At 46.7% G+C, this 144,179-nt stretch overlaps 1 long non-coding RNA gene and 3 pseudogenes across 1 annotated transcript; 1 reads left to right on the forward strand and 3 right to left on the reverse strand.

Annotated features, from left to right (window-relative positions):
* The first annotated feature begins 15,968 nt into the window (after window positions 1–15,968).
* LOC132499404 (uncharacterized) lies at window positions 15,969–57,019 on the forward strand. The gene is made up of 3 exons (XR_009533843.1): window positions 15,969–16,162; window positions 17,311–17,407; window positions 56,946–57,019. It is a non-coding gene; the product is annotated as an uncharacterized LOC132499404 (long non-coding RNA).
* Window positions 48,911–50,405, reverse strand: LOC132498360 (DPEP2 neighbor protein-like; annotated as a pseudogene).
* Window positions 53,186–54,935, reverse strand: LOC132499365 (probable ATP-dependent RNA helicase DDX28; annotated as a pseudogene).
* Window positions 57,020–62,051: 5,032 nt separating the features above from the next.
* LOC132499019 (dipeptidase 2-like) lies at window positions 62,052–64,786 on the reverse strand (annotated as a pseudogene).
* Between the last annotated feature and the right edge of the window lie 79,393 nt (window positions 64,787–144,179).

A 144,179-nucleotide genomic window follows, 5' to 3' on the forward strand; every position in this document is an offset into this window, starting at 1 on the left:
AATGCCTTTGATCTGGCTTGGGTTGCATTCTCATCCTTGACCCAACACCAGAAGATGGAAAATGGGACTGGCTAGATGTGGGTTGTAAACCCTTCTTCGAGCTGGGTGGAACATGGGGTCATCCTTCTGCAACTGTTTGGACTGGAAGCAGGTGAGATGTAATTCCCAAAGGAAAACTGAGGCACTTGGGCCTGAGAACAGATGCTGGCTGGGAGAAAGCAACAGATTCTAAGTCAATGACAGCTCACTGCACAGCACAGAATCTGACACAAAAGGAAGAAAGGGGTTCACTTAGGGTCAGGGGCTGCAGCTATGTATCCAGTGCTCTTACTGTCCCTCCCAAGACTGCAAGAAGTTCTTTCACTTGCTGAAAAGTCAGGATCACTGGTGGTGGTAAACTCAAGTCTCTCTCCTTGGGCATCAGGCCCTCACACTTCAGAGGCTGGCCCAGAACAGCCCATGTGCCCTCAGAAGACCCACAGACCTCATTCCTGCCCCTGAGATGTGGGAGCCCGTGAGTTATGCCACCTCCCTGGCCATATTAACTACCCATCCCTGAAAAACAATACTGCTCCTTTTCCAGTTTCTTCTCTCTCCTTTTCTAAGGGAAGAAACCAAATGCTAGGGTGGTAAGGAAACTCTTGTGCAATGAAGTAACGGGAGGCTCAAGAATTATTCCATGCCATGGAACCCATAATTGTCAGGCTTCCAGAGGCCACATGGATGCATATGGCTCTCCAAGACAATGGCAGTGTCAGTGTAAACCTCCCACTGGGAGGTCCAGGTGCTCCCATATCTTTGATTCTTAATGAATATGCATGTCAACAGTTTCTAACGACTGAAAGGACAAAGGATTGCAGGGCCATGGTCTACTGTATGGGTGTTGTGTCAGGGACACACTCCAATGTTTAGAGGATTATTACTTCTCTTGGCAGCCTATGAGGCTGTGAGCGGGAGGCCTTTTTCTCAGCCACATGCATGTTAGTAGTTGAAACTTCTCAAAGAAATGTCTACACTGCCCAGGTAGCTCTTGAATTGCCCAGCATCATGGTCAGCTCCATAACTGTACATGAAGGCCTGACAATGCCCAGGCTGGACTGAGCTAGAGGACCACAGATGCCTGCCTGGATAGTCAGAGGTCAAAGGCTGTCCTGCCTGAGACTTGATCATCTATTCATGCCCATTCAGATGGAACAAAGGATGCCTCCAGGGCCAGGAGGGCCCCACCAGCCCTTAAGAAGGCGGCATCTGGGGGCTGGCAGGTCACTGCCCCCAGTCCTGTATAAATCCACACGTGTCCGCTGAGTGCCCTCCTGTCTTGGCTGTGCTGGAACCTGGGGCTGCCCAGGCAGAGTAGGGCCAGCATCACCCTTCCCAGGTAGGAGGGCAGAAGGAAACCATACATGACTTCTGACACCCTCCCCAATCCTTGACAGAGGTTGAGTTGGATAAGAAACAGTCCGAGACAAGAACAGACATTTCATTCTTCTCTCAGAGCCCAGGACTGGGGGAAGGGAGGCCAGAAAAACAGTTATTGACCTCAGCTCCCTGACTCCTGTTTGACCCTGGGCAAGTCCTATCCATTCTGGAGGCTTCAGAGAGAAAGAGAGGGGAGGGCAATGAGGGCCAATTGTGCTTAAACCTAACTCTAACCTTTACCCTAATAACCCTAACCTCTAACCGTAACCCCCTAACAACCCTAGACCCAGACCCCTAGACCCTTGCCCCAACCCCTAAACTCTAACCCCCGACCCTTTAGCCACAGCCCTCTACCAGGACGCTCCAACAATGACCCCTAACCCTAAACCGTGACCCCTGAACCCTCACACTGACTCAAACCTAGGCCTAAAGCCTGGCCTAGTGGGTACCGAGGGATGACTGTATGAACTCTCAAATAAACCAAGGAATTAAATCTTCCTGACCATGAATTTAGCAATGGTTTCTTAGATTTGACAGTAAAGCATAAGAAATGAAAGAAAAAAATAGATAAATTGGATTTCCTCAAAATTACAAACCTTTGTGCATCAAAAGAGGCTATCCAGAAAGGAAGAAGACAGCCCACAGAATGGAAGACAATATTTGCACATTCTATATCTGATAAGACTCTTTACCTAGAATATACCCAGGACTTTTCCAACTCATCAACAAAAAGACAATAACATTTTTGAAACAGACAAATGGCTGCATGGACTGCTCTCCAGGCAAGACGTACAAATGGTCAACAAGGACATGGAAAGATGTCAAACGTCAGTAGTCATGATGAAAATGCAAATGAAAGCCACAGTGTGATGCCCCTTCACACACACTAGAATAAAAATAAACTTTAAAATCAATTTTAAAATATATAAATAAAAATAACAAATGTTGGCAGCAATGCAGAGAAATTGGAACCCTTAAAAGTTACTTGTGGAGATGCACAATGGTGAAGTCTATGCGTACAAACCTTTACCATTTACTTAAAAATATAAAATATAATTACCATGTGGTTCAACAACTCCACTCCTAGATATATACCAAAAAAATGGAAAACAGGCATTCAAACAAAAACTTGTACCCCAATTATTCATAGCAGCACTGTTCACAATAGCCCAGGGTAGAAAAGATTTAAATGTCCATCAGCAGGTAAACGGATAAGCAAAATAAGGTAGATTCATAAGCTACATTATTCTGTCATATAAAGGAATAAAGTAAAATTATACAGCCTCTGTGGAAAACTGTATGGTGGCTCCTAAAAAACATGGATGTGATCCCTTGATTCCACTCCAGGGTGTACACCCAGAATATTAGAAAGCAAGGGCTGGAACAGATATTTGTACCCCATATTCATAGCAACATTATTCACAATAGCGAAAAGGTGGAAGCAACACAACACATCCTTCAACAGATGAATGGAAAAGTACAGTGTAGTATATACACAATGGAATATGATTCAACCTTTAAAACTAAGGTAATTCTCACACATGCTACAATGTGGATGAACCTTGAAGTCATTATGCTAAGTGCAACCAGCCAGACACAAAAAGGACAAATGTTCTATGATTCCACTAGTATGAGGTATCCAGATAAGTCAAACTCAAAGACAAAGTAGAATAAGGTTGCCAGGGGTTGAGATGAGTTCGTGTTTAATGGTTACAGTTTCACATGGGGAAGATAAAGCTCTGGAGATGGATGGTGAGGATATTTTTACAGCAATGTGAATGTAGTTAATGCCACAGAACTGTGTACTTACAAATGGTTTAAATGGGGCTTTCCCCATGGCACAGTGGTTAAGAATCTGCCTGCCAACGCAGGGGACACGAGTTCAAGCGCTGGTCCTGGAAGACCCCACATGCCACAGAACAATTAAGCCCGTGAGCCACAGCTACTGAGCCCTCGTGCCACAACTACTGAAACCTGTGCGCCTAGAGCCCGTGCTCCGTAACAAGAGAAGCCACCGCAATGAGAAGCCTGCACACAGCAACGAAGAGTAGCCCCGCTCGCCGCAACTAGAGAAAGCCTGCGTGCAGCAACAAAGACCCGACACAGCCAAAAAATAGAAAATAAAATAAAATAATTTTTTAAAAAGTTTTTAAAAAATGATTTAAATGGTAAATGTTATGTGTTTTTAATCACAATGGAAAAAATGAATGAAATAATGATCAATGTTACAATGTGGATAAACACTGAAAACATCCTAAGTGAAAGAAGCCATACAGAAAAACCACCCAGATCATGCTCATCTTGTACACTTTAAACCCAGCAAGGTTTTTTAAGTGAGGAAAAGCCCCAGTGATTTTTCCAAGAAAAGAAAACTGGATTTGAATAGAAAAATACATTTCCACAAAGCTGGGGCAGCTGGTGAAAGTTGAAGCAGGTCTGTAGATAGGATTATAATGTGGAAACCATAATTATTCCTCATTTTGGGGTTATGTGCTCGTTCCCTGGGAGAGTGGCCCTCCTACTCTCACAGGGTAAAACAAACTGGAGTATTTTGTGAATGTGGAAAACTTTATACTGCTATTTAAAGTTTTTTATACACTTGAAATTTACTAGAAAATAAAGTACTTATCAAAACAGCCATGTCATACCATGCCAGAAATACAGACAGAGCTATAGGGACTTGCCTGGGGGCGCAGTGGTTAAGAATCCAACTGCCAATGCAGAGGACATGGGTTCGAGCCCTGGTCCAGAAAGATAACACATGCTGCGGAGCAACTAAGCCCGTGCACCACAACTACTGAGCCTGTGCTCTAGAGCCCGTGAGCCACAACTACTGAAGCCCGAAGCCTAGAGCCCATGCTCTGCAAGAAGAGAAGCCACTGAAATGAGAAGCCCATGCACTTCAACGAAGAGTAGCCCCAACTTGCTGCAACTACAGAAAGCCCACGTGCAATAACAAAGACCCAACACAGGCCAAAAAAATTAATTAATTAAAAAAATAGAGCTACAGAGCATACAGCACTTCCACTCCTGGGTGTGTATCTCGGGAGAACCATAAATCCATAGGACACAGGCACTTCAACTATTAGTGCAGCCCTTTTGCAGGAGCCTCGACTTAGAAACAATATAAATGTCCTTGGAAGGAAAAAATGGATAAAGAAGATATGGTACTTATGTACAATGGAATATTACTCAGCCATGAGATCAATGAAATAAGGCCAGTTGCAGCAACTCAGGTGAACTTAGGTACAATCATTCTAAGTGACATAAGTCAGACACAAAAAGACACTTAGCATAAGATATCACTTATAGGTGGAATCTAAAAATGGCTACACATGAACTAAATTACAAAAGACAGTCACACATTTAGAAAACAAACTTAAGGCTGCTAAAGGGGAAAGGTGGGGTGGGGTGAGGCATAAACCAGAGGGTTGAAATTAGCACAGATAGGGTTCCAAAGACCAAATAGGTAATTGACAAGACCTACTCTATAGCTCAAAAAACTAGACTGGGCACACTCTAGTCACCATAAAAGAATATATACGACTGGTAAGAATCTGAAAAAGAATTTATGGATGTCTCTCTGTAAGTGAATCAAGTGGATGTGCAGCAGCAAGAAAGACAGCATTGAAAATCAGCTATACCCCGTTATAAAAATAAATTACAAAAAAAAAAAACCAAGGAGAAACTGTTACAAAATTCGTTCAGGAGCTGTGATGAAACCTGCATTGACCCCATCTAGATCCACAGTTAAACGGGACAAGAGCAGAGGGCTCCATCTCTGTCTTTATGTTTACAGTCTAATGCGAGCTCAAGTCATTTTACCTCTGTTCATACACTGCTGATTATTTTCAACAAATCACAAAGATATTGGTGTTTTATATTTACTATTTGGTGCTTGAGCTGGAGTAGCAGGCAGCACCTTGAGGATATTAATCCTGGCTGAGCTATGCTAACCTGGAGCGCTACTTGGAGATGCCCAAATCTTTAATGTAGTCATAACAGTCCCTGCACTTGTAATAGTTTTCTTTATAGTTGTACCCATTATACTGCAGGGTTCAGAAACTGACTTGGGCCACTAATACTGGGATACCTGAGGTAGCATTTCCCCAAATAAATCATGTAAACTTTTGACTACTTCCCCCATCATTCTTACTCCTACTCATATTACCAATAGTAGAAGCTGGTTCTGGTAAAAGTGGAACTGTATATTCAGCTCTAGCCTGCAATCTGGCCCACGCAGGAGCCTCTGTCGACCTAACCATTTCCTCCTTACCTTTAGCAGGTGTCTCTTCAATTCTTTGTGCTATTTCTTGTATTACTATAGTCTTTAATCCAAAACCAGCAGTCAAATCCCAATACCAAACACCATTACTTGTTTACTCTTCCCTAACTATAGCCATATTACTATAATTACCACTCTCAGTCCAAGCAGCCAGAATTGCCACACTGTTAAGAGATAGAAATCTCAACACTACATTCTTTGACCCTGCAGGAGGAAACCGAATCCTATAGCAACACCTAGTTTGATTCTTTGGTCACCCTGAAGTGTGTATTCATGACCTACCAGGGTTTGTTATAATTTCACATATCATTACATACGATTTAGGACAAAAACTGCCTTTCAGCTATTTGGGAATATTATGAGTCATGTCCACTGGCCTTTTAGGATTTCTCTTGTGGGCCCATCTTATATTTACCATAAGGATAGCTGTCGACTCAGTAGCATACTTTGCATCAGCTACCATAATTACTTCTATCCCTACAGGAGTAAAAGTATCTAGCCGATTAGAAACTCTTTATTTAATTTTTTAATTTTTTTATTTTTGGCTGCGTTGGGTCTTCGTTGCTGCGCACCGGCTTTCTCTCATTGCAGTGAGCGGGAGCTACTCTTCGTCGCCATGCGCAGGCTTCTCATGGCAGTGGCTTCTCTTGTTGCAGAGCACAGGCTCTAGGCATGTGGCCTTCAGTAGCTCACGGGCTCTAGAGGGCAGGCTCAGTAGTTGTGGCACACGGGCTTTTTGCTCCGCGGCATGTGGAATCTTCCTGGACTGGGGTTCAAACCCGTTTCACCTATATTGGCAGGCCAATTCTTTACCACTGCATCACCAGGGAAGTCCCTGATTAGCAACTCTTCACGGAGGTAATATTATATGAGATCCCACTCTATTATGAGTTTTAGGCTTTATTTTCCTTTTTACAGTAGGTGGTTTGACAGGAATCATCTTAGCCAACTCATCCCCAGACATTGTCCTCCAGGATACATACTATGTAGTAGCACACTTCCATGACGTAGTGTCCATGGGAGCAGTCTTCACTATTACAGGAGGCTTCCTACACTGATTCCCACTATTCTCAGGTTACACAGTTAACTCAGCAGTAGCAAAACTCACTTCACAGGTATATTTGTAGTAGTAAATATGACTTCCTGCAGCACTTTCTTGGCCTCTCAGGGAGGTTACTACATTCCTCTGAGGCACACACAACATGAAATATTTTGTCTTTAGGCTCATTCCTCTCAGTAGCAGCAGTAATGCTAATAATCTTCACACTGTGAAAACCATTTGTGTCCAAACGAGAAGTCTCAGCAGTGGAAACTGCTGCTCCTAACCTAGAATGGTTGCACGGATGCCCTCCACCATATCCTATATTTGAAGTCCTACCTATGTAAATGTAAAATAAGGTAGGACTCAAGTCCTTTTCAAGCAGTTTGAAGCCAACAGCATAACAATTATGTCTTTCTCAATAAATGAGATAAAAGTAAAAAGTGATGTAAAATTTTCAAAGTGAAATTATAGGCTAAAATAGTGTATATCACAAAGGCATATCAATTTCATCTAAGCTCTCAAGATACATCACCGATTATGGAAGAACTTTTACATTTTCATCACACACATTAATAGTGATTTTTAAAAGAAGTTCTCTAGTACTCTATATTATTTCACTAATACTGACAATTAAACTAACTCATATATGTACAATAGATGCACAGGTAGAGAAAATTTGAACATTTTACCAGCCATTATTATAATCTTAGCTGCTCTATCATCATTGTGAATCCTTTACATGATACATGAAATCAATAACTCTTCCCAAAGCATAAAAACTATGGGTCAGTAATGATACTGATGCTACAAATACACAGATTAAGAAGATTTAAATGTTGACTGCTCTGTAATCCCCACATCAGAGCTAAAACCAGGAGAATAGTGATTAATAGAAGTCAACAACCTAGCACTATAGAGATAGTCATTGAAGATTAGTTTCATCTGAAATCGTTGTACACTCCTGAGCTGTCCCTTCTCAGGCCTAAAAAGAGCTGCTCTCCTAGGACGCCTAAATTAAAGAATCCTAATACAGACAGGACCAGGCCTATGTTGTGGACAAGAGAGCTCGTTTCCCTGAGGTCAAAGACAGGACAGAGGGATATGGCTGAGATATGGAGTGAATCTGGAGCCCATGGGGATGCACCCTCCAAGCTCCAGGATAGGAATGGGGCCTCTGGGGTCCCAGGCCACCCACCACGCCCTCCCGAGCAGTATCTTGGCAACATTCCCTGTCAGTGATAAGGGAGCCCTAGCACTTGTCACGCCCCAATGCTGTGTCCTATGTGGGTCCCATGCTCTTGGGACCACACCCACACTCTGCAGGTCCACGCTGCAGGGTCCTTCCTGCCTCAGGAGTACAGACCCCACAGCAAGCAGTTTCCTCCCCAACCAGCAGGATGAGGGGAGGAGAGCAGGGGCACCAGGGGAATCTCACTCAGACAACACCCCAGGGGTGCCAGCGGGAACAGTGATGATGCAGATGAGGCACAGACCAAGAGATGGATCCAGAGGACCCAAAAGGCAGCTGGTCAGGTCCTGGCTCATCTGTACCTCAGACACCTTTGTCCCTCATACAGCCCCTTCCTCATACACCCTCTCCTTAAATGCAGATTCTTCAGATGCAAACAGGCAGAGCTTCAGGCTGAAAGTCAGCTCTTCCAAAGTGACCCCTCAGCAAACACTGCAGGATTCCACTCCAGTGGGTGCCCTGGAGTCCACAACTCAGGGACTGAAGTGGATATCGGTGCCAGGGGCAGTGGGAGAGAATGGGGAGTGAGACGTTCGTGGTTGTGGAATTTTGGTTTTGCAAGATGAAAAGTCCTAGGAATGGTGGTGATGGCTCCATGAGAAAGTGAATAGATCTGATGCCTCAGAAACGTGCACTTAAAATGGTGATGATGGTAAAGGGTATGTGACGTGTGTTTTATTTCACTTAAAATAAATTCTTAAAATAATGTCTTGTTCACTGTGATTCCATTTCGACTCCCCTTCATCACAGATGTCGGAGGCCCAGACACAGTCCACTACCTTAGGGGCCATCACGGTACCCTCACATGGCACATGGGAGACCATTCTTAGGGGGGGCTAGTCTGTGCTCACCTGACCTCTGTCCAGGGGGACCCAGGCAGTGGTGACACCCATAGATTAGACATATGATATGATATGTTATTAATATGATACCACCAAGCATTGTCACTCACCAGAACACAGAGCAGCAACCCACTCAAACATGCCTGACCTCACATGAATGTGAGAAGACTAAGAGAAGAAAAGGTACCACAGGTTAATCAGGTCAACACCCTTAATGCAGAGGTTGGAAATCTCAAAGGGGAAAAGACACACTGCAGGCAAAGAGCACATATGGGCTCTCCCCGTACTAGTGATCCTGACCCATGCAGATGTGGTGAGAGCCACACAGTCCCCACACCCTTTACCTGGGGTCACACGTCCACACTCACCACGGTGACCCCACCTCCCTAGACCCTGCGCCTAAAGTCACACGTTCTCTCTCAGCAGGTGACCCCTCCTACCCAGACCTCTCCACCTGAGTCACATGTCCACAGTCCCAGGGTGAACCGCCCTCCCCAGACTCCCCCAACTGGGGTCACACGTGCACAGTCTCCAGGGTGACCTCACCTCCCCAGACCCTGCACCTGGGGTGACATGTCCCCTTGGTCAGGACACCATGGCTCTGCTGGTGGATCCCCTCATGTGGAAACAAGCTGTGTTCCTGGGGCCTCCTGGGATGGGAGAATGTGGCAGGTGGGTCTCCTCTCCCCACACTTGTACCAGAGAAGTCCTCCTCTTTTCAGTTTGATTCTGTTGATTTTACCTGTTTTTAAAGCTTTCATGCTAAAGTTGAACACACTACTTGGTTCTGGCAGGCTCAGTCCTTTCTTGTCTCACATGCTTGTTGAGATAACTCACAGGACAGCAGGGCTGAAAGCAGAGGGGCAGCTCTGGACGCTTCTGAGTAGGGACGGTAGACTGGAAGGAGAGCTCAGCAGCAGCCTCAGCTGTTACCCATCGGGCTTTTGCCCGATCTGCGTGCCCTGCAATCAATTCACCAGCTAAACCTGCCTCCCTACGCACCATGCACGTGCTGGTGAATTGGAATTATTGCCAGGTAGCCCTCCTGTGGATTCTCCATGAGCCCCAGGGAAGGTGAACCTTACAGGGATTAAGACTAAGGCCCCGACCATAGCACTGACCCTTGGGAGGACCAGGTAACCACACTCAGAAGAGAGGCTGTTACTTAGAGAAGCTCACCTCAGTTCCAGACCCCAGACATTTAAGCACTCACCTTCAGATGCAGGCACGGAGCTTCCCAGTCCTGAGGCCAGGCCGGGTTTCTACCCAGGTTCCCATAGTCCTAGCGTACACAGAACATGGTCAGGCCTAAATCTTCTTCTTATAGACAACACATGGTCAGCTCTGAACATAATCAGTAGAAAGGACATGCAGAGGTCTAAATCTACTGTGTAGACAGAACTTGACCATGTTTAAACTAGCTTAGGGCTGATCTCATAGGAGGTACAGATCACACACATGGGTCTCTCATCTTTGGACACCCACATCAGGAAACTGAACAAAATCTTTGTCATTAAACATTTCAACAGGCAAAACAGAAATGTTACCAGTTTCTCTGGCCAGCTGATGGTCAGGATCCATGGGTGAGCCATGAACTTCTGAGAGTGCAGCCCCGTCGGCTGCCAGGACAGACAAGAAGTGGTCTGATTCCAGCCTCCCAGGCTTCCAGAAGGAGGCGGCCGCACTGGAACCCAGGCAGGACAGTCCTGCATGGTCCAGGCCGGGAGATCCGGTCTGTCCATCCCACTGGCCAATTCCGGGCGGGGCGCTCAGGGCCGCTGAGAGCCCTGCACTCAGGTCCTGCTTCCCTGCAGCGTGTGCATGTGCATGTGCGTGTGCGTGTGTGTGTGCGTGTGCGTGTGGGTGTGTGTAGAGGGGGCGGTGGCTGACGGCTCCCATGGCTCCCGTCCCGGGCACCGCGCTGTCTTCGAGGGGAGTCACGGGGAGAGGTAGGGGCACAGAAGCTGTTGGAGAGGAGAACCCACCGCGGAGCTCCTTGCACACTGGCTCGCCCCACCTGGTGACCCGCCTGCCCATCGTGGGCTGCATGTCACCCCCCAGACCCCACCCCCGAGGGCAGGGCGCCTGCTCTTTCAAAAGGACAAGGTCTCACATGAAGGAGACCCAGTGGGGACTGTCACGCCCCCACTCTTGATGCTGACTTTGGGAGAATGAACCCCCTTGACTGGGCGATGGGACACTGTGAGGAAAGAGGTGGCGGCCCCATCCAAGTCGGGGCCTGGCTGAGAGATGGGAACACAGGAGCCAAGTGCAGGGCCTGGAGGCCAGGCCAACAGGAGGGGCACCCCCAGCCTTGGCCGGGTTGTCCAACTGTGACATTGTAGCTTTAGGGGACCTGGGGCAGGTGACTGAATGTAATGGGTGTCTAAACTGGACCCTGAATGGGGCTTAAGGAAGGTGTGAAGGATGTTACTGAGACTGTGACAGTCATTGGAAGACAGACTCTGTGTCAGGACATCCTGCTCCATCCATTTAAATCCCTGAGATCTGTGACCTTTATGTGGCTACGCAGGATTGTTAGAGCAGCTGCGTGTGGATATATCTGCAAGTGGTTCCAGCAAACACACAGTTGTGCACACAGGCGGGCACAGCACACACACACAAACATATGTAGGTGCACAGCACAAATATATTCACACACTAGCATATGAACACACATGCACACATATGCCCATGCACACACTAACGTGAGCAAGTGCACACTAACGAACGTGTGCAAGTGCACATACCTATGCACATGCACAGCATAGGTATGCAAACAGGCACATGCACACGCATGTACATAGCACACACACAGGGAATAAAGTGAATCCATAAAGTGAGTCCGCAAAGCATTAAGTCCTGAACACAAGTGAAGCTGACATGTATTTTTCCCTTTTCTTAGCTTTGATGTTTTTCACAATAAAAAGTTTAAGGAAAAAGTTAATGGCAAATGACTTTTGATTCATAGGACTTTCTGACGTTATTCCACAAATATTATGACAGGAGAAATGAATGTAGATAGTACATGTGTCCACTAATGGATGAATGGAGAAGAAAAACACGGTCCATCAATACAAGGGAATGTTATTCAGCCTAAAAGGGAAGGCAGTTCTGACACAGGCTGCAGCAGGGATGAACCTTGAGGGCATTAATGCTCAGTGATGTAAGCTAGACACAGACAAACAAACAGTGCTTGATCCATTCATACAAGGCCCCTAGAGCAGTCGGAAACATAGAGACAGAAAGTAGGATGGTGAGTGCCAGGGGCTGAGGGAGGGACAATGGCGACTGAGTGTTTAATGCGGACTGTTTCAATTTTGCAGGATGAAAAAATTCTGGAGGACGATGGCGGTCAGGTTTGCACAACGGTGCGAATTACTTCTGGACCCTGAAATGTGCACTTAAAAACGGTTAAGATAGTAAAGTTTATGTTTTGTGTATTGGACCACAATTTTTTAAACTTTTAAAAGAAAACAACAGGAAGTAGTCCGTGAATAACACAAGATGCACAACTTCACTAACAACCGAGGGATTAAAACCGTAAGAAAACTACTGTGCACACACCTACCAGAATGGCAGACATGAAGACACAGTATCAAATATCAGCAGGATGTGGAGCAATGGAAAGCCTGGTGCGCAGCGGGGGGTGCAACCACTTCTGAAACAATTGGGCCTCAGAGAGCGAAGTCCATGCACACAGACCCACAGTGTTCCTCCCAGCTGAACACAACCCCCCCAGCCCTGCACCAGGACACACGGACATGGACTCTGCAGCCACAGGAGCCAAACCTGAAAGAACCTGAAGACCATCACAAGCAGATGCAGAAATGAACCATGCACGCTCCTATGAAGGAATATTCCACAGCAATGGAGTACATTTTGTTTAAAGGCAGTAAAACTATAAAAAATTATTTTTTTGAAAAAACTATATTCACAAGATGAAAGAATCTATAATTCTGGCACCTAAGGATTGTCGAATGCTCCTAAAAATAGATTGTTGTGGAAACGTTTATTATAAGGAAATTGATATATTCTCTAGGAAGGACGGGGTGAATGGGCCTGCTACATTTTCTACATTGAAGACATATACAGGTTTTGATTCTACTTCTGTTAAATCAAGAGGGGCTTCACTGAATTTCTGCTACTGCGGAGATAATCAAATTCTGGGTAAGGGTCAGGAGAAAACTAGTCATAGGCGTTCTCGTGTAATAATTACTGTTGAAAGTGTAAATGATCCATTTATCAGTAAGACTGAGAGTAGAATAACTGCTACATTACTTCATAGGAGGTTGTGTGTGCTACTGTCCCTAGGGCTCCAGTGAGTGAGTATTTTGAATGTGAAGCTCATCCAGATCTGAGAATGGAATAAGTGGCTAGGTGTGATATGGCTAATATAAATAATATGCCAACATTTATATTAATTAGTGGGTAAGATACGGGAAGAGGAATTCATGTTGTGAGAGCCAGGGTTAAGGTTAGCATTGGGGGGCTTCCCTGGTGGCGCAGTGGTTGAGAGTCCGCCTGCCGATGCGGGGGACACGGGTTCGTGCCCTGGTCCGGGAAGATCCCACATGCCGCTGAGCGGCTGGGCCCGTGAGCCATGGCCGCTGGGCCTGCGCGTCCGGAACCTGTGCTCCGCAACGGGAGAGGCCACAGCAGTGAGAGGCCCGCGTGCCGCCAAAAAAAAAAAAAAAAAAAAAAAGGTTAGCATTGGGGCAATAATATATAAATTGATGATGTTGATGGACATAGTGGTTCTTTAAGAAGTAATTTGTATGCCTCAGCAATGGTTTGTAATCAGCCATGGGGGCTGAGGATTGTTGGCCCTTTCTGGATTTTTATATAGCCTAGGATTTTCCATTTAATTAATATGAGGAATGCTATGGTGAATTAAATTGGGTCATTTGTGAAATAATGTTGATTATAAACATATTCTTAGGAAGAGGACTTGAACCAGTGCAGATAAAGGTTTCAGTTTTACATAATTACCGGGCTCTGCCACCTTAACAAACCCGGTTCTACAGCAGGGTATGTATAAATTAATTGAATGTAGATTATATCATCATTTAGTTTCCAGACATTTTGTAAAGTAAGCCGTAATGCTCTTGTCCTTTCCTACTGGAAGAAATCTGCAATAGACAGAAAGCAACCAGGATGACTCCAGTCTGAACTCAGATCACGTGAGACTTTAATCATTGAACAATTAAAAGCAGTTATACCATTGAAATGTCGTGATCCAGCATCAAGGTCATAAACCTTATTGCCGCTATGAACTCCAGAATACAATTACACTGTTATCCCTAGTAAAACTTGTTCTGTTGATCAGTGTTTTAGAACAGGTGATAAAGTATTTTGACTAGTTGGTCTAAATTTTGATCAGTCAGAGGTGGTTGCTTCTCCAAAAAATAAATGACACACTGGCCCAAGGCACACCAGCTTCAGTAGTTGTGGCACACAGGCTCAGTAGTTGTAGCCCACTGGCTTAGTTGCTCTGTGGCAAGTGGGATCTTCCCAGATCAGGGATTGAACCCGTGTCCCCTGCATTGGCAGGCGAACTCTTAACCACTTCATCACCAGAGAAGTCCCAGAATCGCAGTCTCCCTTTTAGTATACCTTAAGCCCAAAGAATCCATGGAGAATTGTTACAGAAAATAAGACAATAAAATATTGTAAGGACTGTAACAGAAGCATATAGTACACAGTTCATATAAACACAGCCCAAGCAGTTACAAAGTATATTAAAAGGGAGGCTGCAATTTTATTTTATTATTTTTATTATTTTTTAACATCTTTATTGGAGTATAATTCCTTTACAATGATGTGTTATTTTCTGCTTTATAACAAAGTGAGTCAGTTATACATAAGCATATGTTCCCATATTTCTTCCCTCTTGCATCTCCCTCCCTCCCACCCTCCCTATCCCACTCCTCTAGGTGGTCACAAAGCACCGAGCTGGTCTCCCTGTGCTATGTGGCTGAGGGAGGCTGCAATGTTAAAAGAATAAGATAAATTATACCCACAAACTCCCAATCTTTCCTGAAACGTTGCAATCTGGAACCCTATTGTAGGAAGCAGAAGATTCCAGGAGACATTCTACAAATGAAGGACTCTAAGCCCTGTGGTTGGATAAGGAATTCTGGAAGGAAGGTATCCTCACCCGAGGAGAGCAGGTTCCTATACTTGTCTAACATCACATACCTGGATAGTTCCCACTGATCTTGGTCCAGGCATTGCCTGTCCTCTTGAGAGAAAACTATGGCCATATCCTGGAAAGTCAGCAGTCCCTGAAATTAAAAGTACACATACCGTGTGGCCACGGGAAGAGTTCATAATGTGACCCAAGAAGAAAAGAACAAGTTAAGAGAACTGGTTTTAATTTAGAAGAGTGTCTTCAATTACCCACTAATATATATATATATATATATATATATATATATATATATATATATATATTTACAAAGTAAGTTTCTCTATCTTATTTCTAACTACAAGAAAAGAGTGTGGCATGTGATCCACAAAACCAGTATAGAGACTATACTTATCTGGAAAAGAAATGATAAAATGATGGTTTCAACACAGGCATATGCATTTTTGAGTGTTTTATTTATATCAAATTGGATAAAATGTGTGTATTTCTCAGACAGAAAAGACGTGTCGAGGTAGAAATGTACCTTTCAACTATTCATGGGTACACAAGGACACTGGGGAGATTGTAAAAGTTCAGATTGTGATTCAGTAGGTCCGGTGGGCCTGAGTTCTATTTTTTTAACAAGCTCACTTTTAACTAGTGATGCCACAGTCTCTGATTCATTAACGACAATTGTGAATAGCAGAGACATAATTAGAAAGGTAAAAATTCATATTTAATTTTGAACTTAAAGTGTTTTATGGATTTTACACCTTTAATAGGATAGAAAGCACAGCAGCAACAATCATTTGTGAATATTTACCATAGACCGTGTATCTTTCTAACTTTGTAGTGTAGGACTCCAGGAAAAATGCCTGGGCTGCGGTCACAGTGGGCGGGGCCCTCAGGCCGGGCCGCCCCTCCAGGACCCCCGACGGGGCCCTGCGCTCCTGGCGGCTCCCTCCCCCGGCGCCTCCGTCCCTCCCAGAAGGCCTCGGGGCAGAGCGGTCCCACCCGCTGCGCCCAGAACGGAGCCCGCGTTTCCGCAGAGCTGGAGCTCCCGGCTCGGGGTCTCTTCCCTCCGCCTTCACGGAACTGCCCCGGAGCCCGCGGCGAGGGCGGCCTCACTGACGCTGCCGGCTCTGGAGGGGCCCCGGAGGCCGAAGCCGCGACAGTCGTGCGGACGGCGGGCCGGGTAAGTGGGCGCCGACCCTCCGCCTGGTCAGGTGCCCGGGCGGCAGGGCAAGACCAGCTTCTGAGGGGCAGGGGTTCGCTGCCACCCGCCGCTGCTGTGTAGAAAAATTGGCCCCCAGCGTTTGGTTCCGGGGAACTTCGGTCCCTCCTCTCGCCCTTGCCCTCAGCCTGGCTCGCGGGGCCTGGGGGGCGTGGGGAAGGGGTCGGCCTGAGCATCCTGAGGGGAAACGGGGCAAGGGAGGCGCAGGGTCCGGCTGCAGCGTCAGCGCCCCTCCTCCCGACTGCGGGGAGAGCGGCCAGAAACTCCTCCCGAGGCTCGCAGGCCCCTTATTCAGCGGAGTCCCTCTGCCCTCCTTCCTCCCTGAGCTAAAGGACCGGGGGAAGGGACAGGGCAGGGCACTGGCGCAGGTAATGGGGACCATCAGCAGGTGATTGTTAACTAAGGAAAACCGGCTCTCCCAACGTGAGGAATGCAGCGCTTTTCTTTCTATGCGAAGGTGCCAGAGTCTCTGCTCACTGAATTCCTTCCTTTCATATGCACCTCAGCGCTCTGGGGCCTGCATTCTGTATTTGCATATCCTGAGATCCTCAGGGCTCGCGGCTCACACTGGAGGGCTGCAAGGGCTGATGACTGTGATATCCTTTGTTTACTGAGATGGCAAGAAATATTCCATTTCTCACCGGCTTGAGGGGCACAGAGTGAAAAGGGTAGGAGAATCTCACTCGGCATGTACTTTGGTTTACACATAGATAATATTTACACTTAACTGTGCTACTAGAGGTTCTCAAGTGTGATCAATTGTACTACTGCCCTCTATGGATTAACTTCATGAATATCAGAAGATACATGCCTATAGAATTGACTTAACCCATTTAAATAGGATAATGGTTTTTAAAGGAAACATAATAGAAATATAACAACAAACCCCTTATCACTAAAGGCTGGGTCTGAAGCAACCTAAATAAATGTTCCATTGTTAAAATATTGAAAGATGTATTCAATAGAAATACCAACAAAAATGACAAATGATGAGGGCAGCAGAATGTTGAAATGTTCTATGTTTATCCTTAAAGTGGCAGAACATCATGTATTAGTAGGCGCTGGGGGCAGAAGATGCCTGATTTTATACCTTTGTCATATTTGTACAGTTGTTTCAACAAGTAACTTAAAGACCAAATGGAAAAAAAGGAGGTTTGTGCCTGAGATCATGTTGATGTGAAACCAGGGATGGCCACCTTGTCCCAGGTGAGTTAAGTTTACCTGGCAGGTAGACCACAGAGCTTCTGAGAAGCAAGGGTTGGAATTTTTCTGCTGGGTGCCCCTTAGGTTCTGTGACTTGACTGATTGTGCGTCATGTTTGGGGAAAGACCTGATCACAGGAAAAGGGTGGGGAAGAGTGATTTGGGGAGCAGCTAACAACATGCATCAACGGCTCATGGCTTGAATGAATTTTAAAGAAACAGGAAAACAAATGCTTCTTATGGAATCAGAGAATGTGCAGCCGGACAATCCCAGAAAATGAGGAACACCCATCCCATTTTCCAGATGAGCAAACAGAGGCCCAGCAAGGTGAAATCCCTCACCCAAGTTGCACCCGTCTCTCCTCCCCACTACATGGTTCATGAAAGCACGACTTTTCCTGTCGTGATCACTGCTGAACCCCAAAAAGGACCAGGCATCTAGCCGCTGCTCCAAAAATTTTGGTTGACTGTAGGAACAATGCTATTTCTTTCTTTCTCACTCTTATTCAGGATTGTGCCAAGAACTCCCCAGGCTGCAATGTAATTCGATAAATGTAAATATTAATTGAGTTTTGTTGTGATGAGGACTTAGGCTTTGGAGGCAACAGACTTGGTTCAGATCTTGGTTCTGCCACTCAATAGCTGTTTGGCTTTGGGAAAATTACTAAACCTCTCTGAGCTTATTTCCTCCTTTGTAAAGTGGGGATAAATGTATCTGAGCCAGCAGAGCACCTGCATGAGAGATGTGCACTAAATATTGGTCTTTCTCACTCTCCCACGCCATCTCTGTGCTTCCCAGAGAAGTTGTACAGAAGGATATAAGTACTTTTTAAAAATAATTAATTAATTAATTAATTTTTGGCTGTGTTGGGTCTTCGTTGCTGTGCGCGGGCTTTCTCCAGTTGCGGCGAGCGGGGGCTACTCTTTGTTGTGGTGCGCGGGCTTCTCATTGCAGTGGCTTCTCTTGCTGCGCTTGTTGTGGAACACCGGCTCTAGGCCCACGGGCTTCAGTAGTTGTGGCCTGCAGGTTCACTAGTTGTGGCGCATGGGCATAGCTGCTCCGCAGCATGTGAGATCTTCCCTGACCAGGGCTCGAACCCATGTCCCCTGCGTTGACAGGCATATTCTTAACCACTGCGCCACCAGGGAAGTCCGATATAGTACTTTATAAAGAGGGGTTTTAATTGATTTCAGATAGTGTACATGTTTCTTGTAGAAAAGATTTTTCCACTATAGAAACATTAACATGCAATACAACTACAAATGCAGTATTCTATGGGTTAGATATTATCAGTAAATTTTATAAGTAATTGTCAAAAGCCAAAGCACTAGGTACTGGGGAGTAAGAAGTCTCAAGTCTGGGGTGCCCCCCCCACCCCAATTTCAAGAGCAGGGTGTGTTTTTCAAATCCATATTTCATCTGGTCTTTGTTTCTCATCCATCCTCTGTGTCTGCCTTTCACAAAAGGCTCAGATCCTCCACTTTCACACCCTCCTGGCTGGCTGTGCCCCAGCTCCCGTCCTGGAACCTCTGCACGCATGGGTGTGCCTGCTCTCCCTGGGCCTCACCAGCTTTGCCAGGGAGCTGCTGTATCGTGCACTGGTAGCTGTACACCAGAGTGCCTAGACCCTTCTGGTACATGAAGTACACCCTCATCACCATGAGTGCACGCCCATCCCCTTACCTTATATCCTACCTCTAAGCCAGGCTTGGGGGTGACTAGTGTGCATTCAGCTATGTGAGGTGCTGGGATCAAAGTGAAGTTCCCAACATTTGAAGTTGCAGGCTTGAGGGGCACACAGTGATTTAAAGTCGGGTCACCTGACTTAAAGGGGGGGCTGATTGCTTTAAAGCCAGGGCAGCTGACTTAAACCCTGCGTCCCTCCGCTGCAGGACGAGACCAACTTGGTGCTTCTCGGGTTCGCTCCAAGCCAGCACTGCTGTGCAGGAAGAGCTTCCAGTAGCGCCTTAGTGCGGGGGGACTTGGTCCGTTGTCTTGCCGCTGCCCTCAGAGCGGGACCACCCGCTCTTCTGGAGGAGAACCAGGGAGGGGGAAGTGCAGAGTCCCCGGCTGGAGTTGCGGCACCCCTTGTCTGATGGCAGGGAAGGGGGGACGGGGCTGTGTGGTGTCCTGGGGCTGGACTCACCAGGTCGACTCAGCCTCTCAGCCTCCTGATGTCCCCACACACACCCCACAAGAGTCTCCGATAATATGTAATTGCGCCTTAGGTTCCCGGTCTTCAAACTCATACCCAGGCTCCCAGGTCCCTTGATTCAGCCAATTCCTTTGTGCTCTTTCTTCTATTAGATACAGTCCCAGAGGGAGGGGCTGGGGGATGGGACTGGAGGGACCCCGGCAGCACTGGCCTAGGCTGACTAAAGAGATCCAGGGCCTGCGCTATGACACATGTGCGAGGACCCTTAAGGCGCAATCGAGGGGGCCAGTTAGAGGCAGTCCTTGTTGCCTCAAGTGAGTATGGATCACCGTCGGGTGGGGAGCATGCTGACCCCTGAGAAGTACTGTTAGAAGGATGTGTTCCTCCCTCGGCTTCAAGGACGTGGGTGGGCTTCAGGGCTCCATTTCCCCTCCAGACCTCCAGGGCTGACTGCACCCCAGCGGCCTTGCAGACCTGGCTTCCTGTCCCAGAACTTGCCAGGCTCCAGGAAGAATCCAGACTGCAGAGATGGTGCTTGAGCGCTCCAGCTTAAGAAGTGCTGTCCCTGGGGACCCGACAGTGGAGGGAGGAAGGGTGAAGGGAGTAGGGGGGTGGGGTTGGGAGGGGTGGCTGCCCTGGGAGACGTTGAGAGAGAAATATCGCCCCCCACACCCCCTGCCCCCTGCAACTGACTGACCCACTGATGCCATAGGATCTCAGGCCCTTTTAGTCAGAGATGCCTGTTTCTTTACTCCTGCGTTCAAAACTATGCAAAACCAACTCTTCATCCTCTTGCTGCCTGGCCAGGACTTGTAAAGCACTGTTCTTTTGGAGCACTCGTTCCCTAAACTGCAGTTTGGAGCTGTCCCAGCTATTTAAAGGTGTTCTCCTTAAACTGAGACTAAATCCTACTCTTTTGGAAAAACGCCCTGCACTTCCGAGGAGATCATGTTTTCTGCCCATTCCTTCCTTCTACTTCCCTCTTAAGAAGCCCTGTGCTCAAAGGGCTTGGTGACTTATTTTTTGCTTGATGTCAAAAAGAAACCTTCCCCATGCACCGCAAAAATCTTTCCTGGAGCATAGGTGTTTCAAAACCATCACCGTGTTTTGCAGTCAGTATACACTGGGTAGACTGCCTAGCAGTCCCTCCAAGAGCCAGAGGTGAGCGTAATCAACTTATCTGATTGGATGCCCTTCAAGTTTAGGAAGGTCCCATTCTTATGCCCCAGCAGATAAGACAGGGCCCTGGATGGCTGTGGCTGTGATTAGATAATTTCTGATGATTTTATTTCCCTTACTGAGCTGCTGCTTCTAGGTTAAATTCATTTTATTACCTGTCCTTTTTTTTTTTTTTGCGGTACGCGGGCCGCTCACTGTTGTGGTTTCTCTCGTCGTGGAGCACAGGCTCCGGACGCACAGGCTCAGCGGCCATGGCTCATAGGCCTAGCCGCTCCACGGCATGTAGGATCCTCCCGTACTGGGGCATGAACCTGTGTCCCCCGCATTGCAGGCGGACTCTCAACCACTGCGCCACCAGAGAAACCCTACCTGTCCATTTTTAAAGAAAGACTGAAAAAGTCACTGTAATAGGTCAGGAGTCTGAGCTCAGGGTTAGTCAAAGGTACTCACAGGGAGGAAGGTGGATAAACATAGGTGCGTAAAATAGGAGGGTTGGCAAGTACAGCCAGGACAACCGGGTTCACCGTGCGCACTAATAAAGGCCAGAATCTCCTCATTTATCTCTGGTGGGAAGTTCTGATGGTTTCTCTGGATCAAACTCAAATCATATTCAAACTAGGGGGCTTCCCAGAAGGCACTGAAGCACCGGCAGAGCCCACCTGCGCTCCCACCTTGGCACTCCAGGATCAGAGTTGGGTTTGGAGATGGGGTTGCTGTAACCCCAAGGAGGTGAGCAGAGAGGAGGAGTTGATTACCGGTCTCCTCTGACTCTCTGGCCCAAATTGCCTGGCTTCACGGGGGGGCAGAGTTGGGGCACTTCCAGACTGGTGGGGTTGCCCAGTGGCCCGACAGTCTGACAGGCTGGCTGCGGTGTGACCGCCCTTTGTTTCTTCAGAATCTGTTCATCAGGAGGTGCATGGTTGCGGAAGCCCATTCACCGCCCCCCCCCCCCCGAGGGTGATGGCACCTTCCCTGGCTGTACCCTATGATCACCAGGTACTTGAAATGAATGCAAGGTTTTTGACTTCAAGGAAGAGCTCACATAACCCCTTCTGCCTCATAATGTGTGGGATTTACTATAATGGAAGGACATTATAAAGAACAGGTAGAAAACTCACCTGTTGGTCTCCATGTAGGAGTTTATTTTGCATGAATCTCTCCTACATGAGTAGATAGCAGAGGTTTATTTTTGTTCCCGTGTGTGTAGCTGTGGCAGAGGACATAGGTATGGTGGTTTGAAGCCCTCAAAGAAATATTCTCAGAATTCTCAAGACTTCTCTTGATTGGAACCGAAAGAGACCTGGAAAAGGAGGAAAAGCAAAGGAGGAGGGAGAACGAATGGCTGTTTCTCAGTAAATTCACCTTCCTGGTTGATTTTTCTGTATTCTCATTTCTTTTAACTTCTATGTATGTCTAATGGAATGATGTAGAAAGGCTGTTTTTTATGCTTTAAAAGATTTTACATCACAAAGAAACTAGAAGTGGCTAACAGAACTTATTCACATCAATGTTACATAGAGACTTTGATATTAAATTTGTATACTAAAATGGGTTAATCCAAATTTTCTCTTTCTTTTTGAGTGAATATTTGTAACATATTTTTGTAGATAATAATTTATCCTAGATATACAAAACTGTGAGAATGGGTACCATTTTTCACCACTTAAATGATTTCTTTTAAATGAATAGATCGTACACTTTAAAGGCCAATGTTGTCTTACATGTTGTTTTTTAATTCCTTGATTTCCAAAACTTGTGTTTATTTAATTGATTTCTATCTAATAATCTGTCTCTCCTTTATTGTTTCTTACTTTATATTTTATTGATCTATAGTTAATTTACATTATTATATTAGTTTCAGAGGTACAACAGAGTGATTCATAAATGTTTAGGTTCTTCTCCATTTATACTTATTATAAAAGAGTGGCTCTATTCCCCATGCTATACAGAATGTCACTGTAGATTATTGATTTTATACATAGTGGATTCTTCCTCAGAATCTCCTACCACTATTTTGCTGCTCCACCCTGTCTCTCCCTGCTGGTAACCACTAGTCTGTTCTTTAATCTGTGAGTCTGTTTCATTGTTGTTGTTGTTGTATTCAATGTTTTAGATGCCACGTGTAAGTGATAACCTACCAGGCTTGTTTTCTCTGTGGCTTATTTTACTAAGCATAATACCCTCCAAGTCCATCCATGTTCTAGCAAATGGCAAAATTTCATTTTTTGCTGAAGTCATCATAAGTATCATTTTTTTATCCCCTAACCTATTGATGAACACTTAGTTTGACTCTATATCTTGGCTATGGCAAATAGCACTGTTATGAACATTGGTGTGCAGTTATTTTTTTTTAAATAGTGTTTTTGTTTTCTTCTGATGTACCCAAGAGGGAAATTGCTGGATATTATGGTAGTTCTATTTTTAATTTTTTGTGGAACCTCCATTCTTCTTTCCACAGTAGCTGCACTACTTCACATTCACATCAAGAGTTTACAAGAGTTTCCCTTTCTCCACATCCTCACTAACCTTTGTTATTTGTGACCTTTTTGATGACAGCCATTCTGACAAGACTGAGGTGATATATCTCATAGTTTTGATTTGCATTTTATTGCCGATTAGCTATGTTTAGCATCTTTGTGCATTCTGGCTGTCTATCTGTATTTTTTCCTTGGAAAAATGTCTATTTAGGTCTTCTCATTTTTTAAAAAAATATTTTGGGTGCAGTTCTGATATTGAGTTGTATGTGCTGTTTCTGTAGTTTAGATATGAACCCTTGCTTGGTCACCTTTTTGGTGTTAACCTCTTATCATGTGCAAATATTGTCTCTCCTTCAGCAGGTTGTCTTCTCATTTTGTCTTTGGTTTCCTTTGCTGTGCAAAATCTTTTAAGTTTAGTGAAGTCCCATTTGTTTATTTTTGCTTTTGTTTCATTTGCCTTAGTAGACTGAACGCAAAACTGTTGCTATCATTTATGTTGAAGAATGTTCTGTATTTTCCTCTCGGGGTTTTATGGTCCTACATTTAGGTTTTTATTCAGTTTTGCGCTAATTTTATATACGGTGTGCTAAAATACTCTAATTTTATTCTTTTCCATGTAGCTGACCAGTTTTCCTAGTACCACTTATTGAAGAGACAGTTCTTTCTCCATATTGCCTGCTTTGTCATAAATCAATTAAATATACGTGTGTGGGCTTATTTCTGGGATCGCTATTCTATTCCAGTGATCTTTGTGTCTGTTTTTGCTCCGGTCCGATGCTCTTTGATTACTGTCGCTTTGCAGTATAATCTGAAGTAAAGGTGCCTGATGCCTCCAGCTCTGTTCTTTCTCAAGATTGTTTGGCTATTTGGGGTCTTTGTGTTTCTATACAAATTTTAAAATTACTTTTTCAAGTTCTATGAAAATGCTTTGGTATTCTGATAGGGATTGCATTAAATCTGTAGATTGTCTTTGGTAGTATGGTTATTTTAACAGTATTAATTCTTCCAGTCCATGCACCTGCTATATTTTCTCATCTTTTTCTGTTGCCTTCAACTTGTTTCACCAATGGCTGATACATTTCTGAGTACATGTCTTTTACCTGCTTAGGTGTGTTTGTTCCTAGGTATCTTATTCTTTTTGGTGTGATTGCATATGGTATTGTTTTCTTAATTTTTTTCTTTCTGACAGCTTTGAGTTTTGTTTTTTTCTTCTTTTTCTAATTCCTTCAGGTGTAATGTTAGGTTGTTTATTTGATATTTTTCTTGTTTCCTAAGAATAAGCTTGTATCACTATAACTTCCCCCTGTGAACTGCGTTGGCTGTGTCCCATAGATTTTGGATCACTGTGTGTTCATTTTCATTTCTCTTGGGTATTTTTAGAATCCCTCTTTAATTTCTTCACTGTTCCTTTCTTCCCCTTTTATTCGTCTGTGATGTGAGGACTATCTTTAATATGATGTTTGGATTTCTTTCAGTTGTGTGTGTGTGTGTGTGTGTGTGTGTGTGATTATTTCAGTTGCTGAGCTCTTAGTTTCACGTGGACACTAACAACCCTGCATTGTTACTCTGCTCCCCCACAGTTACTGAATTTGACCTTATATTTTACATCTACTTGTTTTGTGTGTCCCTTAACTTCTTATTGTGAATATAGATGATTTTATTACTGTTTTCTTTCGTCCTTCCTATTAGCTGTGTACATGGTTGATTTACTGCCTTTGTTGAATATTTGCCTTATCCAATGAGGTTTTTCCTTTAGTAAGTTTCCTTTTCTAATTTTTATGTTTCAGTCGTGGCCTTTTCTTTTTCACTGAGAAAATCCCCTTTAAGATTTCTCATAAAGCTGGTTTGGCGATGCTGAGCTCTTTTAGTTTTGCTTCTCTGTAAAACTTTAGATCTCACCATCAAATCTGAAGGAGAGCCTTGCTGGGTAGAGTATTTTTGGTTATAGGCTTTTCCCTTTCATGACTTTAAATATACCATGCCACTCCCTTCTGGCATGCAGAGGTTATCCTGAAAAGCCAGCTGATAACTTAATGCAAGTTCCCATGTTTGTAACTTGTTGCTTTTCCTTTGCTCCTTTTAATAGTGTCTTTTTATCTTTATTTTTTTTTGCCATTTTAATTACAATGGGTCTTGGTGTGGTCTTCTTTGGGTTGATCCCGTTTTGGCCTTGCTGTGTTTACTGGACTTGGATGTCTGTTTTCTTTCCCAAGTTATGGAAGTTTTCAGCTCTTATGTCTTCAGGTATGTTCTACACTGCTTTCTCTTTCCTTTTTGCTTCTGGGACCAGTGTAATGCAAATATTAGTACACTTGATGTTGTTTCACAAGTCTGTTCAACTTTCCTCATTTCATTTTAATCTATTGTTTTACAGTTCATCTTCAGTGATTGCCAGTACTCTCTCCTTCAGTTTTCTGATTCATTCCTCTGTATCATTTAGTCTACAGTAGTTTCCTTTTAGTGTATTTTTCATTTCCGTTATTGTAGTCCTCATCTCTGTTTTGTTGTTCTTTAATTGTCTAACTCTTTTTTCAAACATTCTAACTTCTTGCTCTGGTCGTCCATTCTTCTCCTGAGTTCTCTGATCATCTTCACAGTCATTACCTTGAACTCTCTGTTGAGGAGACTGGCTGTCTCCACTTCACTTAGATGTCCTCCTGAGTTCTTACCTTGTTCCTTCATTTGGGTCGTGTTTCTGTGTCACCTCATTTTTCTTAACTTGCTGTTTTTATTGTTATGTGTGTAGTAGGTTCGTTACATTTCCTGAACCTTGGAGAAGTGGCCTTTTGTAGGAGAGGTCCTATGTGTCCCAGCAGCCCACTGTCCCCTGGTCACCAGAGCTATATGTTCTAAGTGTACCCCCTATGTGAGCTGCTTGGTGGGCTGACTACTGTTGGTGGTCAGGTAATCTTGGCTGCCCCCAGAGTGCTTGTTTGCCAGACTCTGCCTGGTATGGAAGCTGTCTGTGCTTCTTGGTGAGGCTAAATCAAAAGGCAGCTGGCTGCACAACTCTGGGGGACACCAAATCTAGTGCTGGTTCACTTATGGGTAGAATTGCAGTCCAGGTGATATCAGGGCTAGTGCCCAGTCACTGGTCTTGGGGCGATGCTGGCTACTGGGAGGAAGACACAGGTCCTGAGTTCTGGCTGCAGGGCCCAGGAGTCTCAGAGTTGGTGTTGGATCACTGTTCCTGACACAGCTATCTGCAGGGTCTGGGGTACCCCTAATCTTGTGTTGTCATTCTGATGGGCAGGGTCAAGACCCAAGTGAGTCCATGGCTGCTTCTGGCCTGCAAATGAGTGTTCTGGTCACACAGGCTGCTGGGCTGTGGTATTCCTGGAGCTGGTGTGTGCCTATTGGTGTATGAGGCTGATCCCACTGCTAGAGCAGGTTTTCTGTTGGGTAGGTCCAAGCTCCATCGAGTCCCTGTGCAGTGATCAGCTGCTGACGGTGAGGCTGATTCCAAGGCCAGAACAGGCTCACTTCTCAGAGGGGCCAGGGACTCTGGGGTTGGTGCCTCTCCACTTAGGTGTGGAGGCTGGTCCTGGGGCTTTTGGTTGCTGGGCCCATGTCCAGCGGCAGCTGTGCATTGAGAGGGTCTGAAAGCAGCCTGTTTGCTGGTGGATGGGGCTATGCCCCTGCTCAGTCAGTTGCTTGGCCTGCAGCATCCTAGTACTTGCGTCTATAGTCTGGTGGAAATGGGTAGGGCTAGTCCCTGAGGCTAAAAAATAGAGGGAGGACTCTGAAATTATGCTTGCTGGTACCAGTGGCCACGAGGTAGAAGGAGCTCCCCCAAGTGGCTGCTGCCAGTGTCTGTGTCCCTGAGGCTGTGCTGTAGTTGCCTCTGGACTCTCTGGGAGACTCTCCAAGACCAGGAGGTAGGTGTGACCCAGGATCCGTTCAGATGACGGCTTCTGTTCTGATTCTCGGGTCATGTGGGATTTTGTGAGCATTTTTTTTTTTTTTTTTTGCAGTACGCGGGCCTCTCACTGCTGTGGCCTCTCCCATTGTGGAGCACAGGCTCTGGATGTGCAGGCTCAGCGGCCATGGCTCACGGGCCCAACCGCCCCGCAGCATGTGGGATCCTCCCGGAACGGGGCACAAACCCGTGTCCCCTGCATCAGCAGGTGGACTCTCAACCACTGAGCCACCAGGGAAGCCCTTTGAGCACCTTTTAAGTGTGGAATCTCTATTTCCCACAATCCTCTGGCTCTCTGGAAAATAAGCACCACTGGTCTTCAAAGCCCAACTTTCTGGGAACTCTTCTTTCCAGCACAGGGTCCCTGGGCTTGGGAGCCTGATGATGGGTTCATACCCCTTGCTACCTGGGAGCACCTCAGAAATTGTAATTATTCTCCCATTTGTGGGCCACCCACCTGGGGGTTTGCGTCTTGGCTCTGTTGAGATTTTGCCCTTCCTCCCTGTCTTGCCGAGGTGCCCTCCTTATATCTTTAGCTCTAAGACATCTTTTATGGTAGGTCCCGGCCTTTTTCATGAATTGCTGTTCTGTAAACAGTTGTGACTTTGGTGTGCCCATGAGAGGCATCAGGCTCTGGGTCTTTGAATGCTACCATCTTGGACAATCTCTCTGCTTCATTCTTAAATTATATTATTCAATTTTTCTTAGTATCTTATTTGATTAGTGTTAGTGTGAAATTTATTATCACTCATGTTTACTTCACCTGTTTTTAAAAATTGTATAGTGCATTCATTCATTTTGAAATGAAGGTAGTGACCTGTTAACTTCCATACCTCAAAAATCAAGGATAGGACAAAAGCCTTTTCTACCTTTGTTACCCTCAAACTCTGCACCCCACCCCAGCCTGGGGATTAACCTCTTGCACCCATGCTCACCTTCTGTTTTTAGACTGTTAACCATCACTGCATCTGTATGTGTGTTGACAAAGTGAACTGTAGTGTTTCCAGATTTTGTGTTTTGTTTTTTGGATTAGGGTAGAGTCCTACTATGAATGTACATTTACTGGTCTGCTGAAGTTCATATTAAACCTGTCAAGCACATTACAAGAATTGGAATTGCTTGTATATACACTTTGATAAATTTTAGAGAGAATGGTAGAACAGAAGTAAATTGTATTTCAAATCCCACAGTATTCTCACACCATGAAAACCCTTCCCTTTTTAATATATTTGTGTGTAGCTTATCTTTATGCCCATATTATATTTCCCAGAGATGCGTAAGTGTTATGTTTCTTGCTAGGACATTTACCGTATTGTTCAATGTCAAGCGTTTAGTGGTTTTAGCCTGATCATATTTCCATGAACTCACAAATACAATATCGTCTCTCACACTGTATTTTACTCCCTGCTGTTTTATATTGCCCTCCTTATTCTCAGTCCTGGTCTTTCTTTATGCTCTTCAGCAACCTGGATAGTTTATACTATTTTCTCCCTTATTCAAGACCAATAGAATAGAATAGAATAACCAGAAATAAACCCTGATATATGGCCAAATGATTTTTGACAAGTTGCCAAGACTTTTCAAAGTAGAAAGGACAGTATTTTTAACAAATGGTGCTGAGAAGTCTTATTGTCAACATGCAAAAGAAGGAAGATGGACCCTTCCCTAACATCATATGCAAAAATTAATGAAAACGTATCAAGAAACTAAATATAAGGCCTAATAAAATTAAAAGTCTTAGCAGAGGACACAGGACAAGAGCTTCATGACATTGGATTTGGCAGTTTTCCTCAATATGAAATGAAGGAACAACAAAGGTACAGCTAACAAAAAAATAAACAATTTGCAGTACATAATTTTAAAAAATGTGTATCAAAGAAATGTAAGCAGAATAAAATGGCAACCCACAAGATGGGAGAAAATATTTGAAAGCCATCTATCTGACAAGAGATTCCTATTCAGAATATACAGAGAATTCCTACAACTCAACAAGAAGCAAACACCCTGATTCAAAAATGTATAAAAGAGTTGAATAGATGGTTCTTCAAAAAGATGTACAAATGACTAAGTGCTTGAATAGATGCTCCATATCACTAAATGCATGTTTATATATTTGTGTGCATGCATACACACACAAGCACACACACACATACACAAGCAGAAAACAAGTATTGGTGAGGATGTGAGGGAGTTGGAATCATTGTGCTCTGTCAGTGCGAGTGTAGAATGATATAGCTGCTTTGCAAAAGAGTATGGCAATTTTTCAGATATTGAAAAATAGACTTACTACATGATCCAGGAATTGTACTATGAGGTATACCCAAAGGAATTGAAATCAGGGTCTTAAAGTAATATTTGTACTCCAGTGTTTAGAGCAGTAATAATCACAGTAGCTAAAATATGAAAGCAACCTAAGTGTTTATCCACTAGTTCCTGGATAAGCAAAGTGTGGTATACCCATATAATACAATATTATTCAGTGTTAAGAAGGAAAAGATCTAGGAATATGCTACAACATGGATGAATCCTGAGGAAATTTAGCTACCAAATATGCCATTTTTGTGACTTTTAGTGAGTCATAACATTGCAACTACTTATTTCAATTATATGGGGTATTTAGTGTAGTCAAAACCATAGAAATTGGGAGGGTAATGATGCTTTTCAGGTGGTTATGGAACAAAAAGGAAAGTTATGTTTAAAGGATATAGAGTTACAGTTTTAAAACGTAGAAAAGAATTAGAAAGATAAATGGCGATGTTGATCGCCCAATGATATGAATGTATTTAATATCACTGAACGGTGCACTTTATAATAATGAACATGTTATACTTTATGTTATTTGATGTTACTAACATACAAAATTGGGAAAGAATGTAATATCAGGAAAGGGAGTGGCCCTGGGATTCAGCAGAGAGTAATCAGAAGGGTGAGACACTGCATATGTTGAAGAAGAAGAGCTGAGAGTCTTCATTGGACAGAAGAGACTTTATAAAAAAGAAACAAAATTCCTCTGAGGGTGTATTAAATAGATATCTGTGGGTGTACTGCTATCTCCCCTGGGTTATCTTTAAGAGTCTTTAATAAAGTCCATAAGGCTTGCTGAGGCTTTTTAAAAAACTGGATTCCCTAGGAGATAATTAGAAGGTGGTACTTAAGTCTATGTCTAAGTTGACAGATTTTGCAGGGAAGACGAACCTCAGAACAGTGGAGGTCCTGAGAGTGTAAGTACATGGAAATTGGAAAAAATAATAATAAAGGGAATTAGGAAAACTTTTGACTTCGAAGGTCATGTATTACTGAGTCAGACCTGAGGTTTCTAAGGAGTTATATACACAGTTGCTATTTGGATTGCTTGTTGATGAAGATCAGTGGAAAAACTAGAGTCGTTTCCAAGTGTAGGTAAGATATAATGAGAGGATGGAGGTGGGAAGTAGGGAGGCCCAGAGAAAAGTGGGAAGGTCATACTGGGCCAAGATGGTGGTAATATCCAGCAGAATGGATGGTAGGGCAGACTGTGGTTTCATCTTTTTTATTTCGGCTCCCCACCTCATCCTTAATAATTCTTCAGGAATATTTCATTTCTCTGTGATGCAGGTACAGAATTCGAGTGAGGAGACTACACCCTCAGTGTCCAGCTGTCTGAATCCTCAGTGTGTTTCAAATGATGGAGAACTATTGCTTCTTTATGAGAAGAGTTAGTACCTCATAGCTAAGCTTTAGCTGGAGCTTATGCAAGATTGATTCCACTTTATATATACTGTTGGCATGGAGGTTCCTCCTCCTCTTTTCTTGACCGTTATGAAATGAACCTATATTTCTCAATGTTTGTGTATATCAGATAAATACATTAAGTAAAGGAACCTTATATATTGCTCCCTGCATAGTTTGCCCTTTCTTGTTTCTCTTTTACCTTTACTAAATTAGCACAGGGAGAGACCGTGCAATGTTCTAATCAGGAGAGATTAGAACATCATATTTCTAGAGAGGTTGGTTGGACAGAGCAGGGGTCCCAGTGAGAATCAAAGCTTCTGTTTCTACTTGGAAGTGTACCTGTGTAGAGTAGAGGGCTCCAGGAAATATCCCAGAATATTGCAATGTCCCTGAGGGAGATCATTAAGAGAGGCAGGATCTGGTCCCAGATCAGTGTCCTATGACATGTTTGTTAGTCATCTGGTGTGAGATTCTCAGAGCCAATCCCATATGGTAAGGCTGAGTGCAGAGTATGAAGAACCTGTGAAAGGCTTTGATTGAATGTTAAAGATGAAGCTCTGATTTTGGGGAGAATTTTCTTACCTGACTGAATGTCACCCTTCTGTGGGGATGAGATTCTGTGCTTTTCTTCTCTTGATGACCACTGACTGAAAGTCATTAGAGGATCATGTCTAGACAGCATTCTTTATTTAATTTCTTAAAGAAGAAAACATAGAAAACATTTTTATCCACTTTCAAATTGAGGATCAAGGGGAATGACATCAGTGAAAATGTCAGAGTAGGGAGCTCTAGCTTGTGTCCATCACCAGAAACACTGACATACGTGGTAAAACCTGTCAGAATGATCCTATCAACACATGTAAGTTTTCTTTTCTTTTTGCCGTGTAGATTTATCTTCCACTGAAACTTAACTTACTACAGAACGTGGAGAATTAACAGGGAAGTAGAAACTGTATTTCCTGATGAGAGAATCACTAAGTCACATTAGCTGTTCTGAGCTATGTCTTACTCACCGTGACTGTAATTAAAAGAAACAAACAAACAAAACACTTTTTTTGGTAAGTCAGTTCTGACATTTCCTCGTTAAAGACAAGGTAACAGATACAGATTTAGATCTACCAGAATTGAGCAAGATGTTGATTGTACCTGTGCTGAATATATGAGCATGACCTGCTACAAATCTTCATTATACTTATTGCCACAACTGACAAATTCCCTTTGGCCACTGCCGATATGTTGCATGTAAGGAATGCATAGGACACTAACCCCAGCTGGTCACAGGTAAACTCTGCCACGTGGATTGCTGCATGTTTTCCTGCTGGAAGACCACACGTTCTCGAGTATCATGACTGCAGAGTATGTGGGCTCTTCTTTTTTCTGGATAAAGGTTAGATAATCACCTAATTTTATGAGAAATATATAAATTGTATTTGCATATTCTTCAGGTTTTTATTTATCCTTTCTCTTTCAAGTCCTAAGTGCAAATATTAAAGTGATTTCCAAGAGGGTGGTAAATAAGACAGCTATGTTTATGCTCCAAAATTATCAATAAAGCATAAAACAATTGTAAACGCATTAATGTGTGATTAATATGTAGATACTTATGTAAATACAATTGTAATGCTTTGTGGAGAGCTTCAGAAGCTAGGTATTTAAAAAAAACAATAAGGAGTTCTTGAAACTCTCAGGGAATTATATAGAAGTCTTTGTGTCTATAAATATCAATGTGGAATAATGCATTTTCTCAGAAATAAACTAGGCATAAAATTGTAGGAAAAAACTTCATGAAATGCAAGAGTATGTGAGATGGACATACAAGAAAAAGAATATTCTCAGAGAATAATGAACATTGTGTATTTCAGCAGAAGTGTAATACAGATTCAGAGAGTAAAACTTTGGAGAGCCTACTTATGAGTTCCTCATATTGCATCTTTGGAGAGACGGTAGTCATTTGAAATATGCTGTTATAAGATGATGTTAACATACTTAAATACTTTCATTTAGAAATGACCATTTAGAACCAGAATAAATGAAAGAGAGCACAAAATTATGTTTTTGTTGATTTTTGAAGATCTCAGGTGAGTGCTGATAATATCAATATATATGATGTCGGGCTTCCCTGGTGGTGCAGTGTTTGAGAGTCCGCCTGCCGATGTAGGGGACATGGGTTCGTGCCCCGGTCCGGGAAGATCCCACATGCCGTGAAGCGGCTAGGCCCGTGAGCCATGGCCGCTGAGCCTGCACGTCCGGAGCCTATGCTCCACAATGGGAGAGCCCACAACAGTGATAGGCCTGCGTACCACAAAAAAAAACAAAAACAAAAACAAAACAAAACAAAAATAACATGATGTCTTTCACTGCAAAATAAAGGAGCTGTTACGGTGGAGGATTCCTGGACTGAATGTCAATATTATGACAATAGTACGAGTGTGTTTCGTGTTGGGGAATTACAATCATTGTTGCTTTTGTTGTGGTCATCCATTTACAATGTTTGGTGTCAGTTGATTTTTCTCTTGTAAAAATAAAATGCAGTCTGTGTGTGTGGAAAAAAGAAAACATACATGATGTCTTGATAAAGTTGTATGTAATTTGAGATCTGGAAAAAAGCATTTCTTTCTGTAATGCTAGGATGCTAATTGGACATTTTTGCAAGAAAGATTTCAGGATGCAAATCTCGTGTTTCTAAGGTGGGAAGCCAGTTCATGGCGGAACATTCCATTAAAGTTGTGTGAGTGCAGAAATATTTCTTTGGAAGGAAGAGGTCACGAATCCCTTTTTAACAGTTAGTGGTTTATAGTATACCGATTGAGCAAAATGGGTATTTCTTAACTTTAGAAAAGAATAATATAGTTTTTCTGCATTTATATTATGCAGCTGATGTAGAATATCAAAAATTCTTTATTTTGAAAAACAGTGTAATCAATTGGACATAATTCATATATATTGAACCTGTGGTACACACACACAATAAAACTTACATTCAGAAAATCTTTTTCACTTAAGAAATATTTTCTAGTGTAGTTGATTTACAACGTTGTGGTATTTTAAAATACATGTTTATTAGAGTATAATTGCTTTATAACACTGTATTAGTTTCTGCTTTACAACAAAGTGAATCACCTATATGTATACATATATCCCCATATCCCCCCGTCTTGAGGCTCCCTCCCAGACTCCCTATCCCACCCCTGTGGGGGACATAAAGCACCGAGCTGATCTCCCTGTGCTATGCGGCAGCTTACCACTCGCTCTTTTACATTTGGTTGTGTATATATGTCAGTGCTACTCTCTCACTACGTCCCTGTGTCCCCTTCAGCCCTGTGTCCTGAAGTCCGTTCTCTACATCTGTGTCTGTATTCCTGTCCTGTCACTAGGTTCGTCAGCACCATTTTTCTGAATTCCATATATATGTGTTCACGTACGGTATTTGTTTTTCTCTTTCTGACGTACTTCACTCTGTATGACAGACTCTAGGTCCAACCACCTCACTACAGATAACTCAATTTTGTTCCTTTTTATGGCTGAGTTAATACTCCATTGTATATATAGGCCACATCTTCTTTCTGTATTCATCTGTCGATGGACACTTAGGTTGCTTCTATGTCCTGGCTATTGTAAATAGTGCTACAGTGAACATTGTGGTACATGTATCATTTTGAATTATGGTTTTCTCCGGGTATATGCCCAGTAGTGGCATTGCTGGGTCATATGGTAGTTCTATTTTTAGCTTTTAAGGAACCTCCATATTGTTCTCCATAGTGGCTGTATCAGTTTACTTTCCCACCAACAGTGCAGGAGGGTTCCCTTTTCTCCACACCCTCTGCAGACTTTATATATTATTGTATTAATTTCTGCTGTGCAGCAAAGTGATTCAGTCATATATATATATTCGTTTCCATTATGGTTTATCACAGGATACTGAATATAGATTCCTCTGCTGTACAGTAGGTCTCTGTGGCTTGTCCATCCTATGTAGAATAGTTTGCTTCTGCTATTCCAAAACTCCGAATATTTCCATCACTCTCTCCTTGGCAACCACAACTCTGTTTTCTATATCTGTGTGTTTGTTTCTGTTTTGCTGACATGTTCATTTGTGTCCTGTTTTCGATTCCACATGTAAGTGATATTATACGGTATTTGTCTTTCTCTTTCTGACTTACCTCACTTTGTATCATTATCTCTATGTCCATCCATGTTGCTGCAAATGATATTACTTCATTCTTTTTTATGTCTGAGTAATATCTATTGTATACGTATACCACACTTTCTTTATACATTCATTTTTCAATGAACATTTAGGTTGTTTCCATGTCTTGGCTATTATAAATAGTGCTGCTATGAACATAGGGTTTTATGTATTTTTTTGAATTATAGTTTTGTCAGATATATGTCCACAGGTGGGATTGCTAGACCATATGGCAACTCTCTTTATAGTTTTTTTTGAGGAACCTCCATACTGTTTTCCATAGTGACTGCACCAACTTACATGGCCACCAACAGTGTAGAAGGGTTCCCTTTTCTCTATACCCCATCCAGCATTTGTCAATTGTAGATTTTTTTTAATGATGGCCATTCTGATCAGTGTGAAGTGATACCTCATTGTAATTTGGATTTGCATTTCTCTAATAATTAGTGATGATGAGCATCTTTTCATGTGCCTATTGGCTATCTGTATGTCTTCTTTAGAGAAATGTTTATTTAGTTCTTCTACCCATTTTTCCATTATTTGTTATATTGTTATTGAGTTGTATGAGCTGTTTGTATAGTTTTTAAATTAAACCATTGTCAGTCTCATCATTTACTAATATTTTCTCCCAGCCCATAGGTTGTATTTTCATTTTGATTATGGTTTCCTTTGCTGTGCAAAAGCTTATAAGTTTGATGAGTTCCTGTTTCTTTTTTGCTTTTACTGTAAGTCCCCTGCATATGAACAAGTTCTGTTCCAAGAGTGCGTTTGTAAGTCCAATTTGTTTGTAAGTCCAACAAAGTTAGCCGAGGTACCCAGGTTACACAGTCGGCTATAAGGTATTGTACCGTAATAAGTTTATAATACTTTTCACAGAAACAATACATAAGAAGCAAACACAAAAGCAAAACATTTTTAGTCTTACAGTACAGTAACTTGAAAAGTACAGTAATACAGTACAACAGCTGGGATACTAAGGCTGGCATCAAGGGAACAGGCGAGAAGAGTTACTGATTGGAGGAGGGAGCGGAGGTGGGAGATGGTAGAGGTGAAGTAGTATCAGCAGTAGGAGACAGAGGGCAAGTTCCAATTTCACTCATACTTGACATTGATGACACAGGTTCTGGTTCCTTGCTGGATTTAATTCTATCTACCCTCTTGAAAAAATGATCCATTGATGTCTGGGTTGTAGCTCGTTTCTTCTCATCATAGATGATGACATGGTAGCACTGGTTTGCATTCTGAACGGCTGCTGCCACCTTTGGGTACCATTGTAGGTTCGAGCCCTGTGCCTCAAAAACTAACAGTGCCTCCTCAAATTTAGAAGATGCCCTTGGCATTTTCTGTGTCGTGAATCTCTTCAGTTCTTCAGTTACTTCTTCCTCCTGTCCCTCTTCATCCTTCTCTGCGCCTCCAATTCCATCAGTAAGCTCCTCTTGTTGCACAGCAAGGAGTTCAGTGAAATCGTCCTATTGCAGATCTAGCTCCAGCTTCTCGCTGAGGGTCACTACGTTGCTGAAGACCTCTTCAGACTTCTGATCTACCTTCTCAAATCCACAAACATCATGAACAAACTGTGGGCAAAGGTTCTTCCAAACCCCATTCATGGTGACCACCATACACTCACACCATGCAAAGTCAATGTTTTTTATGGCCTTGTAGATGTTATAGTTGTTCCAAAATTGTCCCTAGGTTCTTCCTGATTTGTCACTTACCTTTACTGCCTGACAAAAAGTGTGACATAAATAATATTTCTTGAAAGTCGCTATAACTCCCTGGTCCATAGGATGGATGAGCAATGCAGTATTCGGTGACAGATACACTACTTTGACGTTGGGAAAAGTCATCCATGAATGGGGGGTGGCCCAGAGCATTGTCGAGCAGCAAAAGAATGTTTTTTTGGGACGTCCTTCTCTGAGCAATATTTCTCTACATCTGGGATAAAGTGGTGGCAAAACCAGTCCTGGAATGTGGCCTGTGTAATCCAGGATTTGGGGTTACGCTTCCACACAATAGGAAGAGAGTCATTGGCTATGTTTTTAAGGGTTCTTGGGTTCTCTGAATGATGAACTAAGAGAGGCTTCAGCTTCATATCACTGGAAGATTTGCCACCAAACAACAGTTAGCCTATCTGTTGCTGCTTTACAGCCCGCCATCAACTTTTCCTCCTTACTGATGTAACTTGGGTCTGGCATCCTCATCCAGTACAGTTGTGTCTCATCCACATTAAACACCTGGTTGGGTAAATGCACACCATTATCAATAATTTCTCAAAGTGTTTCAGGAAGTTCCTGGACAGCTACCCTATCTGCACCTGCTGCCTGTCCACTTACTTTTACCTTGTTGAGGTTGGCTCTACCCTTGAACCGATGAAAACAGCCATGGCTGGCATTAAAAAATATGCCCTCTGATTCTTTCCCGTCTTTCTTCTTCAAGTCTTCATAAAGGCTTTTAGCTTTGTATTGAGTCACCATTAAGCTGAGCAGGATTTAGCGCTGATGTTGGTCCTGCACCTGCACACTGAGAAGTTTCTCCATCTCCTCCATCACTTTTCCGTGCTTCTTTGATATTTTGTCATGAACATTGAGTATTATATTGGCTGTGGGTTTGTCATAAATAGCTTTTATTATGTTGAGATATGTTTCCTTTATACCCATTTTGGTAAGCGTTATTATCATGAATGGATGTTGAAGTATCTCAAATGCTTTTTCGGCATCTATTGAGATGATCATTTGTTTTGTGTTTTCCTTTGTTGATGGAGTGTATCATGTTGATTGATTGGCATATGTTGGAAGAACTTTGTGACACGGGGGTGAATCAAATTGGATCATGGTGTATGATCCTCTTATGTGTAGTTTTCTAATATTCAGTTGAGAATTTTTGCATCCATATTTATCAGAGATATTAGCCTTCAGTTTTCTTTTTTGATAGTGTCTTTCTCTGTGGTTTTTTTTTTTTTTAGTCTTTATTGAATTTGTTACATTATTGCTTCTGTTTTATGTTTTGGTTTCTTATTTGTGAGGTGTAAATTTTTGGGAGGTGTAAATTATTTATTTATTTATAGCATCTTTATTGGACTATAATTGCTTTACAATGGTGTGTTAGTTTCTGCTGTATAACAAAGTGAATCAGCTATACATATACATATATCCCGACTTCTCCTCCCTCTTGCATCTCCCTCCCACCCTCCCTATCCCACCCCTCTAAGTGGTCACAAAGCACTGAGCTGATCTCCCCGTGCTATGCAGCTGTTTCTACTAGCAATATATTTTACATTTGGTAGTATATATAAGTCCATGCCACTCTCTCACTTCATCGCAGCTTACGCTTCCCCCTCCCCATGTCCTCAAGTCCATTCTCTACGTCTGAGTCTATATTCCTGTCCTGCCCGTAGTTTCTTCCCAACCATTTTTTTCCTCTTTTTTTAGATTCCATATATATGTGTTAGCATAGAGTATTTGTTTTTGTCTTTCTGACTTACTTCACTCTGTATGACAGCCTCTAGGTCCATCTGCCTCACTATAAATAACTCTATATCAATTAAATCCATCTTGTTTAATGTATCATTTAAAGCTTGTGTTTCCTTATTTATTTTCATTTTGGATGATCTGTTCATTGTTGAAAGAGGGGTGTTAAGTCCCCTACTACGATTGTGTTACCTTCGATTTCCCCTTTTATGGCTGTTAGCCTTTTCCTTATGTATGGAGGTGCTCCTATATTGGGTGCATAAATATGTACAATTGTTATGTCTTCTTCTTAGGTTGATCCCTTGATGATTATGTAGTGTCCTTCTTTGTCTCCTGTAATAGTCTTTATTTTAAAGTCTCTTTTTTCTGATATGAAAATTGCTACTCTAGCTTTCTTCTGATTTCCATTTGCATGGAATATTTTATTCCATCCCCTCACTTTCAGTCTGTATGTGTCCCTAGGTCTGAAGTGGGTCTCTTGTAGACCGCATATATACTGGTCATGTTTTCAGATCCATTCAGCCAGTCTGTGTCTTTTGGTTGGAGCATTTATTCCATTTACATTTAAGGTAATTATTGATATGTATGTTCTTATTACCATTTTCTTGATTGTTTTGGGTTTGTCATTGTATGTCTTTTCCTTCTCTTGTGTTTCCTGCCTAGAGAAGTTCCTTTAGCATTTGTTGTAAAGCTGGTTTGGTTGTGCTGCATTCTCTTAGCTTTTGCTCGTCTGTAAAGGTTTTAATTTCTCTGTCGGATCTGAATGAGATCCTTGATGGGTAGAGTAATCTTGGTTGTAGCTTTTCCCCTTTCATCACTTTAAATATGTCTTGCCTGTCCCTTCTGGCTTGCAGAGTTTCTGCTGAAAGGTCAGGGGATTCCCTTGTATGTTATTTGTTGTTTTTCCCTTGCTGCTTTTAATATTTTTTCTTTGTAGTTAATTTTTGATAGTTTGATTAATATATGTTTGGGCATGTTTCTTCTTGGGTTTATCTTGTATGGGACTCTCTGTGCTTCCTGGACTTGATTAACGATTTCCTTTCACATATTAGCGAAGTTTTCAACTATTATCTCTTCAAATATTTTCTCTGTCTCTTTCTTTTTCTCTTCTACTTCTGTGACCCCTATATTCGAATGTTGGTGTGTTTAATGTTGTCCCAGAAGTGTCTCAGATTGTCCTCAATTCTTTTCATTCTTTTTTCTTTATTCGGCTTTGTGGTAGTTATTTCCACTATTTTATCTTCCAGGTCATTTATCCATTCTTTTGCGTCAGTTATTCTGCTATTGTTGCCTTCTAGACAATTTTTAATTCTATTTACTGTGTTCATCATTGTTTGTTTGCTCTTTAGTTCTTCTAGGTCCTTGTTAAACGTGTCTTGTATATTCTCCATTCCAGTTCCAAGATTTGGGATAATATTTAGTATCATTACTCTGAATTCTTTTTCAGGTAGACTGCCTATTTCCTCTACATTTTTTTGGTCTCGTGGGTTTTTACCTTTTTCCTTCATCTGCGGTGTGTTTCTCTGTCTTCTCATTTGGCTTTGGGGATAGTGTTTGGGGTCTCCTATTTGCAGGCTGCAGATTTGTAGTTCCCGTTGTTTTTGGTGTCTGCCCCCAGTGGCTAAGGTTGGTTCAGTGGGTTGTGTAGGCTTTCTGGTGGAGAGGATTGGTGGCTGTGTTCTGGTGGGTGTGTCTGGATCTTGTCTTTCTGGTGGGCCGGTCTGCATCCAGTGGTGTGTTTTGGTGTGTGTGTGACCTTATTATGATTTTAGGCAGCCTCTCTGATAATGGGTGGGCCTGCATTCCTGTCTTGCTAGTTGTTTGGCATTGGATGTCCAGCACTGGTTCTTACTAGTCTTTGAGTGGATCTGGGTCTTAGCGTTGAGGTGGATATCTCTGGGAGGCTTTCACCATTTTGATATTACAAGGAGCCGGAGGTCTCTGGTAGACCAATGTCCTGAGCTCGGCTCTCCCAACTCAGAGACTCAGGCCTGACATCCGGCCGGAGCACCAAGACCCTCTCAGCCACACAGCTGGGGGTGAGAGCAAGAGCTAACTTTGGTACGTCTCAAAGAACACCAATGAGATTCACTCACCATTTTCTCTCTGTCAGCGAAGAAAACAAAATTCAGTGTTCAGTGAGTCAGCCACTTTGGTAGCCTGCCTCCAAGATGGCCCTAATCATCCCCTAATTATCTCCCAGTCGTCATGCACCTGTGTGCCTCCTCACACTTGAAAAGGGCTGATGTTTTAACTAATAAGACATTGCAGAAATGACAAAGTGCAGCTTCCAAAGGTATAAAAGATATTGGAGCTTCTGCTTTGGTTTCTGCTAGATCACTCATTCTAGGGTAAGCCAGCTGCCGTATCATGAGGACACTCAAGCAGCCCTAAGGAGAGATTCATGTGGCAAGGAGCTGAGGCCTCTTACCTACAGCCACATGAGTCTGTCATCTCACAATTCACAATACTTAATTTTATTTATTTTTGGTTGCGTTGGGTCTTGGATGCTGCACAGGGTTTCTCTACTTGTTTCGAGCGGGGGCTACTCATCGTTGTGGTACACGGGTTTCTCCTTGTGGTGGTCTCTCTTCTTGTGGAGTATGGGCTCTAGGTGCATGGACTTCAGTAGTTGTGTCACACAGGCTCAGTAGTTGTTGCTTGCAGTCTCTAGAGCGCAGGCTAAGTAGTTGTGGCACACGGGCTTAGTTGCTCTGCAGCATGCGGGATCTTCCCAGACCAGGGATTGAACCCCTGTCCCCTGCATTGGCAGGCAAATTCTTACCCACTGTGCCACCAGGGAAGTCCAGTGTGCTCTATTTTAAACCTAGTCTGTTTTCATTATTTTCTATCTTAACTATTCTATATTAAATAAAAAAATAATAATATTCCTTTCTACCCCTCCTCTTTGAGGATTATATATGAAGAAGTATGTCTTATTTATTCATCTGAAATTTTCACCTTTTAAGAAGTAATCACAATGTCAAGTATTTAATACCTTTCACTTTCACCTTGAAAAGCATGGATATTAAAGTGCTAATATAATTACCTTCCCTAGTCTATCATTTTTACTTTTTGTTACGTATAAAAAACAACTAAAAACATGCATGGTTTGTAAGGAAATGACAAATTTCAGAAAATTCAGAATCTGAATACACTCGATACATAGCTTCTAGATACAGACACAGAAGATTGCCAGATACTCAGAGACCCCTTGTCCAATTCTAGTGACTACCCTTAAGGTTTAATAATGTTCTGGTATCTAACAAAAAGATCACTTTACCTGTATTTTATATACATATAAATAAATTTTATATAAATATAAATTTTATATAAATATAATATATATATTATATTTATATAATATATATAATATATAATTTTATATAAATATAAATGTAATGGCACAGTAAAATCACTTTTGGATTGGGCTTTTTTATTTCATGTTGTTTTTGAATATGCCTATATGGTTGCCTGTTGTTGTCATGCATTGCCACTGTTGCATAGGATTCCACAGTGTAAATATTTAACTATTAATTAATTTTTTCCAAAGTGTATTACAATATGAGTGATTTTCAGTTTGGGTCTATTGAGAATAGCACTGGTATATAAATACTAGAACTTGAGCTTTGGTGGTATGTGTATAAATTATTGTTCAATATACATGTAGTAGTAAAATTTTTGAGTCATAGCTTTCATCTGTTTATCTTTTTAGATATTTCTAAATATTTTCAAAACATTTGTATGATTTTTCATAATCAGCAGCAGTGAATGAGATTCAAGGATTATACACATTCTTGTCAAACTTGATAATACCTGTCATTTTCATTTGAACTTTCTGGTTGGTGAGTGATAATTCCAGGTATCACTTTATTGCGTTTAATTGACTACTAAGAAGCCAAGCATCTTTTGATATGTTTACTTAACATTCTGTACTCTCTTTCTTGAAATATCTTTTGGTATATTCTTCCCATCTTTGCTGTTACATTATCTTCTTATTGAAGACTTTTTTTTTAACATCGGAAGACTTCTTATTTAGGAGTTTTAAATATATGCTTGATAAGAGTTCTTCTCTTTCTGTCTCTCTTTCATTAGATGAGTGTCAGTGTTTAATGTTAATAACATCTAATTTGTTATTTTCCTCTATTTATTTAGTCTTATTTCTATTTATTTATGTAGTCTTCTTATCTGTAGCAGAACACATATATTTTAAACCACATATATGTTTTCGTTTCTTCAATAAATCTAATTATTAAGCTTTAAATTTAAGTTAACTTTCTAAACTAAATAGGTTGTATCATAGTGAGTATTAATTTGTCTATGACAGCTGAACAATTACATTTATTCAGAAAATGTTGTATTCAGCTTTCTTTTCATTTGCTCCTATTTCTCACTGATTCACAGAGGTAAACATCACTTCATCCATGGATCTGACTTTGTTTGATTTCTCATGGTCATTGTCATTAATTCTTCTTGCCTCGTGAAATCTTTAGGCATCGCATTATTCCACAAAAGCAAAAAGCTTCCTTGGGCCTTTTTCCTCAGAAGATTGATTATTCCCACATTTTAAATGGGAGATTGCAATAAGTTAGGAGAAAATGCCACAGGGGTCTCTCATTTTTTTTTTCACATCTCGTATCAGCCTCTGCTTGCACTCTGTGTTCAAAGATTTTTGTACAACACATTGATAGAAGTGCCAGTTGTTTCTCTCCTTGGGGCAAAAGACAGATTAATTACCTGACAAATAAAATAAAGACAGTGTCTTTCTCTGTCCAAATGTTGGAAAGGATTGCTTGCATCCTAATTTAAAAGTTTCAGGTGAGTGAAGCTTAAGATTCCAAAGCTTTAATCCATACTTGCACCATGCACAGCATCCAACAGGACTGCTTTACATAACTCCATGAGACTTTTGTGTGCAAGTGAAATAGATAAAAATATAAAACTATTGATGTCTTTTTGGGTCATGAAAAAGATTTTTTGTCTCATTTAAAATAATTTTTTTCTAAAATCCAAAAACGTGTCAGGCTAAAATATTGGAATTTCAAACATGGTAAAACCCCTTTTGAACGATGTGCAGTGAGACTTCTTTGTAGTGCGGATTTGCATTGCCCACTTGTTTGGTCGGCCAAAAAGGGCCTACATGATTTTTCCTGAATATATTCAGGAAAAAAAAAAAGTACGCCCTTTTTGGCCAACTGCATCATTGTCGAAGTTCTGCTGTTTTCACCTGCTTTAAAGGCGACTCCAATCTACCTCTTGAAAACGGTTTTCTGCAATTCTGCCTTGTTTTCAAATCCTCTTCGTTGCCTTACCTCAATAAGGTACGAAAGTTACCATTTATAATCCTGCAGGTTTGTGAATTTTAGTGCCCCTGAGATCCATTTTCCAACTCGCCTTTTTGTGAGCTGGCCGCCAAACTGCAGGATTGCTTCAGACCCTATTCTGATTCCAGAGGGCAGGCTGAGCCTTTGGTTAATTCTTCTTCCTGATTGGAAATTAGAGTGACATGTGTCTGTCCAAACACCTAGAGCTGATCTCTCATTGGTTCCCCCTGTTCCCGTTCAACCTCTGGACAAATTGCAAACTGTACGAAACAGGAGGTGTGCTGATTCTCCAAGTGGGGAGATTGTTGGTAAAGCAGCTGGAATGGTGAACCCGAGCACCACGAGATGAAAAATGAGGTGCATTTTAGAAACCTTTCCCGATCATAGGGTGTACCATCCTCTGGGTTTCCCATGCATGTTTTAGCTGTAGGAAGATTCCCATGAACCTGGAGATTTCTGACCCATGGAACGGGTAGCACGCAGTATTACTTTAAAGGGTCTGCATTTGCTCACCCAACCTCACCAATCCGGTCACCCCCAAGAGTGTCCAGCCTTATGTCTCTTCCAGCTGTGGGTCTAGATGTGGTCAATACAGGTTGCATCACAGCCACTGAACGAATTTTGTAAGAATTTCTCTCTCTTTCACTATCTTTGCTTTTTTTGGTAATTTATATTTATAATGGGGTTTAGCTGATTTTCAATGCTGTGTTTGTGCCCCTTTACACCCACTATATTCACTTACCACGAAATATCAATAAATACTCTTTAAGATTCTTACTACGCAGATATATCCTTCTGTGGTGAATAGGATGTGTTGAGTCCAGTTCACTGAGCAATGAGTAGGTCTACTCTATTACATATTTGGTTGATGGAACGGTATCTATGCTAATTTCAAACTATTGTTTTATGCATCACCCCACCTCACCTTTCCCCTTAAGCAGCCATAAGTGTGTTTTCTAAATGTGTGACTCTGTTCTGTTTTGTAATTTAGTTCATGTAGCGATTTTTACATTCCGTCTATAACTGATATCTTATAAGTTTCTTTATCTGTGTGACATATTTCTCTTAGAATCATCATACCTAAATACACTCATTATGCTGCTACTAGCCTTAGGACATTGATTTCATGGCTGAGTGATATTCCATTGTACATAAGTACCACAACTTGTTTATCCATTTTTCTCTTTCGTGAGATACTTAAGGTGTACCCGAGTCGAGGATTTTGTGAACAGAGCAGCCCTAAAATTTGGGGTGCCTGTGTCCTGTCGATTTCTGGTTTTCCCAAGATATACGCCCATGAGTGGAAGTGCCTTGTGGTCTGTAGCTCTGTTTTTTCGATGTTTTAGGAAACACCATACACTTCTCCAGAATGGCCGTTGGCAATTTACATCCCACCCATCAGCGTAAAAAAGCTCCCTTTTCTCCTTGATCTGTCCTGCATTTCTCGTTTTTACACTTTTTCAGCATGGCCCTTTTGACCAATGCCTAGTGAGACTTCTTTGCAGTGTTGATTTGCATTGCCCGCTTGTTTGGTTGGCCAAAAAGGGCAAATGCATTTTTTCCTGAATATATTCATGTGCTCACCAGGGCGTGTAGCAGGTGTGGGTGAGTGTCACGTAGTGCACACCCAGCGCATAGAAGGTATGCAGGATGGAGAGGCAACTGTCCAGTGAGTGGCCGCCCTCCACACCAGTGAGGCAAGCCAACATCCGGGTATTGTTGAGAGCTGGGGGCAGGTAGGCTAGATGATCATTTTCAGAGGCAGGGGTAGCTTACTGAAGTCCCTAACACCCACCACCACCGGTCTGTTTACCTCTTTTTTTGGCCATGCCGCGCAGCATGAGGGCTCTTGGTTCCCCCAACGGGGATCAAACCCGAGCCCCCTGCAGTGGAAGCATGTTGTCTTAACCTCTAGACTACCAGGGAAGTCCCTCGTCTAACTTTAACTGAGGTCACAAGCTCCAGCTCCGAATAGGAGGCACACATGAGGCGGATGAGGTCAATTTGTTCCATGGTGAGGCGCACAGCATCCCGTTTCTGGGTCTGGCATGGGACGTAGGCTGACCAGAACTGAGGGAAGGCCAGGGCTTAGTTTGTGCTTTGGAACTCCTTGGGCTTCTCATAGCCTCCTCAGCTGGCACAGCACTCACTGTGCCCAGAAGTCACATGTAATGCATTGCTTTTTCTGTGGTACTTGGAAGCCCATCAGGTGGGCTCACTGTGACCCCTGTAGCCCCCAGCATCCATGGCATGGCACTTTCTAGGTCACTATGGTAACTTCGTTCCAATGTGACTAACCTGTGGTCTCTGAGGCCCCCAAACTGCCCCACATTCCCCAGCAGCCATGGTGGCACCTTGTGTGTCCCTTTGGTACCTGGCCAGCCACGAGACCGTCTTTCAGCCTGTCCAAGCTGGTCTAGCCATGGCTGAAATTGCGCAGATTAACATGCTGTAACCCATTGTGGTAAAACTGCCTCAGGACCAGGGGCATGTTGTTGTGGCTGGAGGGAGGTCAAGGCAAATGGGTGGGCTCCTTAGGTCTTGTGATCAGGCAGGACACATTGTCTGGCCTGGGCCAGCCTGGGGGTCCCCCACCTCACACTGTCACACAGACTATACTAGGAGCAGCTGAGGCCTGGGCTGAGGGGTTCTCGCCAGGGAGGGGATGACAGAGAAGGGGAAGGGCATCCATAGATGATGGAGAGGACATCCAGGGGTGGTGTGAGGGAGCCTCCCCACTAGCGCTGCATGCTCCAGACCTCCTCCCCTGCCCAGGGCCTGGCTAGGCCCCCACTGGCCCCCAGCAGCCCGCACACACTGCAGCCACCCTTCCACAAGCGGGAAGTCCTGCATCAGGGCCCGCGTGCACTCCCGCGGACTTGGGGTGCTGGAGGTGCCCAGCGTGGTCTGCACGCGGGTTACCGATCACAGCAGCAGACCCAGCAGGAGCAGCAGGCACAGCAGAGGCCATGGCTGCGTGCACGGGGACCTTCGAGGCCCCTGGGGCGCAAGCTGCGCAGGGCAAGGCAGGCGGGCCGAGGCGGGTCTGAGAGGGGCGGGCGATGGAGTTCTGCCCATCGAAACAGGCCACCCAGCGGCGCGGCCTCGCGAGGGGGACGGGGTGAGGGAGGGAATACAGAGTCACAGGACCCTGCGAGTCGTGTGCAGAGAGCTGCGATCCGGATCCGGGAAGCCCGGCAGCCACAGGGCGGCACTGCTCTCCCGCCCCCTGCTCAGAGGCAGCTCCCGTGGGCTAAGCTGGCCTCTGCTGAGAGACCACTCGCCTCCCATCGCGGGTTCCCTCCGCCCCCGCCCCTCTTCCCACTCCCACTGCTCCGAGGGGGCGCCCTAGGTTGCTCACCCCACCTCTAACCTTCCTGTCCAAGCTGGAGTGCTTCTCTCAGAGGACCACCTGCAGCCCGAGGACTCCCAGGAGCACACCTCGTCCCCATCTGCATGCAGCCGGCCCCGCCCACCCCGAGGGCTGCGTGCGAGGGTCTCTGTGGCCACAAGTGCTCTGGGCTCCCAGTTTCCTGGTACTGGGCCATGTGGGCTTTTGTGGGGGAATAGATAGTTTCTGGAAATGGGGTGGGGTAACCTTGTGAGCTGTGGATTCAGGAAGGGGCCTTCTGCCCCCGACCTTCTCTCTCCTCCTACTTGACTCCCCAACCTGCATGACCATTCTCTGGGGACTTGAACCAGCGCCTGGGAACTATCAGGAACCTCTCCCACTTCTGTCAGCCAGCCTCAGGAGAGCGCCCTCAGGAGTTGCTACACCTCCCAAGGGCCTGAATAGAGGGACTTTTGGGAGGTGAACAGAACAACCTTCTGGGGAGAGTCAACGACCCTTTTACTCAACAGAGCAGGAACACAGTCAGCAGGCTGAGTGGAAGGAAATGAAGTCGTTTCCATGGCAGCAGAATCCCCACCGCAGCAACCTTCGTCCCAGAGCTGCTGGCTGACCTTCTGGCCAGGATCCCTCCTACCTCAGCTTGGAAGGCCCGGCCTCGTGGAAAGTATAGGTTCTGAAGAAAGACCTGGCACCTGGGTTCTGCTGCTACACTTGCCTTGTCTCGTGGCCCCTGTGGCTCTAACTTTCCCAGAAACCTGAAGGACTAAGTGCCTGTGCTTGCTCAGAGGCCGCACGCCATTCCCCATTTCCAGCCTCAGGCCCTCCCGCTAGCTGCCTCCTCTAGGGACCCCCTCCCCCCCCCACACACACTGGGGATTCGCCTTCTCACAGAAGCTCAACCACTGAGATGATTTAGGGACTGTGCCCAAACTCCTGTATCCCCAGCCTCTCAAGTTTTTGCTCTGATCCCTGGCACCCCCTGGAGCTGTTCCACCTTTGGAACCTTTCCCAGGTGGCAGGAGTGCCTAGCACAGGGCTAGTGACCTAAGTCTGAGCACTGGCGACCCTACAAATCTGTTACAGAAAAACATTTCATTGAGCAGTAAGGGACCCCACTGTGGACAGAAAGGGCTGGCAATAAAGGAGCATGTGAACCTCGGGGCGGGGTGCGTGCTGCTTGACTCTCCATCCTGTTCTTGCTTCAGGGAGCAGGGCTTCCTGGGCCTCTCTGTCCTGCCTCCTGAGACCCCAGGCAGGAGGCTCTTTGGGAAGCCACAGATTGCTGCTTTCAGTTTCAAAAAGCCCAGCTCCCCGCTGGTTTGTGGTGGTGGCCGCTGACAATGGCTCAGGGCAGGAGCCCATGTGGTAGACTGCTAAGGCTTCTCTGCACCCTGTCTCTGCTCCTGCATCCTCCTCGGCTCGCAGAGTGCAGACTTTACTTTCGTCAGCTCACAAAGGGCCCCCTGAGGATTGAGCAGAGGAATGCCAGGTTTTCTTCCAGGCCAGCTTCCGCCCTGGGATGTTCAGGGCAGACTCATTTCAAACCTCAGTTTCTGAGGCTCCTGGCTTATGGCTATTTAGTGTGCAGGGAGGCTCCTGGCTGAGGAAGGCTCAGACAGAACGACGCAGGTTCTAATCTGTGGTAGTGGGCAGTGGGGGGGAGCGGGAGGGGCCACTGCAGGAAGGGGCATTCGCTGCCTTAGGCAGTTAAACCATTGCCCTGTCTTCAGAATGGTTCAGCCAGCAAGATTCTGTGGAGTCCGCCTCCTGGCACCATGCTACAATCGCCGGATTTTGGGTCTGGAGCAACCGAGATCTTCGTCCGACTCTTCCGGAGCGGGCTTTCTCTCGGGAGCACGTCTGGAGACTGGCTTCTCAGCTTCCGCCTTTGCTGGCGTGGCCAAAGGAGCATCACCGTAGGCCCGGTACCCACCAACCAGGCAGTATGTCTCCCCATGCCAGACCCCCTGCGTTTCTCCACACCCTCGGTTGAGGACATGGTAGTGACCAGGTGTAGGAGGAGAAACGGGAGTCACAGCTGCTGCAAAGAAAATCAGAACTGATCAGTCACTTCTGCTGTACACAGTCTCCTGCCAGAATTTCCCTCTCTCATGTCTCTCCCAGTTTCTGGCTGAAGACCTTTAATCTACCTGACATCCAAAACACAGCCTTGGCCCATCACCTCTATGAGTCCCTAGAGAAGGGACACTGGCTGCAAAAGCAATTCCTAGAGCCTACGGTTGCATCAGGTGAGGTAGTCTCTTCACCGTTTCCAGGGAAAACAGTAGAACCCGAAAGAAATTGCAATCATGATCCTCTCCATCTCTCCCACAACAGAGAAAACATTTCTTGCAGTGTGTCACTTCTGAGGCTTTAATGGAAACGTCTTTCAAGTTTTGGAAAAAGATAATCTAATATAAATTGGTTAAGGGCCCCTCCCACCTTGGCAACCCCTCTTGGGCCCCACTTATACTGCCTGTTACAACCACACTGAACTCTAGCTCTCTGATACTTTTATCTAGATTAGATCAAGGCCAAATACTGAGGCACAGTGATCAGGAGACTCAGAACCGGGTTCTGGGTACCAAGTGTAGGCTCACATCCACCCAGCCTCCTGGGACACCATCTGCTCAGCCCTCCAGTCTCACTAGCACTTCATCACACCCCTTGGTTCTTCCGGTCTTCCCATGAATATGGCACCACCCTCTCCCGTAGTACTCAGCAGCTCAGTATCAGATGTGTCTGAGGGGACCGATATAGATGTGTACATGACAGCACAGAGGTGCCTGGGTTTGAAGGTGCGGTTGAAGAGTGGCCCTCTTCCTCAAACTGCTCCATTTACCATCTGCCAACAAAAATGTGCTTGTCTTTTGCTAAGAGGCCAATCAGGAAAGGGTCTGAATGGAAGCATCCTGTAGCCCAAAGTGGAAGGCTATATTTATAAAGATCAGAAGCTTCCTGCACAGTAGTTCAGGGATGACCTTTCACTTGTCCTCAGCAGTGAGCACTGTGGGACCCTGAAGGTGTCCCAGGTCACTGGTATTACTTACAGCTGGGAAAGTGCTGAGGTTTACGTAGTGGGCAAGCCCCACAGGAACATGTGGCAGCCAGGTGAGGTTGTGTGTACACCATGCCTCTTCTACAGATGCCCGGTCTCGGTGTACCTGCTGCACTGCCCAGCCAGGGAACAGAGCACAGGTTTGACTAAATATAGACGATCCGGTCAGACATTCTCTCTCAGACAACCAAAGAGATTGGTATCTGGTGGAGATCTGGTAGGGAAGTTTCTCTGAGGGCAGCACGTTTCCATAGTTACGCTGCCATGGAAATTGTGAGAAGGCCTGTGAGGTCATCACTACCCAGTGAGGTCATAATAAGGAACCTGTGACTTGTGGTCAGGCTTCAGGAGGAGGGGCAGTTTTGTGGAGGAGAGCAGGGTGGAGGCAGAGGAACTCTGCCTGGTCCCTCACACCTGGGCTTCCTCACCCATGCCCTAGTCTAGTAGACACCCCATGTGGGGCGTGCAGGTGGGCTGGTACAGGAGGGCAAGAGAGACCCACATTCTGAAATTGGCTTGAGAGGCAAGATTAATGATAAGAGACAGCTAGGTTGTATGGCACTGACCCTAAGAGGCAGAGAATTGTGTGGACTGGGGAATCAGGGAAGGCTCCTTGGCAGTGGGCCTGAAGGGCAAGTGAGATTTGGACCCATGGGGAAGAGAGGGAAGACATTCCAGTTTGGAAGAATAAAAGCAAAGACACACTCTTCTCGACCTTGTCCTGCCCCAAGTATAAATTCATAGAACCCTCACATTTTTACACCCGAGGGCTTAAGAAAACCAAGATGTTAAGGGGCCTACCCAGTGTTACACAGGTAGTGGAGAGGGGTTCTGCTCAATGGTTACGTTCATGTCGGGGCTCCGGATTTACAGCTGATAGGAATGTGAGGACAAGCTCATGCCATTTCAAACATTTCCAAGTGATACTGAGAGATGTTAAAGGTGCAAAAGGAGGGTGCTGAATGACCTCACAAAGTGGGAATGGTGGGCCCATTTTAATATGAAATTCAAAACAAATTCATGACAAAAGGACATAATACAAAATGCCAACATAATCATTACACTCCCCTCTCCCCTAGAAGTAAAAATCATTATAATCCTCTCTCTCTCCACCATGAAATGAAGAGATAAAGGCTCAGCAGCGGCCCCCGTGAAAAACATGGTCAACACTGTGAAGAGGTGTTAGTAAGACGACTTGGTCCGACTCAGAGAAGGAAAGAGACAACTCTGCCCTTAGCCTGATCAGGCCCACAGGAAGGAACCACACTTGGGGCAGCCTTTGAGTGTGGCAATGAGAGAGAACCTTCTTTAGGAGGGGACTCCCTGTTGCCGACCTTGAAAAAGCAAAGATGGGACCTTCGTTTACTGGGGCTGTTGCAGAGGGGATGTGCCCAGGAGGTAGAGACTGCTTGGACTACCCTTTTAGAGGGTGGGCCACCCTGGTTGAGAACCACAGCACCTTCTATCCCTAAACTGCTTGAATCAGTGGGTGCCCGTTAGGACAGACGAAGTCAGGCCTCATTGGAGCAGACTGCCTTTGGGAGTGGTAGAAGGTAAATGTGAAGGGGAATGCTTGCTCTGGCGGAGGTTTGTCACGGCAGGTGGGCCAGCATGAGACCATTCAGAATCTCCAAGGCTCCAGAGATTACTTGGCTGGGAGCATCCCTCTGATGTGGTGTGGGGACTCCTACCTTAACAGGACCTGGCTGGGCATCTGGGGGAGGCAGAATAAACGGTTTATTAACTTAAGAGAGCGAGAGAATCACCTGGGGGGTTCCCCCAAACCACTTAAAAAGCCTTGTACCTGGATTCTTGAGCCAACCCTCAGAAAACTTATCTAGATCTGGAGTAGGGCTCAGGAAGCTGCACTTTTAATAAGCTTCCTGGGCAGTCCCACCACAGTGGTCCATGGATAGAGTGACCAAATTATTGTGTATTCTCGGTTGCTTTTGGGAGTCAAAGTGGGCAATATTAAAAACAGCAGGCATACGTATAAACAGGGAATATTCAAGGCAAGCAGAGGTGTATAGTTATTCTACGCATGAATCAGATTTGAGAAAAGCTAGCCTGGCGGTTAAAGAACACAACCCTGAGGACAGACAGACCAGATTGTTTCCTACTTACTTGTGTGATTTTGACCAAGTTCTTTTATCCTTCTGACTGTTTCTTCATATGGAAAAGAGCTATGACTGTACATTTAGCACAATATTCTCTTTCGGCAAAGGTTGCTCTGGGTCCATTTGTGTTCTCTGCAACTTAACCCTTTCCAGTGTGCAAGCATTTTTAAGTTGTTTGGTGAAGTATTACATTTGACTTTCAAGAGTTCATTACTTTGGGCAAAGCTTATATAATGCTGCAGAGACAAGAACCTATGCAGAGATAGTGAGAGGATGTTATAAGCTTATTCTGCCGGTTTATAAGAAAGATTAACCTTTTCTCCTCTTCCTCCACCTGCCACCAAGAGATGAGAAAGAAGGCAGAGCCTGGAAATACACACCAAGCAATACTTTGGTGTCAGTTTGCATTTTATTCCTCTGCTAGTACTTCCCAGAGAGATTTCACCAAAAGTGCCTAAGCTTGCCATGGCCATTGTTGTGAAGAAAATTTCTCTTTATTGCTAGTCACATCCCCTTTTCCTTCTCCTGGGGGCTTAATGGATGTTTGGGGGCAGGAAACAAAATTTAAACTAAAACATCAATTGAAAGAGCCTTCGTCCTAAGTGTGGTAGTTTGGAGTGTGAATCTTCTCAGAGTCTACTGAATTCTGCCACAGTGGAAACTGTTATTAAGGGGCACCCATGAAACATAGCTTATTGTTAGAAACCATGACATAATACAGAGCCAAGATCGACATTATTCTCCACGTGAAAGACTACAGACAGCCAAGCTCAGTAGTTCACCCTCCAGTGTTGGCCAGCAACTTACCTTTTGAAGCCAGACAGCAGCCTGGGTCTTCAGAAGGTGACTAGGCAGCCCAGAGCACCCTACTGACAAGTGTGCTCACCCATCCAGCACAGAGGGAAAGGTCCCTGTTATGGCATCATATATAAGCCTGCTGCAATAAGGTTTGCTGGTGCAAAGGCTCTCTCACTGAGGACCCCAGTCCTGGAAGGCTTCTGCTCTGGCAAGCTGCCAGTTCAATCTTCTGAGCCAGGCTCACGTCCCTGGGATGGGTCGCAAAGCTGACGACGGTGCCTGGCACCTCGCTCCCCACCCGGCCCACCCTCCCTGCTCTGTGGATGTTGTCTTGCTGGGTAGGAGGGAAATCATAATTGATGACTAGCTCCACCTGGGTGCTGTCCAGGCCCCGAGAGGCGATGTCTGTGCAGAGAAGAATGCCTCGGGAGCCCTTCTGGAAGGACTGGAAGATGCCTGCTTTCATTGAGGCAGGCATCTGTCCCTGCAGTCTTAAGTGTTGGATTTTGTGGTCATCTAGAATATATACCCCAGCCAGTTCACAGTTCTGGAGCAATTGCAGAACACCAGAACAGTTCCTGCGGGGCCAGTCCTATATGCTCTGTCATGCTGCCTGAGGATCTGCACCAACCCAGTCACCTTCTCTGTTCCCTTCAGCCCCATGAGTGTCTGTCTGACATGAGGCATGATGCAGTGCAGCTTGTCACTGGTAACGGTGGTTAGAGAGTCTAAGCTGGCAACTTTACTCAGCAGCTGGCCTACAGCTTCGGGAAATGTGGGCCCCACCAGCACTAAGTGACCTTTCGGATTGAAGGGTCTTGTAAGTCAGCTGGGCCTTCTGCTATATGGCTCCCCTCCAAGATGTAATCCACCAGTTCCAGGAAGCTTTCATCCAACAGCGTGTCTGCATCATCCAACACCAAGAAGGAGAGCTGTTCCAGGCTGATCAGTTGAGTTTTCAGGGCCTTCCACAGAGCCCCCGGAGTGGCCACCAGAATATCTGCTGGAGGTTGTTTGGACAGTTGCAGCCTGATCTTCCTCATGCCATGGCCTCCCCCTAACCCCCGCACCTGGAGGTCCAAGGAGCTGCCCAAGGGCTGGGCCACGGCCCGCACCAGTACGGCTAATTCTCGAGGAGGCACAAGAACCAGGCCTCGAGGAGCAGGGATACGACAGGGGTCCAGGCTTGGCTGGCCCAAGAGCCGTTGAAGGAGAGGTAGCATGTAGCTGAGAGATTTGCCACTGCCGGTTTCTGCGGTGCAGAGGATGTGGCGGCCGCGAAGGAATTGGGGAATGGTACTCCACTGCACGTTTGTGGGCCGAACAACTTCGGGAGCAGCCTCTTGTAGTGCGCTCAGAACGCGGAGCTCCAGACCCAGTTAGGTGCAGCTGCCCTTGGGCGAGAGGTTCCGCAGCACTGGAGCCTCATGTTGCGCACGCTCAATGGCGAAATGGTCCCCGTGGGTGCGCCGATTCCTCCAGCCGTGTGAAGCGAGTGGCGTGGGTTCCAAGGGCCCAGCGTGAGGTGTGCCGGCTGGTTCAACTCCGGTCGCCGCGCTGACAACAGCAGTGGCCCAGGTCGCGCCAGCAGCGGCCCAGGTCATGCCAGCACCGGCCGCGGGGGCCCCGCTGCCCGCTCTGCTGCTCTTCCTGCCACCGCTGTAGAGCCTGCGGGATTCGCACCATGGCCAGGGGCTCATTGGGACCACAGACCGTCAGGTCCCCGGGAGGCGCCAGAAGCAACCGAGCCGCGAGCGACCACAGCTGCAGCCGGCGTGCCAGAGCCATACTTCGTTTGCTGTGGAAGAGGCACACGACAGTGACGTCACGGGAGCGCCAAGGCCTCGCAGACGGTGGCTGGCGCGGCTCAGTAAGGCCCGCGGAATTGGCGAACTGTGTGGAAGGAGCGTGATCTGTAGAGCTCAGCAGCGGCGAGGTCGGTAGGTCCGAACGGGATGGTGACTCCAGACACCGGCCAACCTTGGGGAAGGGTGCGCGATGGAGGCAGGACTGGGGTCCGGCGATACGCGGCGATGGGGACCTGGCATTACGAACCAGGAGGGTGGAGGGCTTCTGGCAATCCGATGTTCGATCCCTGCAGTGCTCTTTTGTCGCCCTCACAGCTCCTGTCATGGCTTGGCCAGTTCAGGTCTCCCCCTGTAACTTATGAGGGTGCGGCGATGTTTTCCCAGATGTGGTCCCCGTGTAAGGTCTTTGAATACAAGTATTTATTGAGAGTCTGAGTGAATGGTCAGGCCTGGGGGCCGAGACCAGGAGTCCGGAGTCGTAGGTCCAGGCTCACCCTCCCCTTAGAGCTCCCCAGAGAGCTGAGGGCCCCGAGGGCAAGCTGATGGCTTTCAGCGTATCTTCTCTTCAGTCAAGAGAACTCATCTCTTGGTACTTTTCCCTTTTCTTTTCAGCTGAGGTTCATTCTCCCCTCCCTTGTCACCCTTTCCAAATTCTCATCCTGAACCCACTGCTTTCTTGGGTAGTTCATCTCCACCGGCTTTCCAGTCAGATACCTCAATTCCGTAAATAGCAGCGAGGAGGGTCCTGCTACAGGTTTGTGGCTTGTCTCACAAAGCCATGGTCAGGCAGAATATTTTACTTGAATTCAGTTGTTCAGGTTGCCGAAAAGCCTTACACTACTGGTACTTCTTGAACGGATCCCAAAAATGGGTGTCCGATCATTTCTGTAATTTCCAGTGCCTGGGGTAGGAGATAAGGTAAACGTGGATTAACCACCTGGGAGGTTCTTACCATCTGGAGAAAGAGTTTTACTTTGATCAGTTACTGTTACAGAGATAACTACTATTAAATTTCAAATAGCATTTTGATACACAATAGACTTTCTGGAGAGTTACCTGTTAAGCCTGCAGAGGAGAGAGTTTTGAGTACTCATGGGTGAACAGAGTCATTGGATAGAGCAGTGGCTCTTGAGTGAGGGTGAATTTGCCCTCACCCTTCTTGCAGGATGTTTGACAATGGCTGGAGACGTTTTTCTTTGTCACATCCGGGGTGGGGGTCGTGGTGCTGCAGTCATCTAGTGGGTAGGGGCCACGATGCTGCTAAATAACGTACAAGGCATAGGACAGCCCTCCCCACCACCCCAAAAGAATTGTCTGGCCCAAAATGTCCACAGCGTGCTATGGAGAAACCTTGGATAGAGGCTGAGGACTGAAGAGAGGCTGAGGTTCTCACATGTACTCTCACATCAGGTTGTCAGTCACATTTGCCAGACCCTTGTGTGGCCCTGCCCCTTTCTCAGAATCTGTAGCAGGCACACTGATGCCATTGCTTGTCATGTCCTTGGGATGAGAAAACCTTGGGGGCTCCTCAAAGTCATAAACACAGGAAGGAGTGATTTAGGAGGGTGACGTGGGAGAAGAGAGCTTTAGGAAGAACAAAATTGTCCTCATGTGTTTGGGAAATGTGCCAGATGGAAAAGAGATGAGGTGTGCCATGGGGTGTACCATTGCAGAAGGCAGACTGGGACTGATGCATGACAGGGAGTCCGATTCTGAATTTGATATAGACTGCTGTAGCAACTAGAAATGCCTAGATCTGTCTAGAGAGTGCTGGGTTTTCTGTCACTGCAAAGTTCATGTATAGGCTGATGACCACTGATTGGTGGTATGATAGAGGGGAGTTGATATAAAGGATGCTCTAAGATATGATTCTACACTACTTTTACGATTCTTTCCCAGAACTCGGAGCTCCTCGTTCATTAGCTGAAGAGCTCCTTGGATGTCTGCTGTGACATGTTTCATCCATTTACATGGGCCACTCATCTTTCAGGTACAAAACAAAGAATCGCTTTGCACAAAGCCAGAAGGGATACACTGAAAGAATGATCAGAAAAGAATAATACATAGGTAAGCATTTACATTGACTTTCTCCACATATTTGAGACAGGGTAGCTGGTTAGTGGCTGCTTTCTCGTGCTCGAGCCCTTACAACGTGAATCTCCTCAGAATGTCATAGAGATGGGAGCCTATCTAAGCCTGCCTCTCTCTGCCCGTGGCCCCTAGCTTCTTCTTGTCATTGCTTTAGGTACTGTGTAAGGCCCTTCTCTTTTCCTCTGATCACAGCAGACATTGAGTAACCTCTAGGTGTGACTGAGATGCATATTTCACAGTATAGTACTTTAGAAATGAGAAAGGTTTACTTATTGTGGAAACAAATGTAGGCCCCTGGGAGTGTTAGTGTCACTTGGTAATGTTTTTCCCAGGGCTGCCATGGTAACTGATGTTGCCTGGTTACTCCCTAAGTTTTGAAAAGAATTCTTCTTTGGATCTCAGGTGATAGTGGTACATCCCTTTCTTCATTTATTCATTCAGTAAATATTTTCTGAGCACCATGTATGTGCCAGGTACTTTTCATATGGACAGTGAACGAAACAAGACAAAATTCCTGCCCTAGTGAACTGTATATTCTGATTTAATTGGCTTGGGGTGAGGCCTGGCCATTGGTAGTTTTAAAAATCTCCCCAGATGATTCTAATGTACAGCTAGGTTTGAGAATCACAGTCATAAGTGAAGCACGTTGGGAATTGCAAAGGCATTGCAGAAATAAAAAGTGGCTATTGGCATTCCTTCGCTATTCCTGCATTCTGCCTGCATCAGGACTGTTGTACAAGTGCCGATCATTTTCTTTTCAGCCCTTTTTGCTGTTTGCCTAGACCCTTTATCCCTCTTTCAAACCTAACACCCTACCTCCTTCTGATCTTTCAACCTCCAGTCCATCATCTGTTTGGGATTTATCCTAAACTTGGTGGGAAGCCATTCCAGGGTGTAAATAGAGAAATGGTGTTAGCAGAGATGCCTTTTTCAGACACCATACTGTCTATTGTAAGAGAATGGATAGGAGGGGGCAGGAGAAGATTTGGGGAGACTCATTAGGAGACTGGCTTTGTGCACAGTGGTGGCCTTGGAGATGGAGTAAAGCAGGCAGGTTAGAGTCATATTTGGAAGGTTAGTGATGGCTTGGAGGCGAATAGGAGCAACTGATGAATTGGATGTGGGTAATGTGGGTTAAGAATGTTTAATTTGGTAAATGGAGGTGCTACTTACAGAAATGGGGAAAATTTTCTCCTCACATATTTGCCTGATAAACACCTTCTCACCCTGTAGACCCTGAATCAGAGATTCTTTCTTTTTTAATTTTAATATATTTTATTTTATTTCATTTTTCATTTGGGCTGCGATGCCAGCTTGCAGGATCTTAGTTCCCCAATCAGGGGTTGAACCCAGGCCCCCTGAACTGGAGGCACAGGGTCCTAACCACTAGACCACTGGGGAATTCCCAGCAGAGATTTTTTCTTTGTTTTTTAAAAATATGTTTTAATTAATTAATTAATTTTTGGTTGCGTTGGGTCTCTGTTGCCGCGTGTGGGCTTTCTGTCGTTGCGGCGAGCAGGAGCTACTCTTCGTTGCGGTGCACGGGCTTCTCACTGCAGTGGCTTCTCTTGTTGCGGAGCACGGGATCTATGCGGGCGGGCTTCAGAAGTTGTGGCGCATGGGCTCAGTAGTGGTGGCTCGCGGGCTTAGTTGCTCGCAGGCATGTGGGATCCTCCCGGACCAGGGAGCAAACCCGTGTCCCCTGCACTGGCAGGCTGATTCTTGTTTTTGTTTTTGTTTCTTTTAAACATATTTGTTGGAGTATAATTCCTTTACAATGGTGTGTTAGTTTCTGCTGTATAACAAAGTGAATCAGCTATATACATACGCATATCCCCATATTCCCTCCCTCTTGCGTCTCCCTCCCACTCTCCTGATCCCACCCCTCTAGGTGGTTGCAAGGCACTGAACTGATCTCCCTGTACTACGCAGCTGCTTCCCACTAGCTAGCTATCTTACATTTGGTATTGTATATATGTCAGTGCTACTCTCTTATTTGGTCGCAGCTTACCCTTCCCCCTCGCCGTGTCCTCAAGTCTATTCTCTACATCTGTATCTTTATTCCTGTCCTGCCCCTAGGTTCATCAGAACCATTTTATGTTTTTAGATTCCATATATATGTGTTAGCGTACGGTATTTGTTTTTCTCTTTCTGTCTTACTTCACTGTGTATGACAGACTCTAGGTCTATCCACCTCGCTACAAGTAACTCAATTTCATTTCTTTTTATGGCTGAGTAATATTCCATTGTATATATGTGCCACATCTTCTTTATCTATTCGTCTGTCGATGGACACTTAGGTTGCCTCCATGACCTGACTATTGTAAATAGTGCTGGCAGGTGGATTCTGAACCACTGCGCCACCAGGGAAGTCCCCAGAGATTATTTCTTAAGGGAGGCCCTCCTCAACCCCCATCAATCTCTTCCCTGCCGAGCTAGACTCCCACAGCCTTACGTAACTGCTCCTTGATAGCACCATGCACCCTTTTAATTTCACACATATTTGTAAGTTCCCTTTCTATAACCCTCTGTTCTATTGAACCTTTCCCTCCTGCCTCATCATTTTATCTCTAGTGCCTACCAGTGCTTGGCATATCTTAGGGGTTCAGTAAGTGTCTGTTGAAAAAATAATTGGAGACAGAGGACAAGGCTTAGGAGGGGAGAGCAAGGCTTTGTTTTCTACATGTGGAGTAGGAGATGCCCTTAACGCATCCGAGTGGGGATGTGTTTTGTGCAGTTGGTGTGAGGTTGGGATGCCTTTGGAGATGATCATGGCCGATATTTTAAACCATGGGAGTGAATAAATTTGTGAGGGAGCATATGTGAAATTAGAAGGGAAAAGGGCCCATGACTGAGGAGCCACCTCAACATATGAGGGGAGGAGGTGAAACCAGCAAAAGAGACTGAAAACCAGGGTTAGAGAGAAACTGGGAGAGTGTGCAGTCAACGAATCCAGGGAGGAGAGAGATCAAGGAAGAGGGGAGGCTCCACCATGCCACATGCTGCTAGCAGAACAAGATTGAGGACAGGTCAGTGTCTCGCCAATTGAGCCACTTTGAGGTAATTGGTGACTTTAACCAGAGCAGTTTTGGGAGAGAGGCAGAGGGGGAGGCCATGCTGGAGTAGGCTGAGGAGTAAAAAGTTAGTACCTCTGAGAAGAGAATTCTTGGCAAGCTTTGTGGTTTTTAGAGGGGACCATGTTTGCTTAGAATAAAAAAATTAACAGTTATCTCTGGGACATGGGATTTTGATTTTCTTCGTTTTACTCCCGTTGGTCTACCTTCAAAATATTTTCAGCATGTGACCACTTCTCACCACCTCCCCTACTATCTCTCCGTCCTGAGCCACCATCATCTCTGACATGGGTGACTGAAGAGCCTTCTAACTGATCTGCCTGTGTCTACCGTGGCCCCCACAGTCTGTTTTTCATACAGCAGTTACCGTGATCATGGGGAATGTGATCAGTCATGCCTCTCCTCTCCTTAAAATCCTTCACTGGCTCCTATTGTGAAGAGCTAACAAAGCCCGCAGAGCGTCCTACAAGGCCATTCGGGGTCTGACCACTGTGTCCTACCTGCTCACTGCTCTCCATGCATTGTGTATCTGACTTCCATTACCCTCTTCTCCTTTCTGTGCTGCAACCACAGTGGCCTCTGTCCTGTTCTTCTAACACACCAGACAAGCTCCTGCCCCAGGGTCTTTGCACTAGCCCTTTCCTCTGCTGTGCACTCTTCCACTAGATACCGACTTGGCTAACTCAAATCTCTGCTCAGATGTCATCTTCTCATTGAAGCTTATCTGGGCTTCTCTATTTAAAATTTTAACCTATGGGGATGAAGTGGGGGGGGAAATGGGTGAGAGTGGTCAGAGGATACAAACTTCCAGTTACAAGACAAATACATTCTGGGATGTAATGTACAGCATGGCAACTATGGTTAACAATACTGTATTGTATCTTTTTTCTTATTTCATTTTATTTATTTATTTATTAGTTTATTTTTGTCTGTGTTGGGTATTTGTACGTGGGCTTTCTCTAGTTGCGGTGAGCGGGGGCTCCTTTTTGTTGCGGTGCACAGGCTTCTCATTGTAGTGGCTTCTGTTGTTGAGGAACACCAGCTCTAGGCATGTGGGCTTCAGTAGTTGTGGCACATGAGCTCAGTCGTTGCAGCTCGTGGCCTCAGTAGTTGTGGCGCACGGGCTCTAGAGTGCAGGCTCAGTAGTTGTGGCGCACGGGCATAGTTGCTCCTCGGCATGTTGGATCTTCCTGGAGCAGGGCTCGAGCCTGTGTCCCCTGTATTGGCAGGTGGCTTCTTTAGCACTGCGCCCCCAGGGATGCCCTACCTCTCATTATTAACTCAATGTATTAACTCAATTTTGGCTATAATTAGTGCAGTTGCTATTATCATTAATGTACTGGCGGAAGATCTGGTGGTTGTCTAAGTAGCCTGAACCAGCTAGAGAGGAAGTCCCTGAGGAACAGGGGAGGAGGTGTGCCCACATCCGGAGTAGTCTAGCCCTTGGAGGTCCATGGCTCATTAAGTAGCCTGAGATTCTGGGCTCTGTCCAAATAGGTACCAAGATCATTTGTGATCTAGGCATGTTCTCTTCTTGGGCATCTGAAGCAGAATTCCCTGAAAGATCCCCAGGTGGTACTCAGTGGCTCAGGATGTGGATGGAGGTGAGCTACATAGAGGGAACCGAGTAAGGTCCACCCTCCCGCAGCCAGAGCCACCCACTGTCTTATTCCAGTGCTGAGCCAAGCAACCTGGGTTTCCTCAGGCCACTGCCAACAGGTCTTCCTTGAGTATCTGGTGTCTAAACTGCAGGGTCCTCCACCAAACCCCAGTATCGGGAGCCTGCACCACAGACCCCACCACAGAGATGGACACTCGTGCTGATTCCATTTCTAAAACATTTATTTTCAGGAAATGTTTGTGCTCGTATGCAAGGAAACTTTGTGGGGTATCTGTGGCTGCCAAAGTGACATCTGGCAGGATTAACTGGATCACCAGAGCCAAACAATGAGGACTGGGAAGGCGGCAATAACTGTGAGACCTGGGCCCATGTGGGGGCAAGATTTTGAGAATGACCACTTAGGTGACAACATGAGATTCCCATGAACTGCAGCTCTGGTTAGTTTCTGGTCTGGAGCCAGATCCACTCTCTGATGCAGACGTGGGAGAACGGAGTGGCAAGAGCTGCCCCGCTGCTCATCTGGGAAGTCATCCTCCAAGCGACTCTGTCCCTTGTCCTCCTCCCGTACCTGGAGGCGGCAGTCAGCGGGCAGCACCTCTCACAGCACCCCCGCGGACACCTGCTCAGACCACCTGCTCAGAGCTACTCTTTTGCCCAGCCCAGCACACCTGTTCCACCTGTCTGAAGACCCACCACACGTTTCCTCGAAGCACAGCCCAGAGCTTTTCCTCACTCCAGCCACGCCCCAGCAACTCCTCTATCAGTACCGGGTATATGGACACGTTCTCCAGCCAATTTGGGAACCTCTGTGGCCACCAGCCAGCCAGGTCTTGGCCCTCAGACCTGTTCCCTGGTCCTGAGTCAGAACTAAAGCCCTATGTGTCCAGGGTCCACTGAACCCCAGCCCTGGTCAGATATAGAAAATGGAGACTTGGAGAGAGTAAATGATTTACTCCTGCTCTTCATCCTTCAGAGGAAGAACCCAAAAGTGCCTCGACTATTCATCAAAAGTCATTGAGTTGTACTGTTAACATCTATGCCTTTCACTGAAAGCATATTTTGCCTCCATTTATAAAGAGAAGAAAAGCTTTTTAAGAACTGGGTTGAACCCCCTGCATGCCCAGACGCAACTGCAGGCAGAGAAGATGGTCAGCCCAGCCCAGACCTTGCTAAGAGTCTGCTCAGAGGCCATGGGTCTGGTCTGCTGGCACTGGATGGGCACAGATGCTGGGCAGATGAGCTCTGTATGGTGTTTTAGACAAATAGGATGACCTAGAGTAGGGTCAAACAGACAGGAGAGCCCAGGAAGCAGACCCTGGGAGAGGGGAGATACCAGTTGGGCCAGCACACCTGAGGCTATGGTCAAGGCCATGAGGACCACAGTGTGGTGTGCGTGGTGGCTGTGAAAGCCCCACTGCTGCCCAGCAAGCCGGAGACAAGCCACGGGGAAGCACCCACCAGCCAGCCCCGTCATAAACCACCAATCCCGATGAACTTGCATCCAATGACTGCCCTGATGTGGTCGAAGTGATCTGAAGAATGGAAAGTCAGCAGTGTGGGGCTTCCAGGGCAGGGGTGGGGTGATGACTGACCTCTGTCGATTCCCCTTTTTGCAGCCTGTAGGCCAAACAGACCAGTTCCTTCATGGCCTGGCACCGAGAGTACCAACTGGAGGGCCCTGAGGTTTGATCTGAAGTGATCCCAGCTGGCTCTAGACTTCAGATTTGGAGTGGACCCCAGAGCCCCCTGTTTGGGCCATTTCCCACCCAAGATTAACCCTGACTCCCAGTCTCCTTGAGAACCTGTGGGGGTTCCTTTCCCCGGGTGTGTAGGACGAGAGAGGAACAAGAGTGCAACTGATGAAGACCCCAGAGACCTAAGGAGCTGTCCAGTCCCTTGTCCAGAGGTAGGAGCAGTGTGCTTTAGGAGCCCCTGCAGAGGCACAGATGGGCAGCACCCGGGCTCTGTGTCTGACAGCCTCCCTGATACCCATCATTATCGCAGTTTTGATTCCATGGCTCCAGTTCCACATGGCACCAAGGTGCTGTGTACCATCCATTATTGGGTTTTTGGGAGCTCTACCTATTGCCAACAGGTGGGTCAAACCACTGGGGCTCTTCTGAAGTCCTCCCCAAATTTGGACCCAGCTTCAGCTCCAAATCAGAGTTTTCAGAGAACCCAGGGTGAGGTTCACCTGCCACAGTAGACACGTTGGCTAACGGGTTGCACTACAGCACCCACACGGACAAGGACACCATCACGATGCCACCGTTCTACTTCTGCAGGGGCGGACCGGTGGACAGTCAGCTTGGCCCCCAGCACAGCCACCTGCCTGTTCACTCTCTCGGCCCCTATGAGGAAGGTGTTCAGCCCTGGCTTTGAGGTCAGAGTCGTCTCCTCTCTGGGTTTGTGTGAATGGAGGCCCGCAGCCCTTGTCTGGGTGGTGTCTTGGCCTTCGGTTTCCATGTTTGGAGGAGTATCTTACCCCCAGACACCCACCTGGGGCTCAAGAGTTCAGGGGCTGTGGAATGTGAGTTTTGGGGGCAGAAGATATTTAACCTGGGGTTTGAGGAAATTGAGGGAGAAGAGTCTCAGGTTCAAGGGCTCCTGGTTTGAACCTCTTGCTTTAGGGATTAGGGCCAGGGCAGTCTCTCACGAGAAGCTGCAGGATATCATCAGGAACATTCCAAGCGTTCTTGCACACCCACCAGGCTACTGAGTGGGAGAAGATGACAGATGCCTGTGACACTTCTACGGCTCGCCGTGCCACAGCATCCGAGACATGGGACAAGTCCACCATCATGGCCAGGCGGTTCATTTCTGCCACCATCTTCTACAGGGACAGGATGGGGAGAGGGCATCAGGGCTGCATTTATCTGTAGGGAACAGGCTGGGCTGTACATTCATGTGGGGCAGGGTATGGAACCCGGGTACTTACCTTGCCAAGCCGGTGAGCCAACTGACATTGCTGTAGAAAGGGTGGATACACTTTGCTGTGCTCTGTGCCCTGAAGGATGGCCAGGAGGCAGTCTGACTGGTGTCCATGACTTGGCTACAAGAGCCTAGAAAGAGGTTCTTTCGAACCGTCTACACCTGCAACTCCCTGGTGCAAGAGGAGGGACCCAAACTAGGCTCTGCATGGCAGTGGGAGGGCCCTTCTGGGGACTCAGTCTTGAATATATATTCAGGAAAAAATGCATACGCCCTTTTTGGCCAACTGCATCATTGTCGAAGTTCTGTCTCTTTTCACTTGCTTTAAAGGTGACTCCAATCTATGTCTTGAAAACTGTTTCCTGCAATTCTACCTTGCTTTCAAATCCTCTTCGTTGCCTTCCCTCAATATATTTTTGGGTGGTAGTTGTCGTTTATAACTCTACAGGTTTGTGAATTGCAGTGCCCCTGAGCTCCATCTTTCAAGTCGCTTATTTGTGAGCTGGCCACAAAACCGCATGATTGCTTCAGGCCCTATTCTGGTTCTGGGGGGCAGGCTGAGCCTTTGGTTAATTCTTATTCTTGATTGGAAATTAGAGTGACATATGCATATCCAAACCAATGAGAGCTGGTCTCTCATTGGTTCCCTCTATCCCCGTTCATCCTCTGGACAAGTTGCAAACTATCCAAAACAGGAGGTTAAAGGTGCTGATTCTCCAAGTAGGGAGATTGTTAGTAAAGCAGCTGGAATGGCAAACTTGAGCACCAGGAGATGAAAAATAAGGTGCGTTTTAGAAACCTTTCCCAATCACTGGGTGTACCATCTTCTGGGTTTCCCATGCATGTTTTACCTGTAGGAAGATTCCCCTGAACCTGGATATTTGGGAGCCATGGAATGGGTGGCATTCATTATTGCTTTAAAGGGTCTGAATTTGCTCACCCAACCTCACCAATCCTGTCGGACCCAAGAGTGTCCAGCCTTATGTCTCTTCCAGCTGTGGGTCTAGATGTGGTCAATCCAGGTTGCATCACAACTCCTGAACGAATTTTGTAATAATTTCTCTCTCTTTCAGTATCTTTTTTCTCTTTTTTTGTAATTTATATTTATAATGGGGTTTAGCTGATTTTCAATGCTGTGTTTATGCCGCTTTTCACCCACTTGATTCACTTACAGAGAGATATCAATAAATACTTTTTAAGATTCTTACTATGCAGATATATTCTTCTGCGGTGAATAGGGTGTGTTGAGTCCTGTTCACTGAGCAATGAGTAGGTCTTGTCTATTATATATTTGGTTGATGGAACAGTATCTGTGCTAATTTCAAACTCTTGTTTTATGCATCACCCCACCTCATCTTTCCCTGTAAGCAGCCATAGTGTGTTTCCTAAATGTGTGACTCCGTTCTGTTTTGTAATTCAGTTCACGTGTAGAGATTTTTACGTTCTGTCTATAAGTGATATCTTATGATAAGTTTCTTTACCTGTGTGACTTATTTCTGTTAGTATCATCATACCTAAATCACTCATTATGCTGCTACTAGCCTTAGGACATTGATTTCATGGCTGAGTGATATTCCATTGTACATAAGTACCACACTTGTTTACCCATTTTTTTGTTTCCTGGGATATTTAAGGTGTACCCGAGTCGAGGTCTTTGTAAACCGAGCAGCCCTAAACTTTGGGGTGCCTGTGTCCTTTCGATTTTTGGTTTTCCGAATATATACGCCCATGAGTGGAAGTGCCCTATGCACTGTAGCTCTGTTTTTTAGATGTTTTAGGAAACACCATACACTTCTCCAGAGTGGCTGTTGGCATTTTACATCCCGCCCGTCAGCGTAACAAGGCTCCCTTTTCTCCATGGCTTGTCCTGCATTTCTGGTTTTTACACTTTTCCAGGATGGCCCTTTTGATAGATGCGAGTGAGACTTCTTTGTAGTGCTGATTTGCATTGCCTGCTTGCTTGGTTGGCCAAAACGGGCGTCTGCGTTTTTTACTAAATATATTCAGGAAAAACGCATAGGCCCTTTTTGGCTAAATGCAGCATTGTCGAAATACTGCTGCTTTTCCTGTGCTTTAAAGGTGATCCAAACTACCTCTTGAAAACTGTTTCCTGCAATTCTGCTTGCTCTCAAATCCTTTTCGTTGCCTTACCTCAATATATTTTTGGAAGATTGTTATCATATATAACCCTGCAGGTTTGTCCATTGCAGTGCTCCTGAGCTCCATTTTTTAAGTCCCTTTTTTGGGCACTGGCCACAAAACCCCAGGATTGCTTCAGGCCCTATTCTTCTTCCGGGGTGCAGGATGAGACTTTGGTTAGTTCCTCTTCCTGCTTAGAAATTAGAGTGATGTGTGCCTGTCCGAACACCTAGGACTTGTCTCTCATTGTTTCTCATCCTTCCGCTTCATCCTCTGGACAAATTCCAAACTGTGGGCAACAGGGTGTTGACGGTGCTGACATCCCCAACCGAGAAGTTTGTTAGGAAATACACTGGAGGGGTGAACACGAGCACCAGAAGATGAGGAGATGAGATGCCTTTTCCAAACTCTTCCCGATTAAATGGTGTACCATCCTCTGGGTGTGACAGGCATGTTTTAGCAGTAGGAAGGGTCCCGTGCATGTAAGGAGAACACCAGGGATTTTTCCAAATCAGTGCCTCCCCAACCCCAAACTGGGAAATTTTTAAGCTAAGGTACACATATGTTCATTAAGGGCCTTAGGCAGTAGTCAGAGTCCGAGCTTTACTTGATTGAAATCTTCAGGGTCAGAAGCGCTCACCATTGGCCTCCCTTAGGTTACATTTTATCTGTCATTGATACATGATGTAGATATAGATATGTATTCTTTTTCAGATTATTTCCCCTTATAGGTTATTACAAAATATTGAATGTTGTTCCCTGTGTTATACAGAAGTTCCTTGTTGATGATCTGTTTTATACATAGCAGTGTGTATGTATTAATCCCAAACTGTTAATTTATCCCACCTCCCGCATTTCCCGTTTGGTAATAATATGGTGTAAGGTTTTTTACTTCTCGGAAATGGGGGAGCTGAAACAGAGGTCTCATTTTCAGTGGAAAAGCATTCAAAACAAGATTGAAGCTTCAGCCAAGATTATTAGATGTCCATCCTTGGAAAGAAATCACGTCATTTCTCTAATACTGACCTGACAAATAAGACAAAACCCTCTACTGAACTTGCTTATAATAAAGTGATGGAAATATCAAATGGAAGTCTTTTTTTTTTTTTTTTTTTTTTGCGGTACGCGGGCCTCTCACTGCTGTGGCCTCTCCCGTTGTGGAGTACAGGCTCCGGACGTGCAGGCTTAGCGGCCATGGCTCACGGGCCCAGCCGCTCCGTGGCATGTGGGATCTTCCCGGACCGGGGCACGAACCCGTGTCCCCTGCATTGGCAGGCGGACTCTCAACCACTGTGCCACCAGGGAAGCCCCAAATGGAAGTCTTAGAAACATCTTATTTTAACCGGAGCCTTATACACTGCTCTATGTTAATTACAGTTTGGCTCACACATCTGTTCACTGAAGTTACAATGTTCCCAATTTCTGTTACTGATCCTCCAGTGTGGGCCCCAACAAGTGTCCCCCTGCCCAGTGTCGTTGGAGCCAAAAGAACGAGACTGAGTTTGGTTCAGAGGCAAAGTAACACTTTATATTTTGATCAGAGAATGGAGAGGTGAGAGCGTGCGCTCCCCTGCGGGCTGTGGGCGGGGCTGCTGTGTAGGGATCCCGGCAGCGTCTGCGTCAGCAGGAATGAGGGGACGGAGTTATCGAGGGTCTGGTTGACTGGAGCTCAGGCTCTATGTTACGGCTTGTGCAGGGGCCCCGCGAGCTGAGGTGTCGGCGCAGCCATTCTGCACTAGGAAATCGGGTCTGAAGTGCCGGGTGTGGGACCTGTGCATGTGGAAACCTAGGAGCAAATGAAATTAGACAAAGCACAAAGGAAAAAAAGGTTAGACTTTATTTTATTGCCCAGATTCTATTTTTATCTCCCAGGAATTTTTAATAGGCTTTGCCGGTGACAAAGCCCTCCTCTGCTTTTTGTCCCGTTCCTCATTCTTGGGGTGCTGAGGGTGCAGACCCCTCTTCTGTAAGTGCTTCGTGCTGAGTTGGCAGTCCTCATACCCGGGGGGGAGGGGCCGAACTCCCCAGCAGCCTCCAGGTGAGGTTGATTGTCCCCAGGCCTCTTGCCTCACTGCTCATCCGCCTGAGCACCAGCATTGGAAGTATTATAGATTCTAATGACCTTTAAGGGTCCAGGAAAGAGATGCGCAGAGACGCTGGGGGGGCCGGTTTTACCCCGCCCCACAGTTGTTCGGCCACCTTAGGCTGACAGTTTCTGCCAGCCTAGATGCTCTGACCAGTAGTCTGTGCTTTCTTCAAATAGGTCACTGAATTAACATACAAACAGAACCAGGTATCAGAGCCCTTCCTGCTGAACTCTCAGACAGTCCAGGGCCCGTGGTGATCCATGACAATGAGGGCCACTGAGTCAATGGCCTTTTGAAGTAGCCAGGAGTCCATCCTGTCTTTTTGGCCACCATCACCGCAATGTCGGTAGGCTTTTCTATGGTGACGGCCTTATCTCCACTTTCCGCGTCAAGCTTATTAGCTCCCCTCTGGGTGCAGTAAGTCCTGCAAGCAGTAGTCTGCTCTTTCGGGGCACACTTTTGTTGTTTTCTGAGCAGAATGTTGTCTGCATATTGAAGGAATGTTCCCTTCTCCAGAGGTTGATATTTTAGGTTTTAGTTAAGTTTCCCCATAGACGGTGTGGGAATTTTTGAACCCTTGGGGCAGGACGGCCCCAGCAGTATTGTCTTCGTTGTATGTTGAGTCCTGCCAATCACAAGCCAAAATTTCTTGTGACTCTGGGACTAATGGAATACAGAAGAAGGCATCATCTAAGTCTAATACAGAATACCATGTCCTGGGGGATGGTAGAATGACCAGCAGGGTGTGGGAATTAGGATCTACTGGATGTATATTTTTGGTGGCTTCACTGACTGTCCTGAAGTTCGTTACCAGGTACCCAGTAGCCCTCGGGGCTCTCGTGGTCGGGCCCCTTCCAGGATATGGAGCTCACCTGGGCAGTTACCCAGCAGCTCACGGGGCTCTCGTGGTCAGGCCCCTCCCAGGATATGGAGCTCACCTGGACAGGTAGCCAGCAGCCCACGGGGCTCTCGTGGTCAGGCCCCTACACGGGTATGGAGCTCACCTGGGCAGGCACCCAGCAAGCCCGGGCACACAGGAACCGTGCACATAGCCCTCATTGCAGAGCGCCCCCAGCCCACCTGTCGGTTGAGCTGACACAGAGCACCTCAGAGCAGGACTTGAACTAACAAACAGCAGCTCCGACGGGTCTGTGACCCTGGGCATCATTCTGTGCAACCTCCCTCTGCCTGGTCTTCCAGAGGCTTCCACTGCAGCCGGGGCACCAGGCCTCTGTCTCCACCCGCCACCCCTCCTCTCCCTGACTTCTGGGTTGCTCTCATTAATAGAGGGTTTTATTGAAGTTGTCTCCCACTCATGGGGCAGATAAATTGAATAGAAAACAAGCCAGGGCTGCAGCCCCTTGTCTCTCCTGACTCTCAGGAGCCCACACCTCTTCCTTGTACGTGGCCGGTGCAGCAAGGGCCATTTTCTGCAAATGTGAGCCGCTGAGGGGTGAGGATTGGCTGACCCGGCGGGCCAGCCCTCCCCAGGTGTGCCTGGCTTGAGGTCAATATAAACACCGTTCCAGGCAGCAAGAGCCCCTGCAGCTGTGCCTGACGCCATATTTTCTGCCCCGTCAGCAGTGTCGGGGCTGGGCTGGTGGGAGGGAGTGAGGGGCCGTGGCTTTTTGGGTGGCCCGGTGTGAGTGGGGCTCTGCTGGACTTTCTGCAGGAGTTGCCAGGCTGCCACCTGTTAAAGAAGAGGGTGTTTCACCCATACCTGCTGCTGGAATTGCTCGCCGGGCAGAGGTGAGGAAGGAAAAAAGCAGTGGGGGCCGGGACAGGAGGGGTATCTCAGGCAGGGAAGTGGAAAGCTTCCAGAAGAGCGTCTGGGGCCAGGACCATCCTGGCTGGCCTGCCGGCACCAAGTCGGCCTGCGTGCTGTCGCTGGTGTGGCTCCACGGCCCTTCCTGTAGGCTTTCAAGTCCTTGCACACATTCAGGTGTTTTACCTGGGAAGTGTGGGGACAGTTCAGCAGCAGCTGGCCTGGGGCTCAGCTCCTGTTTACTCACAGATGCCTCGGCACGGTCCCCCAGCTTTGCAATGAGGACGCTCCTTGGCGGGGGCCTGCTGGCTTCATGGGAGATGATTCCCCACCTGTGACCAACTTCAGACTTGTTTAACACTGGAGCAAGTGCCCTGGTAGGGTTTTCCTCTGTATAACTGGTGGGTTCTGATTTTTTTTCTTTTTCTTTTTTGGTTCAAGCTAGGGTTTATTCCTAGTTTTTGTATTTATAGATATAAGCATGGAAATAATTCATTCACGTAAATACAGCTTTGGGAAGGGAAGAACTTCTTTTTCTGTTTTATTTTTAAAATTTTATTATTTTAATTTTTAATTTTTATTTTATTTGTTTTTTTATACAGCAGGTTCTTATTGGTTATCTATTTTATACATATAAGTGTGCACATGTGAATCCCAGTCTCCCAATTCATCCCACCACCACCCTCACATGGCGTTCCCCCCTTGGTGTCCATAGGTTTGTTCTCTACCTCTGTGTCTCTATTTCTGCCCTGCAAACTGGTTCACCTGTACCATTTTTCTAGGTTCCACATATATGCATTAATATACAATATTTGTTTTTCTCTTTCTGACTTACTTCACTCTGTATGACAGTCTCTAGATCCATCAATGTCTCTACAAATGACCCAATTTCATTCCTTTGTATGGCTGAGAAATATTCCATTTTATATATGTACCACATCTTTATCCATTCGCCTGTCTGTGGGCATTTAGGTGGCTTCCATTACCTGGCTATTGTAAATAGTGCTGCAATGAACATTGTGGTGAATGTTTCTGTTTGATTTATGGTTTTCTCTGGGTATATACCCAGTAGTGGCATTGCTGGATCATATGGTAATTCTATTTTTAGATTTTTAAGGAACCTCCATACTAGTCTCCATAGTGACTGAATCAATTTACATTCCCACCAATAGTGGAAGAGGGTTCCTTTTCTCCAGCCCTCTCCAGCATTTGTTGTTTGTAGATTTTCTGATGATGCCCATTCTAACAGGTGTGAGGTGATACCTCGTAGTTTTGATTTGCATTTCTCTAATTAGTGACGTTGAGCACCTTTTCATGTGCTTCTTGGCCATCTCTATGTCTTCTTGGAAGAAATGTGTATTTAGGTCTTCTGCCCATTTTTGTATTGGGTTGTTTGTTTTTTTTTTAATATTGAGCTGCATGAGCTGTTTATTTATATTGGAGATTAATCCTTTGTCTGTTGATTCATTTGCAAATATTTCTCCTATTCTGAGAGTTGTCTTTTCATCTTGTGTGTAGTTTCCTTTGCTTTGCAAAAGCTTTTACATTTCATTAGGACCCATTTGTTTTTTTTGTTTTTTATTCCGTTACTCTAGGAGGTGCATCAGAAAAGATCTTGTTGTGGTTTATGTCCGAGAATTCTTCCTATGTTTTCCTCTAAGTTTTATACTGTCCGGTCTTACATTAAGGTCTCTAATCCATTTTGAATTTATTTTTGTGTATGGCATTAGGGAGTGTTCAAATTTCATTCTTTTACACGTAGCTGTCTAGTTTTCCCAGCACCACTGATTGAAGAGACTGTCTTTTATCCATTGTATAGTCTTGCCTCGTTGGTCATAGTTTAGTTGACCATAGGTGTGTAGGTTTATCTCTGGGCTTTCTTTTTTTTTCTTTTACACCTTTATTGGTATGTAATTGCTTTACAAGGGTGTGTTAGTTTCTGCTGTATAACAAAGTGAATCAGCTATACATATACAAATGTCACACTGTTGTTGTTTTCTGAGAGAAACTCCAGGTCAAGTGATGGTCACACGAGTCGTCATGGGGGCCCGTTGACCCTGGTTGTCTCTCTGGAGGTTGGGGTTGGAGGGCCTCCTCACTCGAGGTCAGTGTGTCCACGGAGCGATCCCTGCAACTTCAGGGCATGGTGGGTGGTTAGGATCACCACGTGGGGTCCTTTTCCCTTAGGAGGGAGCTGTCCTTGCAGGCTGCTGATTTCCAGGTTTTTAGATACCCCCAGTATCCTGGCCGGATGGGGCGGCAGGCCAAGCCCTTGGTGACCGTAGCTTCTCCTACCTGGATGGCATACTTGAGTTGTTACAGTTCAAGTGGTCCCAGTGTTTGCACTAATGCTCCAAGGGCGATTCACTTTCGACCGAGAATGTAAAGGTCAAAGGTTTTAGCTAAATTAGGGAGTTCCAGGGCAAGGGTCTGAAGTGACTGCTCTTTCCATTCTTGAAAGGCTGCGTCTGGATTCTATTCAAAAGGATCATCATCTATTCGTGTCAGTGTTTCTTATAGAGGCCCAGCTATTAGACTGTAGTTAGGGATCCAGATGCAGCAAACCCCGGCCTCCCCAGGAACCCCTAAGCTGTCTTCTAGTTTTAGAAGGGGTAAGGCTGCAAATGGCTTCTTCCCTTTCCTGGGATGGGCTTTTCCGACCTTCTGTGAGAATGCAGTCCAGGCAGGTTACCTTAGTGTGTGGTATTTGTGCCTTTTTCTTGGGCACCTTCTATCCTTTCTTGGCTAGGTAGTTCAGAGGCCTCCTTAGTAGGGCTGGCGAGCAGAATGTGGTCTGCATATTGAAGGAAGGTTCCCTTCTCCAGAGGTAGATCTTTTAGGTTTCAGTTAAGTTTCCCCATAGACGGTGTGGGAATTTTTGAACCCTTGGGGCAGGACGGCCCCAGCAGTATTGTCTTCGTTGTATGTTGAGTCCTGCCAATCACAAGCCAAAATTTCTTGTGACTTTGGGACTAAAGGAATACAGAAGAAGGCATCATCGAAGTCTAATACAGAATACCATGTCCTGGTGGATGGTAGAATGACCAGCAGGCTGTGGGAATTAGGATCTACTGGATGTATATTCTTGGTGGCTTCACTGACCGTTTTGACGTTCTTTACCAGGTACCCAGTAGCCCTCGGGGCTCTCGTGGTCGGGCCCCTCCCAGGATATGGAGCTCACCTGGACAGGTACCCAGCAGCCCACGGGGCTCTCGTGGTCAGGCCCCTACACGGGTATGGAGCTCACCTGGGCAGGCACCCAGCAAGCCCGGGCACACAAGAACCGTGCACATAGCCCTCATTGCAGAGCACCCCCAGCCCACCTGTCGGTTGAGCTGACACAGAGCACCTCAGAGCAGGACTTGAACTAAGAAACAGCAGCTCCGACGGGTCTGTGACCCTGGGCATCACTCTGTGCAGCCTCCCTCTGCCTGGTCTTCCAGAGGCTTCCACTGCAGCCGGGGCACCAGGCCTCTGTCTCCACCCGCCACCCCTCCTCTCCCTGACTTCTGGGTTGCTCTCATTAATAGAGGGTTTTATTGAAGTTGTCTCCCACTCATGGGGCAGATAAATTGAATAGAAAACAAGCCAGGGCTGCAGCCCCTTGTCTCTCCTGACTCTCAGGAGCCCACACCTCTTCCTTGTACGTGGCCGGTGCAGCAAGGGCCATTTTCTGCAAATGTGAGCCGCTGAGGGGTGAGGATTGGCTGACCCGGCGGGCCAGCCCTCCCCAGGTGTGCCTGGGTTGAGGCCAATATAAACACCACTCCAGGCAGCAAGAGCCCCTACAGCTGTGCCTGACGCCATATTTTCTGCCCCGTCAGCAGTGTCGGGGCTGGGCTGGTGGGAGGGAGTGAGGGGCCGTGGCTTTTTGGGTGGCCCGGTGTGAGTGGGGCTCTGCTGGACTTTCTGCAGGAGTTGCCAGGCTGCCACCTGCTAAAGAAGAGGATGTGTCACCCATACCTGCTGCTGGAATTGCTCGCCGGGCAGAGGTGAGGAAGGAAAAAAGCAGTGGGGGCCGGGACAGGAGGGGTATCTCAGGCAGGGAAGTGGAAAGCTTCCAGAAGAGCGTCTGGGGCCAGGACCATCCTGGCTGGCCTGCCGGCACCAAGTCGGCCTGCGTGCTTGTCGCTGGTGTGGCTCCACGGCCCTTCCTGTAGGCTTTCAAGTCCTTGCAGACATTCAGGCGTTTTACCTGGGAAGGGTGGGAACAGTTCAGCTGCAGCTGGCCTGGGGCTCAGCTCCTGTTTACTCACAGACGCCTCGGCACGGTGCCCCAGCTTTGCAATGAGGACGCTCCTTGAGGGGGGCCTGCTGGCTGCATGGGAGATGATTCCCCACCTGTGACCAACTTCAGACTTGTTTAACACTGGAGCAAGTGCCCTGGTAGGGTTTTCCTCTGTATAACTGGTGGGTTCTGATTTTTTTTCTTTTTCTTTTTTGGTTCAAGCTAGGGTTTATTCCTAGTTTTTGTATTTATAGATATAAGCATGGAAATAATTCATTCACGTAAATACAGCTTTGGGAAGGGAAGAACTTCTTTTTCTGTTTTATTTTTAAAATTTTATTATTTTAATTTTTAATTTTTATTTTATTTGTTTTTTTATACAGCAGGTTCTTATTGGTTATCTATTTTATACATATAAGTGTGCACATGTGAATCCCAGTCTCCCAATTCATCCCACCACCACCCTCACATGGCGTTCCCCCCTTGGTGTCCATAGGTTTGTTCTCTACCTCTGTGTCTCTATTTCTGCCCTGCAAACTGGTTCACCTGTACCATTTTTCTAGGTTCCACATATATGCATTAATATACAATATTTGTTTTTCTCTTTCTGACTTACTTCACTCTGTATGACAGTCTCTAGATCCATCAATGTCTCTACAAATGACCCAATTTCATTCCTTTGTATGGCTGAGAAATATTCCATTTTATATATGTACCACATCTTTATCCATTCGCCTGTCTGTGGGCATTTAGGTGGCTTCCATTACCTGGCTATTGTAAATAGTGCTGCAATGAACATTGTGGTGAATGTTTCTGTTTGATTTATGGTTTTCTCTGGGTATATACCCAGTAGTGGCATTGCTGGATCATATGGTAATTCTATTTTTAGATTTTTAAGGAACCTCCATACTAGTCTCCATAGTGACTGAATCAATTTACATTCCCACCAATAGTGGAAGAGGGTTCCTTTTCTCCAGCCCTCTCCAGCATTTGTTGTTTGTAGATTTTCTGATGATGCCCATTCTAACAGGTGTGAGGTGATACCTCGTAGTTTTGATTTGCATTTCTCTAATTAGTGACGTTGAGCACCTTTTCATGTGCTTCTTGGCCATCTCTATGTCTTCTTGGAAGAAATGTGTATTTAGGTCTTCTGCCCATTTTTGTATTGGGTTGTTTGTTTTTTTTTTAATATTGAGCTGCATGAGCTGTTTATTTATATTGGAGATTAATCCTTTGTCTGTTGATTCATTTGCAAATATTTCTCCTATTCTGAGAGTTGTCTTTTCATCTTGTGTGTAGTTTCCTTTGCTTTGCAAAAGCTTTTACATTTCATTAGGACCCATTTGTTTTTTTTGTTTTTTATTCCGTTACTCTAGGAGGTGCATCAGAAAAGATCTTGTTGTGGTTTATGTCCGAGAATTCTTCCTATGTTTTCCTCTAAGTTTTATACTGTCCGGTCTTACATTAAGGTCTCTAATCCATTTTGAATTTATTTTTGTGTATGGCATTAGGGAGTGTTCAAATTTCATTCTTTTACACGTAGCTGTCTAGTTTTCCCAGCACCACTGATTGAAGAGACTGTCTTTTATCCATTGTATAGTCTTGCCTCGTTGGTCATAGTTTAGTTGACCATAGGTGTGTAGGTTTATCTCTGGGCTTTCTTTTTTTTTCTTTTACACCTTTATTGGTATGTAATTGCTTTACAAGGGTGTGTTAGTTTCTGCTGTATAACAAAGTGAATCAGCTATACATATACAAATGTCACACTGTTGTTGTTTTCTGAGAGAAACTCCAGGTCAAGTGATGGTCACACGAGTCGTCATGGGGGCCCGTTGACCCTGGTTGTCTCTCTGGAGGTTGGGGTTGGAGGGCCTCCTCACTCGAGGTCAGTGTGTCCACGGAGCGATCCCTGCAACTTCAGGGCATGGTGGGTGGTTAGGATCACCACGTGGGGTCCTTTTCCCTTAGGAGGGAGCTGTCCTTGCAGGCTGCTGATTTCCAGGTTTTTAGATACCCCCAGTATCCTGGCCGGATGGGGCGGCAGGCCAAGCCCTTGGTGACCGTAGCTTCTCCTACCTGGATGGCATACTTGAGTTGTTACAGTTCAAGTGGTCCCAGTGTTTGCACTAATGCTCCAAGGGCGATTCACTTTCGACCGAGAATGTAAAGGTCAAAGGTTTTAGCTAAATTAGGGAGTTCCAGGGCAAGGGTCTGAAGTGACTGCTCTTTCCATTCTTGAAAGGCTGCGTCTGGATTCTATTCAAAAGGATCATCATCTATTCGTGTCAGTGTTTCTTATAGAGGCCCAGCTATTAGACTGTAGTTAGGGATCCAGATGCAGCAAACCCCGGCCTCCCCAGGAACCCCTAAGCTGTCTTCTAGTTTTAGAAGGGGTAAGGCTGCAAATGGCTTCTTCCCTTTCCTGGGATGGGCTTTTCCGACCTTCTGTGAGAATGCAGTCCAGGCAGGTTACCTTAGTGTGTGGTATTTGTGCCTTTTTCTTGGGCACCTTCTATCCTTTCTTGGCTAGGTAGTTCAGAGGCCTCCTTAGTAGGGCTGGCGAGCAGAATGTGGTCTGCATATTGAAGGAAGGTTCCCTTCTCCAGAGGTAGATCTTTTAGGTTTCAGTTAAGTTTCCCCATAGACGGTGTGGGAATTTTTGAACCCTTGGGGCAGGACGGCCCCAGCAGTATTGTCTTCGTTGTATGTTGAGTCCTGCCAATCACAAGCCAAAATTTCTTGTGACTTTGGGACTAAAGGAATACAGAAGAAGGCATCATCGAAGTCTAATACAGAATACCATGTCCTGGTGGATGGTAGAATGACCAGCAGGCTGTGGGAATTAGGATCTACTGGATGTATATTCTTGGTGGCTTCACTGACCGTTTTGACGTTCTTTACCAGGTACCCAGTAGCCCTCGGGGCTCTCGTGGTCGGGCCCCTCCCAGGATATGGAGCTCACCTGGACAGGTACCCAGCAGCCCACGGGGCTCTCGTGGTCAGGCCCCTACACGGGTATGGAGCTCACCTGGGCAGGCACCCAGCAAGCCCGGGCACACAAGAACCGTGCACATAGCCCTCATTGCAGAGCACCCCCAGCCCACCTGTCGGTTGAGCTGACACAGAGCACCTCAGAGCAGGACTTGAACTAAGAAACAGCAGCTCCGACGGGTCTGTGACCCTGGGCATCACTCTGTGCAGCCTCCCTCTGCCTGGTCTTCCAGAGGCTTCCACTGCAGCCGGGGCACCAGGCCTCTGTCTCCACCCGCCACCCCTCCTCTCCCTGACTTCTGGGTTGCTCTCATTAATAGAGGGTTTTATTGAAGTTGTCTCCCACTCATGGGGCAGATAAATTGAATAGAAAACAAGCCAGGGCTGCAGCCCCTTGTCTCTCCTGACTCTCAGGAGCCCACACCTCTTCCTTGTACGTGGCCGGTGCAGCAAGGGCCATTTTCTGCAAATGTGAGCCGCTGAGGGGTGAGGATTGGCTGACCCGGCGGGCCAGCCCTCCCCAGGTGTGCCTGGGTTGAGGCCAATATAAACACCACTCCAGGCAGCAAGAGCCCCTACAGCTGTGCCTGACGCCATATTTTCTGCCCCGTCAGCAGTGTCGGGGCTGGGCTGGTGGGAGGGAGTGAGGGGCCGTGGCTTTTTGGGTGGCCCGGTGTGAGTGGGGCTCTGCTGGACTTTCTGCAGGAGTTGCCAGGCTGCCACCTGCTAAAGAAGAGGATGTGTCACCCATACCTGCTGCTGGAATTGCTCGCCGGGCAGAGGTGAGGAAGGAAAAAAGCAGTGGGGGCCGGGACAGGAGGGGTATCTCAGGCAGGGAAGTGGAAAGCTTCCAGAAGAGCGTCTGGGGCCAGGACCATCCTGGCTGGCCTGCCGGCACCAAGTCGGCCTGCGTGCTTGTCGCTGGTGTGGCTCCACGGCCCTTCCTGTAGGCTTTCAAGTCCTTGCAGACATTCAGGCGTTTTACCTGGGAAGGGTGGGAACAGTTCAGCTGCAGCTGGCCTGGGGCTCAGCTCCTGTTTACTCACAGACGCCTCGGCACGGTGCCCCAGCTTTGCAATGAGGACGCTCCTTGAGGGGGGCCTGCTGGCTGCATGGGAGATGATTCCCCACCTGTGACCAACTTCAGACTTGTTTAACACTGGAGCAAGTGCCCTGGTAGGGTTTTCCTCTGTATAACTGGTGGGTTCTGATTTTTTTTCTTTTTCTTTTTTGGTTCAAGCTAGGGTTTATTCCTAGTTTTTGTATTTATAGATATAAGCATGGAAATAATTCATTCACATAAATACAGCTTTGGGAAGGGGAGAACTTCTTTTTCTGTTTTATTTTTAAAATTTTATTATTTTAATTTTTAATTTTTATTTTATTTGTTTTTTTATACAGCAGGTTCTTATTGGTTATCTATTTTATACATATAAGTGTGCACATGTGAATCCCAGTCTCCCAATTCATCCCACCACCACCCTCACATGGCGTTCCCCCCTTGGTGTCCATAGGTTTGTTCTCTACCTCTGTGTCTCTATTTCTGCCCTGCAAACTGGTTCACCTGTACCATTTTTCTAGGTTCCACATATATGCATTAATATACAATATTTGTTTTTCTCTTTCTGACTTACTTCACTCTGTATGACAGTCTCTAGATCCATCAATGTCTCTACAAATGACCCAATTTCATTCCTTTGTATGGCTGAGAAATATTCCATTTTATATATGTACCACATCTTTATCCATTCGCCTGTCTGTGGGCATTTAGGTGGCTTCCATTACCTGGCTATTGTAAATAGTGCTGCAATGAACATTGTGGTGAATGTTTCTGTTTGATTTATGGTTTTCTCTGGGTATATACCCAGTAGTGGCATTGCTGGATCATATGGTAATTCTATTTTTAGATTTTTAAGGAACCTCCATACTAGTCTCCATAGTGACTGAATCAATTTACATTCCCACCAATAGTGGAAGAGGGTTCCTTTTCTCCAGCCCTCTCCAGCATTTGTTGTTTGTAGATTTTCTGATGATGCCCATTCTAACAGGTGTGAGGTGATACCTCGTAGTTTTGATTTGCATTTCGCTAATTAGTGACGTTGAGCACCTTTTCATGTGCTTCTTGGCCATCTCTATGTCTTCTTGGAAGAAATGTGTATTTAGGTCTTCTGCCCATTTTTGTATTGGGTTGTTTGTTTTTTTTAATATTGAGCTGCATGAGCTGTTTATTTATATTGGAGATTAATCCTTTGTCTGTTGATTCATTTGCAAATATTTCTCCTATTCTGAGAGTTGTCTTTTCATCTTGTGTGTAGTTTCCTTTGCTTTGCCAAAGCTTTTACGTTTCATTAGGACCCATTTGTTTATTTTGTTTTTTATTCTGTTACTGTAGGAGGTGCATCAGAAAAGATCTTGTTGTGGTTTATGTCCGAGAATTCTTCCTATGTTTTCCTCTAAGTTTTATACTGTCCGGTCTTACATTAAGGTCTCTAATCCATTTTGAATTTATTTTTGTGTATGGCGTTAGGGAGTGTTCGAATTTCATTCTTTTACACGTAGCTGTCTAGTTTTCCCAGCACCACTGATTGAAGAGACTGTCTTTTATCCATTGTATAGTCTTGCCTCGTTGGTCATAGTTTAGTTGACCATAGGTGTGTAGGTTTATCTCTGGGCTTTCTTTTTTTTTCTTTTACACCTTTATTGGTATGTAATTGCTTTACAAGGGTGTGTTAGTTTCTGCTGTATAACAAAGTGAATCAGCTATACATATACAAATGTCACACTGTTGTTGTTTTCTGAGAGAAACTCCAGGTCAAGTGATGGTCACACGAGTCGTCATGGGGGCCCGTTGACCCTGGTTGTCTCTCTGGAGGTTGGGGTTGGAGGGCCTCCTCACTCGAGGTCAGTGTGTCCACGGAGCGAGCCCTGCGACTTCAGGGCATGGTGGGTGGTTAGGATCACCACGTGGGGTCCTTTTCCCTTAGGAGGGAGCTGTCCTTGTGGGCTGCTGATTTCCAGGTTTTTAGATACCCCCAGTATCCTGGCCGGATGGGGCGGCGGGCCAAGCCCTTGGTGACCGTAGCTTCTCCTACCTGGATGGCATACTTGAGTTGTTACAGTTCAAGTGGTCCCAGTGTTTGCACTAATGCTCCAAGGGCGATTCACTTTCGACCGAGAATGTAAAGGTCAAAGGTTTTAGCTAAATTAGGGAGTTCCAGGGCAAGGGTCTGAAGTGACTGCTCTTTCCATTCTTGAAAGGCTGCGTCTGGATTCTATTCAAAAGGATCATCATCTATTCGTGTCAGTGTTTCTTATAGAGGCCCAGCTATTAGACTGTAGTTAGGGATCCAGATGCAGCAAACCCCGGCCTCCCCAGGAACCCCTAAGCTGTCTTCTAGTTTTAGAAGGGGTAAGGCTGCAAATGGCTTCTTCCCTTTCCTGGGATGGGCTTTTCCGACCTTCTGTGAGAATGCAGTCCCGGCAGGTTACCTTAGTCTGTGATATTTGAGCCTTTTTCTTGGGCACCTCCTATCCTTTCTTGGCTAGGTAGTTCAGAGGCCTCCTTAGTAGGGCTGGCGAGCAGAATGTGGTCTGCATATTGAAGGAAGGTTCCCTTCTCCAGAGGTAGATCTTTTAGGTTTCAGTTAAGTTTCCCCATAGACGGTGTGGGAATTTTTGAACCCTTGGGGCAGGACGGCCCCAGCAGTATTGTCTTCGTTGTATGTTGAGTCCTGCCAATCACAAGCCAAAATTTCTTGTGACTTTGGGACTAATGGAATACAGAAGAAGGCATCATCTAAGTCTAATACAGAATACCATGTCCTGGTGGATGGTAGAATGACCAGCAGGGTGTGGGAATTAGGATCTACTGGATGTATATTCTTGGTGGCTTCACTGACTGTCCTGACGTTCGTTACCAGGTACCCAGTAGCCCTCGGGGCTCTCGTGGTCGGGCCCCTTCCAGGATATGGAGCTCACCTGGGCAGTTACCCAGCAGCTCACGGGGCTCTCGTGGTCAGGCCCCTCCCAGGATATGGAGCTCACCTGGACAGGTAGCCAGCAGCCCACGGGGCTCTCGTGGTCAGGCCCCTACACGGGTATGGAGCTCACCTGGGCAGGCACCCAGCAAGCCCGGGCACACAGGAACCGTGCACATAGCCCTCATTGCAGAGCACCCCCAGCCCACCTGTCGGTTGAGCTGACACAGAGCACCTCAGAGCAGGACTTGAACTAAGAAACAGCAGCTCCGACGGGTCTGTGACCCTGGGCATCACTCTGTGCAGCCTCCCTCTGCCTGGTCTTCCAGAGGCTTCCACTGCAGCCGGGGCACCAGGCCTCTGTCTCCACCCGCCACCCCTCCTCTCCCTGACTTCTGGGTTGCTCTCATTAATAGAGGGTTTTATTGAAGTTGTCTCCCACTCATGGGGCAGATAAATTGAATAGAAAACAAGCCAGGGCTGCAGCCCCTTGTCTCTCCTGACTCTCAGGAGCCCACACCTCTTCCTTGTACGTGGCCGGTGCAGCAAGGGCCATTTTCTGCAAATGTGAGCCGCTGAGGGGTGAGGATTGGCTGACCCGGCGGGCCAGCCCTCCCCAGGTGTGCCTGGGTTGAGGCCAATATAAACACCACTCCAGGCAGCAAGAGCCCCTACAGCTGTGCCTGATGCCATATTTTCTGCCCCGTCAGCAGTGTCGGGGCTGGGCTGGTGGGAGGGAGTGAGGGGCCGTGGCTTTTTGGGTGGCCTGGTGTGAGTGGGGCTCTGCTGGACTTTCTGCAGGAGTTGCCAGGCTGCCACCTGCTAAAGAAGAGGATGTGTCACCCATACCTGCTGCTGGAATTGCTCGCCGGGCAGAGGTGAGGAAGGAAAAAAGCAGTGGGGGCCGGGACAGGAGGGGTATCTCAGGCAGGGAAGTGGAAAGCTTCCAGAAGAGCGTCTGGGGCCAGGACCATCCTGGCTGGCCTGCCGGCACCAAGTCGGCCTGCGTGCTGTCGCTGGTGTGGCTCCACGGCCCTTCCTGTAGGCTTTCAAGTCCTTGCACACATTCAGGCGTTTTACCTGGGAAGGGTGGGAACAGTTCAGCTGCAGCTGGCCTGGGGCTCAGCTCCTGTTTACTCACAGACGCCTCGGCACGGTGCCCCAGCTTTGCAATGAGGACGCTCCTTGAGGGGGGCCTGCTGGCTGCATGGGAGATGATTCCCCACCTGTGACCAACTTCAGACTTGTTTAACACTGGAGCAAGTGCCCTGGTAGGGTTTTCCTCTGTATAACTGGTGGGTTCTGATTTTTTTTCTTTTTCTTTTTTGGTTCAAGCTAGGATTTATTCCTAGTTTTTGTATTTATAGATATAAGCATGGAAATAATTCATTCACATAAATACAGCTTTGGGAAGGGGAGAACTTCTTTTTCTGTTTTATTTTTAAAATTTTATTATTTTAATTTTTAATTTTTATTTTATTTGTTTTTTTATACAGCAGGTTCTTATTGGTTATCTATTTTATACATATAAGTGTGCACATGTGAATCCCAGTCTCCCAATTCATCCCACCACCACCCTCACATGGCGTTCCCCCCTTGGTGTCCATAGGTTTGTTCTCTACCTCTGTGTCTCTATTTCTGCCCTGCAAACTGGTTCACCTGTACCATTTTTCTAGGTTCCACATATATGCATTAATATACAATATTTGTTTTTCTCTTTCTGACTTACTTCACTCTGTATGACAGTCTCTAGATCCATCAATGTCTCTACAAATGACCCAATTTCATTCCTTTGTATGGCTGAGAAATATTCCATTTTATATATGTACCACATCTTTATCCATTCGCCTGTCTGTGGGCATTTAGGTGGCTTCCATTACCTGGCTATTGTAAATAGTGCTGCAATGAACATTGTGGTGAATGTTTCTGTTTGATTTATGGTTTTCTCTGGGTATATACCCAGTAGTGGCATTGCTGGATCATATGGTAATTCTATTTTTAGATTTTTAAGGAACCTCCATACTAGTCTCCATAGTGACTGAATCAATTTACATTCCCACCAATAGTGGAAGAGGGTTCCTTTTCTCCAGCCCTCTCCAGCATTTGTTGTTTGTAGATTTTCTGATGATGCCCATTCTAACAGGTGTGAGGTGATACCTCGTAGTTTTGATTTGCATTTCGCTAATTAGTGACGTTGAGCACCTTTTCATGTGCTTCTTGGCCATCTCTATGTCTTCTTGGAAGAAATGTGTATTTAGGTCTTCTGCCCATTTTTGTATTGGGTTGTTTGTTTTTTTTAATATTGAGCTGCATGAGCTGTTTATTTATATTGGAGATTAATCCTTTGTCTGTTGATTCATTTGCAAATATTTCTCCTATTCTGAGAGTTGTCTTTTCATCTTGTGTGTAGTTTCCTTTGCTTTGCAAAAGCTTTTACGTTTCATTAGGACCCATTTGTTTATTTTGTTTTTTATTCCGTTACTCTAGGAGGTGCATCAGAAAAGATCTTGTTGTGGTTTATGTCCGAGAATTCTTCCTATGTTTTCCTCTAAGTTTTATACTGTCCGGTCTTAAATTAAGGTCTCTAATCCATTTTGAATTTATTTTTGTGTATGGCGTTAGGGAGTGTTCGAATTTCAATCTTTTACACGTAGCTGTCTAGTTTTCCCAGCACCACTGATTGAAGAGACTGTCTTTTATCCATTGTATAGTCTTGCCTCGTTGGTCATAGTTTAGTTGACCATAGGTGTGTAGGTTTATCTCTGGGCTTTCTTTTTTTTTCTTTTACACCTTTATTGGTATGTAATTGCTTTACAAGGGTGTGTTAGTTTCTGCTGTATAACAAAGTGAATCAGCTATACATATACAAATGTCACACTGTTGTTGTTTTCTGAGAGAAACTCCAGGTCAAGTGATGGTCACACGAGTCGTCATGGGGACCCGTTGACCCTGGTTGTCTCTCTGGAGGTTGGGGTTGGAGGGCCTCCTCACTCGAGGTCAGTGTGTCCACAGAGCGATCCCTGCGACTTCAGGGCATGGTGGGTGGTTAGGATCACCACGTGGGGTCCTTTTCCCTTAGGAGGGAGCTGTCCTTGTGGGCTGCTGATTTCCAGGTTTTTAGATACCCCCAGTATCCTGGCCGGATGGGGCGGCGGGCCAAGCCCTTGGTGACCGTAGCTTCTCCTACCTGGATGGCATACTTGAGATGTTACAGTTCAAGTGGTCCCAGTGTTTGCACTAATGCTCCAAGGGCGATTCACTTTCGACCGAGAATGTAAAGGTCAAAGGGTTTAGCTAAATTAGGGAGTTCCAGGGCAAGGGTCTGAAGTGACTGCTCTTTCCATTCTTGAAAGGCTGCGTCTGGATTCTATTCAAAAGGATCATCATCTATTCGTGTCAGTGTTTCTTATAGAGGCCCAGCTATTAGACTGTAGTTAGGGATCCAGATGCAGCAAACCCCGGCCTCCCCAGGAACCCCTAAGCTGTCTTCTAGTTTTAGAAGGGGTAAGGCTGCAAATGGCTTCTTCCCTTTCCTGGGATGGGCTTTTCCGACCTTCTGTGAGAATGCAGTCCCGGCAGGTTACCTTAGTCTGTGATATTTGAGCCTTTTTCTTGGGCACCTCCTATCCTTTCTTGGCTAGGTAGTTCAGAGGCCTCCTTAGTAGGGCTGGCGAGCAGAATGTGGTCTGCATATTGAAGGAAGGTTCCCTTCTCCAGAGGTAGATCTTTTAGGTTTCAGTTAAGTTTCCCCATAGACGGTGTGGGAATTTTTGAACCCTTGGGGCAGGACGGCCCCAGCAGTATTGTCTTCGTTGTATGTTGAGTCCTGCCAATCACAAGCCAAAATTTCTTGTGACTTTGGGACTAATGGAATACAGAAGAAGGCATCATCTAAGTCTAATACAGAATACCATGTCCTGGTGGATGGTAGAATGACCAGCAGGGTGTGGGAATTAGGATCTACTGGATGTATATTCTTGGTGGCTTCACTGACTGTCCTGACGTTCGTTACCAGGTACCCAGTAGCCCTCGGGGCTCTCGTGGTCGGGCCCCTTCCAGGATATGGAGCTCACCTGGGCAGTTACCCAGCAGCTCACGGGGCTCTCGTGGTCAGGCCCCTCCCAGGATATGGAGCTCACCTGGACAGGTAGCCAGCAGCCCACGGGGCTCTCGTGGTCAGGCCCCTACACGGGTATGGAGCTCACCTGGGCAGGCACCCAGCAAGCCCGGGCACACAGGAACCGTGCACATAGCCCTCATTGCAGAGCACCCCCAGCCCACCTGTCGGTTGAGCTGACACAGAGCACCTCAGAGCAGGACTTGAACTAAGAAACAGCAGCTCCGACGGGTCTGTGACCCTGGGCATCACTCTGTGCAGCCTCCCTCTGCCTGGTCTTCCAGAGGCTTCCACTGCAGCCGGGGCACCAGGCCTCTGTCTCCACCCGCCACCCCTCCTCTCCCTGACTTCTGGGTTGCTCTCATTAATAGAGGGTTTTATTGAAGTTGTCTCCCACTCATGGGGCAGATAAATTGAATAGAAAACAAGCCAGGGCTGCAGCCCCTTGTCTCTCCTGACTCTCAGGAGCCCACACCTCTTCCTTGTACGTGGCCGGTGCAGCAAGGGCCATTTTCTGCAAATGTGAGCCGCTGAGGGGTGAGGATTGGCTGACCCGGCGGGCCAGCCCTCCCCAGGTGTGCCTGGGTTGAGGCCAATATAAACACCACTCCAGGCAGCAAGAGCCCCTGCAGCTGTGCCTGACGCCATATTTTCTGCCCCGTCAGCAGTGTCGGGGCTGGGCTGGTGGGAGGGAGTGAGGGGCCGTGGCTTTTTGGGTGGCCCGGTGTGAGTGGGGCTCTGCTGGACTTTCTGCAGGAGTTGCCAGGCTGCCACCTGCTAAAGAAGAGGATGTGTCACCCATACCTGCTGCTGGAATTGCTCGCCGGGCAGAGGTGAGGAAGGAAAAAAGCAGTGGGGGCCGGGACAGGAGGGGTATCTCAGGCAGGGAAGTGGAAAGCTTCCAGAAGAGCGTCTGGGGCCAGGACCATCCTGGCTGGCCTGCCGGCACCAAGTCGGCCTGCGTGCTGTCGCTGGTGTGGCTCCACGGCCCTTCCTGTAGGCTTTCAAGTCCTTGCACACATTCAGGTGTTTTACCTGGGAAGGGTGGGAACAGTTCAGCTGCAGCTGGCCTGGGGCTCAGCTCCTGTTTACTCACAGACGCCTCGGCACGGTCCCCCAGCTTTGCAATGAGGACGCTCCTTGAGGGGGGCCTGCTGGCTGCATGGGAGATGATTCCCCACCTGTGACCAACTTCAGACTTGTTTAACACTGGAGCAAGTGCCCTGGTAGGGTTTTCCTCTGTATAACTGGTGGGTTCTGATTTTTTTTCTTTTTCTTTTTTGGTTCAAGCTAGGGTTTATTCCTAGTTTTTGTATTTATAGATATAAGCATGGAAATAATTCATTCACATAAATACAGCTTTGGGAAGGGAAGAACTTCTTTTTCTGTTTTATTTTTAAAATTTTATTATTTTAATTTTTAATTTTTATTTTATTTGTTTTTTTATACAGCAGGTTCTTATTGGTTATCTATTTTATACATATAAGTGTGCACATGTGAATCCCAGTCTCCCAATTCATCCCACCACCACCCTCACATGGCGTTCCCCCCTTGGTGTCCATAGGTTTGTTCTCTACCTCTGTGTCTCTATTTCTGCCCTGCAAACTGGTTCACCTGTACCATTTTTCTAGGTTCCACATATATGCATTAATATACAATATTTGTTTTTCTCTTTCTGACTTACTTCACTCTGTATGACAGTCTCTAGATCCATCAATGTCTCTACAAATGACCCAATTTCATTCCTTTGTATGGCTGAGAAATATTCCATTTTATATATGTACCACATCTTTATCCATTCGCCTGTCTGTGGGCATTTAGGTGGCTTCCATTACCTGGCTATTGTAAATAGTGCTGCAATGAACATTGTGGTGAATGTTTCTGTTTGATTTATGGTTTTCTCTGGGTATATACCCAGTAGTGGCATTGCTGGATCATATGGTAATTCTATTTTTAGATTTTTAAGGAACCTCCATACTAGTCTCCATAGTGACTGAATCAATTTACATTCCCACCAATAGTGGAAGAGGGTTCCTTTTCTCCAGCCCTCTCCAGCATTTGTTGTTTGTAGATTTTCTGATGATGCCCATTCTAACAGGTGTGAGGTGATACCTCGTAGTTTTGATTTGCATTTCTCTAATTAGTGACATTGAGCACCCTTTCATGTGCTTCTTGGCCATCTCTATGTCTTCTTGGAAGAAATGTGTATTTAGGTCTTCTGCCCATTTTTGTATTGGGTTGTTTGTTTTTTTTTAATATTGAGCTGCATGAGCTGTTTATTTATATTGGAGATTAATCCTTTGTCTGTTGATTCATTTGCAAATATTTCTCCTATTCTGAGAGTTGTCTTTTCATCTTGTGTGTAGTTTCCTTTGCTTTGCAAAAGCTTTTACGTTTCATTAGGACCCATTTGTTTATTTTGTTTTTTATTCTGTTACTCTAGGAGGTGCATCAGAAAAGATCTTGTTGTGGTTTATGTCCGAGAATTCTTCCTATGTTTTCCTCTAAGTTTTATACTGTCCGGTCTTACATTAAGGTCTCTAATCCATTTTGAATTTATTTTTGTGTATGGCGTTAGGGAGTGTTCGAATTTCATTCTTTTACACGTAGCTGTCTAGTTTTCCCAGCACCACTGATTGAAGAGACTGTCTTTTATCCATTGTATAGTCTTGCCTCGTTGGTCATAGTTTAGTTGACCATAGGTGTGTAGGTTTATCTCTGGGCTTTCTTTTTTTTTGTTTTACACCTTTATTGGTATGTAATTGCTTTACAAGGGTGTGTTAGTTTCTGCTGTATAACAAAGTGAATCAGCTATACATATACAAATGTCACACTGTTGTTGTTTTCTGAGAGAAACTCCAGGTCAAGTGATGGTCACACGAGTCGTCATGGGGGCCCGTTGACCCTGGTTGTCTCTCTGGAGGTTGGGGTTGGAGGGCCTCCTCACTCGAGGTCAGTGTGTCCACAGAGCGATCCCTGCGACTTCAGGGCATGGTGGGTGGTTAGGATCACCACGTGGGGTCCTTTTCCCTTAGGAGGGAGCTGTCCTTGTGGGCTGCTGATTTCCAGGTTTTTAGATACCCCCAGTATCCTGGCCGGATGGGGCGGCGGGCCAAGCCCTTGGTGACCGTAGCTTCTCCTACCTGGATGGCATACTTGAGATGTTACAGTTCAAGTGGTCCCAGTGTTTGCACTAATGCTCCAAGGGCGATTCACTTTCGACCGAGAATGTAAAGGTCAAAGGGTTTAGCTAAATTAGGGAGTTCCAGGGCAAGGGTCTGAAGTGACTGCTCTTTCCATTCTTGAAAGGCTGCGTCTGGATTCTATTCAAAAGGATCATCATCTATTCGTGTCAGTGTTTCTTATAGAGGCCCAGCTATTAGACTGTAGTTAGGGATCCAGATGCAGCAAACCCCGGCCTCCCCAGGAACCCCTAAGCTGTCTTCTAGTTTTAGAAGGGGTAAGGCTGCAAATGGCTTCTTCCCTTTCCTGGGATGGGCTTTTCCGACCTTCTGTGAGAATGCAGTCCCGGCAGGTTACCTTAGTCTGTGATATTTGAGCCTTTTTCTTGGGCACCTCCTATCCTTTCTTGGCTAGGTAGTTCAGAGGCCTCCTTAGTAGGGCTGGCGAGCAGAATGTGGTCTGCATATTGAAGGAAGGTTCCCTTCTCCAGAGGTAGATCTTTTAGGTTTCAGTTAAGTTTCCCCATAGACGGTGTGGGAATTTTTGAACCCTTGGGGCAGGACGGCCCCAGCAGTATTGTCTTCGTTGTATGTTGAGTCCTGCCAATCACAAGCCAAAATTTCTTGTGACTTTGGGACTAATGGAATACAGAAGAAGGCATCATCTAAGTCTAATACAGAATACCATGTCCTGGTGGATGGTAGAATGACCAGCAGGGTGTGGGAATTAGGATCTACTGGATGTATATTCTTGGTGGCTTCACTGACTGTCCTGACGTTCGTTACCAGGTACCCAGTAGCCCTCGGGGCTCTCGTGGTCGGGCCCCTTCCAGGATATGGAGCTCACCTGGGCAGTTACCCAGCAGCTCACGGGGCTCTCGTGGTCAGGCCCCTCCCAGGATATGGAGCTCACCTGGACAGGTAGCCAGCAGCCCACGGGGCTCTCGTGGTCAGGCCCCTACACGGGTATGGAGCTCACCTGGGCAGGCACCCAGCAAGCCCGGGCACACAGGAACCGTGCACATAGCCCTCATTGCAGAGCACCCCCAGCCCACCTGTCGGTTGAGCTGACACAGAGCACCTCAGAGCAGGACTTGAACTAAGAAACAGCAGCTCCGACGGGTCTGTGACCCTGGGCATCACTCTGTGCAGCCTCCCTCTGCCTGGTCTTCCAGAGGCTTCCACTGCAGCCGGGGCACCAGGCCTCTGTCTCCACCCGCCACCCCTCCTCTCCCTGACTTCTGGGTTGCTCTCATTAATAGAGGGTTTTATTGAAGTTGTCTCCCACTCATGGGGCAGATAAATTGAATAGAAAACAAGCCAGGGCTGCAGCCCCTTGTCTCTCCTGACTCTCAGGAGCCCACACCTCTTCCTTGTACGTGGCCGGTGCAGCAAGGGCCATTTTCTGCAAATGTGAGCCGCTGAGGGGTGAGGATTGGCTGACCCGGCGGGCCAGCCCTCCCCAGGTGTGCCTGGGTTGAGGCCAATATAAACACCACTCCAGGCAGCAAGAGCCCCTGCAGCTGTGCCTGACGCCATATTTTCTGCCCCGTCAGCAGTGTCGGGGCTGGGCTGGTGGGAGGGAGTGAGGGGCCGTGGCTTTTTGGGTGGCCCGGTGTGAGTGGGGCTCTGCTGGACTTTCTGCAGGAGTTGCCAGGCTGCCACCTGCTAAAGAAGAGGATGTGTCACCCATACCTGCTGCTGGAATTGCTCGCCGGGCAGAGGTGAGGAAGGAAAAAAGCAGTGGGGGCCGGGACAGGAGGGGTATCTCAGGCAGGGAAGTGGAAAGCTTCCAGAAGAGCGTCTGGGGCCAGGACCATCCTGGCTGGCCTGCCGGCACCAAGTCGGCCTGCGTGCTGTCGCTGGTGTGGCTCCACGGCCCTTCCTGTAGGCTTTCAAGTCCTTGCACACATTCAGGCGTTTTACCTGGGAAGGGTGGGAACAGTTCAGCTGCAGCTGGCCTGGGGCTCAGCTCCTGTTTACTCACAGACGCCTCGGCACGGTGCCCCAGCTTTGCAATGAGGACGCTCCTTGAGGGGGGCCTGCTGGCTGCATGGGAGATGATTCCCCACCTGTGACCAACTTCAGACTTGTTTAACACTGGAGCAAGTGCCCTGGTAGGGTTTTCCTCTGTATAACTGGTGGGTTCTGATTTTTTTTCTTTTTCTTTTTTGGTTCAAGCTAGGGTTTATTCCTAGTTTTTGTATTTATAGATATAAGCATGGAAATAATTCATTCACATAAATACAGCTTTGGGAAGGGAAGAACTTCTTTTTCTGTTTTATTTTTAAAATTTTATTATTTTAATTTTTAATTTTTATTTTATTTGTTTTTTTATACAGCAGGTTCTTATTGGTTATCTATTTTATACATATAAGTGTGCACATGTGAATCCCAGTCTCCCAATTCATCCCACCACCACCCTCACATGGCGTTCCCCCCTTGGTGTCCATAGGTTTGTTCTCTACCTCTGTGTCTCTATTTCTGCCCTGCAAACTGGTTCACCTGTACCATTTTTCTAGGTTCCACATATATGCATTAATATACAATATTTGTTTTTCTCTTTCTGACTTACTTCACTCTGTATGACAGTCTCTAGATCCATCAATGTCTCTACAAATGACCCAATTTCATTCCTTTGTATGGCTGAGAAATATTCCATTTTATATATGTACCACATCTTTATCCATTCGCCTGTCTGTGGGCATTTAGGTGGCTTCCATTACCTGGCTATTGTAAATAGTGCTGCAATGAACATTGTGGTGAATGTTTCTGTTTGATTTATGGTTTTCTCTGGGTATATACCCAGTAGTGGCATTGCTGGATCATATGGTAATTCTATTTTTAGATTTTTAAGGAACCTCCATACTAGTCTCCATAGTGACTGAATCAATTTACATTCCCACCAATAGTGGAAGAGGGTTCCTTTTCTCCAGCCCTCTCCAGCATTTGTTGTTTGTAGATTTTCTGATGATGCCCATTCTAACAGGTGTGAGGTGATACCTCGTAGTTTTGATTTGCATTTCTCTAATTAGTGACATTGAGCACCCTTTCATGTGCTTCTTGGCCATCTCTATGTCTTCTTGGAAGAAATGTGTATTTAGGTCTTCTGCCCATTTTTGTATTGGGTTGTTTGTTTTTTTTTAATATTGAGCTGCATGAGCTGTTTATTTATATTGGAGATTAATCCTTTGTCTGTTGATTCATTTGCAAATATTTCTCCTATTCTGAGAGTTGTCTTTTCATCTTGTGTGTAGTTTCCTTTGCTTTGCAAAAGCTTTTACGTTTCATTAGGACCCATTTGTTTATTTTGTTTTTTATTCTGTTACTCTAGGAGGTGCATCAGAAAAGATCTTGTTGTGGTTTATGTCCGAGAATTCTTCCTATGTTTTCCTCTAAGTTTTATACTGTCCGGTCTTACATTAAGGTCTCTAATCCATTTTGAATTTATTTTTGTGTATGGCGTTAGGGAGTGTTCGAATTTCATTCTTTTACACGTAGCTGTCTAGTTTTCCCAGCACCACTGATTGAAGAGACTGTCTTTTATCCATTGTATAGTCTTGCCTCGTTGGTCATAGTTTAGTTGACCATAGGTGTGTAGGTTTATCTCTGGGCTTTCTTTTTTTTTGTTTTACACCTTTATTGGTATGTAATTGCTTTACAAGGGTGTGTTAGTTTCTGCTGTATAACAAAGTGAATCAGCTATACATATACAAATGTCACACTGTTGTTGTTTTCTGAGAGAAACTCCAGGTCAAGTGATGGTCACACGAGTCGTCATGGGGGCCCGTTGACCCTGGTTGTCTCTCTGGAGGTTGGGGTTGGAGGGCCTCCTCACTCGAGGTCAGTGTGTCCACAGAGCGATCCCTGCGACTTCAGGGCATGGTGGGTGGTTAGGATCACCACGTGGGGTCCTTTTCCCTTAGGAGGGAGCTGTCCTTGTGGGCTGCTGATTTCCAGGTTTTTAGATACCCCCAGTATCCTGGCCGGATGGGGCGGCGGGCCAAGCCCTTGGTGACCGTAGCTTCTCCTACCTGGATGGCATACTTGAGATGTTACAGTTCAAGTGGTCCCAGTGTTTGCACTAATGCTCCAAGGGCGATTCACTTTCGACCGAGAATGTAAAGGTCAAAGGGTTTAGCTAAATTAGGGAGTTCCAGGGCAAGGGTCTGAAGTGACTGCTCTTTCCATTCTTGAAAGGCTGCGTCTGGATTCTATTCAAAAGGATCATCATCTATTCGTGTCAGTGTTTCTTATAGAGGCCCAGCTATTAGACTGTAGTTAGGGATCCAGATGCAGCAAACCCCGGCCTCCCCAGGAACCCCTAAGCTGTCTTCTAGTTTTAGAAGGGGTAAGGCTGCAAATGGCTTCTTCCCTTTCCTGGGATGGGCTTTTCCGACCTTCTGTGAGAATGCAGTCCCGGCAGGTTACCTTAGTCTGTGATATTTGAGCCTTTTTCTTGGGCACCTCCTATCCTTTCTTGGCTAGGTAGTTCAGAGGCCTCCTTAGTAGGGCTGGCGAGCAGAATGTGGTCTGCATATTGAAGGAAGGTTCCCTTCTCCAGAGGTAGATCTTTTAGGTTTCAGTTAAGTTTCCCCATAGACGGTGTGGGAATTTTTGAACCCTTGGGGCAGGACGGCCCCAGCAGTATTGTCTTCGTTGTATGTTGAGTCCTGCCAATCACAAGCCAAAATTTCTTGTGACTTTGGGACTAATGGAATACAGAAGAAGGCATCATCTAAGTCTAATACAGAATACCATGTCCTGGTGGATGGTAGAATGACCAGCAGGGTGTGGGAATTAGGATCTACTGGATGTATATTCTTGGTGGCTTCACTGACTGTCCTGACGTTCGTTACCAGGTACCCAGTAGCCCTCGGGGCTCTCGTGGTCGGGCCCCTTCCAGGATATGGAGCTCACCTGGGCAGTTACCCAGCAGCTCACGGGGCTCTCGTGGTCAGGCCCCTCCCAGGATATGGAGCTCACCTGGACAGGTAGCCAGCAGCCCACGGGGCTCTCGTGGTCAGGCCCCTACACGGGTATGGAGCTCACCTGGGCAGGCACCCAGCAAGCCCGGGCACACAGGAACCGTGCACATAGCCCTCATTGCAGAGCACCCCCAGCCCACCTGTCGGTTGAGCTGACACAGAGCACCTCAGAGCAGGACTTGAACTAAGAAACAGCAGCTCCGACGGGTCTGTGACCCTGGGCATCACTCTGTGCAGCCTCCCTCTGCCTGGTCTTCCAGAGGCTTCCACTGCAGCCGGGGCACCAGGCCTCTGTCTCCACCCGCCACCCCTCCTCTCCCTGACTTCTGGGTTGCTCTCATTAATAGAGGGTTTTATTGAAGTTGTCTCCCACTCATGGGGCAGATAAATTGAATAGAAAACAAGCCAGGGCTGCAGCCCCTTGTCTCTCCTGACTCTCAGGAGCCCACACCTCTTCCTTGTACGTGGCCGGTGCAGCAAGGGCCATTTTCTGCAAATGTGAGCCGCTGAGGGGTGAGGATTGGCTGACCCGGCGGGCCAGCCCTCCCCAGGTGTGCCTGGGTTGAGGCCAATATAAACACCACTCCAGGCAGCAAGAGCCCCTGCAGCTGTGCCTGACGCCATATTTTCTGCCCCGTCAGCAGTGTCGGGGCTGGGCTGGTGGGAGGGAGTGAGGGGCCGTGGCTTTTTGGGTGGCCCGGTGTGAGTGGGGCTCTGCTGGACTTTCTGCAGGAGTTGCCAGGCTGCCACCTGCTAAAGAAGAGGATGTGTCACCCATACCTGCTGCTGGAATTGCTCGCCGGGCAGAGGTGAGGAAGGAAAAAAGCAGTGGGGGCCGGGACAGGAGGGGTATCTCAGGCAGGGAAGTGGAAAGCTTCCAGAAGAGCGTCTGGGGCCAGGACCATCCTGGCTGGCCTGCCGGCACCAAGTCGGCCTGCGTGCTGTCGCTGGTGTGGCTCCACGGCCCTTCCTGTAGGCTTTCAAGTCCTTGCACACATTCAGGTGTTTTACCTGGGAAGGGTGGGAACAGTTCAGCTGCAGCTGGCCTGGGGCTCAGCTCCTGTTTACTCACAGACGCCTCGGCACGGTCCCCCAGCTTTGCAATGAGGACGCTCCTTGAGGGGGGCCTGCTGGCTGCATGGGAGATGATTCCCCACCTGTGACCAACTTCAGACTTGTTTAACACTGGAGCAAGTGCCCTGGTAGGGTTTTCCTCTGTATAACTGGTGGGTTCTGATTTTTTTTCTTTTTCTTTTTTGGTTCAAGCTAGGGTTTATTCCTAGTTTTTGTATTTATAGATATAAGCATGGAAATAATTCATTCACATAAATACAGCTTTGGGAAGGGAAGAACTTCTTTTTCTGTTTTATTTTTAAAATTTTATTATTTTAATTTTTAATTTTTATTTTATTTGTTTTTTTATACAGCAGGTTCTTATTGGTTATCTATTTTATACATATAAGTGTGCACATGTGAATCCCAGTCTCCCAATTCATCCCACCACCACCCTCACATGGCGTTCCCCCCTTGGTGTCCATAGGTTTGTTCTCTACCTCTGTGTCTCTATTTCTGCCCTGCAAACTGGTTCACCTGTACCATTTTTCTAGGTTCCACATATATGCATTAATATACAATATTTGTTTTTCTCTTTCTGACTTACTTCACTCTGTATGACAGTCTCTAGATCCATCAATGTCTCTACAAATGACCCAATTTCATTCCTTTGTATGGCTGAGAAATATTCCATTTTATATATGTACCACATCTTTATCCATTCGCCTGTCTGTGGGCATTTAGGTGGCTTCCATTACCTGGCTATTGTAAATAGTGCTGCAATGAACATTGTGGTGAATGTTTCTGTTTGATTTATGGTTTTCTCTGGGTATATACCCAGTAGTGGCATTGCTGGATCATATGGTAATTCTATTTTTAGATTTTTAAGGAACCTCCATACTAGTCTCCATAGTGACTGAATCAATTTACATTCCCACCAATAGTGGAAGAGGGTTCCTTTTCTCCAGCCCTCTCCAGCATTTGTTGTTTGTAGATTTTCTGATGATGCCCATTCTAACAGGTGTGAGGTGATACCTCGTAGTTTTGATTTGCATTTCTCTAATTAGTGACATTGAGCACCCTTTCATGTGCTTCTTGGCCATCTCTATGTCTTCTTGGAAGAAATGTGTATTTAGGTCTTCTGCCCATTTTTGTATTGGGTTGTTTGTTTTTTTTTAATATTGAGCTGCATGAGCTGTTTATTTATATTGGAGATTAATCCTTTGTCTGTTGATTCATTTGCAAATATTTCTCCTATTCTGAGAGTTGTCTTTTCATCTTGTGTGTAGTTTCCTTTGCTTTGCAAAAGCTTTTACGTTTCATTAGGACCCATTTGTTTATTTTGTTTTTTATTCTGTTACTCTAGGAGGTGCATCAGAAAAGATCTTGTTGTGGTTTATGTCCGAGAATTCTTCCTATGTTTTCCTCTAAGTTTTATACTGTCCGGTCTTACATTAAGGTCTCTAATCCATTTTGAATTTATTTTTGTGTATGGCGTTAGGGAGTGTTCGAATTTCATTCTTTTACACGTAGCTGTCTAGTTTTCCCAGCACCACTGATTGAAGAGACTGTCTTTTATCCATTGTATAGTCTTGCCTCGTTGGTCATAGTTTAGTTGACCATAGGTGTGTAGGTTTATCTCTGGGCTTTCTTTTTTTTTGTTTTACACCTTTATTGGTATGTAATTGCTTTACAAGGGTGTGTTAGTTTCTGCTGTATAACAAAGTGAATCAGCTATACATATACAAATGTCACACTGTTGTTGTTTTCTGAGAGAAACTCCAGGTCAAGTGATGGTCACACGAGTCGTCATGGGGGCCCGTTGACCCTGGTTGTCTCTCTGGAGGTTGGGGTTGGAGGGCCTCCTCACTCGAGGTCAGTGTGTCCACAGAGCGATCCCTGCGACTTCAGGGCATGGTGGGTGGTTAGGATCACCACGTGGGGTCCTTTTCCCTTAGGAGGGAGCTGTCCTTGTGGGCTGCTGATTTCCAGGTTTTTAGATACCCCCAGTATCCTGGCCGGATGGGGCGGCGGGCCAAGCCCTTGGTGACCGTAGCTTCTCCTACCTGGATGGCATACTTGAGATGTTACAGTTCAAGTGGTCCCAGTGTTTGCACTAATGCTCCAAGGGCGATTCACTTTCGACCGAGAATGTAAAGGTCAAAGGGTTTAGCTAAATTAGGGAGTTCCAGGGCAAGGGTCTGAAGTGACTGCTCTTTCCATTCTTGAAAGGCTGCGTCTGGATTCTATTCAAAAGGATCATCATCTATTCGTGTCAGTGTTTCTTATAGAGGCCCAGCTATTAGACTGTAGTTAGGGATCCAGATGCAGCAAACCCCGGCCTCCCCAGGAACCCCTAAGCTGTCTTCTAGTTTTAGAAGGGGTAAGGCTGCAAATGGCTTCTTCCCTTTCCTGGGATGGGCTTTTCCGACCTTCTGTGAGAATGCAGTCCCGGCAGGTTACCTTAGTCTGTGATATTTGAGCCTTTTACTTGGGCACCTCCTATCCTTTCTTGGCTAGGTAGTTCAGAGGCCTCCTTAGTAGGGCTGGCGAGCAGAATGTGGTCTGCATATTGAAGGAAGGTTCCCTTCTCCAGAGGTAGATCTTTTAGGTTTCAGTTAAGTTTCCCCATAGACGGTGTGGGAATTTTTGAACCCTTGGGGCAGGACGGCCCCAGCAGTATTGTCTTCGTTGTATGTTGAGTCCTGCCAATCACAAGCCAAAATTTCTTGTGACTTTGGGACTAATGGAATACAGAAGAAGGCATCATCTAAGTCTAATACAGAATACCATGTCCTGGTGGATGGTAGAATGACCAGCAGGGTGTGGGAATTAGGATCTACTGGATGTATATTCTTGGTGGCTTCACTGACTGTCCTGACGTTCGTTACCAGGTACCCAGTAGCCCTCGGGGCTCTCGTGGTCGGGCCCCTTCCAGGATATGGAGCTCACCTGGGCAGTTACCCAGCAGCTCACGGGGCTCTCGTGGTCAGGCCCCTCCCAGGATATGGAGCTCACCTGGACAGGTAGCCAGCAGCCCACGGGGCTCTCGTGGTCAGGCCCCTACACGGGTATGGAGCTCACCTGGGCAGGCACCCAGCAAGCCCGGGCACACAGGAACCGTGCACATAGCCCTCATTGCAGAGCACCCCCAGCCCACCTGTCGGTTGAGCTGACACAGAGCACCTCAGAGCAGGACTTGAACTAAGAAACAGCAGCTCCGACGGGTCTGTGACCCTGGGCATCACTCTGTGCAGCCTCCCTCTGCCTGGTCTTCCAGAGGCTTCCACTGCAGCCGGGGCACCAGGCCTCTGTCTCCAGCCGCCACCCCTCCTCTCCCTGACTTCTGGGTTGCTCTCATTAATAGAGGGTTTTATTGAAGTTGTCTCCCACTCATGGGGCAGATAAATTGAATAGAAAACAAGCCAGGGCTGCAGCCCCTTGTCTCTCCTGACTCTCAGGAGCCCACACCTCTTCCTTGTACGTGGCCGGTGCAGCAAGGGCCATTTTCTGCAAATGTGAGCCGCTGAGGGGTGAGGATTGGCTGACCCGGCGGGCCAGCCCTCCCCAGGTGTGCCTGGGTTGAGGCCAATATAAACACCACTCCAGGCAGCAAGAGCCCCTGCAGCTGTGCCTGACGCCATATTTTCTGCCCCGTCAGCAGTGTCGGGGCTGGGCTGGTGGGAGGGAGTGAGGGGCCGTGGCTTTTTGGGTGGCCCGGTGTGAGTGGGGCTCTGCTGGACTTTCTGCAGGAGTTGCCAGGCTGCCACCTGCTAAAGAAGAGGATGTGTCACCCATACCTGCTGCTGGAATTGCTCGCCGGGCAGAGGTGAGGAAGGAAAAAAGCAGTGGGGGCCGGGACAGGAGGGGTATCTCAGGCAGGGAAGTGGAAAGCTTCCAGAAGAGCGTCTGGGGCCAGGACCATCCTGGCTGGCCTGCCGGCACCAAGTCGGCCTGCGTGCTGTCGCTGGTGTGGCTCCACGGCCCTTCCTGTAGGCTTTCAAGTCCTTGCACACATTCAGGTGTTTTACCTGGGAAGGGTGGGAACAGTTCAGCTGCAGCTGGCCTGGGGCTCAGCTCCTGTTTACTCACAGACGCCTCGGCACGGTGCCCCAGCTTTGCAATGAGGACGCTCCTTGAGGGGGGCCTGCTGGCTGCATGGGAGATGATTCCCCACCTGTGACCAACTTCAGACTTGTTTAACACTGGAGCAAGTGCCCTGGTAGGGTTTTCCTCTGTATAACTGGTGGGTTCTGATTTTTTTTCTTTTTCTTTTTTGGTTCAAGCTAGGGTTTATTCCTAGTTTTTGTATTTATAGATATAAGCATGGAAATAATTCATTCACATAAATACAGCTTTGGGAAGGGGAGAACTTCTTTTTCTGTTTTATTTTTAAAATTTTATTATTTTAATTTTTAATTTTTATTTTATTTGTTTTTTTATACAGCAGGTTCTTATTGGTTATCTATTTTATACATATAAGTGTGCACATGTGAATCCCAGTCTCCCAATTCATCCCACCACCACCCTCACATGGCGTTCCCCCCTTGGTGTCCATAGGTTTGTTCTCTACCTCTGTGTCTCTATTTCTGCCCTGCAAACTGGTTCACCTGTACCATTTTTCTAGGTTCCACATATATGCATTAATATACAATATTTGTTTTTCTCTTTCTGACTTACTTCACTCTGTATGACAGTCTCTAGATCCATCAATGTCTCTACAAATGACCCAATTTCATTCCTTTGTATGGCTGAGAAATATTCCATTTTATATATGTACCACATCTTTATCCATTCGCCTGTCTGTGGGCATTTAGGTGGCTTCCATTACCTGGCTATTGTAAATAGTGCTGCAATGAACATTGTGGTGAATGTTTCTGTTTGATTTATGGTTTTCTCTGGGTATATACCCAGTAGTGGCATTGCTGGATCATATGGTAATTCTATTTTTAGATTTTTAAGGAACCTCCATACTAGTCTCCATAGTGACTGAATCAATTTACATTCCCACCAATAGTGGAAGAGGGTTCCTTTTCTCCAGCCCTCTCCAGCATTTGTTGTTTGTAGATTTTCTGATGATGCCCATTCTAACAGGTGTGAGGTGATACCTCGTAGTTTTGATTTGCATTTCTCTAATTAGTGACGTTGAGCACCTTTTCATGTGCTTCTTGGCCATCTCTATGTCTTCTTGGAAGAAATGTGTATTTAGGTCTTCTGCCCATTTTTGTATTGGGTTGTTTGTTTTTTTTTAATATTGAGCTGCATGAGCTGTTTATTTATATTGGAGATTAATCCTTTGTCTGTTGATTCATTTGCAAATATTTCTCCTATTCTGAGAGTTGTCTTTTCATCTTGTGTGTAGTTTCCTTTGCTTTGCAAAAGCTTTTACGTTTCATTAGGACCCATTTGTTTATTTTGTTTTTTATTCCGTTACTCTAGGAGGTGCATCAGAAAAGATCTTGTTGTGGTTTATGTCCGAGAATTCTTCCTATGTTTTCCTCTAAGTTTTATACTGTCCGGTCTTACATTAAGGTCTCTAATCCATTTTGAATTTATTTTTGTGTATGGCGTTAGGGAGTGTTCGAATTTCATTCTTTTACACGTAGCTGTCTAGTTTTCCCAGCACCACTGATTGAAGAGACTGTCTTTTATCCATTGTATAGTCTTGCCTCGCTGGTCATAGTTTAGTTGACCATAGGTGTGTAGGTTTATCTCTGGGCTTTCTTTTTTTTTCTTTTACACCTTTATTGGTATGTAATTGCTTTACAAGGGTGTGTTAGTTTCTGCTGTATAACAAAGTGAATCAGCTATACATATACAAATGTCACACTGTTGTTGTTTTCTGAGAGAAACTCCAGGTCAAGTGATGGTCACACGAGTCGTCATGGGGGCCCGTTGACCCTGGTTGTCTCTCTGGAGGTTGGGGTTGGAGGGCCTCCTCACTCGAGGTCAGTGTGTCCACGGAGCGAGCCCTGCGACTTCAGGGCATGGTGGGTGGTTAGGATCACCACGTGGGGTCCTTTTCCCTTAGGAGGGAGCTGTCCTTGTGGGCTGCTGATTTCCAGGTTTTTAGATACCCCCAGTATCCTGGCCGGATGGGGCGGCGGGCCAAGCCCTTGGTGACCGTAGCTTCTCCTACCTGGATGGCATACTTGAGTTGTTACAGTTCAAGTGGTCCCAGTGTTTGCACTAATGCTCCAAGGGCGATTCACTTTCGACCGAGAATGTAAAGGTCAAAGGTTTTAGCTAAATTAGGGAGTTCCAGGGCAAGGGTCTGAAGTGACTGCTCTTTCCATTCTTGAAAGGCTGCGTCTGGATTCTATTCAAAAGGATCATCATCTATTCGTGTCAGTGTTTCTTATAGAGGCCCAGCTATTAGACTGTAGTTAGGGATCCAGATGCAGCAAACCCCGGCCTCCCCAGGAACCCCTAAGCTGTCTTCTAGTTTTAGAAGGGGTAAGGCTGCAAATGGCTTCTTCCCTTTCCTGGGATGGGCTTTTCCGACCTTCTGTGAGAATGCAGTCCCGGCAGGTTACCTTAGTCTGTGATATTTGAGCCTTTTTCTTGGGCACCTCCTATCCTTTCTTGGCTAGGTAGTTCAGAGGCCTCCTTAGTAGGGCTGGCGAGCAGAATGTGGTCTGCATATTGAAGGAAGGTTCCCTTCTCCAGAGGTAGATCTTTTAGGTTTCAGTTAAGTTTCCCCATAGACGGTGTGGGAATTTTTGAACCCTTGGGGCAGGACGGCCCCAGCAGTATTGTCTTCGTTGTATGTTGAGTCCTGCCAATCACAAGCCAAAATTTCTTGTGACTTTGGGACTAATGGAATACAGAAGAAGGCATCATCTAAGTCTAATACAGAATACCATGTCCTGGTGGATGGTAGAATGACCAGCAGGGTGTGGGAATTAGGATCTACTGGATGTATATTCTTGGTGGCTTCACTGACTGTCCTGACGTTCGTTACCAGGTACCCAGTAGCCCTCGGGGCTCTCGTGGTCGGGCCCCTTCCAGGATATGGAGCTCACCTGGGCAGTTACCCAGCAGCTCACGGGGCTCTCGTGGTCAGGCCCCTCCCAGGATATGGAGCTCACCTGGACAGGTAGCCAGCAGCCCACGGGGCTCTCGTGGTCAGGCCCCTACACGGGTATGGAGCTCACCTGGGCAGGCACCCAGCAAGCCCGGGCACACAGGAACCGTGCACATAGCCCTCATTGCAGAGCACCCCCAGCCCACCTGTCGGTTGAGCTGACACAGAGCACCTCAGAGCAGGACTTGAACTAAGAAACAGCAGCTCCGACGGGTCTGTGACCCTGGGCATCACTCTGTGCAGCCTCCCTCTGCCTGGTCTTCCAGAGGCTTCCACTGCAGCCGGGGCACCAGGCCTCTGTCTCCACCCGCCACCCCTCCTCTCCCTGACTTCTGGGTTGCTCTCATTAATAGAGGGTTTTATTGAAGTTGTCTCCCACTCATGGGGCAGATAAATTGAATAGAAAACAAGCCAGGGCTGCAGCCCCTTGTCTCTCCTGACTCTCAGGAGCCCACACCTCTTCCTTGTACGTGGCCAGTGCAGCAAGGGCCATTTTCTGCAAATGTGAGCCGCTGAGGGGTGAGGATTGGCTGACCCGGCGGGCCAGCCCTCCCCAGGTGTGCCTGGGTTGAGGCCAATATAAACACCACTCCAGGCAGCAAGAGCCCCTGCAGCTGTGCCTGATGCCATATTTTCTGCCCCGTCAGCAGTGTCGGGGCTGGGCTGGTGGGAGGGAGTGAGGGGCCGTGGCTTTTTGGGTGGCCCGGTGTGAGTGGGGCTCTGCTGGACTTTCTGCAGGAGTTGCCAGGCTGCCACCTGCTAAAGAAGAGGATGTGTCACCCATACCTGCTGCTGGAATTGCTCGCCGGGCAGAGGTGAGGAAGGAAAAAAGCAGTGGGGGCCGGGACAGGAGGGGTATCTCAGGCAGGGAAGTGGAAAGCTTCCAGAAGAGCGTCTGGGGCCAGGACCATCCTGGCTGGCCTGCCGGCACCAAGTCGGCCTGCGTGCTGTCGCTGGTGTGGCTCCACGGCCCTTCCTGTAGGCTTTCAAGTCCTTGCACACATTCAGGCGTTTTACCTGGGAAGGGTGGGAACAGTTCAGCTGCAGCTGGCCTGGGGCTCAGCTCCTGTTTACTCACAGACGCCTCGGCACGGTGCCCCAGCTTTGCAATGAGGACGCTCCTTGAGGGGGGCCTGCTGGCTGCATGGGAGATGATTCCCCACCTGTGACCAACTTCAGACTTGTTTAACACTGGAGCAAGTGCCCTGGTAGGGTTTTCCTCTGTATAACTGGTGGGTTCTGATTTTTTTTCTTTTTCTTTTTTGGTTCAAGCTAGGGTTTATTCCTAGTTTTTGTATTTATAGATATAAGCATGGAAATAATTCATTCACATAAATACAGCTTTGGGAAGGGAAGAACTTCTTTTTCTGTTTTATTTTTAAAATTTTATTATTTTAATTTTTAATTTTTATTTTATTTGTTTTTTTATACAGCAGGTTCTTATTGGTTATCTATTTTATACATATAAGTGTGCACATGTGAATCCCAGTCTCCCAATTCATCCCACCACCACCCTCACATGGCGTTCCCCCCTTGGTGTCCATAGGTTTGTTCTCTACCTCTGTGTCTCTATTTCTGCCCTGCAAACTGGTTCACCTGTACCATTTTTCTAGGTTCCACATATATGCATTAATATACAATATTTGTTTTTCTCTTTCTGACTTACTTCACTCTGTATGACAGTCTCTAGATCCATCAATGTCTCTACAAATGACCCAATTTCATTCCTTTGTATGGCTGAGAAATATTCCATTTTATATATGTACCACATCTTTATCCATTCGCCTGTCTGTGGGCATTTAGGTGGCTTCCATTACCTGGCTATTGTAAATAGTGCTGCAATGAACATTGTGGTGAATGTTTCTGTTTGATTTATGGTTTTCTCTGGGTATATACCCAGTAGTGGCATTGCTGGATCATATGGTAATTCTATTTTTAGATTTTTAAGGAACCTCCATACTAGTCTCCATAGTGACTGAATCAATTTACATTCCCACCAATAGTGGAAGAGGGTTCCTTTTCTCCAGCCCTCTCCAGCATTTGTTGTTTGTAGATTTTCTGATGATGCCCATTCTAACAGGTGTGAGGTGATACCTCGTAGTTTTGATTTGCATTTCTCTAATTAGTGACATTGAGCACCCTTTCATGTGCTTCTTGGCCATCTCTATGTCTTCTTGGAAGAAATGTGTATTTAGGTCTTCTGCCCATTTTTGTATTGGGTTGTTTGTTTTTTTTTAATATTGAGCTGCATGAGCTGTTTATTTATATTGGAGATTAATCCTTTGTCTGTTGATTCATTTGCAAATATTTCTCCTATTCTGAGAGTTGTCTTTTCATCTTGTGTGTAGTTTCCTTTGCTTTGCAAAAGCTTTTACGTTTCATTAGGACCCATTTGTTTATTTTGTTTTTTATTCTGTTACTCTAGGAGGTGCATCAGAAAAGATCTTGTTGTGGTTTATGTCCGAGAATTCTTCCTATGTTTTCCTCTAAGTTTTATACTGTCCGGTCTTACATTAAGGTCTCTAATCCATTTTGAATTTATTTTTGTGTATGGCGTTAGGGAGTGTTCGAATTTCATTCTTTTACACGTAGCTGTCTAGTTTTCCCAGCACCACTGATTGAAGAGACTGTCTTTTATCCATTGTATAGTCTTGCCTCGTTGGTCATAGTTTAGTTGACCATAGGTGTGTAGGTTTATCTCTGGGCTTTCTTTTTTTTTGTTTTACACCTTTATTGGTATGTAATTGCTTTACAAGGGTGTGTTAGTTTCTGCTGTATAACAAAGTGAATCAGCTATACATATACAAATGTCACACTGTTGTTGTTTTCTGAGAGAAACTCCAGGTCAAGTGATGGTCACACGAGTCGTCATGGGGGCCCGTTGACCCTGGTTGTCTCTCTGGAGGTTGGGGTTGGAGGGCCTCCTCACTCGAGGTCAGTGTGTCCACAGAGCGATCCCTGCGACTTCAGGGCATGGTGGGTGGTTAGGATCACCACGTGGGGTCCTTTTCCCTTAGGAGGGAGCTGTCCTTGTGGGCTGCTGATTTCCAGGTTTTTAGATACCCCCAGTATCCTGGCCGGATGGGGCGGCGGGCCAAGCCCTTGGTGACCGTAGCTTCTCCTACCTGGATGGCATACTTGAGATGTTACAGTTCAAGTGGTCCCAGTGTTTGCACTAATGCTCCAAGGGCGATTCACTTTCGACCGAGAATGTAAAGGTCAAAGGGTTTAGCTAAATTAGGGAGTTCCAGGGCAAGGGTCTGAAGTGACTGCTCTTTCCATTCTTGAAAGGCTGCGTCTGGATTCTATTCAAAAGGATCATCATCTATTCGTGTCAGTGTTTCTTATAGAGGCCCAGCTATTAGACTGTAGTTAGGGATCCAGATGCAGCAAACCCCGGCCTCCCCAGGAACCCCTAAGCTGTCTTCTAGTTTTAGAAGGGGTAAGGCTGCAAATGGCTTCTTCCCTTTCCTGGGATGGGCTTTTCCGACCTTCTGTGAGAATGCAGTCCCGGCAGGTTACCTTAGTCTGTGATATTTGAGCCTTTTTCTTGGGCACCTCCTATCCTTTCTTGGCTAGGTAGTTCAGAGGCCTCCTTAGTAGGGCTGGCGAGCAGAATGTGGTCTGCATATTGAAGGAAGGTTCCCTTCTCCAGAGGTAGATCTTTTAGGTTTCAGTTAAGTTTCCCCATAGACGGTGTGGGAATTTTTGAACCCTTGGGGCAGGACGGCCCCAGCAGTATTGTCTTCGTTGTATGTTGAGTCCTGCCAATCACAAGCCAAAATTTCTTGTGACTTTGGGACTAATGGAATACAGAAGAAGGCATCATCTAAGTCTAATACAGAATACCATGTCCTGGTGGATGGTAGAATGACCAGCAGGGTGTGGGAATTAGGATCTACTGGATGTATATTCTTGGTGGCTTCACTGACTGTCCTGACGTTCGTTACCAGGTACCCAGTAGCCCTCGGGGCTCTCGTGGTCGGGCCCCTTCCAGGATATGGAGCTCACCTGGGCAGTTACCCAGCAGCTCACGGGGCTCTCGTGGTCAGGCCCCTCCCAGGATATGGAGCTCACCTGGACAGGTAGCCAGCAGCCCACGGGGCTCTCGTGGTCAGGCCCCTACACGGGTATGGAGCTCACCTGGGCAGGCACCCAGCAAGCCCGGGCACACAGGAACCGTGCACATAGCCCTCATTGCAGAGCACCCCCAGCCCACCTGTCGGTTGAGCTGACACAGAGCACCTCAGAGCAGGACTTGAACTAAGAAACAGCAGCTCCGACGGGTCTGTGACCCTGGGCATCACTCTGTGCAGCCTCCCTCTGCCTGGTCTTCCAGAGGCTTCCACTGCAGCCGGGGCACCAGGCCTCTGTCTCCACCCGCCACCCCTCCTCTCCCTGACTTCTGGGTTGCTCTCATTAATAGAGGGTTTTATTGAAGTTGTCTCCCACTCATGGGGCAGATAAATTGAATAGAAAACAAGCCAGGGCTGCAGCCCCTTGTCTCTCCTGACTCTCAGGAGCCCACACCTCTTCCTTGTACGTGGCCGGTGCAGCAAGGGCCATTTTCTGCAAATGTGAGCCGCTGAGGGGTGAGGATTGGCTGACCCGGCGGGCCAGCCCTCCCCAGGTGTGCCTGGGTTGAGGCCAATATAAACACCACTCCAGGCAGCAAGAGCCCCTGCAGCTGTGCCTGACGCCATATTTTCTGCCCCGTCAGCAGTGTCGGGGCTGGGCTGGTGGGAGGGAGTGAGGGGCCGTGGCTTTTTGGGTGGCCCGGTGTGAGTGGGGCTCTGCTGGACTTTCTGCAGGAGTTGCCAGGCTGCCACCTGCTAAAGAAGAGGATGTGTCACCCATACCTGCTGCTGGAATTGCTCGCCGGGCAGAGGTGAGGAAGGAAAAAAGCAGTGGGGGCCGGGACAGGAGGGGTATCTCAGGCAGGGAAGTGGAAAGCTTCCAGAAGAGCGTCTGGGGCCAGGACCATCCTGGCTGGCCTGCCGGCACCAAGTCGGCCTGCGTGCTGTCGCTGGTGTGGCTCCACGGCCCTTCCTGTAGGCTTTCAAGTCCTTGCACACATTCAGGTGTTTTACCTGGGAAGGGTGGGAACAGTTCAGCTGCAGCTGGCCTGGGGCTCAGCTCCTGTTTACTCACAGACGCCTCGGCACGGTGCCCCAGCTTTGCAATGAGGACGCTCCTTGAGGGGGGCCTGCTGGCTGCATGGGAGATGATTCCCCACCTGTGACCAACTTCAGACTTGTTTAACACTGGAGCAAGTGCCCTGGTAGGGTTTTCCTCTGTATAACTGGTGGGTTCTGATTTTTTTTCTTTTTCTTTTTTGGTTCAAGCTAGGGTTTATTCCTAGTTTTTGTATTTATAGATATAAGCATGGAAATAATTCATTCACATAAATACAGCTTTGGGAAGGGAAGAACTTCTTTTTCTGTTTTATTTTTAAAATTTTATTATTTTAATTTTTAATTTTTATTTTATTTGTTTTTTTATACAGCAGGTTCTTATTGGTTATCTATTTTATACATATAAGTGTGCACATGTGAATCCCAGTCTCCCAATTCATCCCACCACCACCCTCACATGGCGTTCCCCCCTTGGTGTCCATAGGTTTGTTCTCTACCTCTGTGTCTCTATTTCTGCCCTGCAAACTGGTTCACCTGTACCATTTTTCTAGGTTCCACATATATGCATTAATATACAATATTTGTTTTTCTCTTTCTGACTTACTTCACTCTGTATGACAGTCTCTAGATCCATCAATGTCTCTACAAATGACCCAATTTCATTCCTTTGTATGGCTGAGAAATATTCCATTTTATATATGTACCACATCTTTATCCATTCGCCTGTCTGTGGGCATTTAGGTGGCTTCCATTACCTGGCTATTGTAAATAGTGCTGCAATGAACATTGTGGTGAATGTTTCTGTTTGATTTATGGTTTTCTCTGGGTATATACCCAGTAGTGGCATTGCTGGATCATATGGTAATTCTATTTTTAGATTTTTAAGGAACCTCCATACTAGTCTCCATAGTGACTGAATCAATTTACATTCCCACCAATAGTGGAAGAGGGTTCCTTTTCTCCAGCCCTCTCCAGCATTTGTTGTTTGTAGATTTTCTGATGATGCCCATTCTAACAGGTGTGAGGTGATACCTCGTAGTTTTGATTTGCATTTCTCTAATTAGTGACGTTGAGCACCTTTTCATGTGCTTCTTGGCCATCTCTATGTCTTCTTGGAAGAAATGTGTATTTAGGTCTTCTGCCCATTTTTGTATTGGGTTGTTTGTTTTTTTTTAATATTGAGCTGCATGAGCTGTTTATTTATATTGGAGATTAATCCTTTGTCTGTTGATTCATTTGCAAATATTTCTCCTATTCTGAGAGTTGTCTTTTCATCTTGTGTGTAGTTTCCTTTGCTTTGCAAAAGCTTTTACGTTTCATTAGGACCCATTTGTTTATTTTGTTTTTTATTCCGTTACTCTAGGAGGTGCATCAGAAAAGATCTTGTTGTGGTTTATGTCCGAGAATTCTTCCTATGTTTTCCTCTAAGTTTTATACTGTCCGGTCTTACATTAAGGTCTCTAATCCATTTTGAATTTATTTTTGTGTATGGCGTTAGGGAGTGTTCGAATTTCATTCTTTTACACGTAGCTGTCTAGTTTTCCCAGCACCACTGATTGAAGAGACTGTCTTTTATCCATTGTATAGTCTTGCCTCGCTGGTCATAGTTTAGTTGACCATAGGTGTGTAGGTTTATCTCTGGGCTTTCTTTTTTTTTCTTTTACACCTTTATTGGTATGTAATTGCTTTACAAGGGTGTGTTAGTTTCTGCTGTATAACAAAGTGAATCAGCTATACATATACAAATGTCACACTGTTGTTGTTTTCTGAGAGAAACTCCAGGTCAAGTGATGGTCACACGAGTCGTCATGGGGGCCCGTTGACCCTGGTTGTCTCTCTGGAGGTTGGGGTTGGAGGGCCTCCTCACTCGAGGTCAGTGTGTCCACGGAGCGAGCCCTGCGACTTCAGGGCATGGTGGGTGGTTAGGATCACCACGTGGGGTCCTTTTCCCTTAGGAGGGAGCTGTCCTTGTGGGCTGCTGATTTCCAGGTTTTTAGATACCCCCAGTATCCTGGCCGGATGGGGCGGCGGGCCAAGCCCTTGGTGACCGTAGCTTCTCCTACCTGGATGGCATACTTGAGTTGTTACAGTTCAAGTGGTCCCAGTGTTTGCACTAATGCTCCAAGGGCGATTCACTTTCGACCGAGAATGTAAAGGTCAAAGGTTTTAGCTAAATTAGGGAGTTCCAGGGCAAGGGTCTGAAGTGACTGCTCTTTCCATTCTTGAAAGGCTGCGTCTGGATTCTATTCAAAAGGATCATCATCTATTCGTGTCAGTGTTTCTTATAGAGGCCCAGCTATTAGACTGTAGTTAGGGATCCAGATGCAGCAAACCCCGGCCTCCCCAGGAACCCCTAAGCTGTCTTCTAGTTTTAGAAGGGGTAAGGCTGCAAATGGCTTCTTCCCTTTCCTGGGATGGGCTTTTCCGACCTTCTGTGAGAATGCAGTCCCGGCAGGTTACCTTAGTCTGTGATATTTGAGCCTTTTTCTTGGGCACCTCCTATCCTTTCTTGGCTAGGTAGTTCAGAGGCCTCCTTAGTAGGGCTGGCGAGCAGAATGTGGTCTGCATATTGAAGGAAGGTTCCCTTCTCCAGAGGTAGATCTTTTAGGTTTCAGTTAAGTTTCCCCATAGACGGTGTGGGAATTTTTGAACCCTTGGGGCAGGACGGCCCCAGCAGTATTGTCTTCGTTGTATGTTGAGTCCTGCCAATCACAAGCCAAAATTTCTTGTGACTTTGGGACTAATGGAATACAGAAGAAGGCATCATCTAAGTCTAATACAGAATACCATGTCCTGGTGGATGGTAGAATGACCAGCAGGGTGTGGGAATTAGGATCTACTGGATGTATATTCTTGGTGGCTTCACTGACTGTCCTGACGTTCGTTACCAGGTACCCAGTAGCCCTCGGGGCTCTCGTGGTCGGGCCCCTTCCAGGATATGGAGCTCACCTGGGCAGTTACCCAGCAGCTCACGGGGCTCTCGTGGTCAGGCCCCTCCCAGGATATGGAGCTCACCTGGACAGGTAGCCAGCAGCCCACGGGGCTCTCGTGGTCAGGCCCCTACACGGGTATGGAGCTCACCTGGGCAGGCACCCAGCAAGCCCGGGCACACAGGAACCGTGCACATAGCCCTCATTGCAGAGCACCCCCAGCCCACCTGTCGGTTGAGCTGACACAGAGCACCTCAGAGCAGGACTTGAACTAAGAAACAGCAGCTCCGACGGGTCTGTGACCCTGGGCATCACTCTGTGCAGCCTCCCTCTGCCTGGTCTTCCAGAGGCTTCCACTGCAGCCGGGGCACCAGGCCTCTGTCTCCACCCGCCACCCCTCCTCTCCCTGACTTCTGGGTTGCTCTCATTAATAGAGGGTTTTATTGAAGTTGTCTCCCACTCATGGGGCAGATAAATTGAATAGAAAACAAGCCAGGGCTGCAGCCCCTTGTCTCTCCTGACTCTCAGGAGCCCACACCTCTTCCTTGTACGTGGCCAGTGCAGCAAGGGCCATTTTCTGCAAATGTGAGCCGCTGAGGGGTGAGGATTGGCTGACCCGGCGGGCCAGCCCTCCCCAGGTGTGCCTGGGTTGAGGCCAATATAAACACCACTCCAGGCAGCAAGAGCCCCTGCAGCTGTGCCTGATGCCATATTTTCTGCCCCGTCAGCAGTGTCGGGGCTGGGCTGGTGGGAGGGAGTGAGGGGCCGTGGCTTTTTGGGTGGCCCGGTGTGAGTGGGGCTCTGCTGGACTTTCTGCAGGAGTTGCCAGGCTGCCACCTGCTAAAGAAGAGGATGTGTCACCCATACCTGCTGCTGGAATTGCTCGCCGGGCAGAGGTGAGGAAGGAAAAAAGCAGTGGGGGCCGGGACAGGAGGGGTATCTCAGGCAGGGAAGTGGAAAGCTTCCAGAAGAGCGTCTGGGGCCAGGACCATCCTGGCTGGCCTGCCGGCACCAAGTCGGCCTGCGTGCTGTCGCTGGTGTGGCTCCACGGCCCTTCCTGTAGGCTTTCAAGTCCTTGCACACATTCAGGCGTTTTACCTGGGAAGGGTGGGAACAGTTCAGCTGCAGCTGGCCTGGGGCTCAGCTCCTGTTTACTCACAGACGCCTCGGCACGGTGCCCCAGCTTTGCAATGAGGACGCTCCTTGAGGGGGGCCTGCTGGCTGCATGGGAGATGATTCCCCACCTGTGACCAACTTCAGACTTGTTTAACACTGGAGCAAGTGCCCTGGTAGGGTTTTCCTCTGTATAACTGGTGGGTTCTGATTTTTTTTCTTTTTCTTTTTTGGTTCAAGCTAGGGTTTATTCCTAGTTTTTGTATTTATAGATATAAGCATGGAAATAATTCATTCACATAAATACAGCTTTGGGAAGGGAAGAACTTCTTTTTCTGTTTTATTTTTAAAATTTTATTATTTTAATTTTTAATTTTTATTTTATTTGTTTTTTTATACAGCAGGTTCTTATTGGTTATCTATTTTATACATATAAGTGTGCACATGTGAATCCCAGTCTCCCAATTCATCCCACCACCACCCTCACATGGCGTTCCCCCCTTGGTGTCCATAGGTTTGTTCTCTACCTCTGTGTCTCTATTTCTGCCCTGCAAACTGGTTCACCTGTACCATTTTTCTAGGTTCCACATATATGCATTAATATACAATATTTGTTTTTCTCTTTCTGACTTACTTCACTCTGTATGACAGTCTCTAGATCCATCAATGTCTCTACAAATGACCCAATTTCATTCCTTTGTATGGCTGAGAAATATTCCATTTTATATATGTACCACATCTTTATCCATTCGCCTGTCTGTGGGCATTTAGGTGGCTTCCATTACCTGGCTATTGTAAATAGTGCTGCAATGAACATTGTGGTGAATGTTTCTGTTTGATTTATGGTTTTCTCTGGGTATATACCCAGTAGTGGCATTGCTGGATCATATGGTAATTCTATTTTTAGATTTTTAAGGAACCTCCATACTAGTCTCCATAGTGACTGAATCAATTTACATTCCCACCAATAATGGAAGAGGGTTCCTTTTCTCCAGCCCTCTCCAGCATTTGTTGTTTGTAGATTTTCTGATGATGCCCATTCTAACAGGTGTGAGGTGATACCTCGTAGTTTTGATTTGCATTTCTCTAATTAGTGACGTTGAGCACCTTTTCATGTGCTTCTTGGCCATCTCTATGTCTTCTTGGAAGAAATGTGTATTTAGGTCTTCTGCCCATTTTTGTATTGGGTTGTTTGTTTTTTTTAATATTGAGCTGCATGAGCTGTTTATTTATATTGGAGATTAATCCTTTGTCTGTTGATTCATTTGCAAATATTTCTCCTATTCTGAGAGTTGTCTTTTCATCTTGTGTGTAGTTTCCTTTGCTTTGCAAAAGCTTTTACGTTTCATTAGGACCCATTTGTTTATTTTGTTTTTTATTCCGTTACTCTAGGAGGTGCATCAGAAAAGATCTTGTTGTGGTTTATGTCCGAGAATTCTTCCTATGTTTTCCTCTAAGTTTTATACTGTCCGGTCTTACATTAAGGTCTCTAATCCATTTTGAATTTATTTTTGTGTATGGCGTTAGGGAGTGTTCGAATTTCATTCTTTTACACGTAGCTGTCTAGTTTTCCCAGCACCACTGATTGAAGAGACTGTCTTTTATCCATTGTATAGTCTTGCCTCGCTGGTCATAGTTTAGTTGACCATAGGTGTGTAGGTTTATCTCTGGGCTTTCTTTTTTTTTCTTTTACACCTTTATTGGTATGTAATTGCTTTACAAGGGTGTGTTAGTTTCTGCTGTATAACAAAGTGAATCAGCTATACATATACAAATGTCACACTGTTGTTGTTTTCTGAGAGAAACTCCAGGTCAAGTGATGGTCACACGAGTCGTCATGGGGGCCCGTTGACCCTGGTTGTCTCTCTGGAGGTTGGGGTTGGAGGGCCTCCTCACTCGAGGTCAGTGTGTCCACGGAGCGAGCCCTGCGACTTCAGGGCATGGTGGGTGGTTAGGATCACCACGTGGGGTCCTTTTCCCTTAGGAGGGAGCTGTCCTTGTGGGCTGCTGATTTCCAGGTTTTTAGATACCCCCAGTATCCTGGCCGGATGGGGCGGCGGGCCAAGCCCTTGGTGACCGTAGCTTCTCCTACCTGGATGGCATACTTGAGTTGTTACAGTTCAAGTGGTCCCAGTGTTTGCACTAATGCTCCAAGGGCGATTCACTTTCGACCGAGAATGTAAAGGTCAAAGGTTTTAGCTAAATTAGGGAGTTCCAGGGCAAGGGTCTGAAGTGACTGCTCTTTCCATTCTTGAAAGGCTGCGTCTGGATTCTATTCAAAAGGATCATCATCTATTCGTGTCAGTGTTTCTTATAGAGGCCCAGCTATTAGACTGTAGTTAGGGATCCAGATGCAGCAAACCCCGGCCTCCCCAGGAACCCCTAAGCTGTCTTCTAGTTTTAGAAGGGGTAAGGCTGCAAATGGCTTCTTCCCTTTCCTGGGATGGGCTTTTCCGACCTTCTGTGAGAATGCAGTCCCGGCAGGTTACCTTAGTCTGTGATATTTGAGCCTTTTTCTTGGGCACCTCCTATCCTTTCTTGGCTAGGTAGTTCAGAGGCCTCCTTAGTAGGGCTGGCGAGCAGAATGTGGTCTGCATATTGAAGGAAGGTTCCCTTCTCCAGAGGTAGATCTTTTAGGTTTCAGTTAAGTTTCCCCATAGACGGTGTGGGAATTTTTGAACCCTTGGGGCAGGACGGCCCCAGCAGTATTGTCTTCGTTGTATGTTGAGTCCTGCCAATCACAAGCCAAAATTTCTTGTGACTTTGGGACTAATGGAATACAGAAGAAGGCATCATCTAAGTCTAATACAGAATACCATGTCCTGGTGGATGGTAGAATGACCAGCAGGGTGTGGGAATTAGGATCTACTGGATGTATATTCTTGGTGGCTTCACTGACTGTCCTGACGTTCGTTACCAGGTACCCAGTAGCCCTCGGGGCTCTCGTGGTCGGGCCCCTTCCAGGATATGGAGCTCACCTGGGCAGTTACCCAGCAGCTCACGGGGCTCTCGTGGTCAGGCCCCTCCCAGGATATGGAGCTCACCTGGACAGGTAGCCAGCAGCCCACGGGGCTCTCGTGGTCAGGCCCCTACACGGGTATGGAGCTCACCTGGGCAGGCACCCAGCAAGCCCGGGCACACAGGAACCGTGCACATAGCCCTCATTGCAGAGCACCCCCAGCCCACCTGTCGGTTGAGCTGACACAGAGCACCTCAGAGCAGGACTTGAACTAACAAACAGCAGCTCCGACGGGTCTGTGACCCTGGGCATCACTCTGTGCAGCCTCCCTCTGCCTGGTCTTCCAGAGGCTTCCACTGCAGCCGGGGCACCAGGCCTCTGTCTCCACCCGCCACCCCTCCTCTCCCTGACTTCTGGGTTGCTCTCATTAATAGAGGGTTTTATTGAAGTTGTCTCCCACTCATGGGGCAGATAAATTGAATAGAAAACAAGCCAGGGCTGCAGCCCCTTGTCTCTCCTGACTCTCAGGAGCCCACACCTCTTCCTTGTACGTGGCCAGTGCAGCAAGGGCCATTTTCTGCAAATGTGAGCCGCTGAGGGGTGAGGATTGGCTGACCCGGCGGGCCAGCCCTCCCCAGGTGTGCCTGGGTTGAGGCCAATATAAACACCACTCCAGGCAGCAAGAGCCCCTGCAGCTGTGCCTGATGCCATATTTTCTGCCCCGTCAGCAGTGTCGGGGCTGGGCTGGTGGGAGGGAGTGAGGGGCCGTGGCTTTTTGGGTGGCCCGGTGTGAGTGGGGCTCTGCTGGACTTTCTGCAGGAGTTGCCAGGCTGCCACCTGCTAAAGAAGAGGATGTGTCACCCATACCTGCTGCTGGAATTGCTCGCCGGGCAGAGGTGAGGAAGGAAAAAAGCAGTGGGGGCCGGGACAGGAGGGGTATCTCAGGCAGGGAAGTGGAAAGCTTCCAGAAGAGCGTCTGGGGCCAGGACCATCCTGGCTGGCCTGCCGGCACCAAGTCGGCCTGCGTGCTGTCGCTGGTGTGGCTCCACGGCCCTTCCTGTAGGCTTTCAAGTCCTTGCACACATTCAGGCGTTTTACCTGGGAAGGGTGGGAACAGTTCAGCTGCAGCTGGCCTGGGGCTCAGCTCCTGTTTACTCACAGACGCCTCGGCACGGTGCCCCAGCTTTGCAATGAGGACGCTCCTTGAGGGGGGCCTGCTGGCTGCATGGGAGATGATTCCCCACCTGTGACCAACTTCAGACTTGTTTAACACTGGAGCAAGTGCCCTGGTAGGGTTTTCCTCTGTATAACTGGTGGGTTCTGATTTTTTTTCTTTTTCTTTTTTGGTTCAAGCTAGGGTTTATTCCTAGTTTTTGTATTTATAGATATAAGCATGGAAATAATTCATTCACATAAATACAGCTTTGGGAAGGGAAGAACTTCTTTTTCTGTTTTATTTTTAAAATTTTATTATTTTAATTTTTAATTTTTATTTTATTTGTTTTTTTATACAGCAGGTTCTTATTGGTTATCTATTTTATACATATAAGTGTGCACATGTGAATCCCAGTCTCCCAATTCATCCCACCACCACCCTCACATGGCGTTCCCCCCTTGGTGTCCATAGGTTTGTTCTCTACCTCTGTGTCTCTATTTCTGCCCTGCAAACTGGTTCACCTGTACCATTTTTCTAGGTTCCACATATATGCATTAATATACAATATTTGTTTTTCTCTTTCTGACTTACTTCACTCTGTATGACAGTCTCTAGATCCATCAATGTCTCTACAAATGACCCAATTTCATTCCTTTGTATGGCTGAGAAATATTCCATTTTATATATGTACCACATCTTTATCCATTCGCCTGTCTGTGGGCATTTAGGTGGCTTCCATTACCTGGCTATTGTAAATAGTGCTGCAATGAACATTGTGGTGAATGTTTCTGTTTGATTTATGGTTTTCTCTGGGTATATACCCAGTAGTGGCATTGCTGGATCATATGGTAATTCTATTTTTAGATTTTTAAGGAACCTCCATACTAGTCTCCATAGTGACTGAATCAATTTACATTCCCACCAATAATGGAAGAGGGTTCCTTTTCTCCAGCCCTCTCCAGCATTTGTTGTTTGTAGATTTTCTGATGATGCCCATTCTAACAGGTGTGAGGTGATACCTCGTAGTTTTGATTTGCATTTCTCTAATTAGTGACGTTGAGCACCTTTTCATGTGCTTCTTGGCCATCTCTATGTCTTCTTGGAAGAAATGTGTATTTAGGTCTTCTGCCCATTTTTGTATTGGGTTGTTTGTTTTTTTTAATATTGAGCTGCATGAGCTGTTTATTTATATTGGAGATTAATCCTTTGTCTGTTGATTCATTTGCAAATATTTCTCCTATTCTGAGAGTTGTCTTTTCATCTTGTGTGTAGTTTCCTTTGCTTTGCAAAAGCTTTTACGTTTCATTAGGACCCATTTGTTTATTTTGTTTTTTATTCCGTTACTCTAGGAGGTGCATCAGAAAAGATCTTGTTGTGGTTTATGTCCGAGAATTCTTCCTATGTTTTCCTCTAAGTTTTATACTGTCCGGTCTTACATTAAGGTCTCTAATCCATTTTGAATTTATTTTTGTGTATGGCGTTAGGGAGTGTTCGAATTTCATTCTTTTACACGTAGCTGTCTAGTTTTCCCAGCACCACTGATTGAAGAGACTGTCTTTTATCCATTGTATAGTCTTGCCTCGCTGGTCATAGTTTAGTTGACCATAGGTGTGTAGGTTTATCTCTGGGCTTTCTTTTTTTTTCTTTTACACCTTTATTGGTATGTAATTGCTTTACAAGGGTGTGTTAGTTTCTGCTGTATAACAAAGTGAATCAGCTATACATATACAAATGTCACACTGTTGTTGTTTTCTGAGAGAAACTCCAGGTCAAGTGATGGTCACACGAGTCGTCATGGGGGCCCGTTGACCCTGGTTGTCTCTCTGGAGGTTGGGGTTGGAGGGCCTCCTCACTCGAGGTCAGTGTGTCCACGGAGCGAGCCCTGCGACTTCAGGGCATGGTGGGTGGTTAGGATCACCACGTGGGGTCCTTTTCCCTTAGGAGGGAGCTGTCCTTGTGGGCTGCTGATTTCCAGGTTTTTAGATACCCCCAGTATCCTGGCCGGATGGGGCGGCGGGCCAAGCCCTTGGTGACCGTAGCTTCTCCTACCTGGATGGCATACTTGAGTTGTTACAGTTCAAGTGGTCCCAGTGTTTGCACTAATGCTCCAAGGGCGATTCACTTTCGACCGAGAATGTAAAGGTCAAAGGTTTTAGCTAAATTAGGGAGTTCCAGGGCAAGGGTCTGAAGTGACTGCTCTTTCCATTCTTGAAAGGCTGCGTCTGGATTCTATTCAAAAGGATCATCATCTATTCGTGTCAGTGTTTCTTATAGAGGCCCAGCTATTAGACTGTAGTTAGGGATCCAGATGCAGCAAACCCCGGCCTCCCCAGGAACCCCTAAGCTGTCTTCTAGTTTTAGAAGGGGTAAGGCTGCAAATGGCTTCTTCCCTTTCCTGGGATGGGCTTTTCCGACCTTCTGTGAGAATGCAGTCCCGGCAGGTTACCTTAGTCTGTGATATTTGAGCCTTTTTCTTGGGCACCTCCTATCCTTTCTTGGCTAGGTAGTTCAGAGGCCTCCTTAGTAGGGCTGGCGAGCAGAATGTGGTCTGCATATTGAAGGAAGGTTCCCTTCTCCAGAGGTAGATCTTTTAGGTTTCAGTTAAGTTTCCCCATAGACGGTGTGGGAATTTTTGAACCCTTGGGGCAGGACGGCCCCAGCAGTATTGTCTTCGTTGTATGTTGAGTCCTGCCAATCACAAGCCAAAATTTCTTGTGACTTTGGGACTAATGGAATACAGAAGAAGGCATCATCTAAGTCTAATACAGAATACCATGTCCTGGTGGATGGTAGAATGACCAGCAGGGTGTGGGAATTAGGATCTACTGGATGTATATTCTTGGTGGCTTCACTGACTGTCCTGACGTTCGTTACCAGGTACCCAGTAGCCCTCGGGGCTCTCGTGGTCGGGCCCCTTCCAGGATATGGAGCTCACCTGGGCAGTTACCCAGCAGCTCACGGGGCTCTCGTGGTCAGGCCCCTCCCAGGATATGGAGCTCACCTGGACAGGTAGCCAGCAGCCCACGGGGCTCTCGTGGTCAGGCCCCTACACGGGTATGGAGCTCACCTGGGCAGGCACCCAGCAAGCCCGGGCACACAGGAACCGTGCACATAGCCCTCATTGCAGAGCACCCCCAGCCCACCTGTCGGTTGAGCTGACACAGAGCACCTCAGAGCAGGACTTGAACTAAGAAACAGCAGCTCCGACGGGTCTGTGACCCTGGGCATCACTCTGTGCAGCCTCCCTCTGCCTGGTCTTCCAGAGGCTTCCACTGCAGCCGGGGCACCAGGCCTCTGTCTCCACCCGCCACCCCTCCTCTCCCTGACTTCTGGGTTGCTCTCATTAATAGAGGGTTTTATTGAAGTTGTCTCCCACTCATGGGGCAGATAAATTGAATAGAAAACAAGCCAGGGCTGCAGCCCCTTGTCTCTCCTGACTCTCAGGAGCCCACACCTCTTCCTTGTACGTGGCCGGTGCAGCAAGGGCCATTTTCTGCAAATGTGAGCCGCTGAGGGGTGAGGATTGGCTGACCCGGCGGGCCAGCCCTCCCCAGGTGTGCCTGGGTTGAGGCCAATATAAACACCACTCCAGGCAGCAAGAGCCCCTGCAGCTGTGCCTGACGCCATATTTTCTGCCCCGTCAGCAGTGTCGGGGCTGGGCTGGTGGGAGGGAGTGAGGGGCCGTGGCTTTTTGGGTGGCCCGGTGTGAGTGGGGCTCTGCTGGACTTTCTGCAGGAGTTGCCAGGCTGCCACCTGCTAAAGAAGAGGATGTGTCACCCATACCTGCTGCTGGAATTGCTCGCCGGGCAGAGGTGAGGAAGGAAAAAAGCAGTGGGGGCCGGGACAGGAGGGGTATCTCAGGCAGGGAAGTGGAAAGCTTCCAGAAGAGCGTCTGGGGCCAGGACCATCCTGGCTGGCCTGCCGGCACCAAGTCGGCCTGCGTGCTGTCGCTGGTGTGGCTCCACGGCCCTTCCTGTAGGCTTTCAAGTCCTTGCACACATTCAGGTGTTTTACCTGGGAAGGGTGGGAACAGTTCAGCTGCAGCTGGCCTGGGGCTCAGATCCTGTTTACTCACAGACGCCTCGGCACAGTCCCCCAGCTTTGCAATGAGGACGCTCCTTGAGGGGGGCCTGCTGGCTGCATGGGAGATGATTCCCCACCTGTGACCAACTTCAGACTTGTTTAACACTGGAGCAAGTGCCCTGGTAGGGTTTTCCTCTGTATAACTGGTGGGTTCTGATTTTTTTTCTTTTTCTTTTTTGGTTCAAGCTAGGGTTTATTCCTAGTTTTTGTATTTATAGATATAAGCATGGAAATAATTCATTCACATAAATACAGCTTTGGGAAGGGAAGAACTTCTTTTTCTGTTTTATTTTTAAAATTTTATTATTTTAATTTTTAATTTTTATTTTATTTGTTTTTTTATACAGCAGGTTCTTATTGGTTATCTATTTTATACATATAAGTGTGCACATGTGAATCCCAGTCTCCCAATTCATCCCACCACCACCCTCACATGGCGTTCCCCCCTTGGTGTCCATAGGTTTGTTCTCTACCTCTGTGTCTCTATTTCTGCCCTGCAAACTGGTTCACCTGTACCATTTTTCTAGGTTCCACATATATGCATTAATATACAATATTTGTTTTTCTCTTTCTGACTTACTTCACTCTGTATGACAGTCTCTAGATCCATCAATGTCTCTACAAATGACCCAATTTCATTCCTTTGTATGGCTGAGAAATATTCCATTTTATATATGTACCACATCTTTATCCATTCGCCTGTCTGTGGGCATTTAGGTGGCTTCCATTACCTGGCTATTGTAAATAGTGCTGCAATGAACATTGTGGTGAATGTTTCTGTTTGATTTATGGTTTTCTCTGGGTATATACCCAGTAGTGGCATTGCTGGATCATATGGTAATTCTATTTTTAGATTTTTAAGGAACCTCCATACTAGTCTCCATAGTGACTGAATCAATTTACATTCCCACCAATAGTGGAAGAGGGTTCCTTTTCTCCAGCCCTCTCCAGCATTTGTTGTTTGTAGATTTTCTGATGATGCCCATTCTAACAGGTGTGAGGTGATACCTCGTAGTTTTGATTTGCATTTCTCTAATTAGTGACGTTGAGCACCTTTTCATGTGCTTCTTGGCCATCTCTATGTCTTCTTGGAAGAAATGTGTATTTAGGTCTTCTGCCCATTTTTGTATTGGGTTGTTTGTTTTTTTTAATATTGAGCTGCATGAGCTGTTTATTTATATTGGAGATTAATCCTTTGTCTGTTGATTCATTTGCAAATATTTCTCCTATTCTGAGAGTTGTCTTTTCATCTTGTGTGTAGTTTCCTTTGCTTTGCAAAAGCTTTTACGTTTCATTAGGACCCATTTGTTTATTTTGTTTTTTATTCCGTTACTCTAGGAGGTGCATCAGAAAAGATCTTGTTGTGGTTTATGTCCGAGAATTCTTCCTATGTTTTCCTCTAAGTTTTATACTGTCCGGTCTTACATTAAGGTCTCTAATCCATTTTGAATTTATTTTTGTGTATGGCGTTAGGGAGTGTTCGAATTTCATTCTTTTACACGTAGCTGTCTAGTTTTCCCAGCACCACTGATTGAAGAGACTGTCTTTTATCCATTGTATAGTCTTGCCTCGCTGGTCATAGTTTAGTTGACCATAGGTGTGTAGGTTTATCTCTGGGCTTTCTTTTTTTTTCTTTTACACCTTTATTGGTATGTAATTGCTTTACAAGGGTGTGTTAGTTTCTGCTGTATAACAAAGTGAATCAGCTATACATATACAAATGTCACACTGTTGTTGTTTTCTGAGAGAAACTCCAGGTCAAGTGATGGTCACACGAGTCGTCATGGGGGCCCGTTGACCCTGGTTGTCTCTCTGGAGGTTGGGGTTGGAGGGCCTCCTCACTCGAGGTCAGTGTGTCCACGGAGCGAGCCCTGCGACTTCAGGGCATGGTGGGTGGTTAGGATCACCACGTGGGGTCCTTTTCCCTTAGGAGGGAGCTGTCCTTGTGGGCTGCTGATTTCCAGGTTTTTAGATACCCCCAGTATCCTGGCCGGATGGGGCGGCGGGCCAAGCCCTTGGTGACCGTAGCTTCTCCTACCTGGATGGCATACTTGAGTTGTTACAGTTCAAGTGGTCCCAGTGTTTGCACTAATGCTCCAAGGGCGATTCACTTTCGACCGAGAATGTAAAGGTCAAAGGTTTTAGCTAAATTAGGGAGTTCCAGGGCAAGGGTCTGAAGTGACTGCTCTTTCCATTCTTGAAAGGCTGCGTCTGGATTCTATTCAAAAGGATCATCATCTATTCGTGTCAGTGTTTCTTATAGAGGCCCAGCTATTAGACTGTAGTTAGGGATCCAGATGCAGCAAACCCCGGCCTCCCCAGGAACCCCTAAGCTGTCTTCTAGTTTTAGAAGGGGTAAGGCTGCAAATGGCTTCTTCCCTTTCCTGGGATGGGCTTTTCCGACCTTCTGTGAGAATGCAGTCCCGGCAGGTTACCTTAGTCTGTGATATTTGAGCCTTTTTCTTGGGCACCTCCTATCCTTTCTTGGCTAGGTAGTTCAGAGGCCTCCTTAGTAGGGCTGGCGAGCAGAATGTGGTCTGCATATTGAAGGAAGGTTCCCTTCTCCAGAGGTAGATCTTTTAGGTTTCAGTTAAGTTTCCCCATAGACGGTGTGGGAATTTTTGAACCCTTGGGGCAGGACGGCCCCAGCAGTATTGTCTTCGTTGTATGTTGAGTCCTGCCAATCACAAGCCAAAATTTCTTGTGACTTTGGGACTAATGGAATACAGAAGAAGGCATCATCTAAGTCTAATACAGAATACCATGTCCTGGTGGATGGTAGAATGACCAGCAGGGTGTGGGAATTAGGATCTACTGGATGTATATTCTTGGTGGCTTCACTGACTGTCCTGACGTTCGTTACCAGGTACCCAGTAGCCCTCGGGGCTCTCGTGGTCGGGCCCCTTCCAGGATATGGAGCTCACCTGGGCAGTTACCCAGCAGCTCACGGGGCTCTCGTGGTCAGGCCCCTCCCAGGATATGGAGCTCACCTGGACAGGTAGCCAGCAGCCCACGGGGCTCTCGTGGTCAGGCCCCTACACGGGTATGGAGCTCACCTGGGCAGGCACCCAGCAAGCCCGGGCACACAGGAACCGTGCACATAGCCCTCATTGCAGAGCACCCCCAGCCCACCTGTCGGTTGAGCTGACACAGAGCACCTCAGAGCAGGACTTGAACTAAGAAACAGCAGCTCCGACGGGTCTGTGACCCTGGGCATCACTCTGTGCAGCCTCCCTCTGCCTGGTCTTCCAGAGGCTTCCACTGCAGCCGGGGCACCAGGCCTCTGTCTCCACCCGCCACCCCTCCTCTCCCTGACTTCTGGGTTGCTCTCATTAATAGAGGGTTTTATTGAAGTTGTCTCCCACTCATGGGGCAGATAAATTGAATAGAAAACAAGCCAGGGCTGCAGCCCCTTGTCTCTCCTGACTCTCAGGAGCCCACACCTCTTCCTTGTACGTGGCCGGTGCAGCAAGGGCCATTTTCTGCAAATGTGAGCCGCTGAGGGGTGAGGATTGGCTGACCCGGCGGGCCAGCCCTCCCCAGGTGTGCCTGGGTTGAGGCCAATATAAACACCACTCCAGGCAGCAAGAGCCCCTGCAGCTGTGCCTGACGCCATATTTTCTGCCCCGTCAGCAGTGTCGGGGCTGGGCTGGTGGGAGGGAGTGAGGGGCCGTGGCTTTTTGGGTGGCCCGGTGTGAGTGGGGCTCTGCTGGACTTTCTGCAGGAGTTGCCAGGCTGCCACCTGCTAAAGAAGAGGATGTGTCACCCATACCTGCTGCTGGAATTGCTCGCCGGGCAGAGGTGAGGAAGGAAAAAAGCAGTGGGGGCCGGGACAGGAGGGGTATCTCAGGCAGGGAAGTGGAAAGCTTCCAGAAGAGCGTCTGGGGCCAGGACCATCCTGGCTGGCCTGCCGGCACCAAGTCGGCCTGCGTGCTGTCGCTGGTGTGGCTCCACGGCCCTTCCTGTAGGCTTTCAAGTCCTTGCACACATTCAGGTGTTTTACCTGGGAAGGGTGGGAACAGTTCAGCTGCAGCTGGCCTGGGGCTCAGATCCTGTTTACTCACAGACGCCTCGGCACAGTCCCCCAGCTTTGCAATGAGGACGCTCCTTGAGGGGGGCCTGCTGGCTGCATGGGAGATGATTCCCCACCTGTGACCAACTTCAGACTTGTTTAACACTGGAGCAAGTGCCCTGGTAGGGTTTTCCTCTGTATAACTGGTGGGTTCTGATTTTTTTTCTTTTTCTTTTTTGGTTCAAGCTAGGGTTTATTCCTAGTTTTTGTATTTATAGATATAAGCATGGAAATAATTCATTCACATAAATACAGCTTTGGGAAGGGAAGAACTTCTTTTTCTGTTTTATTTTTAAAATTTTATTATTTTAATTTTTAATTTTTATTTTATTTGTTTTTTTATACAGCAGGTTCTTATTGGTTATCTATTTTATACATATAAGTGTGCACATGTGAATCCCAGTCTCCCAATTCATCCCACCACCACCCTCACATGGCGTTCCCCCCTTGGTGTCCATAGGTTTGTTCTCTACCTCTGTGTCTCTATTTCTGCCCTGCAAACTGGTTCACCTGTACCATTTTTCTAGGTTCCACATATATGCATTAATATACAATATTTGTTTTTCTCTTTCTGACTTACTTCACTCTGTATGACAGTCTCTAGATCCATCAATGTCTCTACAAATGACCCAATTTCATTCCTTTGTATGGCTGAGAAATATTCCATTTTATATATGTACCACATCTTTATCCATTCGCCTGTCTGTGGGCATTTAGGTGGCTTCCATTACCTGGCTATTGTAAATAGTGCTGCAATGAACATTGTGGTGAATGTTTCTGTTTGATTTATGGTTTTCTCTGGGTATATACCCAGTAGTGGCATTGCTGGATCATATGGTAATTCTATTTTTAGATTTTTAAGGAACCTCCATACTAGTCTCCATAGTGACTGAATCAATTTACATTCCCACCAATAGTGGAAGAGGGTTCCTTTTCTCCAGCCCTCTCCAGCATTTGTTGTTTGTAGATTTTCTGATGATGCCCATTCTAACAGGTGTGAGGTGATACCTCGTAGTTTTGATTTGCATTTCTCTAATTAGTGACATTGAGCACCCTTTCATGTGCTTCTTGGCCATCTCTATGTCTTCTTGGAAGAAATGTGTATTTAGGTCTTCTGCCCATTTTTGTATTGGGTTGTTTGTTTTTTTTTAATATTGAGCTGCATGAGCTGTTTATTTATATTGGAGATTAATCCTTTGTCTGTTGATTCATTTGCAAATATTTCTCCTATTCTGAGAGTTGTCTTTTCATCTTGTGTGTAGTTTCCTTTGCTTTGCAAAAGCTTTTACGTTTCATTAGGACCCATTTGTTTATTTTGTTTTTTATTCTGTTACTCTAGGAGGTGCATCAGAAAAGATCTTGTTGTGGTTTATGTCCGAGAATTCTTCCTATGTTTTCCTCTAAGTTTTATACTGTCCGGTCTTACATTAAGGTCTCTAATCCATTTTGAATTTATTTTTGTGTATGGCGTTAGGGAGTGTTCGAATTTCATTCTTTTACACGTAGCTGTCTAGTTTTCCCAGCACCACTGATTGAAGAGACTGTCTTTTATCCATTGTATAGTCTTGCCTCGTTGGTCATAGTTTAGTTGACCATAGGTGTGTAGGTTTATCTCTGGGCTTTCTTTTTTTTTGTTTTACACCTTTATTGGTATGTAATTGCTTTACAAGGGTGTGTTAGTTTCTGCTGTATAACAAAGTGAATCAGCTATACATATACAAATGTCACACTGTTGTTGTTTTCTGAGAGAAACTCCAGGTCAAGTGATGGTCACACGAGTCGTCATGGGGGCCCGTTGACCCTGGTTGTCTCTCTGGAGGTTGGGGTTGGAGGGCCTCCTCACTCGAGGTCAGTGTGTCCACAGAGCGATCCCTGCGACTTCAGGGCATGGTGGGTGGTTAGGATCACCACGTGGGGTCCTTTTCCCTTAGGAGGGAGCTGTCCTTGTGGGCTGCTGATTTCCAGGTTTTTAGATACCCCCAGTATCCTGGCCGGATGGGGCGGCGGGCCAAGCCCTTGGTGACCGTAGCTTCTCCTACCTGGATGGCATACTTGAGATGTTACAGTTCAAGTGGTCCCAGTGTTTGCACTAATGCTCCAAGGGCGATTCACTTTCGACCGAGAATGTAAAGGTCAAAGGGTTTAGCTAAATTAGGGAGTTCCAGGGCAAGGGTCTGAAGTGACTGCTCTTTCCATTCTTGAAAGGCTGCGTCTGGATTCTATTCAAAAGGATCATCATCTATTCGTGTCAGTGTTTCTTATAGAGGCCCAGCTATTAGACTGTAGTTAGGGATCCAGATGCAGCAAACCCCGGCCTCCCCAGGAACCCCTAAGCTGTCTTCTAGTTTTAGAAGGGGTAAGGCTGCAAATGGCTTCTTCCCTTTCCTGGGATGGGCTTTTCCGACCTTCTGTGAGAATGCAGTCCCGGCAGGTTACCTTAGTCTGTGATATTTGAGCCTTTTTCTTGGGCACCTCCTATCCTTTCTTGGCTAGGTAGTTCAGAGGCCTCCTTAGTAGGGCTGGCGAGCAGAATGTGGTCTGCATATTGAAGGAAGGTTCCCTTCTCCAGAGGTAGATCTTTTAGGTTTCAGTTAAGTTTCCCCATAGACGGTGTGGGAATTTTTGAACCCTTGGGGCAGGACGGCCCCAGCAGTATTGTCTTCGTTGTATGTTGAGTCCTGCCAATCACAAGCCAAAATTTCTTGTGACTTTGGGACTAATGGAATACAGAAGAAGGCATCATCTAAGTCTAATACAGAATACCATGTCCTGGTGGATGGTAGAATGACCAGCAGGGTGTGGGAATTAGGATCTACTGGATGTATATTCTTGGTGGCTTCACTGACTGTCCTGACGTTCGTTACCAGGTACCCAGTAGCCCTCGGGGCTCTCGTGGTCGGGCCCCTTCCAGGATATGGAGCTCACCTGGGCAGTTACCCAGCAGCTCACGGGGCTCTCGTGGTCAGGCCCCTCCCAGGATATGGAGCTCACCTGGACAGGTAGCCAGCAGCCCACGGGGCTCTCGTGGTCAGGCCCCTACACGGGTATGGAGCTCACCTGGGCAGGCACCCAGCAAGCCCGGGCACACAGGAACCGTGCACATAGCCCTCATTGCAGAGCACCCCCAGCCCACCTGTCGGTTGAGCTGACACAGAGCACCTCAGAGCAGGACTTGAACTAAGAAACAGCAGCTCCGACGGGTCTGTGACCCTGGGCATCACTCTGTGCAGCCTCCCTCTGCCTGGTCTTCCAGAGGCTTCCACTGCAGCCGGGGCACCAGGCCTCTGTCTCCACCCGCCACCCCTCCTCTCCCTGACTTCTGGGTTGCTCTCATTAATAGAGGGTTTTATTGAAGTTGTCTCCCACTCATGGGGCAGATAAATTGAATAGAAAACAAGCCAGGGCTGCAGCCCCTTGTCTCTCCTGACTCTCAGGAGCCCACACCTCTTCCTTGTACGTGGCCGGTGCAGCAAGGGCCATTTTCTGCAAATGTGAGCCGCTGAGGGGTGAGGATTGGCTGACCCGGCGGGCCAGCCCTCCCCAGGTGTGCCTGGGTTGAGGCCAATATAAACACCACTCCAGGCAGCAAGAGCCCCTGCAGCTGTGCCTGACGCCATATTTTCTGCCCCGTCAGCAGTGTCGGGGCTGGGCTGGTGGGAGGGAGTGAGGGGCCGTGGCTTTTTGGGTGGCCCGGTGTGAGTGGGGCTCTGCTGGACTTTCTGCAGGAGTTGCCAGGCTGCCACCTGCTAAAGAAGAGGATGTGTCACCCATACCTGCTGCTGGAATTGCTCGCCGGGCAGAGGTGAGGAAGGAAAAAAGCAGTGGGGGCCGGGACAGGAGGGGTATCTCAGGCAGGGAAGTGGAAAGCTTCCAGAAGAGCGTCTGGGGCCAGGACCATCCTGGCTGGCCTGCCGGCACCAAGTCGGCCTGCGTGCTGTCGCTGGTGTGGCTCCACGGCCCTTCCTATAGGCTTTCAAGTCCTTGCACACATTCAGGTGTTTTACCTGGGAAGGGTGGGAACAGTTCAGCTGCAGCTGGCCTGGGGCTCAGCTCCTGTTTACTCACAGACGCCTCGGCACGGTGCCCCAGCTTTGCAATGAGGACGCTCCTTGAGGGGGGCCTGCTGGCTGCATGGGAGATGATTCCCCACCTGTGACCAACTTCAGACTTGTTTAACACTGGAGCAAGTGCCCTGGTAGGGTTTTCCTCTGTATAACTGGTGGGTTCTGATTTTTTTTCTTTTTCTTTTTTGGTTCAAGCTAGGGTTTATTCCTAGTTTTTGTATTTATAGATATAAGCATGGAAATAATTCATTCACATAAATACAGCTTTGGGAAGGGAAGAACTTCTTTTTCTGTTTTATTTTTAAAATTTTATTATTTTAATTTTTAATTTTTATTTTATTTGTTTTTTTATACAGCAGGTTCTTATTGGTTATCTATTTTATACATATAAGTGTGCACATGTGAATCCCAGTCTCCCAATTCATCCCACCACCACCCTCACATGGCGTTCCCCCCTTGGTGTCCATAGGTTTGTTCTCTACCTCTGTGTCTCTATTTCTGCCCTGCAAACTGGTTCACCTGTACCATTTTTCTAGGTTCCACATATATGCATTAATATACAATATTTGTTTTTCTCTTTCTGACTTACTTCACTCTGTATGACAGTCTCTAGATCCATCAATGTCTCTACAAATGACCCAATTTCATTCCTTTGTATGGCTGAGAAATATTCCATTTTATATATGTACCACATCTTTATCCATTCGCCTGTCTGTGGGCATTTAGGTGGCTTCCATTACCTGGCTATTGTAAATAGTGCTGCAATGAACATTGTGGTGAATGTTTCTGTTTGATTTATGGTTTTCTCTGGGTATATACCCAGTAGTGGCATTGCTGGATCATATGGTAATTCTATTTTTAGATTTTTAAGGAACCTCCATACTAGTCTCCATAGTGACTGAATCAATTTACATTCCCACCAATAGTGGAAGAGGGTTCCTTTTCTCCAGCCCTCTCCAGCATTTGTTGTTTGTAGATTTTCTGATGATGCCCATTCTAACAGGTGTGAGGTGATACCTCGTAGTTTTGATTTGCATTTCTCTAATTAGTGACGTTGAGCACCTTTTCATGTGCTTCTTGGCCATCTCTATGTCTTCTTGGAAGAAATGTGTATTTAGGTCTTCTGCCCATTTTTGTATTGGGTTGTTTGTTTTTTTTAATATTGAGCTGCATGAGCTGTTTATTTATATTGGAGATTAATCCTTTGTCTGTTGATTCATTTGCAAATATTTCTCCTATTCTGAGAGTTGTCTTTTCATCTTGTGTGTAGTTTCCTTTGCTTTGCAAAAGCTTTTACGTTTCATTAGGACCCATTTGTTTATTTTGTTTTTTATTCCGTTACTCTAGGAGGTGCATCAGAAAAGATCTTGTTGTGGTTTATGTCCGAGAATTCTTCCTATGTTTTCCTCTAAGTTTTATACTGTCCGGTCTTACATTAAGGTCTCTAATCCATTTTGAATTTATTTTTGTGTATGGCGTTAGGGAGTGTTCGAATTTCATTCTTTTACACGTAGCTGTCTAGTTTTCCCAGCACCACTGATTGAAGAGACTGTCTTTTATCCATTGTATAGTCTTGCCTCGCTGGTCATAGTTTAGTTGACCATAGGTGTGTAGGTTTATCTCTGGGCTTTCTTTTTTTTTCTTTTACACCTTTATTGGTATGTAATTGCTTTACAAGGGTGTGTTAGTTTCTGCTGTATAACAAAGTGAATCAGCTATACATATACAAATGTCACACTGTTGTTGTTTTCTGAGAGAAACTCCAGGTCAAGTGATGGTCACACGAGTCGTCATGGGGGCCCGTTGACCCTGGTTGTCTCTCTGGAGGTTGGGGTTGGAGGGCCTCCTCACTCGAGGTCAGTGTGTCCACGGAGCGAGCCCTGCGACTTCAGGGCATGGTGGGTGGTTAGGATCACCACGTGGGGTCCTTTTCCCTTAGGAGGGAGCTGTCCTTGTGGGCTGCTGATTTCCAGGTTTTTAGATACCCCCAGTATCCTGGCCGGATGGGGCGGCGGGCCAAGCCCTTGGTGACCGTAGCTTCTCCTACCTGGATGGCATACTTGAGTTGTTACAGTTCAAGTGGTCCCAGTGTTTGCACTAATGCTCCAAGGGCGATTCACTTTCGACCGAGAATGTAAAGGTCAAAGGTTTTAGCTAAATTAGGGAGTTCCAGGGCAAGGGTCTGAAGTGACTGCTCTTTCCATTCTTGAAAGGCTGCGTCTGGATTCTATTCAAAAGGATCATCATCTATTCGTGTCAGTGTTTCTTATAGAGGCCCAGCTATTAGACTGTAGTTAGGGATCCAGATGCAGCAAACCCCGGCCTCCCCAGGAACCCCTAAGCTGTCTTCTAGTTTTAGAAGGGGTAAGGCTGCAAATGGCTTCTTCCCTTTCCTGGGATGGGCTTTTCCGACCTTCTGTGAGAATGCAGTCCCGGCAGGTTACCTTAGTCTGTGATATTTGAGCCTTTTTCTTGGGCACCTCCTATCCTTTCTTGGCTAGGTAGTTCAGAGGCCTCCTTAGTAGGGCTGGCGAGCAGAATGTGGTCTGCATATTGAAGGAAGGTTCCCTTCTCCAGAGGTAGATCTTTTAGGTTTCAGTTAAGTTTCCCCATAGACGGTGTGGGAATTTTTGAACCCTTGGGGCAGGACGGCCCCAGCAGTATTGTCTTCGTTGTATGTTGAGTCCTGCCAATCACAAGCCAAAATTTCTTGTGACTTTGGGACTAATGGAATACAGAAGAAGGCATCATCTAAGTCTAATACAGAATACCATGTCCTGGTGGATGGTAGAATGACCAGCAGGGTGTGGGAATTAGGATCTACTGGATGTATATTCTTGGTGGCTTCACTGACTGTCCTGACGTTCGTTACCAGGTACCCAGTAGCCCTCGGGGCTCTCGTGGTCGGGCCCCTTCCAGGATATGGAGCTCACCTGGGCAGTTACCCAGCAGCTCACGGGGCTCTCGTGGTCAGGCCCCTCCCAGGATATGGAGCTCACCTGGACAGGTAGCCAGCAGCCCACGGGGCTCTCGTGGTCAGGCCCCTACACGGGTATGGAGCTCACCTGGGCAGGCACCCAGCAAGCCCGGGCACACAGGAACCGTGCACATAGCCCTCATTGCAGAGCACCCCCAGCCCACCTGTCGGTTGAGCTGACACAGAGCACCTCAGAGCAGGACTTGAACTAAGAAACAGCAGCTCCGACGGGTCTGTGACCCTGGGCATCACTCTGTGCAGCCTCCCTCTGCCTGGTCTTCCAGAGGCTTCCACTGCAGCCGGGGCACCAGGCCTCTGTCTCCACCCGCCACCCCTCCTCTCCCTGACTTCTGGGTTGCTCTCATTAATAGAGGGTTTTATTGAAGTTGTCTCCCACTCATGGGGCAGATAAATTGAATAGAAAACAAGCCAGGGCTGCAGCCCCTTGTCTCTCCTGACTCTCAGGAGCCCACACCTCTTCCTTGTACGTGGCCGGTGCAGCAAGGGCCATTTTCTGCAAATGTGAGCCGCTGAGGGGTGAGGATTGGCTGACCCGGCGGGCCAGCCCTCCCCAGGTGTGCCTGGGTTGAGGCCAATATAAACACCACTCCAGGCAGCAAGAGCCCCTGCAGCTGTGCCTGACGCCATATTTTCTGCCCCGTCAGCAGTGTCGGGGCTGGGCTGGTGGGAGGGAGTGAGGGGCCGTGGCTTTTTGGGTGGCCCGGTGTGAGTGGGGCTCTGCTGGACTTTCTGCAGGAGTTGCCAGGCTGCCACCTGCTAAAGAAGAGGATGTGTCACCCATACCTGCTGCTGGAATTGCTCGCCGGGCAGAGGTGAGGAAGGAAAAAAGCAGTGGGGGCCGGGACAGGAGGGGTATCTCAGGCAGGGAAGTGGAAAGCTTCCAGAAGAGCGTCTGGGGCCAGGACCATCCTGGCTGGCCTGCCGGCACCAAGTCGGCCTGCGTGCTGTCGCTGGTGTGGCTCCACGGCCCTTCCTGTAGGCTTTCAAGTCCTTGCACACATTCAGGTGTTTTACCTGGGAAGGGTGGGAACAGTTCAGCTGCAGCTGGCCTGGGGCTCAGATCCTGTTTACTCACAGACGCCTCGGCACAGTCCCCCAGCTTTGCAATGAGGACGCTCCTTGAGGGGGGCCTGCTGGCTGCATGGGAGATGATTCCCCACCTGTGACCAACTTCAGACTTGTTTAACACTGGAGCAAGTGCCCTGGTAGGGTTTTCCTCTGTATAACTGGTGGGTTCTGATTTTTTTTCTTTTTCTTTTTTGGTTCAAGCTAGGGTTTATTCCTAGTTTTTGTATTTATAGATATAAGCATGGAAATAATTCATTCACATAAATACAGCTTTGGGAAGGGAAGAACTTCTTTTTCTGTTTTATTTTTAAAATTTTATTATTTTAATTTTTAATTTTTATTTTATTTGTTTTTTTATACAGCAGGTTCTTATTGGTTATCTATTTTATACATATAAGTGTGCACATGTGAATCCCAGTCTCCCAATTCATCCCACCACCACCCTCACATGGCGTTCCCCCCTTGGTGTCCATAGGTTTGTTCTCTACCTCTGTGTCTCTATTTCTGCCCTGCAAACTGGTTCACCTGTACCATTTTTCTAGGTTCCACATATATGCATTAATATACAATATTTGTTTTTCTCTTTCTGACTTACTTCACTCTGTATGACAGTCTCTAGATCCATCAATGTCTCTACAAATGACCCAATTTCATTCCTTTGTATGGCTGAGAAATATTCCATTTTATATATGTACCACATCTTTATCCATTCGCCTGTCTGTGGGCATTTAGGTGGCTTCCATTACCTGGCTATTGTAAATAGTGCTGCAATGAACATTGTGGTGAATGTTTCTGTTTGATTTATGGTTTTCTCTGGGTATATACCCAGTAGTGGCATTGCTGGATCATATGGTAATTCTATTTTTAGATTTTTAAGGAACCTCCATACTAGTCTCCATAGTGACTGAATCAATTTACATTCCCACCAATAGTGGAAGAGGGTTCCTTTTCTCCAGCCCTCTCCAGCATTTGTTGTTTGTAGATTTTCTGATGATGCCCATTCTAACAGGTGTGAGGTGATACCTCGTAGTTTTGATTTGCATTTCTCTAATTAGTGACATTGAGCACCCTTTCATGTGCTTCTTGGCCATCTCTATGTCTTCTTGGAAGAAATGTGTATTTAGGTCTTCTGCCCATTTTTGTATTGGGTTGTTTGTTTTTTTTTAATATTGAGCTGCATGAGCTGTTTATTTATATTGGAGATTAATCCTTTGTCTGTTGATTCATTTGCAAATATTTCTCCTATTCTGAGAGTTGTCTTTTCATCTTGTGTGTAGTTTCCTTTGCTTTGCAAAAGCTTTTACGTTTCATTAGGACCCATTTGTTTATTTTGTTTTTTATTCTGTTACTCTAGGAGGTGCATCAGAAAAGATCTTGTTGTGGTTTATGTCCGAGAATTCTTCCTATGTTTTCCTCTAAGTTTTATACTGTCCGGTCTTACATTAAGGTCTCTAATCCATTTTGAATTTATTTTTGTGTATGGCGTTAGGGAGTGTTCGAATTTCATTCTTTTACACGTAGCTGTCTAGTTTTCCCAGCACCACTGATTGAAGAGACTGTCTTTTATCCATTGTATAGTCTTGCCTCGTTGGTCATAGTTTAGTTGACCATAGGTGTGTAGGTTTATCTCTGGGCTTTCTTTTTTTTTGTTTTACACCTTTATTGGTATGTAATTGCTTTACAAGGGTGTGTTAGTTTCTGCTGTATAACAAAGTGAATCAGCTATACATATACAAATGTCACACTGTTGTTGTTTTCTGAGAGAAACTCCAGGTCAAGTGATGGTCACACGAGTCGTCATGGGGGCCCGTTGACCCTGGTTGTCTCTCTGGAGGTTGGGGTTGGAGGGCCTCCTCACTCGAGGTCAGTGTGTCCACAGAGCGATCCCTGCGACTTCAGGGCATGGTGGGTGGTTAGGATCACCACGTGGGGTCCTTTTCCCTTAGGAGGGAGCTGTCCTTGTGGGCTGCTGATTTCCAGGTTTTTAGATACCCCCAGTATCCTGGCCGGATGGGGCGGCGGGCCAAGCCCTTGGTGACCGTAGCTTCTCCTACCTGGATGGCATACTTGAGATGTTACAGTTCAAGTGGTCCCAGTGTTTGCACTAATGCTCCAAGGGCGATTCACTTTCGACCGAGAATGTAAAGGTCAAAGGGTTTAGCTAAATTAGGGAGTTCCAGGGCAAGGGTCTGAAGTGACTGCTCTTTCCATTCTTGAAAGGCTGCGTCTGGATTCTATTCAAAAGGATCATCATCTATTCGTGTCAGTGTTTCTTATAGAGGCCCAGCTATTAGACTGTAGTTAGGGATCCAGATGCAGCAAACCCCGGCCTCCCCAGGAACCCCTAAGCTGTCTTCTAGTTTTAGAAGGGGTAAGGCTGCAAATGGCTTCTTCCCTTTCCTGGGATGGGCTTTTCCGACCTTCTGTGAGAATGCAGTCCCGGCAGGTTACCTTAGTCTGTGATATTTGAGCCTTTTTCTTGGGCACCTCCTATCCTTTCTTGGCTAGGTAGTTCAGAGGCCTCCTTAGTAGGGCTGGCGAGCAGAATGTGGTCTGCATATTGAAGGAAGGTTCCCTTCTCCAGAGGTAGATCTTTTAGGTTTCAGTTAAGTTTCCCCATAGACGGTGTGGGAATTTTTGAACCCTTGGGGCAGGACGGCCCCAGCAGTATTGTCTTCGTTGTATGTTGAGTCCTGCCAATCACAAGCCAAAATTTCTTGTGACTTTGGGACTAATGGAATACAGAAGAAGGCATCATCTAAGTCTAATACAGAATACCATGTCCTGGTGGATGGTAGAATGACCAGCAGGGTGTGGGAATTAGGATCTACTGGATGTATATTCTTGGTGGCTTCACTGACTGTCCTGACGTTCGTTACCAGGTACCCAGTAGCCCTCGGGGCTCTCGTGGTCGGGCCCCTTCCAGGATATGGAGCTCACCTGGGCAGTTACCCAGCAGCTCACGGGGCTCTCGTGGTCAGGCCCCTCCCAGGATATGGAGCTCACCTGGACAGGTAGCCAGCAGCCCACGGGGCTCTCGTGGTCAGGCCCCTACACGGGTATGGAGCTCACCTGGGCAGGCACCCAGCAAGCCCGGGCACACAGGAACCGTGCACATAGCCCTCATTGCAGAGCACCCCCAGCCCACCTGTCGGTTGAGCTGACACAGAGCACCTCAGAGCAGGACTTGAACTAAGAAACAGCAGCTCCGACGGGTCTGTGACCCTGGGCATCACTCTGTGCAGCCTCCCTCTGCCTGGTCTTCCAGAGGCTTCCACTGCAGCCGGGGCACCAGGCCTCTGTCTCCACCCGCCACCCCTCCTCTCCCTGACTTCTGGGTTGCTCTCATTAATAGAGGGTTTTATTGAAGTTGTCTCCCACTCATGGGGCAGATAAATTGAATAGAAAACAAGCCAGGGCTGCAGCCCCTTGTCTCTCCTGACTCTCAGGAGCCCACACCTCTTCCTTGTACGTGGCCGGTGCAGCAAGGGCCATTTTCTGCAAATGTGAGCCGCTGAGGGGTGAGGATTGGCTGACCCGGCGGGCCAGCCCTCCCCAGGTGTGCCTGGGTTGAGGCCAATATAAACACCACTCCAGGCAGCAAGAGCCCCTGCAGCTGTGCCTGACGCCATATTTTCTGCCCCGTCAGCAGTGTCGGGGCTGGGCTGGTGGGAGGGAGTGAGGGGCCGTGGCTTTTTGGGTGGCCCGGTGTGAGTGGGGCTCTGCTGGACTTTCTGCAGGAGTTGCCAGGCTGCCACCTGCTAAAGAAGAGGATGTGTCACCCATACCTGCTGCTGGAATTGCTCGCCGGGCAGAGGTGAGGAAGGAAAAAAGCAGTGGGGGCCGGGACAGGAGGGGTATCTCAGGCAGGGAAGTGGAAAGCTTCCAGAAGAGCGTCTGGGGCCAGGACCATCCTGGCTGGCCTGCCGGCACCAAGTCGGCCTGCGTGCTGTCGCTGGTGTGGCTCCACGGCCCTTCCTATAGGCTTTCAAGTCCTTGCACACATTCAGGTGTTTTACCTGGGAAGGGTGGGAACAGTTCAGCTGCAGCTGGCCTGGGGCTCAGCTCCTGTTTACTCACAGACGCCTCGGCACGGTGCCCCAGCTTTGCAATGAGGACGCTCCTTGAGGGGGGCCTGCTGGCTGCATGGGAGATGATTCCCCACCTGTGACCAACTTCAGACTTGTTTAACACTGGAGCAAGTGCCCTGGTAGGGTTTTCCTCTGTATAACTGGTGGGTTCTGATTTTTTTTCTTTTTCTTTTTTGGTTCAAGCTAGGGTTTATTCCTAGTTTTTGTATTTATAGATATAAGCATGGAAATAATTCATTCACATAAATACAGCTTTGGGAAGGGAAGAACTTCTTTTTCTGTTTTATTTTTAAAATTTTATTATTTTAATTTTTAATTTTTATTTTATTTGTTTTTTTATACAGCAGGTTCTTATTGGTTATCTATTTTATACATATAAGTGTGCACATGTGAATCCCAGTCTCCCAATTCATCCCACCACCACCCTCACATGGCGTTCCCCCCTTGGTGTCCATAGGTTTGTTCTCTACCTCTGTGTCTCTATTTCTGCCCTGCAAACTGGTTCACCTGTACCATTTTTCTAGGTTCCACATATATGCATTAATATACAATATTTGTTTTTCTCTTTCTGACTTACTTCACTCTGTATGACAGTCTCTAGATCCATCAATGTCTCTACAAATGACCCAATTTCATTCCTTTGTATGGCTGAGAAATATTCCATTTTATATATGTACCACATCTTTATCCATTCGCCTGTCTGTGGGCATTTAGGTGGCTTCCATTACCTGGCTATTGTAAATAGTGCTGCAATGAACATTGTGGTGAATGTTTCTGTTTGATTTATGGTTTTCTCTGGGTATATACCCAGTAGTGGCATTGCTGGATCATATGGTAATTCTATTTTTAGATTTTTAAGGAACCTCCATACTAGTCTCCATAGTGACTGAATCAATTTACATTCCCACCAATAGTGGAAGAGGGTTCCTTTTCTCCAGCCCTCTCCAGCATTTGTTGTTTGTAGATTTTCTGATGATGCCCATTCTAACAGGTGTGAGGTGATACCTCGTAGTTTTGATTTGCATTTCTCTAATTAGTGACGTTGAGCACCTTTTCATGTGCTTCTTGGCCATCTCTATGTCTTCTTGGAAGAAATGTGTATTTAGGTCTTCTGCCCATTTTTGTATTGGGTTGTTTGTTTTTTTTAATATTGAGCTGCATGAGCTGTTTATTTATATTGGAGATTAATCCTTTGTCTGTTGATTCATTTGCAAATATTTCTCCTATTCTGAGAGTTGTCTTTTCATCTTGTGTGTAGTTTCCTTTGCTTTGCAAAAGCTTTTACGTTTCATTAGGACCCATTTGTTTATTTTGTTTTTTATTCCGTTACTCTAGGAGGTGCATCAGAAAAGATCTTGTTGTGGTTTATGTCCGAGAATTCTTCCTATGTTTTCCTCTAAGTTTTATACTGTCCGGTCTTACATTAAGGTCTCTAATCCATTTTGAATTTATTTTTGTGTATGGCGTTAGGGAGTGTTCGAATTTCATTCTTTTACACGTAGCTGTCTAGTTTTCCCAGCACCACTGATTGAAGAGACTGTCTTTTATCCATTGTATAGTCTTGCCTCGCTGGTCATAGTTTAGTTGACCATAGGTGTGTAGGTTTATCTCTGGGCTTTCTTTTTTTTTCTTTTACACCTTTATTGGTATGTAATTGCTTTACAAGGGTGTGTTAGTTTCTGCTGTATAACAAAGTGAATCAGCTATACATATACAAATGTCACACTGTTGTTGTTTTCTGAGAGAAACTCCAGGTCAAGTGATGGTCACACGAGTCGTCATGGGGGCCCGTTGACCCTGGTTGTCTCTCTGGAGGTTGGGGTTGGAGGGCCTCCTCACTCGAGGTCAGTGTGTCCACGGAGCGAGCCCTGCGACTTCAGGGCATGGTGGGTGGTTAGGATCACCACGTGGGGTCCTTTTCCCTTAGGAGGGAGCTGTCCTTGTGGGCTGCTGATTTCCAGGTTTTTAGATACCCCCAGTATCCTGGCCGGATGGGGCGGCGGGCCAAGCCCTTGGTGACCGTAGCTTCTCCTACCTGGATGGCATACTTGAGTTGTTACAGTTCAAGTGGTCCCAGTGTTTGCACTAATGCTCCAAGGGCGATTCACTTTCGACCGAGAATGTAAAGGTCAAAGGTTTTAGCTAAATTAGGGAGTTCCAGGGCAAGGGTCTGAAGTGACTGCTCTTTCCATTCTTGAAAGGCTGCGTCTGGATTCTATTCAAAAGGATCATCATCTATTCGTGTCAGTGTTTCTTATAGAGGCCCAGCTATTAGACTGTAGTTAGGGATCCAGATGCAGCAAACCCCGGCCTCCCCAGGAACCCCTAAGCTGTCTTCTAGTTTTAGAAGGGGTAAGGCTGCAAATGGCTTCTTCCCTTTCCTGGGATGGGCTTTTCCGACCTTCTGTGAGAATGCAGTCCCGGCAGGTTACCTTAGTCTGTGATATTTGAGCCTTTTTCTTGGGCACCTCCTATCCTTTCTTGGCTAGGTAGTTCAGAGGCCTCCTTAGTAGGGCTGGCGAGCAGAATGTGGTCTGCATATTGAAGGAAGGTTCCCTTCTCCAGAGGTAGATCTTTTAGGTTTCAGTTAAGTTTCCCCATAGACGGTGTGGGAATTTTTGAACCCTTGGGGCAGGACGGCCCCAGCAGTATTGTCTTCGTTGTATGTTGAGTCCTGCCAATCACAAGCCAAAATTTCTTGTGACTTTGGGACTAATGGAATACAGAAGAAGGCATCATCTAAGTCTAATACAGAATACCATGTCCTGGTGGATGGTAGAATGACCAGCAGGGTGTGGGAATTAGGATCTACTGGATGTATATTCTTGGTGGCTTCACTGACTGTCCTGACGTTCGTTACCAGGTACCCAGTAGCCCTCGGGGCTCTCGTGGTCGGGCCCCTTCCAGGATATGGAGCTCACCTGGGCAGTTACCCAGCAGCTCACGGGGCTCTCGTGGTCAGGCCCCTCCCAGGATATGGAGCTCACCTGGACAGGTAGCCAGCAGCCCACGGGGCTCTCGTGGTCAGGCCCCTACACGGGTATGGAGCTCACCTGGGCAGGCACCCAGCAAGCCCGGGCACACAGGAACCGTGCACATAGCCCTCATTGCAGAGCACCCCCAGCCCACCTGTCGGTTGAGCTGACACAGAGCACCTCAGAGCAGGACTTGAACTAAGAAACAGCAGCTCCGACGGGTCTGTGACCCTGGGCATCACTCTGTGCAGCCTCCCTCTGCCTGGTCTTCCAGAGGCTTCCACTGCAGCCGGGGCACCAGGCCTCTGTCTCCACCCGCCACCCCTCCTCTCCCTGACTTCTGGGTTGCTCTCATTAATAGAGGGTTTTATTGAAGTTGTCTCCCACTCATGGGGCAGATAAATTGAATAGAAAACAAGCCAGGGCTGCAGCCCCTTGTCTCTCCTGACTCTCAGGAGCCCACACCTCTTCCTTGTACGTGGCCGGTGCAGCAAGGGCCATTTTCTGCAAATGTGAGCCGCTGAGGGGTGAGGATTGGCTGACCCGGCGGGCCAGCCCTCCCCAGGTGTGCCTGGGTTGAGGCCAATATAAACACCACTCCAGGCAGCAAGAGCCCCTGCAGCTGTGCCTGACGCCATATTTTCTGCCCCGTCAGCAGTGTCGGGGCTGGGCTGGTGGGAGGGAGTGAGGGGCCGTGGCTTTTTGGGTGGCCCGGTGTGAGTGGGGCTCTGCTGGACTTTCTGCAGGAGTTGCCAGGCTGCCACCTGCTAAAGAAGAGGATGTGTCACCCATACCTGCTGCTGGAATTGCTCGCCGGGCAGAGGTGAGGAAGGAAAAAAGCAGTGGGGGCCGGGACAGGAGGGGTATCTCAGGCAGGGAAGTGGAAAGCTTCCAGAAGAGCGTCTGGGGCCAGGACCATCCTGGCTGGCCTGCCGGCACCAAGTCGGCCTGCGTGCTGTCGCTGGTGTGGCTCCACGGCCCTTCCTGTAGGCTTTCAAGTCCTTGCACACATTCAGGTGTTTTACCTGGGAAGGGTGGGAACAGTTCAGCTGCAGCTGGCCTGGGGCTCAGATCCTGTTTACTCACAGACGCCTCGGCACAGTCCCCCAGCTTTGCAATGAGGACGCTCCTTGAGGGGGGCCTGCTGGCTGCATGGGAGATGATTCCCCACCTGTGACCAACTTCAGACTTGTTTAACACTGGAGCAAGTGCCCTGGTAGGGTTTTCCTCTGTATAACTGGTGGGTTCTGATTTTTTTTCTTTTTCTTTTTTGGTTCAAGCTAGGGTTTATTCCTAGTTTTTGTATTTATAGATATAAGCATGGAAATAATTCATTCACATAAATACAGCTTTGGGAAGGGAAGAACTTCTTTTTCTGTTTTATTTTTAAAATTTTATTATTTTAATTTTTAATTTTTATTTTATTTGTTTTTTTATACAGCAGGTTCTTATTGGTTATCTATTTTATACATATAAGTGTGCACATGTGAATCCCAGTCTCCCAATTCATCCCACCACCACCCTCACATGGCGTTCCCCCCTTGGTGTCCATAGGTTTGTTCTCTACCTCTGTGTCTCTATTTCTGCCCTGCAAACTGGTTCACCTGTACCATTTTTCTAGGTTCCACATATATGCATTAATATACAATATTTGTTTTTCTCTTTCTGACTTACTTCACTCTGTATGACAGTCTCTAGATCCATCAATGTCTCTACAAATGACCCAATTTCATTCCTTTGTATGGCTGAGAAATATTCCATTTTATATATGTACCACATCTTTATCCATTCGCCTGTCTGTGGGCATTTAGGTGGCTTCCATTACCTGGCTATTGTAAATAGTGCTGCAATGAACATTGTGGTGAATGTTTCTGTTTGATTTATGGTTTTCTCTGGGTATATACCCAGTAGTGGCATTGCTGGATCATATGGTAATTCTATTTTTAGATTTTTAAGGAACCTCCATACTAGTCTCCATAGTGACTGAATCAATTTACATTCCCACCAATAGTGGAAGAGGGTTCCTTTTCTCCAGCCCTCTCCAGCATTTGTTGTTTGTAGATTTTCTGATGATGCCCATTCTAACAGGTGTGAGGTGATACCTCGTAGTTTTGATTTGCATTTCTCTAATTAGTGACGTTGAGCACCTTTTCATGTGCTTCTTGGCCATCTCTATGTCTTCTTGGAAGAAATGTGTATTTAGGTCTTCTGCCCATTTTTGTATTGGGTTGTTTGTTTTTTTTAATATTGAGCTGCATGAGCTGTTTATTTATATTGGAGATTAATCCTTTGTCTGTTGATTCATTTGCAAATATTTCTCCTATTCTGAGAGTTGTCTTTTCATCTTGTGTGTAGTTTCCTTTGCTTTGCAAAAGCTTTTACGTTTCATTAGGACCCATTTGTTTATTTTGTTTTTTATTCCGTTACTCTAGGAGGTGCATCAGAAAAGATCTTGTTGTGGTTTATGTCCGAGAATTCTTCCTATGTTTTCCTCTAAGTTTTATACTGTCCGGTCTTACATTAAGGTCTCTAATCCATTTTGAATTTATTTTTGTGTATGGCGTTAGGGAGTGTTCGAATTTCATTCTTTTACACGTAGCTGTCTAGTTTTCCCAGCACCACTGATTGAAGAGACTGTCTTTTATCCATTGTATAGTCTTGCCTCGCTGGTCATAGTTTAGTTGACCATAGGTGTGTAGGTTTATCTCTGGGCTTTCTTTTTTTTTCTTTTACACCTTTATTGGTATGTAATTGCTTTACAAGGGTGTGTTAGTTTCTGCTGTATAACAAAGTGAATCAGCTATACATATACAAATGTCACACTGTTGTTGTTTTCTGAGAGAAACTCCAGGTCAAGTGATGGTCACACGAGTCGTCATGGGGGCCCGTTGACCCTGGTTGTCTCTCTGGAGGTTGGGGTTGGAGGGCCTCCTCACTCGAGGTCAGTGTGTCCACGGAGCGAGCCCTGCGACTTCAGGGCATGGTGGGTGGTTAGGATCACCACGTGGGGTCCTTTTCCCTTAGGAGGGAGCTGTCCTTGTGGGCTGCTGATTTCCAGGTTTTTAGATACCCCCAGTATCCTGGCCGGATGGGGCGGCGGGCCAAGCCCTTGGTGACCGTAGCTTCTCCTACCTGGATGGCATACTTGAGTTGTTACAGTTCAAGTGGTCCCAGTGTTTGCACTAATGCTCCAAGGGCGATTCACTTTCGACCGAGAATGTAAAGGTCAAAGGTTTTAGCTAAATTAGGGAGTTCCAGGGCAAGGGTCTGAAGTGACTGCTCTTTCCATTCTTGAAAGGCTGCGTCTGGATTCTATTCAAAAGGATCATCATCTATTCGTGTCAGTGTTTCTTATAGAGGCCCAGCTATTAGACTGTAGTTAGGGATCCAGATGCAGCAAACCCCGGCCTCCCCAGGAACCCCTAAGCTGTCTTCTAGTTTTAGAAGGGGTAAGGCTGCAAATGGCTTCTTCCCTTTCCTGGGATGGGCTTTTCCGACCTTCTGTGAGAATGCAGTCCCGGCAGGTTACCTTAGTCTGTGATATTTGAGCCTTTTTCTTGGGCACCTCCTATCCTTTCTTGGCTAGGTAGTTCAGAGGCCTCCTTAGTAGGGCTGGCGAGCAGAATGTGGTCTGCATATTGAAGGAAGGTTCCCTTCTCCAGAGGTAGATCTTTTAGGTTTCAGTTAAGTTTCCCCATAGACGGTGTGGGAATTTTTGAACCCTTGGGGCAGGACGGCCCCAGCAGTATTGTCTTCGTTGTATGTTGAGTCCTGCCAATCACAAGCCAAAATTTCTTGTGACTTTGGGACTAATGGAATACAGAAGAAGGCATCATCTAAGTCTAATACAGAATACCATGTCCTGGTGGATGGTAGAATGACCAGCAGGGTGTGGGAATTAGGATCTACTGGATATATATTCTTGGTGGCTTCACTGACTGTCCTGACGTTCGTTACCAGGTACCCAGTAGCCCTCGGGGCTCTCGTGGTCGGGCCCCTTCCAGGATATGGAGCTCACCTGGGCCGTTACCCAGCAGCTCACGGGGCTCTCGTGGTCAGGCCCCTCCCAGGATATGGAGCTCACCTGGACAGGTAGCCAGCAGCCCACGGGGCTCTCGTGGTCAGGCCCCTACACGGGTATGGAGCTCACCTGGGCAGGCACCCAGCAAGCCCGGGCACACAGGAACCGTGCACATAGCCCTCATTGCAGAGCACCCCCAGCCCACCTGTCGGTTGAGCTGACACAGAGCACCTCAGAGCAGGACTTGAACTAAGAAACAGCAGCTCCGACGGGTCTGTGACCCTGGGCATCACTCTGTGCAGCCTCCCTCTGCCTGGTCTTCCAGAGGCTTCCACTGCAGCCGGGGCACCAGGCCTCTGTCTCCACCCGCCACCCCTCCTCTCCCTGACTTCTGGGTTGCTCTCATTAATAGAGGGTTTTATTGAAGTTGTCTCCCACTCATGGGGCAGATAAATTGAATAGAAAACAAGCCAGGGCTGCAGCCCCTTGTCTCTCCTGACTCTCAGGAGCCCACACCTCTTCCTTGTACGTGGCCGGTGCAGCAAGGGCCATTTTCTGCAAATGTGAGCCGCTGAGGGGTGAGGATTGGCTGACCCGGCGGGCCAGCCCTCCCCAGGTGTGCCTGGGTTGAGGCCAATATAAACACCACTCCAGGCAGCAAGAGCCCCTGCAGCTGTGCCTGACGCCATATTTTCTGCCCCGTCAGCAGTGTCGGGGCTGGGCTGGTGGGAGGGAGTGAGGGGCCGTGGCTTTTTGGGTGGCCCGGTGTGAGTGGGGCTCTGCTGGACTTTCTGCAGGAGTTGCCAGGCTGCCACCTGCTAAAGAAGAGGATGTGTCACCCATACCTGCTGCTGGAATTGCTCGCCGGGCAGAGGTGAGGAAGGAAAAAAGCAGTGGGGGCCGGGACAGGAGGGGTATCTCAGGCAGGGAAGTGGAAAGCTTCCAGAAGAGCGTCTGGGGCCAGGACCATCCTGGCTGGCCTGCCGGCACCAAGTCGGCCTGCGTGCTGTCGCTGGTGTGGCTCCACGGCCCTTCCTGTAGGCTTTCAAGTCCTTGCACACATTCAGGTGTTTTACCTGGGAAGGGTGGGAACAGTTCAGCTGCAGCTGGCCTGGGGCTCAGATCCTGTTTACTCACAGACGCCTCGGCACAGTCCCCCAGCTTTGCAATGAGGACGCTCCTTGAGGGGGGCCTGCTGGCTGCATGGGAGATGATTCCCCACCTGTGA

Source organism: Mesoplodon densirostris, chromosome 11 (assembly GCF_025265405.1).
Source record: "Mesoplodon densirostris isolate mMesDen1 chromosome 11, mMesDen1 primary haplotype, whole genome shotgun sequence".
NCBI lineage: Eukaryota > Metazoa > Chordata > Mammalia > Artiodactyla > Ziphiidae > Mesoplodon > Mesoplodon densirostris.